General features: G+C 40.8%; 11 protein-coding genes and 2 long non-coding RNA genes across 21 annotated transcripts; 4 read left to right on the top strand and 9 right to left on the bottom strand.

Annotated features, from left to right (window-relative positions):
* Positions 1 to 14,060: 14,060 nt before the first annotated feature.
* On the bottom strand, positions 14,061 to 16,741 carry LOC117816431. Its single transcript, XR_004631951.1, has 3 exons — positions 16,524 to 16,741; positions 16,367 to 16,426; positions 14,061 to 14,383 (listed from the first exon to the last, which is right to left on the bottom strand). It is a non-coding gene; the product is annotated as an uncharacterized LOC117816431 (long non-coding RNA).
* Positions 16,742 to 31,724: 14,983 nt separating this feature from the next.
* Positions 31,725 to 57,389, top strand: zgc:92360 (uncharacterized protein LOC436988 homolog). 2 transcript variants are annotated; one of them, XM_034688853.1, is made up of 12 exons: positions 31,725 to 31,847; positions 31,943 to 32,254; positions 37,966 to 38,093; positions 38,486 to 38,577; positions 43,004 to 43,086; positions 43,196 to 43,308; positions 45,559 to 45,705; positions 47,593 to 47,676; positions 47,775 to 47,837; positions 52,239 to 52,310; positions 54,444 to 54,675; positions 56,538 to 57,389. In XM_034688853.1, the coding sequence occupies exons 2-12, from the start codon at positions 32,167 to 32,169 to the stop codon at positions 56,564 to 56,566; spliced, it is 1,131 nt and encodes a 376-aa protein (XP_034544744.1). In that variant the 5' UTR covers positions 31,725 to 31,847; positions 31,943 to 32,166; the 3' UTR covers positions 56,567 to 57,389. The 2 variants fall into 2 exon arrangements, with proteins under 2 accessions (XP_034544744.1, XP_034544742.1); XM_034688851.1 differs by having other exon boundaries at positions 31,736 to 32,254.
* Positions 57,390 to 60,501: 3,112 nt separating this feature from the next.
* LOC117816466 (urotensin-2 receptor) lies at positions 60,502 to 61,584 on the top strand. Its single transcript, XM_034688754.1, has one exon. It carries the CDS (start codon positions 60,502 to 60,504, stop codon positions 61,582 to 61,584), a length of 1,083 nt encoding a protein of 360 aa, XP_034544645.1.
* A 3,756-nt stretch (positions 61,585 to 65,340) lies between these two features.
* On the bottom strand, positions 65,341 to 73,009 carry lgals2b (lectin, galactoside-binding, soluble, 2b). Of its 2 annotated transcripts, none has more exons than XM_034688243.1 (4): positions 72,895 to 73,009; positions 68,396 to 68,469; positions 68,088 to 68,259; positions 65,341 to 65,715 (listed from the first exon to the last, which is right to left on the bottom strand). In XM_034688243.1, exons 1-4 carry the CDS (start codon positions 72,895 to 72,897, stop codon positions 65,569 to 65,571), a joined length of 396 nt encoding a protein of 131 aa, XP_034544134.1. In that variant the 5' UTR covers positions 72,898 to 73,009; the 3' UTR covers positions 65,341 to 65,568. The 2 variants fall into 2 exon arrangements, with proteins under 2 accessions (XP_034544134.1, XP_034544133.1); XM_034688242.1 differs by lacking the exon at positions 72,895 to 73,009 and adding an exon at positions 69,091 to 69,132.
* A 6,788-nt stretch (positions 73,010 to 79,797) lies between these two features.
* Positions 79,798 to 81,966, top strand: LOC117815588. The gene is made up of 3 exons (XM_034687392.1): positions 79,798 to 80,516; positions 80,614 to 80,692; positions 81,031 to 81,966. Exons 1-3 carry the CDS (start codon positions 79,798 to 79,800, stop codon positions 81,964 to 81,966), a joined length of 1,734 nt encoding a protein of 577 aa, XP_034543283.1.
* A 3,229-nt stretch (positions 81,967 to 85,195) lies between these two features.
* Positions 85,196 to 87,543, bottom strand: LOC117816609 (golgin subfamily A member 6-like protein 22). 2 transcript variants are annotated; one of them, XM_034688957.1, is made up of 2 exons: positions 85,824 to 87,543; positions 85,196 to 85,484 (listed from the first exon to the last, which is right to left on the bottom strand). In XM_034688957.1, the coding sequence occupies exons 1-2, from the start codon at positions 87,343 to 87,345 to the stop codon at positions 85,345 to 85,347; spliced, it is 1,662 nt and encodes a 553-aa protein (XP_034544848.1). In that variant the 5' UTR covers positions 87,346 to 87,543; the 3' UTR covers positions 85,196 to 85,344. The 2 variants fall into 2 exon arrangements, with proteins under 2 accessions (XP_034544848.1, XP_034544847.1); XM_034688956.1 differs by having other exon boundaries at positions 85,196 to 86,397; positions 86,437 to 87,540.
* A 2,697-nt stretch (positions 87,544 to 90,240) lies between these two features.
* Positions 90,241 to 92,590, bottom strand: LOC117815269 (golgin subfamily A member 6-like protein 22). 2 transcript variants are annotated; one of them, XM_034686888.1, is made up of 2 exons: positions 90,798 to 92,590; positions 90,241 to 90,755 (listed from the first exon to the last, which is right to left on the bottom strand). In XM_034686888.1, the coding sequence occupies exons 1-2, from the start codon at positions 92,388 to 92,390 to the stop codon at positions 90,390 to 90,392; spliced, it is 1,959 nt and encodes a 652-aa protein (XP_034542779.1). In that variant the 5' UTR covers positions 92,391 to 92,590; the 3' UTR covers positions 90,241 to 90,389. The 2 variants fall into 2 exon arrangements, with proteins under 2 accessions (XP_034542779.1, XP_034542778.1); XM_034686887.1 differs by having other exon boundaries at positions 90,241 to 91,442; positions 91,482 to 92,589.
* A 2,474-nt stretch (positions 92,591 to 95,064) lies between these two features.
* Positions 95,065 to 97,410, bottom strand: LOC117815739 (golgin subfamily A member 6-like protein 22). 2 transcript variants are annotated; one of them, XM_034687630.1, is made up of 3 exons: positions 96,306 to 97,409; positions 95,693 to 96,266; positions 95,065 to 95,352 (listed from the first exon to the last, which is right to left on the bottom strand). In XM_034687630.1, exons 1-3 carry the CDS (start codon positions 97,212 to 97,214, stop codon positions 95,213 to 95,215), a joined length of 1,623 nt encoding a protein of 540 aa, XP_034543521.1. In that variant the 5' UTR covers positions 97,215 to 97,409; the 3' UTR covers positions 95,065 to 95,212. The 2 variants fall into 2 exon arrangements, with proteins under 2 accessions (XP_034543521.1, XP_034543520.1); XM_034687629.1 differs by having other exon boundaries at positions 95,693 to 97,410.
* Positions 97,411 to 99,886: 2,476 nt separating this feature from the next.
* On the bottom strand, positions 99,887 to 102,149 carry LOC117815731 (golgin subfamily A member 6-like protein 22). Of its 2 annotated transcripts, none has more exons than XM_034687619.1 (2): positions 100,515 to 102,149; positions 99,887 to 100,175 (listed from the first exon to the last, which is right to left on the bottom strand). In XM_034687619.1, the coding sequence occupies exons 1-2, from the start codon at positions 102,034 to 102,036 to the stop codon at positions 100,036 to 100,038; spliced, it is 1,662 nt and encodes a 553-aa protein (XP_034543510.1). In that variant the 5' UTR covers positions 102,037 to 102,149; the 3' UTR covers positions 99,887 to 100,035. The 2 variants fall into 2 exon arrangements, with proteins under 2 accessions (XP_034543510.1, XP_034543509.1); XM_034687618.1 differs by having other exon boundaries at positions 99,887 to 101,088; positions 101,128 to 102,149.
* Positions 102,150 to 104,735: 2,586 nt separating this feature from the next.
* On the bottom strand, positions 104,736 to 108,835 carry LOC117815755 (voltage-dependent T-type calcium channel subunit alpha-1H-like). Its single transcript, XM_034687659.1, has 10 exons — positions 108,642 to 108,835; positions 108,388 to 108,505; positions 107,734 to 107,955; positions 107,568 to 107,657; positions 107,281 to 107,366; positions 106,403 to 106,591; positions 106,149 to 106,266; positions 105,507 to 105,728; positions 105,341 to 105,430; positions 104,736 to 105,139 (listed from the first exon to the last, which is right to left on the bottom strand). The coding sequence occupies exons 2-6, from the start codon at positions 108,493 to 108,495 to the stop codon at positions 106,435 to 106,437; spliced, it is 663 nt and encodes a 220-aa protein (XP_034543550.1). The 5' UTR covers positions 108,496 to 108,505; positions 108,642 to 108,835; the 3' UTR covers positions 104,736 to 105,139; positions 105,341 to 105,430; positions 105,507 to 105,728; positions 106,149 to 106,266; positions 106,403 to 106,434.
* A 5,125-nt stretch (positions 108,836 to 113,960) lies between these two features.
* On the bottom strand, positions 113,961 to 122,967 carry LOC117815744 (voltage-dependent T-type calcium channel subunit alpha-1H-like). 2 transcript variants are annotated; one of them, XM_034687637.1, is made up of 12 exons: positions 122,771 to 122,967; positions 122,305 to 122,399; positions 119,071 to 119,265; positions 118,663 to 118,756; positions 118,333 to 118,457; positions 117,870 to 117,958; positions 117,572 to 117,731; positions 117,088 to 117,388; positions 114,836 to 114,928; positions 114,404 to 114,570; positions 114,169 to 114,204; positions 113,961 to 114,079 (listed from the first exon to the last, which is right to left on the bottom strand). In XM_034687637.1, exons 3-12 carry the CDS (start codon positions 119,256 to 119,258, stop codon positions 114,067 to 114,069), a joined length of 1,266 nt encoding a protein of 421 aa, XP_034543528.1. In that variant the 5' UTR covers positions 119,259 to 119,265; positions 122,305 to 122,399; positions 122,771 to 122,967; the 3' UTR covers positions 113,961 to 114,066. The 2 variants fall into 2 exon arrangements, with proteins under 2 accessions (XP_034543528.1, XP_034543529.1); XM_034687638.1 differs by lacking the exon at positions 122,771 to 122,967 and having other exon boundaries at positions 122,305 to 122,511.
* Positions 122,968 to 124,649: 1,682 nt separating this feature from the next.
* Positions 124,650 to 126,821, bottom strand: LOC117815762. Of its 2 annotated transcripts, XR_004631846.1 has the most exons (5): positions 126,535 to 126,821; positions 125,642 to 125,756; positions 125,455 to 125,536; positions 124,931 to 125,064; positions 124,650 to 124,720 (listed from the first exon to the last, which is right to left on the bottom strand). It is a non-coding gene; the product is annotated as an uncharacterized LOC117815762 (long non-coding RNA). The 2 variants fall into 2 exon arrangements; XR_004631845.1 differs by lacking the exons at positions 124,650 to 124,720; positions 124,931 to 125,064 and adding an exon at positions 125,310 to 125,359.
* Positions 126,822 to 127,823: 1,002 nt separating this feature from the next.
* Positions 127,824 to 128,699, top strand: LOC117815761 (voltage-dependent T-type calcium channel subunit alpha-1I-like). Its single transcript, XM_034687664.1, has 3 exons — positions 127,824 to 128,112; positions 128,272 to 128,430; positions 128,591 to 128,699. Exons 1-3 carry the CDS (start codon positions 128,110 to 128,112, stop codon positions 128,663 to 128,665), a joined length of 237 nt encoding a protein of 78 aa, XP_034543555.1. The 5' UTR covers positions 127,824 to 128,109; the 3' UTR covers positions 128,666 to 128,699.
* Positions 128,700 to 133,069: the final 4,370 nt, after the last annotated feature.

Below are 133,069 nucleotides of genomic sequence, written 5' to 3'. Positions count from 1 at the left end.
GCTCATAAAATACTGGCATTTGACGAAGTTCAAAGTAACTTGAGCTAGTAAAGATTTATTTGTATTTATTTATTTATCTTTGCAATAAAACTTCAAGCAACTTGGAACCATCACTCACTGGATCCTTTTGTTTGACCCAAAGCCTGCAGTGTGATGTAGATGCCCCATACTCCCCGTGGTTAAGACAGGACAGGACCAGGAAAAGGTTACAGGACAAACCAGATTTTTAAGGTTTTTGTCACTTCCATCACGTACACGTGGGTATATAATTACCCCCAAAAAGTGAGGCTAATCTAGGTAGTTCTAACTTGCTCGTTCAACCGTATTAGAATCAAGTGACAGATGATGGTTTTCATAACTTAGCAGATTTTTCCTCCAAGTGAGCTCCTTTTTATTCCTGTTCCCACAACAAGACCAGTGATGTCAAAGGTTCAGGGTGGCATCAATTTTCCTTTGTTTCTGTGATAAATTAACCTCAGTCAGTCTGTTCTTGACGTTATATTTCACCGAAGGATCTTCATGTTGAAAAAGGACGTGGTACTCAAAAAACCCACCATGCAGTGGTGTTTCAATGTAAATGTTAATTAAAGCTTTCTACAGTACACACCGTGGGCTCATCTGCTTTCTTCTGGAACTGGACAAGGTGAGAGATGCATGTTGAACACATCAAGAATTTGCCTCTAACTTGCTCTATTCACCCAATTTGGGTCACCCAACAAGAACTTGAATAAAATTGTGTCCTTACATTGACTTTACATGTAATTCACTTGAGCGAATAATTTCATTTGCGTATGGTGTGAACACATTAGCTTTCATGCGTCCATGTGTCTACTTGTCTGTTGTTGTTTTGTCTGTTTCAGTTTTGTATCATGTTCCTCATTTCCCAAAAGCATAACCAGGAACAAGGATTCACCGTCACACATTAACCCTTTAATTTTTCATAAATAATATAACTTTAAAGAAATAAATGAATATTTATTAAGTGATCAGCGGAGGGGTCGTTGCGCTGGAATCCTTGTCCATTAAAGCCTCCACATGTGAAGGTGGCGAGCTGTCCTCCCTTCACAGGATTTGCTTCCTCCTTGCATCCGTACGATAAGACACCCGCTCGTAAATATTGAGATGGAAGCCACACAAACACACCCACACTTACAGTGTGACACACACACACACACACACACACACACCTACAGCACATCACACTTAAACACAAATCTTCCTCCTCCCCTTTTTGCCGTATGCAATTTCCAACATGTGCAGAGTTTAAGCCTGATCCCACACTTCACATTCTGCTCTGCTCTTCATTTCAAACTCATAGATTCCCTCAGACTAAAGCCCCCCGAGAGCAAATACACACAGAAGGCTCTCACTATCTCCCCCTGTCATGATGATGGGCAATAATTTTCCCTCCACATTACATAACTCAGATAAACCTCTTAAAAAATGCTATGCCTCTCAGTGTGGAAATTGCTAATCCCCTGTGGATGCCTCAGCGGCAGGCCTTAGCCAGTTTTAATTTTCAATAACGGTTAACACTTTAACGTTTCACCAATAATGGTTCAGTTGAGACTTTTATCCAGAGCGTCTGAGAGTGCTGCGTTTGAGGAGATCATCGGACCTTTGCTTTAACAGCTGAGACTAACACCGTGGTAGCCGCCATCGTTACAAACTTCAAGAGGAGTTGAGATATTATTCCACATGCGTTGGTGACATTTTATGTAGACAATGAGAAAAGACGGCTTTGTTCTTCTGCAAGAAAAACAAACCCTATCATGATCTTTTGTTTCCTTTCCTCCCTCTCACGTTCCCTCTCCCTCCTCCTCTCCTCTTACTGTAACACACTCCAGACACTCAGCTTTCACCTAATTGTTTTATGCCTTATTGCTCTCTTCATTTATTCAGATTTGATGACATTTTCTTCTCGCCATTAAAATCACATTAAAGCAATAATGCAGGAGTGGAACTGCACACATGCATGTGCAAAACTGCAGCCCGGTGCTCACATCTACTTTACATCTGCAGAGCTGTGTCAGCTTGTTCTCACTCTTTAAGTAAAAGAAGCTTTAAAAAGGTGGCTGGAGGCATTGAGATATGATGCTTTAGGTCCCCCCATAATGTCTGGGCGCTTTTCACAGAGTGTGTTTAGGTTGGTGGTCAGGATTATGCAGCCATCTGACAATAGAAAAGCCTCTGGCAGTGACAGTCGTGCATCGTCTTTGTTTGCGGTTGGACTGCCAGTTTAAGAAGATAGCTGGAGTTGGAGACACGTCCAATTTCAGTGTCCACCCTAAAGCCGAAGCGTGGACTTCAATGATATTGGCGTGGGTGTGTGTAAGTCTGTGAGCCTGTGAGAGCTGGAGATGGTATGTAAATGAGGAAAGGGAAACACTTTCATGACATCACACGTTGCCTGGGAACAAGACAGGCCATTAAATAATGACCAAAGTGTGTTGATCTCTAGTATGAATTTGTGTCTGACGGATCAGTATGAATATATTTAATCAAACAGACATTAAGGACACTGGGAAACAAAGACTCAACAAAAACATGGAATGAATAACAAAGTTGATAGAAGTACAGGGTTATTTTCTGGGGGGCTGAGGTGGACAATCACATCCTTCATGGCCCCAAGTTAGTAATGAACTCTGGGTAAGTCCTGCTGTATAATCTGCAGAAATGCCGACTTGAGGAAAGTGGAGAACTTTGTGTTGTAAAGTCTGTATCTGAGTTCTCCAGCACTTGATGATAAGACAGTGCTGAGGAGCTCAAAACACTCGCAGTTGAGCTTGGTGGATGCCAATCAAGCGGCAACCTCTGGTCCAATGTGGAAGTGCTAAAAACTGCAGTTCATCGAGGATCTGCTTGAGGCTGGCTTCATAAATACGGGAAACCACATACACACCAATTCAAAAAAGCCGATCTTTACAGCAGAAATAAACATGTTTACAGGCTGGTACTAAAGACAAGTGTAGTCTGGATAGCTCATGTCTCGATCGGCACACACTGTACGGGGGGTAAATTTTTTTCTAATGCGGCAATTTCGTAGATATTGAGATTACGAGTCTTCCAATGAGAGGCACAGCTGACTTGATTGACAGGCGGTAACACTGTAGCTGTTGGCTAGGAGGCTCAAAGCCCGCCTCTTTACTTCACAATTACTCAACAACAGCAATATGGCTTCCGCCGACGATTCGCCTCAAAACAGCGCTTCAGAAACAGATGGATGACATCACGGATACTACGTCCATTATTCATACAGTCTATGATGCTAATCAACTCCGTAGCTCTGCGTAGCCCTTTTCAGACACAGAAGGGTACGTACGTAGCCTGGCGTTCACCTCCTCCAAAATGTGACTACACGTCGAAATGACGTTGATTTAGAGCAAAGAATCGCGGCATATAGGCCCGTCATTTAATGTCTTCCGATGTCTCCGCTCTATTCTTTTATTTAATCATTACTGTATGATAATCAGCAACATGTATCAGCTCTAAATTAACATAATACGCTCTTTATCGCTGTAAAAAAGCAAGCAGAAAATAACGTACTGAGGCCAACCTCCAGTCTGAAATTTGAAGCCCATGTGGAAGTGTTATAAACTGCAGTTCCTCGAGTGTCCACTTGAGGCTGGCTGCAGAAACACCAGAAACCACATACACACCAATTCATCAAAGGCAATCTTTACAGCATTAATAAACATGTTTACAGCCTGGTACAAAAATCGGCTTTGGTCTACGTAGGGTGAATTTTTTCTAAGGCGGCGGTTCAGAAGATATTACGATTACAGGTTTTTGCCCAAATAAGGACATGACTGACCTGATTGACAGGAGGGAACACATAGCTGTTGGCTAGGAGGCTCAAACCCTGCCTCTTTACCTCACACTTTTTTGGATGAGTTCCGCATTTCCAATATGGCTCCCGCTGAAGATTGGCTTTAAACAGCGCTCAGGAACACATGGGTGACGTCACAGTTATTACGATACAATCTATGAGTGATACCCAAAAAACAGGCGACCTGACTATCATAGAGACCTTACTGCCCTATAGCGTTTGGGCGGAGTACTGCAGAGCTACTCGCACACATCCACGCAGAAGTCTGTAGTGCTCACCCCCTTGTCGGCCACTTCTTCGTTGGGTCAACGCAGAAGTATAAACCAGGCTGTAGCTGGAACACCCTTCAAAGTTGGGCACCAAATTCCTCCTCAAGTTTCCAAGTTATTGGTCCAACTTGAGAAGGCGTTCACGTGCATTTTCAACTCATTGGAAGCAAATTTTTATGATTTATCTGACACCTCATGAATGCAGAGTGAGGACCTGTTGGACATGCACACAAAAGAGAAAACAAACTCTTTCACTGGAGAAGGTTTTGTAAATATTTTGGTCTAAAAGTAGAAGTATTATATGCTGCCTCTCTTCTCACATTCTGACACACACCACACACACCCACACACACACACATAGATCCCTCTATAGTAAAGAGCCTAATCAATTCAGCTCTCTAAAAAGAGGCACTATAACATATGTTGCCTGCCTCTCCCTCTGTCACTCACACATGCCTGCCTCAGTAAAAATAGACTGCAGCTTGATGAATGTGCTTGCTGTAGTATTGAATCCTAGCTTTCAATAGTGAGAGCTATTGTTACCTCCATAAAAGCCCTGACTGTCACTGGAAGGAGGAGGGGTCCTGAGGACAGTAAATGGCAGGGCGAAGTTATTATTGAGCCGATGTAAAGTGATGTTCGAGGCGCCTCCCACTGTGTCATTTTAATCTTATCTGCATAATAAAGACAATCTAACGAAGGAGCACTCATCTTTGTTCTTCCTTTATCAGACTGATTAGAGACATCTCAATTAAAGACATGCAACACAGCGAAAGTGAACCAAAACCTGAAAGAGAGAGATAATGAATGTTGGTGGAGAGGTGTGAAGTGCAGCAGATCTTCACTGTTATTTATTGCTGTTTGCAGAAAAGCATGGCTGGTCTCTAATACCACGGTGCTGCAATTTGAGGGCCAATAGAGGAGATCAATAAAGACCCTGTCCCCAAACTCAATCAATCCACTGTTTCAGTATCTGACTGACTGACGCCACTCTAAACATGTTACAAATGCCATTTTAAAACCATTTAAAATATATGTGGTTCAGGGGCGCTGGTGGCCTAGCGGTCTAAACGCCCCACGTATAGAGGCTATAGTCCTCTTCGTGACCAATTAACATGGTGAGCATGTTTTTGGACTGTGGGAGGAAGCTGGAGTACCCAGAGAGAACCCACGCATGCATGGGGAGAACATGCAAACTCCACACAGAAAGGCACCTGCTGACCAGGGATTCGAACCAGGAACCTTCTTGCTGTGTGGCAACAATCAATTAACCTTGTAAGCATGTTTTTGGACTGTGGGTAGTGATGTGTCCTCCCGTGTCGAGGCTTCGAAGCGTGTGCCGAGTAATCCAGGAAGATTTCTGTGAAGCACGTGGTGACGTTCGAAGCCTCGCCTGTACCACGTGACTGATTCAGGAACCGGTTCACGGGTTTAGTGCGCGATTCGAAATATAACGGGCAGCACACAGTCACAACCTTCTCCCCAATTGGTTTCCACTTTCCCTTTTGACACAGCCATTGTATCATAAAGACAGACACCATATTTAGAAGTTCATTATTTATGTATTGGCATCACAAACATCATTCATTTATTAAATTCAAAGCTTCACACACCAAAGGGATGGTGTCATTATAATCACTGCACTTATTTTACATTTATTGTCCACTTGATGGCGCAGTAGAGCAAATGGAGCACCATGAAGCTTCGGCACGAGTGAACCAATTGGATGGAAAGCCTCAATGCTTCAAGAAGCTTCATCTCGCCATCACTTACTGTGGGAGTACCCGGAAAGAACCCACACATGCACAGGGAGAACATGCAAACTCCACAAAGCACACAGAAAGGCACCTGCCCAACCAGGAACCTTCTCACTGTCAGGCAACAGCGCTACCCACCGCACCACCGTGCAGTCCTTAATTCATGATCTTGTGGTTCAACTGTGTTTCATACAGTATGTACTGCCCTCTATGGGCATTGTGTAGAAATGTGGCTGTGTCTTTAAATTAGAGTTGATCCTTTCTGGCAGCCATCTTAATCAGTCATCAGTTAGCAGAAGCAGTGACAGAAGCATAGTTTGTTCAAAGTTGCAGTTACAGTTCAATTCACTCCTAAGAGCATGGAAACATATGCCTGTAAGTATTGTAGTGTGTTGTTTGTAATATGTCACTTATAAAGTTGTTTAACTGGTTCAATTTAGATCGTAACGGCGATGCTAACTTCGTTAGCCTGTAGATGGGATTTCCCATTATACGTTAGCATTAAGGTAGCGGACTTTTTTCTGACTTTTTCTGACTGTGTGTGTGTGTTACATGTGCTATGTTAGCTGTTGTAAAATTGTAACAAATTCTGTTTTCTTTGTATTGCAGTTTTACAGTGCCTTTGTGTGTGAGATCTCAATAAACGGCCAAATCTTCAAACGGTCTCTCATTTCGCAAAGAACTGTTTAGCCTATCTGCCAAACTAAATCGCACATTCAGGGAGGGCAGAATACAGTATGTCTAATTCAGTGATTTTCAACCACTGTGCCGAGGCACACTAGTGTGCCGTGACAGATCGTCAGGTGTGCCGTGGGACTTTATCAAATTTCACTTAATTAGTACAAATAATATTATTCAAATACTGCAAATAATTTGCCATGTAGTGTGTCTGTGCCTGCAGTGTAGTGACTGGCGGAGTAATTAAATACTCGTCATACTGACCTGTGCTAAGCCACCCACTGGGTGGCAATAAAGCACACATATGACCTTGTTAACTTAAGACAATAGAATTAATGATGCGTGCAAGAAATGTATGTGACAAGACGTAAGTGTACAACAGTGATGGATAAATATTCAAAAAGGAAAAATGAAAACTCCAAACAGGGCCCTGGACAAAATTCTAACCTGGATGAAGAGCGTAATATGGGCGGTGGAAAAGGCAACTTTTATGATAAAAACTACAGCTGTGTCTGTGAGAGCTCTCAAAGCTAGCTACTTAGTAGCTGAACTTGTAGCCAAATCCTAAAAGCCACACACTGTGGCAGAGACATTAATACTACCTGCAAAAGCTATTGTAAAGTAGATGCTTTGCCCTGACGCAGTTAAAGAAGTAGCCAAAGTCCCTTTCTCAGATAAATAGATTCATGAATTGAGAGAATAAATGTGTCGTTTTGGAACACTTTTGGTTGGTGGTGTGACTCTGGATTTTTTTAATGTATGAAGTGTCCCTTGGCTCAAAAAAGGTTGAAAAACACTGGTCTAATTGACTGTGATGGCTGGAGCCACACAGTGAGTTACCTGGCTGTGGGAGCATGGCACTTCCTGGAATGAACAAAAGGCGTGGCCAAGGGTGAAAGGGACTTTTATGCTGAAGCCAGCTGAGTGGAGCAAACCATCGGTTCTGATGTCACGGGGAGGGGGGGGGTTGGGCTTAGTTAGTATTACTTTGAATTCAGTTTGATTAAGCGTCCATTTGGTTTACCCTTTGAGTTAAACTTGGTTTGGCTCAACCACTATATTAGTTCCTTGATGTCTCATTGTGTCAGGTCTGTTTGTTTAGCTCACACTTCACCTTTTGTTGTGTTAAATTGAGTAATGTTAAGTTGACCTCTTTTATAGGCCTAGTTCTTATAATATGGGTTTGTGAATTTGGTTTCTTTAAAACTTACACCTGTGTCTTGTGCTTTACTGCTTGGTCCCTAACATTGACCAATTCCACATTCCTCAAACATCAGAGCAAATTCTCAAATTTCTGCAAAATCATTTGAGGTAAAATTATAGTACAGATAAATCTACAGTAAGCACAAGACTGTAGGAAGAACAGGGATTGCAGGAGGCTGAGCTGTATTTGCATGATGCTACCGCGATACCATGAAACTGTGATGTTTCCACCGTCATCGTGTCACACTGACCCATGCCTCCTCCTCCTCATATCACCACCTCTCCTGCATCTTCTTAACATATTATCTAATTGAGCCTCTTGTGAGTCACCCGGCTTTATCAGCTAATGAATAATGAACTTTATGAATTGTGTTTCACCTTCACACTCGCGGCTCTTTAGCTGGTGCCTCACCTCTGACGAACCCGTGACTCAGAAGCTTAAGGTCACCGTGATTGTTTCTGCTACCACCATTGAAACCGTGCAATGAAAGGTGTCTTAAATATAGAGTAGGGTGTGGGTTTGTATATATAATAGATAGTGCGGTGTGAATAAAAGTGTTGCTGAGGAAATGTCAGGTGAAATTGGTGTGAAAGGGCATGCCTGTTGCAGAGACAATAAACAAGTATCACACATGCACTTAGGAACCTTTCTGTGTTTGTTTGTTTGTAAACTGGTGTTACTTCAGGTCACTTTTAGGGGCATTAAATAGATGCACACTCATTCCCTGAAGACCAAGCCACCCAAAAACCACTGACCCACAATCTGCCTTTAACCATTTGGGGGACGCAGCTTTTGCCCCCTGCTGGACAAGCCGTCTCCAATTAACTGGTGTTTAGTGAGACAGTGTGCTGCATCCCCCTCACACTCAGGCTCCCCTCCTGACCCTGTGGCCCTGTGGCTGCCTGCTGAAAGTGGCTACACATCTAATAGCCGGAAAAACACACTGAAGAGCGAGCACAGCGGATTCAATAATTGCTACTTCTCAGCTTATTTTTCTGACTGAAGCGTCGGCTGAAAAAGTTTCAAAAATCATTAAAAACTCTGGGTGTCTCACAATACGTGAACCTGCAGTTATTAGTGCATCATTTATCTCTGCGTTTGTTAAACAGCTCATCTGAAACAGTGACAATGAGGTTCCAAAAAGGCTCCCAAAGCTTGAATACAAGATTTCTCAATTAAATGTAAGATGATCAGAAGTTTTGAAACATGTTTGGTTCCTTTTTTTTTGCAACAACTTGCACAAAGTAATGACTTTCCTACTGATGAATCAGACAAATAACAGGAAGTAAACTAGCCACCATTACTGCAGGGTCATCTCCCCAAAGCATTTTAATGCAAACTGTTGTAGAAAATGTTTATTTCTACTTTTACAATGCTTTCTGTAAAACTGTGCCTCTGACAATAGTTTAAAGGATATCAGGAAGTACCAAAGGAGATTTTAGTTGTTTGACTATTTTATAATGCAACCATAGAGATGACATTAAAGCAGACAGGAGGATTTCTTTTTTTTATTTATTTCTTTTTTAGACTTGGCCAAGAACACAAAACAACAATGCAGCCATAAGACTCAAAAGCAGATTTAATGCAGAAATATTTTTATGTAAATAGAAAAGTCCATGGTTCAGAAAAAAAAGTGATACAAAAATGAAAATGAATAAATAAAAAGATTCTAAATATATAAATAAAGTTAAGTTAATTAACAAAAATGATTAAAAAAATTATAATTTGAATAAAAGAAAAGTTACAGAAATGCATACAATAGACATGAGGAGTTATTTATTTAAAAAATGCTATTAGACTCAGCCAAAACAAAATATAACAACAATGCAGCCATCAGACTCAGAGGCAGATCTCATACACAAATATTTAATCCATTTAATCAAATTATGAAATTAAATAAAATGATAAAGGCCATGTTTTTAAAGAGAAATATAAAATTAGATTTAAAAAATGAAAATGAATTAATCAATCAATATAAACCAATAAATAAAAGATAATTAATATACACTAGAAATAAATTGTTTTAACTTATTTATTAGACTCAGCCAACAGAAGAAAAACAATGCAGCTCTTAGAATCAGAGGCAGATGTCATGCATGCACAAATATTTTATTTAAAAAGTTAAATGAATTAACATTTAAAAAGTCCAAAAGTTCTCTTTGAAAGAGAAGAGTAAAAAAGAAAACATTGAAAATAAATAAATACAAAAAAATAAATAGATAAAACAAAAATAAATAAGAACCAAAACTAATAAATACAAATATTTTTTTAAAGGATAATAACTGCAATTATATCAAAGTAATATAAATAGGTAAGATATACAAGAGGATTTCCATGTGTTGAACATGTAAGCTGATGGAACATTTGCTGACCCCAGGTTTCTTGGAACTGTGACATTAAATCAGATTTCCTGCAGTCAGCAGTAACCCATGGTCTTGTGAACAAGAATGAATCTAAATCTTAAAGCTATGAGGAGTTTTTACCTGATTAAACTGAAAATTGATGCACGTGTATGACCTACAAAAGAGAACAAGAGCATCAGCAACAGAAGGAGTTTTACATTTTTAATGGTTGCAGCCACCAGGTGTCAGATGAACTCACAGTTCGCTGCCAAAACTGCCTTTTTTGCCTTTTTCTGCAGCAATGATTGACAGTGGGTGACAGGTTCTAATGGTAAAAGAAAGCAGGGTGAGATTTTGTTCATCATAAAGCACTTCTCACACATACCCAGAATAAAATCAGCAAAGAGACAAGAGGTAACTTGTCCACAACGTGCTTTGTAAGACACATTTAATTCATGTTACAAAGTCTCAGGCTTATGTTGGATCTCCTTCAAGTCATTGATGAATCAGATAACATTTGAAAAGATCGCTCTCATTTTCTCTTACCTCATCTCCCTGAGCAGATTTGTTAACACCGTGATATAATTACACAGCTCATAACCTCATGCCTGTCTCTGCCGTCCTACCTGACACGTCTACCTCCCAGGTGCTGACACAGAGCAGAGCCCTCACCCTGCGTGGTGCTGACACCGACATATGGTGTCCTGTGAAGAAGATTCCTCCACCGTCTCTGCTGCAGGTGGATCAGACGTCAGTGCTTTTCTAATCTAACTTAATCTAACCGCCTCTCAGCAGCTTGACCTTGACTTTCACATGCACCGCAGGCGCTTGTAGCATGCAGCAGGCATCACAGATTTGTCATTTATTTGCTCATTAATCTTTCCCACACACTAACGCAATCAGGATATCGCTGAGAAGCTCGTGTGGCCTACATACTCACACAAACAGGCCCCGGATAAACAGTCCCCTGTGATCTATCTCCACCATCACCATGAAGGTACACAACCACCAGCATGTTTACCGACGCCTCCGTAAACAGAGGCCCTCCATAAATAGGCCATGCGTTATTTCAACCAGGAACATGGCTTACACGTGTAATCCGAGCGTCAGGCTCTCATGCACGCACTCCATCAACTTAAATGATAAATAGGAGACGCTGTTTGTGAGGGGGCGAGTGTGTAAACAAAACGAGGGGATGCATATAAAGAGAGAGCTGCAGTAAGGGTATGATGTGAGGGGTCAAGAGGATGGCTTTGAGCTGGAAGAGGAGATGTGAGGGTGTAAATAATTCCCTGGTGTTCCAGTAGGATGCTCTAACAGATTTGCATGTGGATTGTGCATTCCACTTCTGTTTACTTCTGGAACATCTGGAGGGTTGGTGCAGGGAGAACAACCTCTGCATCAAGGAGATGATCGTGGACTTCAGGAAGGGCAGACACCAACCCCCTCCCCTGCACATCGGAGGAGCAGCTGTGGAAGTGGTCCCCAGCTTCTGGTACCTGGGAATACATCTTTCTGAGGACCTCACCTGGAGAATGAACACTTCCTGTCTGGTAAAGAAGGCCCACCAGCGCCTCTACTTTCTTAGGAAGCTGAGGCGCGCAGGACTTGGGAGCTCAGCTCTGAACTCCTTCTACAGATGTGTGGTGGAGAGCATCCTGTGCTCCTGCATCACTGTGTGGCATGGCAGCTGCTCTGCTGCAGAGAAGAAGACTCTGCATAGGGTGGTGAAGGCCGCACAGAGGATTGTAGGGAACAGCTTACCACCAACCACTGACATTTACACCAGCAGATGCAGAAATAGGGCCTCTGGCATCATGAAGGACACCTCCCACCCTGCACGCAAACTGTTTGCTCCTCTCCCCTCAGGCAGGAGGCTGCGGAGCATCAAGAACAGAACCACCAGAATGAGGAACAGCTTCTATACATATAAAGGTCTTTAGTTCTTTCTTGAAGGGCTCTGTGGTTTGGGGTGGGCATTCAACAGTCACAGGGCAGCAGAGGAAAAGGCCCGGTCTCCCATAGTGTGGAGCCTGATTCGAGGGCAGTGGTGGTGGTTGGTGTTGGTGGAGCGGAGGGTTCTTGTGGTGGTCTGTGGTTGTAATAGTTCTTTCAGGTAGGTGGGGGCGTGTCCATGGATGCACTGATGTGTCAGCAGAGAGATTTTGAATTTGATCTTGTGTGAAACCGGGAGCCAGTGAAGTGATTGCAGGATGGGTGTGATGTGTTCATGTTTGCACACTCTCAATGGTGGGTAAAAAATTAGTTGTAAAACAAAAACACACACCCGCCAGTGTCCGATTGAAAATGTTTGTACTGCATGTGAGATTTTGTTTTCATCCTTTTGCCCATTTCTGCCGACTGTCAGGCTATTTTGACCCTTGCGGCGTGCTGTACTTGTGTTGTGATTTGGTACGTCTGGAACGGAGTGACGTCAGCTACTGGAGTTTTAGTCATTCCCTTTGCTTGAAGAAACACGGCGGGAAGAGCGTTTCAAAGCAACCACAAACAAAAAGGATAAACAATGAGGCCGGAGACGATCAAGAAGAGGAACAGGCTGCTAAAGCCAAGGCATGATTTTTTTATTTGGCCGGTGAAAAATGTTTTTGGCAGGTACATTTTTAGAGGTCACTAGCTAATGGTTGGTGTTAATTTTATGCCCTGTCTGTGGGTGTAATAGTTCCTTCAGGTAGGTGGGGGCGTTTCCATGTGTCAACAGAGAGATTTTGAAGTCGATCCTGTGTGAAACCAGGAGCCAGTGAAGTGATTGCAGGATGGGTGTGATGTGTTCATGTTTGCGCACTCTCATTAGGATCCTGGCTGCACAGTTCTGTGTGTACTGCAGCCTTTGAAGGCTTTTCCTGATTGGTAGTGGGTTACAGTAATCTAGCCTGGAGGAGAAAGGGGCATGGACCAGTTTTTCTGCATTGGGGAGAGAGAGTGAGGGGCGGAGTTTGGAGATGTTTCTGAGGTGGTAGAAGGAGGTTTTACAAATATTTTGGATGTGGCCCTAAAAGGTGAGGTAAGGGTCAAAGTCTTACAAACATTCAAATCAAGCCAAGTCTAGCTTTATTTATAAAGCACATATAAAAACAACCTCAGTTGACCAAAGTGCTGTACAGTTATTAAAATACAATATAATCATACACAAATATAATAATAAATAAAAGCAATAAAAGAATAGTAAGAGCTCAATTTAGGAAATAAAAAGAGTAAAGAAGTTAAAAGCCAAAGATTCTTGTTTAGCTGGGACTGAACGCCAAGGAGAAAAGATGGGTTTTCAGCAGTGTTTTAAAGTGATCCACAGACTGTGCAGCTCTAACCTGGAAAGGTAGGCTGTTCCACAGCTTTGGGGCCGCCACTGAGAAGGCTCTGTCCCCACGAGTAGAGAGTCTGGACCGAGGTATTACTCTGGAAGTAATGTGAGGCTGTACAAGGTCTGATAAATAAGACGGTGCCAGACCATTTAAACACTTAAAAACAATTCATAAGACCTTGAACTGGATCCTAAAGTTAACAGGCAACCAGTGCAAAGATGCAAGGACAGGACTGATGTGATGCCACCGTTTTTTTCCAGTCAGCAGCCGGGCGGTTGCATTTTGGACCACCTGTAGACGGTGCAATGCTGACTGGTCAAGACCAACAAACAAAGAGTTACAATAGTCTAAGCATGAAGTAACAAAGATCAGTAACATTCAAGTTTATCACCTGTTACATTTAACACCTACCACTGTTTGAAAACCGTGAGTTATGCATTCTGACCATCACCTTCTTGGGTTCTTGGAGTCAAAAAATGATCACATTTGGATCATTAGCATACAAGGAGATGCTAGCTTGGTTAGCAACAATTTGATCATGAAATATGTGCATGCTTTGAAAAGAAAAAAAAAACAAAAACTGCAATAAAAGGTTGGGTTTTTGCAGATAATGCACCAATTAGCACATTTAGAGAGTGAGTATTAGTCAATCAATCAGTCACACTTAGTTTGTAAAGCACTTTATGTACAGCAAAATGTAGCACAAAGAGCTTTGCATAAATAGAAAATCAATAAAACAGCAAAACCCTAATTAAGGCACAACATAGCAAACCAAACAAACATCATACTGAACAACAAACAAAGGATAAACATAGGACTCAGACGAGCAGGAACTGAGGAGCTGAGGAAATGCTTTCAGGAGTGTGTTTTGAGAAAACATTGGAGGTAAGATGTTAAAAATCAAGACAGTTGTTTGGCCGGAGTCTGGTGATGTGTTTTGTTGTTTCTTTGTATCGTGTTTCACTTTCAGCTGAGCGATGACATCCACTGTAGAGAGAGAAGCTAATTAGTGCAGCTGTTAAAGGACTCAGTAAGACGTGTGTGTTTTGTTTCTTGGGTGACTCTGCCTACAAAAGGAATGCATTGTCTTGTAAAAACTTGCAGAATGTGTAAGTTTGTCTGAATCGAGAGAATATCTGAAGTTTCACCCCCCCAAAAAAAAGATGAACAACAAAGCGAGGCAGCACCAACAGGACTTCCTGTCTCGCCTGTTTGTCGTGTCTAATTCTCCTCCTGTGTAACTCCAGGCGAGGTGTTTAATTGTGTACGCACGAAAATCTCTCTTGAATCAATGTCAAGCTCAGATAAGAGGTCAGGACGAGTTGTTTTGTGTCTTATCTTCCTCCAAACTTTGAAGTATCAGATCGGATTTACACGGGTCTTTGTGAATGTTTTCAGGCTCAGTGGTCTGCAGGATGAAGTGGATCTGCAGGTGGAGAGGAAGGGGACATGTGGCAGTGACCTCCCTCTGGCTCTGGTCCTCCTTTTTTCGCCTCATTCATCTCTCCACGGCCCGACTGTGGATTCATCCACCTGATTACCCAGCAGGTATCCCACCCATCTATCCCATCCTCTCTCTGTGACGCTAAGCGGGAACAGCTTGAGGTTTCACTCTGTGACCCAGAGCTTGGCTGCTTCTGATATCAGGAATTCAGGAGTTTAAAACTGGTCAAGACTTTACTTTTTCCCAGGAGAGGTGTGTGTTCACCACCGAGCATATGGAGGAAGATAATCAGAATGGTATCATTATTGATTAAAGACGGTATCTGTAGTATCAGTTTAACAAATGTATTTAACATCCGTCCATGGTGATGGGTTACACCTTGTACAGGCCTGCGGTCTACCGCAGGGCTGACACTCACAAACTCACACCTACAGATAATTTAGAGGGACCTGTAACGAAGAGGCTTTTGTTACTCCTGACGGACGGCAGTTGTGGTGTAAATATTGCACAAGGGTTTGGGCTCATTGCACTTTAATGTAGTGATGGGAATTCCAGCTCTTTTTAGAGAGTCGGTTCTTTTGGCTCGGCTCACTACAAAGAACCGACTCTTTCGGCTCCCAAGCGGCTCCTCAGATTTTTTCTTGTTTGAATGACTGTATTACCTAAAATAATGTTAAATTATATGTCAAATTAATTACTAATGTAAAAAACATACATTATAATGTATGTTTTTCATTTAAAGGCTTTATTTATATACTCAACATGGAGCAGAGTTCTACAGAAATTAAATTATAAAGTACAAAAAACAAGACTCATCTCAGTTAGACAAAAAGGTCCAATCTCTAATTGCATGTATATTATTTATAAACTTTTAAACACCTTCATTAACAGCAGGTTCCCTTCACTGTCTTTATTATTCACTTCTTGCACTGATGGATAAACAGCTCTAATGTCCATGACCTGGATGACAGAGATCCTTCACAGACAGATCTAATGTGCCTTTGCAGGTTTTTTGTGGACCCTGATTGATGACATTTTCACCTTGCAGTCTACACTCTGCCTTTAAACAGTCTATGCCGTTGAACTGTGTCTAAATTTTGTTTCCTACAGTCACTCGTTTTCTCACCTTTCCAGTGCGTTCTCTCTGTCGCGCACGTTCTCCCTTTCGACTCCCTCCTGTTAGTGTGCTCACTGTGCTGTGTGTGTCTGTAACCCCTCCCCTCCCAGTTCTGCTCAATGTAGACACGTGATTGGTCAAGACGCCACCATGTCTTGACCAATCACGTGAGGCTTTAACAGAAAAATACGAGAGAAAAAAAAGCCGGCTCCCGTCGTTCACTTCAAAGAGCAGGCTCTTAGAGCCGGATCGTTCGCGACCGACACATCACTACTTTAATGAACAACACACAGTATTGATGGCACTTGATTAGCGATCTTTGCACAGTACATTTGCACATTGCGTATTTGCACATTTGTTGTTATTATTGTTATTTATTGATTAAGGAATGAACCGGAGTTAAGCAAACCATAGTGCGTGGTTGAGGTGTGGTTGTCCGGGGGTTGCCGGCGTGAGGGCGCTGCTCCACCTGGAGAAGAGAGGAGAGTTAGAAGGCTCCGCGATATTAAAGTTAAAGTGTGCCAGGGCAGTAGTGCAAATATGTCAAAGTTGTTTGTTTGACTTACCTGTGGTTGCTGTTCTGTGTCCGCTCCAGGGTGTTCCAGTTAAAAGATTCCCCGAGGAACGGACACCCAGATAAAGGTTCCGGGGTGGGACCAGAGCACAAATTGGTCAGGGGGGAGTCCGAATTTAGTGGTGCAGGGGAATCAATTAAATAGCATGTTTTAGATGTATTTTAGGAAATGTGGGAATTATGAAATGTTTTTAATATTGGTGACATAAAGTCAGGAACAGGGTAAGGTGTCTAAGCTAATTGGAGAGCAGAATAAATTAAAAAAAATTAAAAAAACATTTGTGAACATCTCCAGATGGTATGGTCCAGGAGGCCAATTAGTGCCACAGTATAAAAGGTGCCAGTTACAATCTGTCTGTGTTCGTTGTTTGTTGGTGTCTGATGTTGCTGTTTGTTTAATAAACCAATTTGTGGTACACCTGAACCACCGCCTGCGATTTTGTTCATCATGCCTGCTGTATCATCCAGCCGCTAAAAGGTCAATTCTAACAGGACCAATTAACCTAACAGGTATGTCTTTGGACTGTGGGAGAGAACCCTTGCATGCACAGGGAGAACATGCTTCACACAGGTATGCCCCAGAAAAGATCTGAACCAGCTGAGACAGTCTGTGCTGTCTGAAATGAATACGTAAGCACCATAAACTTCCCATTACAGAACAGTTTGTAAGATGTCTTCAGATAAATGATGCAAGAAACACATGACAGCATTTAACATCTCATACAGATGCACAGGAAAACCCTCTACCTGTTTCAAGGTACCTTTCAGCATCATCTTTATGATGTATTTGCTTCAAGGTAATACTTAGTGTACATTCTATGATACTCTGTAGCAGCTGTTTGGAGGGACCCTTTAAAAATATTGTTTTATAGGTATCATTACAGCCTGCTTCATGGTACCAATTCAGTTTCAGATGCCTGGTGCCCTTAGGTGATAGTTTCAAGCTGCCCCATTGCTGTTAGTCAAAGGTACGCTTATCCTTAAATACCAAGGTCCACTGATGGTTTTTGATTACTTTTCAACAGCTTCTTTTGAGTATCCAATATCAGTCAATTTCAAGGTTTAGTGAAAGTTGCATGGTACACTTTAACAATGGATTTAGGTACCTTAAAAAGGCATATACTGAACAGTATCCTGGAGTAACAGTTTCAAGGTACCCCCCATCTGCTTTAAAGTATCTTTTCAGCATAAATTCCAGGGTTCCCCCTTAGTTTTAAGTCACTCTTTTGCTGTTTTATGCTCCCAAAGCATAAATAACATGGTTTCCTTTAGTGACAAACTAAAGTAACCATTTAGCAGTTGTTTCAAGGTACCCTATAGCAATTCAATGCCAATTTTTAATGGCAGTTTTAAGGTTTGCATTTAGCAGCTGGAATCAGGTCACTGGTCGAGGGTACCCTTTCTCAATGGTTAAGTTACTCTAAAACAGCTGACTTAAGGTTAACCTATAAGCATCTGTTTCAAGGTAATGTCTGTTTCTCAAAATCCTACTTTATGACTGTTATGGACAGATCTGTTAAATTAAACAAAAGTGTTTGATTGGAAAGAGATAGCTGATTGCCGTCAGCTGAGGGAGGTTATATAAGGAGGAAGAGGTCTCCTGGTTCAGATGGGGTTCTGCTCGTCAGAAGGTCAACACCATCAGTTGGCTTTCTTTCTTCTTAGTTGTATGAAAGTTGCTTGGGTTCTGTGACTCAAATTCCTCTTTTGTTTTTGGTCCACTTCTTTGTTTGATTGAATTAGTGTGTGGAGTGTCAAACCTCCTTTCAGACACCTTTCAGAAAACACAAGGGCCCATATTTCTTTAACTATTTATTTCAGAGCAGTGATTGTGTTTGATTCCAAAACAGTGACCCCTGACCTTTAGGTTCTCATTTAGGGGAAACGTAACAGTGACTTTAAAGCAGCAATAGTATTAGCAGAAAATGGGAACAGCATTAAGCCTGGTATAACCATATTTTGGCCAAAAAGGGAAACACTGAACACAATGATACTTTTGAAGTGCATCTGTCCTACCAAGATGAAGGGCAGCAACAGTTGTGTCGATGTGCACAAAATAAGACATGCTTGGGTTTCCCATGCCACTGTCTTCAGAATCAGAATCAGAAATGCTTTATTTATCCAAGGGAGGGGGGGGGATTTAGTCATTACAGTTGCTCTATACACAATAAGTTATACAAATACAATAATAAGCTCTGTAGAAAATAAAGACATGGTTGAAGTCCCCGGAGATCATGAAGAGGGCACTCTGGTGGTCTGTCTGGAGTCTGGCTATGGCAGCGTTGAGAATGTTGGACGCCGTAGTCGGGTTGGCAGAGGGGGGATGTTAACAGCTACCAGTATGACATGTGAGGTCTGCCTGTGCAGATAATATCGTCGGAGGCCCACAGTGCTCTCGCTGCTATCCCGGTCCATCGGACAGTCAGGAAGCCGTCAATGGAGACGTTGTGGTCGGGAATTTCCAGATGCAGCCACGTTTCCATGAAGCACACCATGCTACATTCCTGAAACTCCGTCTGACTCCTGGCTAGTCCTGTTAGCCCGTCCATCTTATAAGTCAGAGATCTCACGTTGCCAATGATGAGAGAGGAGAGAAACTTTCTACTTCTTTTAAGATTACATAAAAAGAATGATGTTGATGGAAGAAAAAAAGAGTGGGGATTCTTGTTTGTGTGACATTTTCAAACATGAATTGATTTGATATAATCCCACAACAAACCATCTTAAGACTCACAATCTTAGACAGAAAGAAAGAAGGTAAGCAGGCACACTTACTCAAAGCCACAGTTTATTTAAACTCTCAAGGTTTTGGGTCGCATGTTTTTTGGTAGTAGTTTTAAGGCAGAGATTAATGACATGATTTGGCTGTAAACACATTCATAAAGCGTCACCTTACGCTCAATACTGTGAATTTATTCACTTTGCTGTTTACACATCCAGCAGCAAAGTAGAGACACCTGTATTGATTTGGAGTCTTATTTCGTCTCCACCTGATAAATGCAACTCCAATCTTCAGTCTGCTTTAAGCTTTGTTCTGGTCTCTATCTGCTGCTGGGAGAAATAGCTACTCTTCTTAAGCTGGTATCTGCACCTGCAGACCTGCAAATAATCTCAACAAAATCCTGCAAATCTGAAAGGATCCAGTCTGTGCAGGGAAACCAGACAGTGAATCAGTCCTCATAGTTTTTTTTCTCACCCATCCCCTAAACTACTGGACCAAACAAAACCATATCTGGAAAAAAAAAAGTGAAAAGAAGTCACTTAGATTCTTCTAAAAACACCTAAAGTAACAAAAGTAATCCATGTGTTGTGAAACGAGAATATTCAAAGGGCATGTTGACAACATTATCTGCATATTTTCCTCTCTTTCTAACACTGCTCTGGCCAATGCACACCCTTAATTAGTAAGCAAAGTCTGCAAAGCAATACGCCTGCCAGATGCTTGTCACTGAGGCAAAATAAAGCTAGTAATTAGGTAAATATTTGACTTTGAGGTCAAACATCAAGTCAACTAAGGTCAAAATGCAATGAAGATGCAATCTGTGAGAGAAAATCTGTTTTTAATGCTTATTAATTGCATTTAGAGATAGTTTTGGTGTTAATATATCCCACCAGTGTGAATTTCCAACTGTGAAATTTGAATGAAGCCAGTTCACAGTGCTCTATTCTGTAACAGCCCCAATTTGGGATTTGGGCAGCTAATACAAGTTTATTGTTACATGAAATAAGTAATTCAGATGTAAATGGAAGCAGGGAGGCAGGCAGCAGCCTCATGCTGACATGTCGTCCTGCAGACGCAGAGAGGACGAGGCCCCTGGAGGAGGCAGAGCTGAGAGTTAATGATCTTTCTGTATGCAAAGGCCACGGTTCAAAAGGCACCGGGGTGATAGGAAGTGGCAAAACCCCATTAACTCCATGACAGAGTCTGCTACCAGTAACACGCTCTCTTCCCCTTTCTTTCTCTCCTTCCTTTTTACTCCTTTCTGTTTCTGTCCTTCACACAGGATTCTCTCACAACCTCTCTTTCATGTTTTTTTCCCAGTCCTTTCCTTTTTGTATATCTGTGATTTTCTTATGTCTTCACTTTCTCCTCTGAGACTGTCATTTCATGCACAATGAACCTGATGACTAGATAACCATATCAAGGTTATAGTTAATGCATTTACATGGTTCACTGTAATCTGATTTCCTCTTTCGCAAAATCATGTACATTTGCTTTCCAACTGACCCTCCTCTAAGAGTTAGAAAAGACGTTTGGTTACAGTTGTAACCTTGGCTCTGAGTGAAGACACTATCTCTACCCTTGAAACCAGTGAGTCCATGCACATATTGGCCTTAAATACCCCCCAATAGGCCACATGGTGTGTCATAGAGAAATAACAGGTTGGGGTCAGTAACTTTACATCTGGAATGACTGAATATTTCACGATGTGTGGATGTCAGAAGTAAACAAAACCCATCTCTTTCTGTCATTAATATCATAAAAATGAACATACCAAATATCCCTGCTACGTGTCTGCAAGCCGCATGACATGAAGGTCAGAGGTCATGGACAGGGACACTAATAAAGAAACTTAAAACCCTCAAATACAAACAAATGTAAGGCCTTTGGTGTCTAAATGGTGGAGTTGGCGGTGTAAAGCTCCACAGCCACCCACTAATTCTACTACAAAGAGTAGACAAACTAAGGAACAGGCCTAAACCAACTGCAATCTGGAAAAAAATCTCCTGAGAGATCAATCCTCTTTTTAATTATCATGTTGCCACCCTCCTTCCCTTCACAATACATCCACAAGCATACACACTGTCTCACAACACACTCTTCAAACAAAACCCAGAGAAACCACTGAAGGTGTTGTCTTCTCTGTTGCACACACCTAACTGAGGGAAAGGAGCTCCTTTTATTGAGCAGCCAGGCTGATGAGCTCAAGCTGGGTGCAATGAGGGCAGGTGCTCTCAATGATGGGCTCGTCAGGAGCCCTGGAGGTCCAAGACTACCTCCATCTGTAACAATCCCACTACAGTGAATTCCTCCAATTCAAGTTATTTTAAATAAGACTGAAAAATCCAAAAACTAAATTAAAGCAACAAGAAGGCCGTAACACGTTTGTGCACAATGAGCATGTTGCAACCTCAAGGTGTGGAGAAGACCTTGAATCCACAATGTTTATGTAGATCTATTCAGACTGACAGTACACAAGCAGTTTTAAGCAGAGTGAACATTGTAGTACTTCCTTTAACCACTAGGAGTGTTCATTACAGCTTATTCAAAAGATGTGTATGGAAGTAATACTACTTGATTCCAATAGGTGTCTTTATTACTATAACCAAAATGTCTACGTAGAAACATTCAGGCTGGGGCTGATATCAAACCTGTGAAATTTGCAGCAGATCAGACATTGTATCTAAAAGTTACTACCTTGTATTTCCACAGGGTGGCGCTCTGACTACAGCTTGAGAAATAAGCATATAGATGTGTTCTGGGGTAAGTCTTGATCATGTACATAAAATTATGAGAAGACTGAAGGTTGTATGAAGGAGTTAAACTGACTTCCTGTTTCATGGTGAGATGTCAAAGTTTGACTGCCCTTCAGTGACAAACCCTTCAACGAGAACTTCAGTCTGAACAAGGGGGCTTCATGAGGGTGTGACAGCCTTGCTGACCACATATGAAGTGAAAATGCTGACCATGTTCATCCTGGGACTGCTATCATATATGTGGATTTTGGACATGATTGAAAAATGTCCAAGTCTCATAGGGATTTCTAGTTTTTGGCGAATTGACAAAAAACACACCTCCAACTTTGACCCCTTGTCAACAGTGGTGGAGCCACACAGTTTTGACTTGGGTGGCCAAACTGGGGCACTGACTGTTGAAGGGGTGGCCAGGCGTGGAAAACATTAGGGGCTTACCCCAAACCTAGGAGGGTTACTTCCATTAATCACATCTACTTTAACTTCTTTTTATAAAATAATTTAACAAATGTTACATTTTTGCAGATTTCTAACATTAACAATAAAAATGTAACTCAACAACAGTATAGAAGCTTAGTCCTGTACTAAAGCTGCCGGTGTGTTTTGATATCTCCCGGGAATGACTTGGCTGACGCGTTGTACTGTCATATGTTTGTCCATACAATGCCGTTTACTGTAGTTGTTGAAATAACAGGTCTTAGGCGTAACTTTGGTTTGCAGCACCATACAATCCATTTATTGCATCACCGTACGAACAGTTAGACAGCGTCCACAAGTTTCTCCTTCATTGCACGAACAAACATTTTAGACGCGGTTCTCCATGCCGCCTGCCGACGCAGCGTCACAGCATCCAACGTAACAGCGTGACAAGGCAACAGCGTGACAAGGCAAAAATGTGACAAGGCAACAACGTAACAACGTAACAACGTAACAACGGTCAAAAACCAACTGCCCTTCCGGGTCAAGACAAACATCTGATACCCAGGCGGTGACATACTTTTATACCTGTGCCCTTAATGAGCAAAACGATGACACCTTATGGCACAATAAACAATGTGTTTCAAAGCTTGACCCAAAACATGAATCTGGCTCTTACAAACAGTGTCAACATTTAAATCTGCTGAACTGAACTCTTTAAGGACTCAAAATGAAGATGATTGTCCAAAGTCAAAGCATCAACAAAAATAATATTCAAATCCAACTACTGTCTCTGCAGCTTGCTAAAACGCAATAGCTGATTTGAACATAAGTAATGCCTCTGACATGGTAAATGGCCAATCATGTTTAAGAATGTCAGGGTCACCCCCTTGAACCGCCACTGCCTGTCAAGGCCAAACTCTTTGATGTACACAAAATCCTTTGATAACTTTAAATTTTCAAAGTGTGTACAATACACTGATCTTTTTTGGAGTTGAGGACAAGTAACACCTAAGACATGTTCATTCAAATATACACCCTGTAAACCGTCCAAAACATGGCAAAACCAGACATTAAAGTGAAATCTGTGGACTTCACCATGATGATAAGAGACTTTTTTTGTAAGTCGTGTAATGTGACTTTTGCCTAGCAATTTTTATTTATTATTATTTATTATTTTTATTTCATTGTTAGAGCTGGATCAGGCTTGGACCAGCTTTTGTTATGCTGCTATAGGCCTAGACTGCCGGGGGAACTGGCGCACTGACCCCCCCCCCCCCCCCCCCCCCCCATCACTTACTTTAACTCTGCCTGTCCCATTGAAAGTTGCTAACCATAGACCTTTCTGGAGTCCCTGAGCTCCCTTGTCTCGTAGGTCCCTCTGAGCTGCCGTAGACGTCCTCCTGCTGTGGATGATCTGGACTCCAGCTGATACAGACGTGCTGGACTCCAGCAGCAACAGCTTCTACTACTCGTCTCATCACTATCACCTCTCTCTCTTACTCCCCTGTATCTGTCTTTCAAGACCCAACTCAGTCTCAGCAGATGGCTGTCTAACATGAGTCTGGTTCTGCTCGAGGTTTCTGCCTGTTAAAAGGAAGTTTTTCCTCGCCACTGTAACTAGCTAAAAACTGCGATTTGCAATGCTCATGATGGATTAAGGTGGGCTCAGACTGAGTCTTACCCTGCCTTGGTGTTGGGTCTCTGTTCATAATTTGACATAGTGTGGTCTAGACCTCCTATGTTTGTAAAAGCGTCTTGAGATAACGTTTGTTGTGATTTGGCGCTATACAAATAAAGATTGATTGATTGTTTTTTATATATTTTTCTTAGTGTTTTATGTGCTTTCAAACATTTTTAAAGTGTCTTATTTGTTTTATTATTATTATATATTTATTGTATTTCATTTAGATTCTTACATTAGTGTATGTTCTGTGTGTGTTCACTTATTTTACCTCACTGTGCAGCTCTTTGGTTAACTTTGTTTTTTTTAATTTGCTATATAAATAAAGTGGATTTGATTGGAAACCAAGTCAAAGGGCTGAATTTTGACTACTTGTTGGGGGTACAATTACACTATTTTTACGGTCTTTCCCAAGATCAATAAATGTTTTGCCAGGCCTGATGTGTGCTGCATGTTTAGGCCATTAAATATGTGTTTTATCTGTATTTGAAGAACAATCAAACAAACAAACACACACAAATTCCCTGGTTTCCAGTAGAGTCCTCGCACTAAGTTTGGTGTTCAGACCCTAATAATGCCAAGACATGCTAGACTACAGTCTTCCTGGTTTGTGATCATAAATGTAAAAGGTTGTAAGCAATTTGTCGTAATGTTGAATTTCCCCACATTATGAGGTGTTCTGCTTGCATATGTGGGCAGTGGACAAAATGGGCATGTGTTTTTAATGAAGTCCAGGTCAGAGGAATCGCAGGTTTTCAAAGCCTGTTTGATGTGCTTCTGTCGCTGCTCTTGATGTCTATTTATTCAGATTCTGCCCTTTTACTCCCAGTTTGCTTTCCAGTCATTTGTATCTTCTGATTACTGTCAACTTCTTACTCCTCTTTAGAGAATTAACGACAAACCTTGAGAGTTCATTTAAAGTCTGCCACCATTCGTCCAGTTCAGACGATTGACTGAAATTTTGTCAGACATGTCCTGTAGACTAATTTATGGCCATATATCTCAGAATAGACTCAGAGTCCAGACTCAAAGGCAGGGCTGCAGACAGGGCATGATATGTCAGAAGCACCCAGCAAGACACATACTAATGACCCGGACTTGCTGCCATTTAGTTCCTGTCATAGCCAGCCAGCTTCAAAATGCCACCAACTGCGTGCATATAAATCACCATACAGAGAGAGAGGCAGAGTGGAGATACAGTGTGCATGTTTGGCCACAAATTGCTGTTATAAATAAAGGTAAATAAACAAGCAAACATTGCTTGACACGGGGAAGACTTAGTTTAGTGGGATTTGATTTTAATGTGCTATAAACAGCATCATTTTTGCATATTTGGCCTCAGGCGTTAGCAGCAGCTACTCAGTGTGGAACTCATCTGACTCAGTGTAACGACAAGGAAAAGGTAAATAAGAAGGATAAAGACACTGGATCAATAAATCAATACGGAACTGTCGTCCAGAGAGGATCCTCTGGGGGAAATCCTTTGTCCTTTTTTTTCCTTTAATATTTAGACTGAGTTTAACCTTTGGGCTGCGGGGGCTCGGAGGTAAATCTGGTCATCTTTCATCAGCAGATTATCAATTCAACCCCCTGGCTTATGCTCTATATGTTGAAGCATCTTTGGACAAGATACTGAACCCTGGTTTGCACCTGAGGCATGATAATGGGAATATGAAGGTGTGTGAATGGGATCAGATAAGTCCTGATGGGCAGCTTGTGATGTGAGAGTGCTCAGAGCATAAACCTAAAAAAATGGACGATGCCACAGCTATTCCAAGTGAAGCCATAACTTCTAGAGCTCCCCCTGGTGGCTGAATGCAGTACAGGTCTTGTTAGCCTTTGTAGGTCATATATAGGAATCAATATTTATGTTTCCTAACTTGCTGAAGACTCATCACAGGAGCTTTAATCATTACAAGGGAATAAGTTGTTCTGCTATGTGCTTACTTGACATGTATCATCTTTGAAATCTCTTCTGAAATCACACTTTTATAAACAAGCTTTTATAAAAATCATCTTTTAGTGTTTTTTATTCTTTTATCTTAATCTTAGCAAATGTCTGTTCTTATATCTGACTGTTTATGTTTTCATTATTTGCCTTCATTGTTGTGGATTTGTTGCTTATGTACAGCCCTTTGTAAACTTTGTTTTAAAAATGTTTTATACAAATAAAGTTATTATTATTATTGTTATTATTACAATACGATATATGACATTTCTTGAGTTCCTTGTATCCCGTGTATGCATGTTGATGGGTTTTTTTGGGGGGGGGGTAAATTTACACTGGTTCATGATTGGTTGATACATGTCATTCAAAATCTGTCTGTGAAGGGGCGCTGGTGTCCTAGTGGTCTAAGCGCCCTATGTACAGGCTATAGTCCTCGACTCCATTTGCTGCATGTCTTCCCCAGCGCTCTACTCCCCACATTTCCTGTCTCTCCTCAGCTGTCCTATCAATAAAGGCAAAAAAGGCCAAAAATATAACTTCACAAAAAAAATTGTCTGTGAAAACAATTTTTAATAGATCCAATTCTTACAATGCAAGGAAAATACCCTTAATGTTTAACAATTATGAGGAGCTTTATATGCCTAAATTCTGCACAAATGTGATAATCAGGGGACATAACTACATTTGTATTGACCTAGATTTATTTGAAATGGTTCATACTTTGAAATCAATACTTAATATGTTTCTTAAAGTTGTGTTTTTAAGGATTTTATTCATTTTTATTTAGAGAGGACAGGACAGTGGATACAGTAGGAAACTGGGCTGCCTGTTTGTGATCTAGCCTCTGTGCATGGGGTGCATGATGTAACCAGAGCCGTGGGAAGTGGCTTTAAGTTGGGGGTGCTGTAGTAAGTGGTGCAATATAACGTATGCAACTGATAGGCTAGAGCGCACATACATTTTATTTTTATTTATCTGGTTTGAATACAAGCTTTTAAGATAACTTTTCATCATGAATTCACATCAGTAACGAATATAATATAGGCTACTTTAATAGGTGTCAAATGCCCGACTTGCAACTTCCATACCCTGTTGTACAGCAAAGAGCATACAAGCCAAACCTGGTAAAATAGACCCATAAGGCAGTAAAGCGCATTGAACAGAACTTATCCAAATATGTTCAGTTTTTAAGCAGGCACACACACACAGGGCCCATGCATCGGGTTATTTTGAAATAAACAATTTTTTTAAATTGCTATAATTATATCTCAAATCTTCCTCAGGCATTACATTTTCAGAAAATAATACAATGAAAATGATGATTTATTGTGTTAATTAATGTATTTTGTTTCAACTTATTTATGCATTCAGAAAAAAATTATGTGATGCTGTTTCCAACAGGGGGTGCTGCAGCACCCTCTGCACCCCTACTTCCCACGGACATGGATGTAACCCGCCTGAACCAGAGCCCCATGTTATATTATTTTAAAGACCGTGTGGTTTCATACCTAGTGCTCAAAAAACAAAGAAGCACAGATATTTGATCAGAGTGTGAGCTTACTTGTTTTTGCCCTATCTTTGTTATTTTAAAGGAGTGTGTAAAGTGTTCTTTTCTTTCATTCTTCTTCTCTTCTTCCCTACTTTCTTGTATATCTGTTGTTAATCAATACATCTAAAATACTGAGTACAGTTTACTTGTGTCAGTCCTTTTTTTTTGCTAAAAGAAAATCACAGAAGAACTAAAGCCAGTAAAAACCCATCCGTCTGATGTGATTTTGCGACACATCCAAAGTGAGTAAAAGGGATGAGTTTCTCTTCCATCCTTTAACCTCAATCAATGAGGTGTCACCGGCACACGGATAGAAAATCGTAACCTATTCAGCAGGAAATATGGAAGAGAGAAAGGAGAGAGATTCAGGGGCAGAGAGCAAGAGAGAGAACAGACAAGCTACTATCTGCTTCGGAGCGGTGTTGACAAACGAGCTGGGTGACAGAGCATTGGCTTTTTTGCCGTCACAGGGGAAATCCAGTTCTGCAAAATGTTGCTCACTGACTGTCAAATCAGCCTCACAGTGCGATCTGTCTCACTTAGGCAACTAAATTAGGGTAGTGCATCTGCAGGCCGAGGGGACTGTACTCCAAAGACGGAGTGCTTTTATTACACTTCAACAAAATATCATTTTTTATGTAATGAGACTGTTAAGCTGCTGATTACGACGAGTAGTACATCAGGCTATCCGGTGTGTCTCCTGCTCTCTGTGGAGCTGAAGAAAGAGAGGCAACATGTGCTTTAAAGACGAGATATATTCAGGCTACAGAGACAGAAGTGGCAGCCTCACCTGCACAACACAGACCTACACTCAGTACAGAAGTTTAGGATTGTTTAAGAGGCAGAAAGGTGGTGAAGTGGTGCCACCTGCTGACCAAACATGGAGCTACAACAGCAAGGGACTCAGACTTAAATGCCCAAACACAGATTACCACCTCATCTCTACTTGTTCTTCTATTTGACCTGATTCCAGGGAGAAGTGCTGACTCTTTTGATTAAAAGAAAACAAACATAGACGTAGAAGTAGGAGGAAATCCACTCCAAGCATGAAAAAAATGAATATGCTTACATGCTGGGATCGTGCAGGAACCAGCACACCACCAAGTAGTCCATCCCCTTCATTAGAGCTGGGGAGAAAACACAACTCCAGCCTAGCTCCAACAGAGGACTTCTCAACACCACACGGGACTGGCAGCTCCAGGTCAACCTAGCAAGACAGCTCAAGTTCCCAACCTCAGCTTCACCCACATATGGTAGGGAGTGGTCTTGTTGTAACTCACCATCCCCTTAGAAGACCAGATCCAGGGAGCTAATGGATAGAAAAAAGCAAAACACTCTGAGCTGGTTGTGGAGTGTAAGGCCTAGTGCCACCAAGTTAAGGCCTCCTGGTTGCCGCTGGAGGGGGATCTTTGGAGGATGGAGCAACTTGGACAGAAGTCTGGGGCTGATTTCCTCCTGCTGGGTCATCCAGATGTGTGACTATTTAATATCCAAACATCTTACAACCCCTTGTTAAGCACTGATAACATTTCCACAGTGCGTATATATGAGATTGTTTAACATCTCAATCTGGATCCATGTGCTGATACAAGAGCCTGAACTCTTCTGGAACAAGATTTTAAGTTGTTGGAGCAGGGATCATTCCTGCTCAGTCACAAGAACATCAGTGCAAATTGTTCAAACCTGGTTCAAAGACTGTATTTAGGTTCATCTTTACTTTTCTGGATCAAGAGTTGGGCTAAAGTTAATGATGTCCCTGTTTGCTTCGTCCACCGTGTGTGCTCGGGCCTGAACTGATTTTATGCTCGAAGACTCCTGATCTGTCATTTTCTTTTTGGATCCAGAGGTGCTTTAAGGCGCGATACACTCCGTGCCATTGAATGTATGTGGACTAATGTCGTGTTTGGGGACTATTGTGTTGTTTGTTGTCTCATTTGTTGTATTTTGTGGGTTGTGTTTCACTTTTGGAAGATCTGGGACTTGACTTTTTTGGATTGGTTTGTGTTTCTTGACGTATAAAAAAATAAATCAAATCAATCAATTTCAACAAAGGCCTTAATAAGATTCTCTTAATCAGGACTCAAGGACCAAAACCAAGGGGTCTACCTATATTTGGCTGTACGACTTATTACAACAAATATACACAATTTATTTTAACCAGTGGTATAATGTACTTCCCTTAAAGCTAGGGCTGGTAGTCACGGAAAACTAGCATGAATTTGAATGTAGCATTTCCTCAGGAATCCGTCTAAAATTTAACTGAGTTGCTTTATAAATAAAATGTGCTTTTTGGTGCATTAAGAGGTATTTTAGTCATTTGGGAACTTTTTAACAAACTTCTGCTTTTGCACTTCTGCAAAGAAGATAGTGAACTTTCACTTTTAGACTTTTGCATCACTCAGATTTTCATTACATGATTTTTTAAAATGATCTTTCAGGTTGTTATATTTCTCCTTAGGTAAAGATCCTATTTCGATCTTCCACTTATTATTGTAGATACATTGACATCTCATAATCAAAGAGGCGTGTGATATTAACATCTGTCTGTATGGTTTGGTTCTATCCTTGGATTTTAAAAGGTCTGTAAATGAGCAAAACAGCAAACGTTCTGTATCAAATTATCAATCAATCAATCAATCAGACTTTATTTATAAAGCGCTTTTCATACAATGACATTGTAACACAAAGTGCTGTACATAAAAACAACTTAGAATAGAATAAATTAAGAAAAAGATCCCATCCCCAAACTCACCCCACAATCCTAAGGTTAAGAACACAATATATGCAACAATAATAATAATAACAATGAAATAAAATAAAAAAGAAGTCGCTGAACGAACTGATGAAACGCTCTCATGATATCTTAATGAAGAAACACTGGAGGTAAAATAAGATGTTAAAACTCAACACAGGATATTAGAATCACCGAAATAAAATAAATTTCTAAGATAATGAAACACCAAAATATTAAACCATTAAAACAAAATAAGATGCTATACTTAAAATAAAAAAGTAGCCTACATACATAAATAAAATAGAATAAAAGTGACTTAAATTTGAACAAGAAAATAAATAAATACATAAATAAATACATAAATAAATAAAACTGTTATAAGAATGAAACCCACTAAAAAGGTAGGTCTTGAGTTTGCTTTTAAACCATGTTTTTATTAAGATTTTCAGAAAGTTTTACAGAGCGTAAAGAATAAAGTCAGACAGAAAAACAAACAAAACAGGGCTTACATTATGCTACATGGCATCACTAGCACAATATTTCTTAAGACAAATCTTTAAAGAGAGGTAAGCGTTGAGCAGTGAAATCAGACACTGTCAGGGTACTCTGTCCAATTGGGCAAGATAATCAGAAAAAGGCTGCCAGTTGTTGAAAAATTTGGTAAGATTGCCCATCATGCCACACCGGCTTTCCTCCATGTGCAGTACACAGGTGAGGTCAGACAGCCAGGTCTTGAACTGGGGAACAGTGTCAGACTTCCAGATATTTAATATCACTCTCTTAGCAATTACCATACCATACATGATAGTGCTCTGCACAGAGAGACTTTGCTTATATAAAGATGGAGAATACCCAAATAATGCTATCTCAGGGTTCGGTTTGAACACACAGCCATACATTCCAGAAAACCAGTTGAATATCTCACACCAAAAGGTATACAGCCTTGGACATGTCCAAAAAAAGGTAGGTCTTGAGTTTGCTTTAAAAAATGTTTATGCTCTGTGCAAATTATAAACTATTAATCTGGAAATTTAAAAAAAAGTAATATACAAAATAAATAAATAATATAATAATAATATAAATTATCATTGTTATTATTTTTTTAATAATATACAAATAATAATAGGAAAAAAAATGACTGAAGTCACTCTTAAAGTGATCATTAATCTGCCAGAGTCTGCTCCTTATCAAAGGTCACTTCAGTCTGCTGCAGACCTGCCCCCCTTACTGAACTCTTCAGACTCCTCCTGGCAGGTGAGGAACTTCTCTAAAGTGAGCAGCATTGACCAACGCGGAAAAGCAAGTTTGGACAACCTCTGCATTTCACTTCCTTGTGTGGGGCTGCATGCTCTCTCTCTCTCTCTCTCTCTCTCCCTCTCTCCCTCTCCCTCTCCCTCTCTTTCTATCTCACGCCCTCCACTCCACACAGGCAGACAGGTCGAGTCTGGACTGAGAGAGTGATCCGGCTCCAAACCTCTGCAGGACATCTCCACCTGACTGGGGCTCAAGGTTTTCTGTGCTGCAGCAACAACACATGAAGATGTGTTGACATTTTTGTGACAGCTTTATAAAGATCTCTTCTTCTTCTTCTTCTTCTCCTTCAGTCAGTCAGAGCAGAGGGAGGCACACCTCTCCTCCTGAGCTGAGGGCGCAGACCTGTGCGGACTTGCCTGCAGCCCGTTAGGTGGGACTTCAGCAGGGAAGAAGAGACACACCTTACTTACCTTCTGTGGCTTCACGGCGCCCCCTACCCCTCCCTTCCTTCCTTTGCTTCTCTCTCTCTCTCTCCCTCTCTGAAAGTGGAGGAATAAACGATCTGAACTCTGAAATGTCGACAAATGAGAGAGCCACGCGCGCGCTCAGGGAGATCCTACAAAACCCTGGAAATGACATCTGTGCAGACTGCGGCGCGCCAGGTGAGTTAGAATAAAGATCAATCTGCTATGTAGCTTTGAAATGCTATATTTAAAGTCTGTGCTAGTACAGGAAGTCCAGAGTGTTTACCTGAGCAACACAGTTCAGGTAATCCAGGCACAGGTAATCACAGCTGTAGCCTTTATTCTCAGAGTTATGTAGTATTTAAGATATAAATAGCCTAAATATGACAGAGACACTTTGATTCATTACGTAAGTTCAGTTTAGAGTCCTGGCAAGGTGAGTTGGGGATTTAAAGGTAGTTTTTTTGGAGCACTTGAACGCACCATCACAGGTAGAGCTTTGGTATCCAGAGTTGGAAGTTGCAGGAGACAAACTTTGGGAGTTCAACAAGTCCTGACATGCAGAGAGGAGGGCTTGAACACACACTGCGAGTGTTAACCCATCTGTGGAGGTTTCTTCTGGAGGCCTTTTCATGCACTCTCTCAGAAATGATAGAACCATAACTCTGGTAACAGCCTATATGTTTGGGTCTTTATGAGTCAATACTAATCTGTAATTCTCCTGTCATCAATATTAAAGGACTGCAGGAATCAAAGACAGTGCCTTCAGGCTTAAGACTTAAGTCATAGTCAGTTTAAGTGACTATCATTTCCCATTGGCCTGATACTGGATTCAATGTGAGAAAATACTCTACATAATGATATAAGAACTAATAATACTAATTGTATGTTTTATTTATAACGCACTTTTCATATTAGGAAATCTCAAAGTGCTACAGGCAGACAGTAAAAAGGAAGAAAACAAACTTGAATTTCTTTTTTTAAAAGGGTACTTAAAATCCCTTCCTATTTAAAGAGGCTTTTAACTTACTTTAAGTGTTTAAAAAGAACATTTTTCACTTCCATACAATTAATTTTTAATCCATGATTAATGAGGTAATTGTCCATAATTGATTAAGGATTGATTTCAAAGTAATCCTACATTTTTTAAATCTCTTTAATATACCTCAAAGGGATACTTTTAAAGATTTTAATGCTCTTATCTACATGAGATTGGACAAATAGCTTGATTAATGCAAATGTATGCCTATGATTAATCAAAAAAATCTAAAACAATGACAAACACTGTGCAGGAAGTTCTCCAGAACCATCTCAAAGGTACTGCATGATCAAAAAATATATGCTGAAAGGATAATATGGCAAAGTAAAGCCGAACAAGCAACAGCAGATGGGCAAATAGACCTGAATGTGACATTACTAAGTAACACTAACACAATGTTATGTCCAATTTTAGGCCCCAAGGGTTAACTTGTCATCCCCTGTTTTATTAAGCAGTTCAACCTTCTCATTCAATGGTTTTTATTTATTTTGATTATTTCCAACATTGTAGATTAATACTGAAGACATCAAAACTATGAAATAATCTGGTTTTGCCATAATCTGGATTACAACAGTAGTCAAATAGAGCTATCCATTGTGTACTAACCCTACCTCTGAACAACACAACTGATGGTCTCAAACACATTAAGAAGGCAAGTCATTCTACAAATGAACTCTTGACAAGGCTCATGTTAATTAAAAACCATTCCAGGAGACCACTTCATGAAGCAGACTGAGAGAATACCAAGAGTGTGCAAAGCTGTCATGAAGGGAAAAAGGGGGCTACTTTACAGAATCTAAAATATAAAACATATTCTGCTTTGTTTAACACTTTTTTGTTCATCAAATAATTCCATATGTGTTCTTTCATAGTTTTAAACATGTCTTTAGTATTAATCTACAGTGTTTCAAATAATTAAAATAAATACAAACCCTTGAATGAGAAGGTGTTTCCAAACTTTTGACTGGTAGTGTATATGTAACACTGTGTTAGTCTAACCTTACATTGGGGAAATTAAGCCCTCACTGGATAGTTTGCAAAACATGCCTGAACAACTTTGGGAAAGAGGATGATGCTCTCAGCATGATGTGCGCTTGGCTTCAAGTTGTACTTGAGACTCAACGTACTCTGGTGGTAACTCACATGGACAGGAAATGCAAATAACATTGGTCCTGTTGACCACATGTGACAGTGCTTTAAAGCTAAACTTATCATTCAAAAGACCTGTTTCTGCTAGCCCTCCGCAACGTTACTGCTGCAGCACTTCCTGATTTTTCATTTGAAAGGTCAGGGGTCAAAATCACTGAACATCATTAAAATGAATTTGCATTAAAATGACAGTGGTAACTAATATGTTTTTGTTTTGCAATATTTGCTAAACCGCACTAAATATTCAGAGTTTCAGCATAGCCATATTCTGCCTGCATGCTAGTAACCATAATTTAGCATTAGCATTCTAAATGCTATATAACTTGAATTAGCTGCTGCCTGATTCAGCCATGTCATGAAAAGAGAACATGAAGAAAGGATGATGAGTTTATTAAATATGCCATTTCTCAAGAGGACCTAATGACTACCTTGATTTACCTCTTAGCTACTGCTAACCACTCTGCATGAGCTGGTTTTTACTGGATGTGTCATAAAGCTGTGATGTTGCGTGTCCTTTCTCTTGCATGCAATTACCCCATTTAATTGTTTTATTACTCTCTATCAGTATCAGATTGTAGTAACATGAAAACAGCCTTTAAAAGATATAATTTCTGCTGTTTTATCTGGTTTTGGCTCTGTTTTTGTTAGCATACAACAAATGTAGCATGCTGTTTTGGAGGATTAATGATGACACATTTCTGTGGCAGATAAAACACACACCAAATGGTTAGTTTGTTTTAGTTTTATCTCTAGTTTAACCAAATTCTTCACAATCAAATGAGGAAATCTCAGAATGCAGGCCCTGAGGCAACATGTGTATGAAGCTGAGCAGTGCAGCGAAGATAATAGCACAACTCGGCCTTATCTTTTCATCTGCTTGATCCTTTATTTATCCAAGGAAGGTTGACTGACTGCACAGTCCACATACTTTATAGTAGTTAGATATGTCTTTTTAAAAAAGCTGCACTGGATCTGTTGTGGTGAGTGTCTCACTTCAAGACAGCTGTCTGCCAAGTTCTCCAGGTTCAGCCCCATCGATCACATTCAGACACAAAAGAAAGTGACTCTCTACCTGTGTACGCTGGTTAATTTTTACCCAGAAGTCACCTGGTGTTGTGAAATAAAGGCAGAGGAAAATATCAGATAGAAGAATGAACTAACAAAGATCAAATGTAACGTGTGTGTTTGTGAAATTAAAGAATACCCTGTTCTCTCTGCTCGCACATCTGTGATCTGCAGTGATAAGAACATAGTCTCTCTCTCTTTGTCTCTCTCTCTGTCTCTGTCTCTGTCTGTCTTACAAACACACTAAAGCTGTGGCAGTTGCAGAGTGTGAGTCAGGGAGATAAGACAGGTGTGGTCAGAGCAGCGAGCAGGTCGTGTGCGTTCAAGCTCAAATTAGAAAAAAGAGCGACAGACTCACCCTGAAGATTTTTGACTACAAATACAATCTTTGGCCTGTTTCTCTCTCTTCACGTAGTTTCCTTTAAAGCAGCTTTGAGGGGCTTGAAGAACTTGTTGATTTTGGAGGTCCGTGCTCATGAGATCTTGATGTTGGTGGTGGTGAAAGAAAGAAGCACGTTTTTAAAAACCTTTCATATTTTTGTACACAGCATTTTGGAGGATGCTTCGTCATATGGTATTATATCTGTTTAGATAGATGTACTTTAAAATCTGTAGCACTGCTCATACCCTCAGTTTGTCTAGTAGAAAACAAACTTAGATGAGAAAACTTAAGCTATCAACAATCCCTGTAGTGTAACGTCTCAATTTCAAATAAACCATCAGCAGGATTTAACTCAATAAAAAGACTGATATTACAGCAGCTAAAGACATAATGTTCTCCTGGTTTCGCCGATGTTCTCAACTCTGTGAGTTCTTAACCTCGTAGAGATGATAGAGTCCCTTAATGCAAATTTAAACTCCTATATGCCCCCCTCAGTCAAAATGGTATGTGTTTCTGGAGACTGTTGGGCTTGTGCCATAGCATCAGATTGTTCCTATCTTTTTCTCTTATTTATGTTGTGCATTATGGGTAATGTGCACTTTCTGTTGTTTGTGGTTTCCATTGGTCTGTTTCTCTGCTAACATATGTATAGTAATTTTCTTTTTCTGTTATTGTTGATGATGAGCACTAACATTTGAGGGCAGTTGAGCATGTGCAAGACAAATTTCCCTAAAGGGATGATAGAGTGCATCTTGTCCAAGCGGCAACCTCCGGTCTAAAAATATGAGTCAATGCAGAAGAGTTAAAAGCTGCAGTTCATCGAGGATCCGCTTGAGGCTGGCTCCGGAAGTACCGGAAGTCACATACACATGAATGGGGAAAAGACGATCTTTGCAGCAGAAATAAACATGTTTACAGCCTGGTACAAAAGATGAGTGTAGTCTGAATAGCTAATTTCTCGATGTCCTCTCACTGTGAGGGGGGTGAATTTTTTTCTAATTCGGCAATTTCGAAGATATTGAGATTACTAGTCTTCCAATGAGAGGCACAGCTGCCTGCAGGAACACTGCAGCTGTTGGCTAGGAGGCTCAAAGCCCGCCTCTTTACGTCACACTGGCTCGACAGAAGCAATATGGCTGCCGCAGCCGATTGGTCTCAAAACAGCTCTTCAGAAACAGATGGGTGACGTCACGGATACTACGTCCATATTTTTTACAGTCTATGATCTTGTCGCTATCGTATTGTATCATATAGTATCATGTGGTGGTTAGATAACAGCCAACAGCTGCACCAGATACCAAATATAACATATATATACACACACATTTTTAAGATAAGATAATAGTCTCAAGAAATATTCAAATTTCTATAAACTCATGATTGTTTGAATATTAGAAATCATGACCTAAGTTTTGGGCTGTTGGTTTGACCAAAGTGTGAAACTGAATTTTATTCAGCAGAGTTTAGAAAAAGAAAAAGCTTATATTTTGTCAGGGAGATATTTTTTTTTACCCTTTCCCCGAAGCTTAAGAAATATGATTTCACATATTAGCCATGCAAAAAATGTTACCTCACTGGATCTAATGCCTTGTGGATTTATAATCTAAACAATGACACCTCAAACATTTTGAACATCTATCTCTCCTCGTGTGTCTCTGTACTTCATTTCTGCCCCACCATCCATCTTCATCTGTTGTTTTTATCTTCATGTTACATCCTCCCTATCACAACCAGAACAAAGGAAAGAGGAATGCCACACAAGGTTTAATGATTCAATCTTTGAGCTTCATTTAAAGAAATGAAAACCCCAAAATGTTTAAAAGTAAGAAACAGAACAAGACGACCAAAAGTGACAGGAGACCAACTAGAACAGAAGATGGGAAGGTGTTAGACCAGCCGTAAACGGACTCTAGCTCCAGCATCTCCTGAACAAATAACTAAAAACTAATTCAAGGAAATAAAAGACATTTAACTAGATTCAGCCAAAACTATAACAACAGATTACAAAAACACAATAATCTAAAACATGCTGGGAAAGAACCTGGGAGTGAAAAGGAAAGGTTAGGAGGAACCAAACTAAATGCTCCTCACCACATGCTCTGCCTCTGCACTCACTGCAAATCTGAATATAATAATATGAAACCCCTCCTCATCATCCTCCTCCTTTAGCGCTACTAGCACTCAGGTGTGCATCAGACAACAGGTTGAGGGAGAGACCTGATCCTCACGTAACACTTCATACTCTATTTGTTCTCTCCATCGTCCTCTCTGCAGATACCACATGGGGCTCTTCCCTGGGAGTGTTCATCTGTCTGGACTGCTCCGGGATCCACCGCAACCTCCCCGACGTCTGCAAGGTCAAGTCTCTGAGCCTGTCCCACTGGGAGGACCACGAGGTTCAGGTGAGACCACAGAGCTGGTTTCTGTTAAGTATTTAACTACACCCTGGATTAGACAAGTTCACTGCTGGCTTTGAATCTTTGAAATAAGAAGCACTTTATTCACTGAGAAGCCTTTATGGGAAATAAATCAAGCTCCCATTGATTATTGGAGCTGTTAGGACGTCACATTCTTCATTGGTACATTTATCTGAACTGTGCAGGGGAGTCACAGTAACCACATGATGGATGAAGTTGGAGCTGTGCACAGCTTTATCTCCAAATATTCCTCACCCCTCTGATTCATTTGAAATGTTTATAACACAAAGATTGTATCCCTGTTGAGTCAGAGAATGAAAATAAGTAGCAGTAAAACTGTTTCATGATGAGTGATCTTTATATCGATGTGTTTGTAGTTCATGGCTGAGAACGGTAACGACCTGATGAAGAGTAAATACGAGGCTGCTGTTCCAGTGTACTACTACAAACCAACACACAAAGACTGCCAGTAAGTAAACATGAAAACACAACACAGATACACTTAAAGAAAGACTTGTGTATATAATCAAATCCACTTTATTAATATAGAACATAAAAGACAGAGACAGAGACAGAGGCCTCATAACTCTCATGTTGGGTTAACCCTCAAAGACCAAGACAGCCGGCGGCGGCTAACAGTAGCTCTTGTTCTGAAGTGTTTGATAACTTTTGAACCTCTAATCCTATCAACAAGCTTTAAAAACTCAGTTACAGCAGACATTCTCAGCTTTCCATTGATACCACATTCATTTCATGTGCATATTCAGCAGGTGAATTTTTTCCACTAAAAAACGCCTAATAAAATACTATAAGAAATGGCTGTAACTTGCTTAGTAAAGGTTTGATAGTGACAAAAATTCATTTGGAGGTCTAAAACAGTGATTTTCAACTACCGTGCCGTGGAACACTAGTGTGCTGTGACAGATCGTCTGGTGTGCCGTGGGACATTTTCCAATTTCACTTAATTAGTCAAAAATATATATATTATTATACTGCAAATAATTTGCAATGTAGTGCGTCTGTATCTGTAGTGTAGTGACTGGCAGAGTAATTCAACACTAGTCCATGTCCGGCCCTGTGCTACCCACCCACTGGGTGGCAATAAAGCACACTAATGACCTTGTTAATTTAAGACAATAGAATTAATGATGCACACGAGATGTGTGTGTGACAAGACGTAGGCGTACAACAGCGATGGATAAATATTCAAAAAGGAAAAATGAAAACTCCAAACAGAGCCCTGGATAAATTCTAACCTGGAAGAAGAGCGTAATATGGGAGGTTGAAAAGGCACCTTTTATGAGAAAAACTACAACGGTGTCTATGAGAGCTCTCAAAGCTAGCTACTTAGTAGCTGAACTCGTAGCCAAATCAAAAAGCCACACACTGTGGCAGAGACATTAATACTACCTGCAAAAGCCATTGTAAATGAGATGCTTCGCCCTGACACAGTTAAAGAAGTAAGGGAAGTCCCTCTCTCAGATAAATAGATTCATAAATTTAGACTAAATGTGTCATTTTAGAACACTTTTGGTTGGTGTGACTCCGGATTTTTGTAATGTAAGAAATGTGCCTTGGCTCAAAAAAGGTTGAAAAACACTGGTCTAAAACACCTAAATACAACTTTCTAACAAAACAAAATCAAACTTCCTGATGTTTTGTCTGAGTTCACTATAAGAAAAAAAAAGACAGCTTTTTTTTTAGAAAAATCTAGTATTTTCATCCATTATCAGACCAAACAAATGTAAAACTGGTACTTTAAATGCAGCAAAGTGAAAGTTAAGGTTCTCCTGAATCAAATGATTTATGACAGAGTGCTTCATTAGGTTAGAAAAACAAAATAAATACAGGAGAGTCTGGCATCCCCAACAATGGTCTAAGTCTTTAAGGGTTAAAAAGCCAAGGAGTGAAGATATGTTTTAAGACAGGATTTAAAAGCTGGTAATGTTGGGGACAATCTAACATGGAGGGGGGTAGTTCGTTCCACAGTTTGGGGGCCACTGCCGAGAAGACACGGCCACCCCTGGTTTTCAGCCTGGACCACAAGAAGTTGTTGACCAGTAGACCTCAAAGACCTTGCAGGAGTGTAGCTTTGCAGGAGGTCGTAAATATACTGTGGAGTTACTCCATTTAAAGATTTAAAAACAAACGATCAAATCTTAAATCCTAAAATGAACATGGAGCCAGGAGAGAGACAAGGATGGGGGTAATGTGCTCTCGCTTACAGGTGCCAGTTAGAAGACAGGCAGCAGCATTTTGGACTAACTGTAGCCGTGACAGGGAGGCCTGGTGAACGCCTACATGAAGTGCGTTACAGTCATCCAGTGGAAATAAAAGCATGTATAACTTTTCTCCAAATCAATAATCTTAGATTGTATATAATGCATTCTAATGTACAGTGCACATATTTTCTGTTTGAAATATTGTGTTTTTGCACTCTTATATTTAAGTGTGTCAATGCCTGGTCGTGTTGCGCCATGCAATTCGTGTTTTGTCACGTGCATGATCAGATTTGCTTGCAGAAGTCCATCCTTTTAATATTGTAATATTACTTAGTAGTGTCTGAGTCCTTGGTGCCAGCATTCCGGTTTTGTATTTGTGAGTAATCTCAGAGTCAGAATTTGCAACTTGTGAGGGCATGTTTACGTTTTTGTGTGCCACACCATCACGAATGACTACTATTAGAGTAGCCCAAAAATCATCCAGTTACAATAGATGAGTTAATAAACATGATTTATCACATACAGGTATTGAATTTGAGTCCCTTAAATTCCTCAGGATACATTTATTTTCATCTGTTAGTTTAAAATCTGTCTGCATTTGGAAAACTTCATTTGACCACGAGTAAGTCAAAGTCAACTAAGGCAATAGTTAAAACTATTTCTGAAGGACTTTTAAAGGTTTTCTGTCTTTTGTTAGTTTACCTGTCTGACAAACCACATCTGTGTGTGTGTGTGTGTGTGTGTGTGTCTCTCTGTGTGTCTCTGTGTGTGTCTGACTCCGGCTGCACCAGGCAGCTCCCAGACAGGAATGTGTGGAATTGTATGAATGTGAAGCAGAGTGCTTTATGTGGGTGCAAAAACTTCTCATGTGGCATAAAATGATATCTGCCACAGTCGCTCTGCTTTGCCGTGTCTTTGCCTGACTGAAAAATGAAGCGTATGCATGTTAAAAAGAAGAAGAAGAAGAAGAAGAAGAAGAGGCGCACCACTGCCTCTGAAAAATTCCCCTGAGGACAGCTCAAACCTCCACACCCTTATCTATTTCTCACACATTCACATATTATCTGCACAAACATTTTTACACACGTGTAGACTGTCTTTGATCGTCAGTGATAAAAGATGGTGCAGAGGAACATTGGGAAGAGAGAGAAGAATACAAGTCTGGTCTCTCACTCCTCCTTCCTTCTGAGAGTCAAATAAGGAACGAATTAATGAGAGCTGTAAAAGGAAACATCATTAACTAGAACAATGTTTGGATTGCGGTTTAATGTTGGTTCAGACAAAGAGACAAAGAGCTGTTGTGCTCAACTCCAAGAGTTCAAAATCATACTAAGCATGAAAGTAAAAAACGGCGATGAAAGCCAAGGGCTGAAACTATAAAGCTCCAGTGAGGAACTTTCCATCTATGTCGATTTGGCACCCCTTGTGGACAAAGTGATACCTCTTATATCTTTACTTATTTTGTCTCGTACACATGCAACTCATACTTTCTGTCAAAAAAAAGGCCTTCCTACATTTTTTATTTTGAACGTCCAATTGTTGTGAGTACTTAAAGCTGGGGTTGGTAGTCAGATTTAGATACACTTTTTGTTATACTGGTTAAATGATCTTTATGTCCTGATGGTAATCAATACATAATGTGTTCTTAAAAAAGAGTGAAAAAAGCTGCTATCTACAGCCGGAGTAAACCTGGGAAAACACTAACCAATTTTAAACCAATCAAATCCCGTCCTGCCTTTCTGCCCGCCTCCTTCGCGTACATTTCCCTGGCGTTCACTCCCAGTCCCCTGCCCCTCTCGCTCGACCTCAGGCCTGTCCCCTCTGACCCGATGAGGTACTTTGCTCAGAACTGTAGTCCAGATCAGAGTCTAAAAAGCTCTCACCACGGGGGCTCTGACAAGCAGAAGAATGAATGACATTCAGTAAGTCCTACAGAAAATGTATCTGTATTGTAGCGTCCGTCCAGACGCTGTAGGGACGATGAGCCAATTCGTGAACACGTTGATCTTTACTAACGGTCACTGTCGGCCGTGATCACGCCAACCAGCAAAGCAACAATCAATGTTTGAATGAATGAAGAACTTCTCCTCTTCTCCTCTCCTCTCTCCCGCTCACACACTCTACACCTCTCCTGATGCCTTCACTGACTGTCAACACTGTAGGAATTAAGAACATCTACACTGAACATGTTTAACAAATAGTAGAGCTGTTACAGTATTATATATGTGTTATAACTTTTCTCCTGATTTCGTGTCACCAGTACAACTGGATAATGCTAGAATGACAGTTGTGAGTACTAACAGCAGCCATGTTTGTTTGTGTTTTTAACTGTGACTATAATAATGTTTTGGTGAGCACCAGTTTTGAATCAGTCATGATCATATGGTCCCAAATCAGTGGCGCTCATGCATGTGAGCGGGGGCGTCGTTTTGGAGGAGCTCTGAGGGGAGGAGGGAAGGGGTTAGACGGAGTCCTGAGGAAATGCTACATTCAAATTCATGCTAGTTTTCAGAGACTACCAACCCTAGCTTTAAACTTGCTTATAGCAAAATAGTCTATGCTCTTTCTCCTCCTGCTTACTATTTTAAAGTTTCAGTCTTTGCACCGTGCATGCAGAGCAGCTCAAAGCCAGTCTGCCTTCACTGCATACTTTCTCTGTTTGTGCGTGTGCAGGGTGCTGAGGGAGCAGTGGATCAGAGCAAAGTATGAGAGGAAAGAGTTCACTGAGCCTGGGAAGACTTTTACTTATGAGGAAGGTGAGTCTGAATGCACACACACACACACACACACACACACACACACATGATGCATGCACAAAAACACACTCATGCTAATGCATGTTTTTTTCTGCTGGTTTTCCTGCAGGGGCCAGGGATGGCTTGCTGATGAAGAGGGGGCGGGACAACGGACAGTTCCTCAGCAGGCGATTCGTCCTCTCTGAGAGGGAGGGGACTCTAAAGTACTTCACCAAATACGACGTAAGAGACGCTCATGCAGCTTAAACGCACGTATGCAAACTCACTGTATGCAGGCGACACTCAACTTTGTGTGAAGGCGGTAATTTACTCCAAGCACATGAGGAACATCCACACACACTCAACAACCACAGCTAAATTAGGGGGTACTGTGAACATATAGAATATGTCAGAGACAGCACCCTCACATTATGTCCTGCAGTCACACACAAACAGTTATCTGCTGTACGAATGTGCACCGTCCTCCTCGGCTGAGTCTGAGCGTGCTCAGACAAGCTTAGCCAGCAGTCTGTCCTCTCTGTCAGTGTGGCTGATGCTCTAAGCTGTACACCACCCAAACCAATTAGAGCTGGGAGCAATGGGAGCCCTTTGTTTGTCACAGTAAACCAGCTCAGGGCAACTGGGAATAATACATTTAAAAAAGACTCCGGCTGTTTTTGTCTGTTTGAGCACGTGTTGGCATGCAAATGTGGTTTTTATATTGTGAATGTTTTGTCCTCCAGGAATCCTTTTTTACCATGACATATTTTACTCATATTCTCCCGGTGTCTCTGCTGTGCAACAAAAACATCCTGGTGGAGTCACAGTGGTGATAAAAGTGTTGCTGTAGCTCAGGTGCTTTTTGAAGCCAGTGAGCTGGATGGCTTTCACAGGAGCCCTGAGATGTGTGAAATATAACAGTCTGACTTTAGAGTAAGCCACTGCTTTAGGCTAAATCGTCTCCTCCTCTTTTTTTTTTGCTGGGATGTCAATACCTAGAAAAGTGTGGAATCAAATCTACTGGTACAGGAAGAGGCTTGGGTGTGGTAAGGAGAAGAAGAGGAGGCATGATGACACAGATCCTGTTCGTATAGACCCGTATGGATCCACTTAAGGTGCATTTCGACCAAGAGTTCCTGGTTCTTTTAGCCCCCAGAACTACTTTCCCCTGAACTAAAAGGTTCATGTGCCCCCTTTGTGGTCTGCATTTCGACTGCAGGCTGAAGTCCCGGGTAGATTGTTCACTACACCACCAGACCAGTAGAGGGCAGTAAAACTAAGAGGAATGCCATTCATCACAGATGACACCATAGAAGCAGACAGACAGGCAGGTATCATTATGAGCAACACAACAGTTAGCCTGTTAGCATGAAGAGACTCAGCTGGCGCTGTTTTAGATAGTGCCATATTTCATCACAGATGGATTCACTGAATCAACATGTGAGAGGAGATAAGCGCGAGTAGCAAAGACGTTTCAACACGGCTTTAAAATCCTTTTGAACTCAAAAAGCCGTGGCAGAGATCGGCCGGTGTTTTGGTTTAAATCGCGACCCTGTTAACTGGAGACTCTCAGCCGGATGCATCCCTCATAAACGTCTTTAGATGATCATTACATATCTGATGAGGATATCTTGAAATCTTAATAAAAACTAAACTAGTTTGCATTCCCAGGAACTCCCTCTGTGTTTCAACAGCTGTGTAAACTCCACAAACACTGACACATTCAGCTGAAGGTCTCCAGTTTACAGGGTCACTTTTAAAACCGTAACACCGGGAGAGATGCATTCACAGTGGGCTGAGAGAAGACTACTGTTACAAGCTGCTAAATCAAGAGAATCACAGCTTCTTCTTTTGAAAAGTACACACACATACAAAAAAGATAGAACAAATAAAAACTAATGAAAGAAAGAGAAATCAAGTGAATCACAGATGTGTGTGATGTTATGTGGAACGGCGGGCGGAATACAAACACTGCAGTTAATCTACCAATCAGACACGTTCAGCATTGCAGGCCCCGCCCCCTGAAAGTCCTGGGACCTTTGAAAAGTACTACCCCCCTAGCAGTGTCTTTTTAGGGGGGAGATTATCTACCCCTAAACTAAATTTAGACCCTGGGTCCACCGGTCAAAAAACAGGTTTAACAGGTTTACTGGGATTAGTGTCAGATTTAGAAATGATGGTTATCAGAGATGCTGGACTGATGTGCAGATAAAAGTTCTAGATGATATTTTCAGTGTTGTGAAGCACAATGTAGACCTCAAGCCATAAATCATCCTCTAAGTATACAGACAGTCGCAGCAAAAGAACATTTCTTCCATGACTAGTCAAACCAGTGAGTCAGAGGAAGGTTAATGGACTCCTTCTGGTACATTTAATTAGTAATTCAGCATTTTCAAAAAGTGGGCCTTACACTGAACCGAGTGAACAGAGTGCTGCTGCAAAGCTTTCAGTTCACCAGCTGCCCTCCTCTCCTCTGATCCCTCCCTCCTGCAGGCTAAGGAGCCCAAAGCTGTCATCAAAGTGGACTCCATCAACGCGACCTTCCAGCCCGAGAAGATCGGAAACCCCAACGGCCTGCAGATCACCTACCTCAAAGACTACAGCACCCGCAACATCTTCGTCTACCATGACAACGGAAAGGTGTGTGCGCTATAATCTGTATAGAAAACGTCCTTTCTACCAACTTGAATCGCAGCACATGTTGACTGGTGTTGATCTGTTTGTGTTGTTGTGGCTGAGACTCCAAGCCTTCTTAAATCATCCATATCAGTTTTCTTCCCTGATGGATCAAACAAGTGATGACATTTAAGCTCCACATCAATCACTTTGAGTTATTTACAAGATACATATTGAGACAAATGGAACACTGGAATAGTTGGACTCAAATACACACACGACAACACTACAAACATCTGAGTCTGCTGCAAAATGCATCAAAATCAATTACATTTCTAAATGTATTTTTTGCACAGTCTGACCCCAGACACATCAAAGTATGTGACTCTACAGGATAAACAAAACTGGACCATGTTTCAGTAGAATGCTCTTAAAGGTGAACTCACAAAGCCGAGGGATTTTGGATTTTGAACTGAAAGTTGTTAAAGGGATTTTTCAGGTTTTTTGAAGTGGGGTTGTATGAGTTACAGTACAGTACACTATTGCTCCTGCTAGCCACAGCTGATCGGCGTGTATCCATGCTCGTGCAGCGGGAGAACACCGGTCTGCGAGGTGCGTCTGAAAATCGTGCCAAAACAAAGGGGGTTTCTGACGGCAAACTGGAGAGCTCCAATTTTTTCTGCTGGTGCATGCATTTGCACCGTGATGAGTGCCTGGACCATATTTTCTTAACTTTGGCCGAAATTAAGTGAAATAGGCGGCCCCTTCCGCAGAGAATTGTAGCCTAGCCAGCCGGCCGGTCCTCTGGGAATTTTCTCATTAAAGGGGAAGAGCTCACCGGCAATAGTGTACTGTAACTCATACGACCCCACTTAAAAAAAAACTGAAATATCCCTTTAAGCTGCTGTTTGAACCTAAGAATCAGACAGATATGTTACAACTAGGGCTGTCAAAAGATTATCTTATTTGCTATGTATCGCTAAATTTCAATAGCTAATTGTAGTTAATAACTTTTTAAATCACATTTTTAAAAGTCCATTATTTTCCATTTAAAAAACAGTTTTAAGTACATCTTAACAAAGTAAAGCAGCCCTTACCAGTTTGTTGATTTTTTGAATTAAATGAATGGGATTAAATGTATTTTATGATTTTGACTTTTACATTTGTTATTCAAGTAGATGCTGCATTGCAAGTTTTATTTATAAAGCACCATTCATACAAAGAGCAATTTAAAGTGCTTTACAGAGTTAAAAAACAAAAACAAGAACAGTAACAATCAACAAAAACACACAGCAAACACTTCAAACATTTACATTTTACATGCGGCCAGTTATGTTTGATCTACTCTCTCTCTCTCTCTCTCTCTCTCTCTCTCTCTCTCTCTCTGTACTTATGTAACTTAACGTACATAGTAAATAGTGTTGCCACATCGTTATGCTCTGAAACTAGTAATTAGCACTAGGAGACAGCTTCGAAGTGTTTATTCTGAAATATAGAGTTTATTTTAAGGGTAACACTGTTACACTTTAAGACACCAAAGCTTCAACTTCCCTTAAAATATTTAATTGCTCTGACACTTTGCAGAAGTGCTGTTCACATTTCTGCATAGTGTCGTTCTTCTGTATGTGGAACCATTAAAGCAAAAGAATGCAATGTCCAGCCAGTGTCAATATGGTGTGCAGTAGGGATGGACATTTCAAGCCAAAATACTATTTGATCATCATTGGCATCTATTCAATGATTATTCAAATAGCCCCCTTACTCAACCTTCTTGTTTTGTGCAAGACTTTCAAGGTTTGGCTTTGCCAGAGCAACCTTGACAGACCTTTCTTAGTGATAAAGGAGACAAAAAATAGCATTAAAACTAAATCTCTCTATCTCTCTCTCTCTCTCTCTCTCTCGGTCCATTAGGAGATCGTAGATTGGCTGAATTCAATCCGTGCGGTTCAGCTTCACTATCTCAAGGTGGCCTTTCCTGGAGCGACAGATGCTGAGGTGAGCAAAATAATTTGTCCACTTAAGTTGATTTGCTATGACTGTCTTTATCCTCATAGTGTTTTTTTCTTCACCTTTCCATTCCTTTCTTTTTTCAGCTGATACCCAAACTTACCCGAAACTTTCTGAAGGAAGGATTCATGGAAAAGACCGGACCCAGGGCGAGTAACACTCCCAGATACAAACGCACACAAACCTTTATTTGAATATACAAACACTGATCTTCTCCCTTCTTGCTGTGTTTCTTCTCTTCTTATTTCCATGCCAGTTCAGTTTCACTATCCAGGAAATGTAGATCTGTGTGTATTAAAATCACCCGCAGGAACTCAATCTACATAAATCTAAATACACAGCTGGTTCTCAGTCAGCCAGACGTTGTTAATAAGTGTTATATGAATTTAAAAACTGGATCGAATGCCCGGGGTTCAGAGGTTTTCATTACCATTTACCAGACCTCCCTTGAAAGTGCTGAACTGATTTCAGCATACTTGTCGATTATGCCGATACCTGAGGGTGCTCTATGACTGTTAGCAATTACAGAGATAAGCAGTAATTATATGAGGAATGTCCACTTGTTAAGACCATTTTAATATCTGAAATAACCAACTTTATTTAGTTAAAGACATCATTTTACTCCTGTGCTAACTTAAATTATAATCAAGCTGAAAATGTGAAATCTTTTCAGCTTTCATCATGTCAGTCTGATACCTGTAGAGTAGCTTTGCATGATTTGTCGCTCAAAAAACTCTTGATTTTTCTCAAACTGGCATCCATGAGAACATTAATTTCAGCAGTTTCCAGCCTCTCTACCTGGAACACTTTGTTTTGTCTACTTTCCCAGAGATATAAAGTCAGAGTTAGCTCTGCAGTCATGAAACGACTCGAAAGTTAAGCCTTTGCAGAAAATGTCTGGAGCTAGCCGTAAGCGCCCATGCTAGCTCCCCATCATACATTAGCTGCACACTGCCGGTGGTTCAGATCCTACATGGACAGTCTTTCTTGATCAACAGTCCCTGGTTTCAGTAACAGTTGAGACACAAGTCTAGCTTGTACTAGCCTTTCACTAGCAAGGACCATGCCACACAAGGATATAAGTTTGAACATTTGATGAGTTATTTGTACGTTGTGTGGCCCAGCAGGAGGAGACTTAGGATCGGGGTTCTGTCTCAGCGTTATCCTGCCGAGCTGATCTTGACCCGGGTTGTACCTTGTACAAGGGCGTAGAAGAAGCGAGCAGAAGTTAAGTAGCAGGGGATAAGGAAAAAGGTTAAGTGGAGTAGAGAAAGGTGAGGGAGGGCGGGTTGAAGAAACACATACAAACGGTTGGAGTAGGCTGGCTACGTTTGAGTGGGCTTGTTAGGTAATTGAGGGTTTTATTTTTTAGTTAAGTTAACACCTTAACTTCATTTGTTGATGAAGGAGTCATCAGTGAAGTGGCGAGCACAAACAGCTATGTTGATGTCTTAAAAAAATCTAATCTTGCCACTATCTTCTGGTGCTTTCATCTTTGGGTGTAAGTGTTAAGCTTTTGTCTTTTTTTTATAGGTTTTTATGCAAATGAAGTTCTAACTTCAAGGTGTAATGGCTTTTTTTACTGTATGCATCTTAGCGTTGCAAATGAGCTGCAAATGACACGCTCCTTTTGTCTTTTGATAAGCCTACAAACTTACGTTTTAATCACACACAAACTTCTTTATTGTCTAACCGTTCATCAAAGGAAAACAAGTATTGCAACTATCATACACTCTTAACTGGTTCAGAGACGACTGAGATGTATTCTAACAAAAAGGATCAACCCTTGGTGTGATTCTGAATTTATTTATGGACTAAAATTGAATTGAACTCATCTGGCTCAGTTCCCTCCTCCTGTAATCCCAGCTCATTTTCTCTCTGCTTTAATAGAATGAGATCTGGGCTGAGAGGTTAACTAGCCCAGCTGTCAGTGTGGCTGCTTTCCAGCGCCTCCCGACAGGCTGACTGACAGCGGAGAGGCCGAACCTGCCTGCTCACCTGTCTGTCAGTCCGTCTGTGAGGGAATAAAAGGCTTCCAGTTGAGGATCTGCGTAATCCTTTTGGTGTCGAAAACCTCAGAATACACACAGAAACACAGACATGTGTTAAGCTGACACACATGTCCCTGTTTCTGTGTCGTACCTGTGTTGGATTAGCATACATACAGGTGAATATACGCAGGTGCTTTCATGCTTAGGACTCACACTGCGGCAACCTGATACTCAGCGACAGAACTGGTTCTGTATTCAGACTCAGTTTAATGTGAGTCTGTCAGGCTGAGGGATGAAAGGACTCACTAACTCTGTTCATTGGATTGATTTACTAAACAGACTTCATACCTCATTCCCCTAAAACACTCATTTGAGACATATTTGTCAAAGAAGTCACCAGAAAATTCTAATTCTAGCCGTCTATTATTCAGGCCTCTGTCAGGCCACAATGAGAACATCAAACATTTTTATGAGGACATTTGGCAACAGTCAGGGAACTCATTGTTTGAAATTTGGCCTCTTGTAAAAAAAGAGGGCTGATTGTGCTCTACAGTAAACTCTCAGAAGGTGTTTTATTTACCTCTTTAGGGACCTTCCTAATCTACTAATTTTCAAGTGATTTAAACAGACTCGTCTAAAAGTGAGATAACTCTCAAAATCAGGAAATGGTAGCAGTGGGGTCTCTGCGCAAGGAACTGGTGTGGGTAGGGCATCCAAGCAAGGACATGGAACTGGTGCCTGCTGGACCTCTGATTGACAAAAGAACTGGTGTCAGCAGGGCATCCAAGGGAGGAACTAGAACTTGTGTGGGGAGGGCATCCAAGGCAGGAAATAGAACTGGTGTCAGTAGGGCGTACAAGTGAGGACCTGGAACTTAGGTGGGCAGGGCATCCAAGTAAAGAACTAGAAATGGTGTTGACAGGGCCTCCAAGCAAGGAAATGTTAGCAGTGGGGTCTCTGAGTGACAAGCTGGAACCGGTGTCAGCAGGGCATCCGAGGGAGGAACTAGAACTTGTGTGGGGAGGGCATCCAAGGCAGGAAATAGAACTGGTGTCAGTAGGGCCTACAAGTGAGGACCTGGAACTTAGGTGGGCAGGGCATCCAAGCAAGGAACTAGAAATGGTGTTGACAGGGCCTCCAAGCAAGGAAATGGTAGCAGTGGGGTCTCTGAGTGACAAGCTTGAACCGGTGTCAGCAGGGCATCCGAGGGAGGAACTAGAACTTGTGTGGGGAGGGCATCCAAGCCAGGAAATGGAGCTGGTTTCAGTAGGGCCTCCGACGATATGTTGCGTCTAAGCTGTAGTGCAGCCACTTGCCACTAGCTGGGGCTGTAGCTCCGCTTAATGGCTACTTCCATAATGCTATAATAATGCTCTCATAATAAGAATAGATGGCTGATGGCATCTTGGAGCATGTCATGGTTTGACAATATTTTGATCTAGAAAATGGAGATAAAGTTGTATGTTAGCTTTTACTGGTTAAACTTATGGAAGAGGATTAGGTCACTGATAAAAACAGACATATATGGAGGCCAGGCAAACACTTTTTCCTTCTGAGATCTGATTTTTTTTCACAGACTTCTCAATATAATCTCAGAATGCCCACTTTATATAATTTCAATTGATTTAAGTTAGATTTCTGAGAATTATAATAATAAAGGCTGAGTTCAAAATGACTGGCCCCGCCTCCAAACGTTTTTCTTTTCAGGGGCTCTAATCCTCTTCAGTATAAACTGGCATGTAACCACTTGACTGGAGCAATGCATAACCAGCACAGGCATGTAGATGGTAACCTGTGAGAGTCGCCGAAGGCTGGTGGTGCTAGCTCAATAAACCAATTTGACATGGTTTACCCAAAGACTCTGCAATCCTGTGTTTAGCTGTGTTAAATGAATTGTGCTTAACTTTGACTGTTTCCTGAGTGTTTTCTTACCTGTACATTAGGAGGTTGGACAGAATTAAAATTTCTGTTTGAACCACTTGACAATAAGTCACCTTGAAACAACCCTAGTGCCCACCCTCTGATCCAAACATGACAACTTCAGGTCCTAAATAAGCAGCTGATGGTAACATCCAAGATGCAAAACTTGAGGCTCTAGACTTCATACCAACGGGTGCCGTCACAGTTAGTCTGTCCACTTGGTATTTGAAGTTCTTTAAAGGAAGAATGCTGCCATCATACTTGCTGGATTCAGCTCCTGAAATCTATAAATGTGATGCCTTAGTAAGATTAACGTTAAAGGCTATTAAACTGAAAGAGCAGATAACTTGTACTGCAAGATTTCCTCAAGTATTTATAGACTGAAGAATGAATTTCAGAAATACTCAGTGATTATCAGCTGCAGCCTCGGGCACTTCAATGACTCACAGACTTCGACAAAGTATGAGGAATCTCTAATGTATAAATTCTTCACAGGAGAGAGTCAGTTTAAGAGTGGAGCATGAATCATCTTTAAATTAAAAACCAGACAAACAGCCGCTTTGTTACAAACACAGATCTGCTTTGTGTCTCCTTCCCCTCCTGTCTGACTGTCTCTGTCCGTCTGTTTGTCTCCTGCAGCAAACAGAAGGCTTCAAGAAACGCTGGTTCACTCTGGACAAAAGACGGCTGATGTACTTCAAAGATCCGCTGGTATGTTGTCTTTACACACACCTACGCACTGCACAACAAGTTCAGTGTATCCCATCAGTGTATGTGATGCATTTAGACGACATCTGATCCACTATGGCTCAGTTTTTCGGTGAGAATCTGCTGACAGCAAAGCTTTGATGGTGTTTTTGTACTCAGATAGTTATAATTGAGCACATCAGGGAGTTGGAGACGGAGGAGGTTTTTTCCATTAGGCAAACAAGAGGAAGTAGATGGTGTAAGAGTATCTCCCCATGACTCACTGGGGAGAGGATGATATAAACTGCTATTATTCATACTCATCTGTTGGTTTTTTACTGTGGCTTTACATTATGTATCTCCTAAAAGTACAATGAAATGCTAACCTGCTAAGCAGCTCCATCCTCTAAGGTAGATCAGGCACCCCGTCAAAACCTCTCACCCCCGATCAGATCTGACATCCCAGCTTTACGACTGTGAAACTGTCAAAGTTCGATTCTGAGTCATGGAGCGGCGTGAGTGGAATTTTTATGGAGTACCTTTCACAGAGACTCGCTTTTGAGAAGAGGGGATCCTGATTTCCCAAGACTTGGCTAAAGACACATCAGATAGCCGAGCCGGTGGAGCTTATCTTTGTAGCTGATGTAACAGTTCAATGAAAGGGTGCAATAATTAAAGGTGCTAAGTGACTAAGATGTCCGTTTTACTCCTTAGACTAGATGAAAAGGAAGAGGAAGTGGAGTGTGGACTGGGAGTATGTGGAGGAAGCTCAAAGAGAATGTCGTTTTTATCGCTCTGATGGTGAAGAAATGGTGCATGTTAGAGGTTGATCTAAGTGCAGGTTTTAACACTGGGCTCAGAAACAGAGTGAGATGTATCTTCATGATAAAGTAGCATCAGCTGTTAGAGCAGAACAAAGACAACAACGCCATTGTGAGTTTTTAAAATCTCACCGTTATGGTCTCTAGAGCCTATGAAGATCAATCAATCAATCAATCAATCTTTATTTGTATAGCGCCAAATCACAACAAACGTTATTTCAAGACTCTTTTACAAACATAGCAGGTCTAGACCACTCTATGTCAAATTATAAACAGAGACCCAACTTCAAGACAGGATAGGACTCAGTCTGACCCCACCTTAATCCATAATGAGCATTGCACCTCGCAGTATTTAGCTAGTTGCAGCAGCAAAGAATAACTTCCTTTAACAGGCAGAAACCTTGAGCAGAACCAGACTCATGTTAGCCATCTGCTGAGACAGAGTTGGGTCTGGAAAGAGGGATAGAGGAGAATAAGGGAGAGAGGGAGCGGTGATAGTGATGAGACGAGTAGTAGTAGCTGTTGCCGCTGGGTGCCACTTGTTAGCAGCTAAAAAATTAAGCTGAAAGAGTTTAACTTAGCTTATCCTCACTGCATAAAGTTGTTTTTTCTTCCTTTTAGTATAATTTATATATATATATATATTTTTTTTAAATCTTTTTGTAACATTCATATATTTGCATAAAACAGAAAATAGTGTATCTGCTTCAAAAAACAAAAAGATAAGAAAGAAAAATGTTTTTTAATTATTTAATTAAAGGAAAATAAAGGAGTCAAATGAAAACATAGCCTAGTCACTTATCGATTGCAAAAAAATGTATTGCAAAAAAAATCATCTCAGAGCAGAGTCAGGTGTGTGTGGCTGATTGGTCCTGATTGAGACCAGGTGTGAGTAGTTTACATATACCTGTGAGTATCAGTGCTCTGTGCTGACTCATTGTCTCACCTTCAAATATAGTGAGAGGTTCCCTCTGTGTGTTTGAACTGCAGAAGATATTTTTCTGCAGGTTTGAAAGCAGTTTCTAGTTTCTATAGCCCAGTATTTGTTTTTGGTGGGCCTATTTTTCACCCAAGCATTTTCTGCTCACCCCTTAAAGCCTCTTAGGCTGTCTTTGGGTTTCCTAAAGGAGTCCCCATTCTGCAATTGTGTCCCACTCCCCTGCATCCTGACAGCTGAGGCTATGACCATTTTCATCAAGTCTTTCTGGACATAATATTAAACCATTTTGGTGCCAATAAATGCAAGAAATAAAAAAGTATATTTGCTTATTGAAAAAATGTTTCCTGTCCTGAAAAACACATTTAAGGCTATGTTGACCCCTCTTTGTATTTTTAGGACGCCTTCGCCAAAGGTGAGGTGTTTTTGGGAAACAAGGACCACGGTTACAGCGTCTCCGCCGGCCTACCTGCTGGCACCCACTGCAACGGTGCCTGGCAACATGGCATCACCATAGAAACACCTGACCGCTCCTTCCTGTTTACTTGTGAGTCAGAGAGCGACCAGCAGGATTGGATGAAGCACTTCGCTGATGTCATGAGTGCTCAGATGTCGCCCCAGGAGTTCACAAGTAAGAGAGACCACAACTTGACAATGTCACAAAGAGATGAGAGTTTCTGTACAAATCAGACGTCTATCAGTGTGTCCCCTGTGAAACCAAACACCACATTGGTGTCTTATTACAGACCAAAAATGATCTTTCCAAAACCAACCATGCATTTCTGATGCCGTAACTTTACCAAACTAAATTGGTGGCTGGTCGTTTTGGTCTTTGGTATCAAAACTATTTGCTTATGCTAGTAGAAAAACATGGTTTAGGTTAAAATAGCACCATAAATTCAGTTGTGTGAGACGCAGGTTTAATACCTATTTTGTAATCTAAAAAGTGAGCTGCATCCTGTTCACTGGTGCAACAAATATACCAGTATAAAATGCAGAGAATAATATTCTATTGTAGCAAACAACTGCTTCAATGTGCAAAGCAGACCAGGTTAGCAGCGCCATTTTTTAATGCTCTTATTAGGTCATAACCATGCATCTAAAGAGAACAATGGTGTCCTATTACGTAAATAAACCTTTTGGACCTTGCTGGCTTCATTGATACGACTCTTTAATTTAAGACACCTGTGGAGAGTGGGTGACATGAGTCTTGGGGAACTAGTCATGAGCAGCGAGTTCATCCATACCACAAAACTATCAACAATACTGTACATGTAGCTAGCAGGGTGGCGATAACAGATGGTTCTAAAAAGAGCTACACATCTGCATAGAAACTCCACATTGCTCAACGTGATTGAACTCTTCATGCAGGAACACAGTTTTAACCGTTTTCCCTCCTTCTTTGGGAAGCCCCCCCACAAAAACTGCATCTTATTAAACAGTTCAACTTACACTACCAGTCAAAAGTTTGGACACACCTTCTCATTCAAGGGTTTGTATTTATTTTAATTATTTGAAACACTGTAGATTAATAGCAAAGACATCAAAACTATGAAAGAACATATATGGAATTATTTAATTTAAAAAAAAGTGTTAAACAAACCAGAATATGTTTTATATTTTAGATTCTGTAAAGTAGCCCCCTTTTTCCTTCATGACAGCTTTGCACACTCTTGGTATTCTCTCAGTCTGCTTCATGAAGTGGTCTCCTGGAATGGTTTCTAATTAACATGAGCCTTGTCAAGAGTTCATTTGTAGAATGACTCGCCTTCTTAATGTGTTTGAGACCATCAGTTGTGTTGTTCAGAGGTAGGGTTAGTACACATGGGATAGCCCTATTTGACTACTGTTGTAATCCAGATTATGGCGAAACCAGATCATTGCATAGTTTTGATGTCTTCAGTATTAAACTACAATGTTGGAAATAATTAAGATAAATAAAAAACATTGAATGAGAAGGTGTGTCCAAACTTTTGACTGGTAGTGTGTATTCTAGATTCTACAGTAGACCTACATGATATCAGAATATAGAGCCCCTACTCCCAGTTTTGGGGAGTTCATAGTGCAGTCATGAAGTGGGTTACTTGAAGCGGTTTATGGTAACTCTTTTCCTGTTCTGTATGTTGGATAACTACCAAAATTAAAGTGGCACAGTGTGAAGGAAACATGGAAAGTCTGACAAAATACATGTCAGTATATTCAAAGATAATTCATTTTGGAGTGAGGTGATGATAAACAACCCAAAACACATTTCACTGCCCTAATACTGTTTCACTATGAAGCCTGAACCCTGAAGTTCTTACAATAAATTCTCAAAATGCAACATTTTCTTGATTTTTGTATCATAGAGCAGCACAAACATATTTTGTTGAACTATGTCAACAAATGAACTTTTAACAAACACTTGGGATTTGCTGCACTTGTCAGTCAAACTATGTCAGCATCAATAAAAGAGCCATTTTTACTGACTTTGGACTTTGATTTGTTTTCTAGTGGAGGCCCTGTTCAAGCACAGGCATTGATGGAGCAGAGGCCTGTGGGACCGTCTCCTCTCCTCTGATCTGACACAAATCCACATCAGTTCACAGCACAACACACTCCCTCAGTGATACCCGAGGTCTACTCAGACAGTCCCCTCTGACCAGGTGGTTAAGAATGCAAACCAGAGAGGAGCAGACAGCATTCACTGCAGAATTACTAAAAGGATCTAGCTTAAAGAAATGTTATTATTTAATGCACAGTGGTAATAAATAGGATTTTGTGTTTTGGTGTTGTGGCGTGAGAGATCGGCTGTCAATCAAACAGTCTGATGGGAAAATATCACAATCAATTTTAGATTTTTCAAGCACACATGCAAACTAACTATATGAATATGAAAACGTAATTTTATGATAAAATAACATGAACAGAATTTGATAATGTACAATATTTCTTGCAAATTTTCAGAAAAATGCATTTTTAAGGTGGGACCAGTTTCAGTCTTACAGTTTAAGGTGTTTTCTGTCCATGTGTGAGTGAATATACTGAGTCATTGTTGTGTTTGTGGATCAGGAGCCTTTTTAAAACATGTTTTAATACAAATAATCTTCTTCATGGATCTGATATAAACTTTGTAACCCATCATGACTTGGGTTAATAATCCTGAGCATCTTCATTCTCATTGTGCTGTTTTAGTTATCTTCTAAGCAAAATCTCAAGACACACTACCTGTACAGTTTATATCATGAAATGATTTTATATTTTTGTATTATCTTTTACGCTTTGGCAAATGTTGATATCATCAGCAGATTAACAGAGATGAGTATTTCTATTAAAGCCAATAAAGCAGATTTACAATGAATTGGATTAGAGAACCTGGAAACACTGAGCTTCTGCACGGTCTAACACTGCCTCCATGTGGCAAACACACTACACACACACACAAGGCTTTGCTGGTAAATTAACATTATTTCAAATGAGAAGGTATCATAAACATCACATTCATAAATGATAGAGGAATTTTGTTCATATTTTTCTGACTTTTTCAGATTTTGTTTCAGAGATAATCACACTAAGTATTGTTTCATTGTCATCATTTTTGTTCATTTTTAATTTTTCTTTTCTTTTTTACATTAAACATTGCTGTCTAAAAATATGACATTTTGATGATTACAAATAAAAACATTTCTAATGAAAGTTGTCTAGAAATTTTTTTTTTTACAGATGTTTAATTGCTCAAAAACCAGACAAATACAGAGATATTGTATTTAATTTTTGTAAAAATTGGGATCAAATCAGAACATATCACTGTCAGGCAGAAATCTTGCATCTCCATATTTAATCATTTACATGTTTGTTCCATCAATCAATTCTATTGAACTTCCTTTATGTCTGCAGGAGGGTTTCTAAAAATTATAACAGATGAAATGTAAAAAAAAAAGCTTGTGGTTGAATCAATATGCAGTGTTAAAATAAGTTAATTTTGACTTCCTGGAAAGTAGTGATTTTGGAGATACAAGGTTTTTGCACAACAGTGACGATTTATGGAATTTTACTGATGTGCTTTATATCAAGACAAATACTGAGCAGAATTTCCCTAGTATAATATAGCAGGTCCAGATGTATCAAATGTTACACGCACACATTAATTAAAATATGCCCCATTTTATATCTTATAATAATAATAATAATAATCAACATTATTCATATAGCATTTTTCAAAACAGGGATACAAAGTGAGAAAGTTTATATATAATAAAAACAAATATAGTTTATTAAAAGATAAAAGGCTTAAACAATCAAAGGATCATGGAAATTAAAGAGAAAATGTTGGCTATGATACTCTCTAAAAATTGAATTAAAATAAGAGTCTGGAGGATTACAACATTCCTGCTGTAAAAGCACATCGATAAAAATGTATATTTAATGTACTTTTTGTGTTTAAAAACATATAATACATGGGCTCAATATTTGGCTGAAGCCTTACCACATCTGTGGGTCATCATCACTTATGAATACAGAAGAATAAAAAACAACTGAGCTAAAATCAGCAATGCAATGTGTGTGGAATTCAAAATATGGTATCAATCATATCAGAAAAATACCTAAACTCCATTTTCTGATAGCATCAAAGTGGTCCCATTCTAGCGATCAGATATGTCCCAGATTTTATGATAGTATTGATTTCATCATATGTTGGTCATTCTTTAGAGCATTCAGGCAAGGTATTTTGTGCAGTGTGCAAGCTCAATTATTGTAAGGGCCATTTCAAGATGTTTGTGTGTGTGTAGGACATTAAGTTGTCCGCTAGGGGTCTCCCCTGTTCAGTACACATGCATACTTAGGTAGGAACCTTTCTTCAGATATCAGGTGTTGCTAGACGCTGAGCACAAAAAGTTTTTGACCGCAAATGTGCCGCAACGCCGGGACGCTGGCAAGGTGAAATGTGGAATAATTGCGTTTTATGGTTTTTGATGGACACTATGTTGGATTCTTGCAGGTTGACACGAGTGGAGAAAAGACGGCGAACAATAAAACATCCGTAATTGCAACCAAAAGACGTCAGGAACTTATTTTCACAAGACACACGGGCAAGAGCGCGTCAATTATGTTTAAGCCCGTCTAGGCAGCCCCTCAGTGGCTTTAAGTTTTACGCTTAGCCGCTATATTCAAGTCAAAAACTTTGTTTCAAGGACGCTGGAGGAGCTTCATCACAGGATCATTCATGGCGCCCAGCGCTATAATTATATTAAACCATTTAAAACAGTAATTTCCTAAAGTTTCTTTTCAGTGAGATATTTTAGTTTTAATTCTAAAAGGAAACCTGACTCTGTAAAATCTTGTGATGTCATTAAATATATAAGATTCACCAAATTCAGACATAGCTAATCAACAACCTCGAATTTATGCACAGGTAGCAAATATATGAAAATGTTAAAACTAAGAGAAATATTTATAATGTGAACAGTAAAATTTGGCCAGGCTATGTTTAAACTCTACTAACTCTACTAATCACAATGCACAGAAATAGTTTCTTTCAATGAAATTTGCTGGTTTTATTGTATGCATCCTTTCGTATATTGCATATTTTGTGTGTTAGTCATCAATTATGAATAAGTCAGTGTGGTTTTGGACCGATGACCCAGTTAATGATTTCTGTATTTCTGAAACTCACTTTTAAGCACTGAAGCAGCAGCGTGAGGCCCAACAGGAGTCCCTCACAATGTATAGGCACTTGCTAGTTTTTCACCTCAGTGTGAAAGAGGGAGGACAGAGGGGAGAGGAGAGGAGGTGGGGAGTGACCAGGAGAAGTTTCAGGGAGAACGAAGCTAACAGTTCTTTCTTCAGCAGCGGAGGAGCCAAATGAGGGCTGAAGATCTGAAGAAGAGCCTCAAATCATTAATGGAGGAACTGATGAGCGAGAGAAAGATGGAACTGGGTTAAAGAAAGGAGCCATACTAGTAGAAACCTAGAAGACAGATGCTTTATCTGGAGCTGTGGATTCAACCATCACTACTACATTTGGAACGAAAGAACAAGGGGGGATTATCTCTTTCATATACTGAAACGATGGGATTTGGTGCCCACCAAAAGAATCAACCTGGAAGTATGACTGAACTTGGAGCCCTGTGACACTCTGTTGCTGCCACTGACCCTCATCTGATCTACTTCGACCCCTGAAGCCTCACAGAGGAATCTAAGCTCTGTGTAACTGAGACTATCTCTCATGTCTGAGACCTCTGGGTGGCTTAAATCTTTGCTTTGGGCTTTCACTTTTAGTTGATTTTGGAGAAATATGGGACTGCGGCTGTGTGGAGGACTATTTTTTGGGAGAAGAGATACAAACACAAGTCAGCTGTGGAGTCCTTGAAAGTTTGAGCTATGTCAGTACCCTGCATAGATCTTCTCCTCTCTATTGGATCTGTGACACCTGGCTCTTAAATATTAGAGCCTGACATCTGACCTTTGTGACCCTGCGATGAACTGCACTCCCAATGCCAGCGTCGTTCCACAGCTGGGACTTGAAGAGGATGCCAGGTCCCAGGAGAGTGGCGGCGGCGGCGGTGGTGGTGGTGGTGGTAGTGGTGGAGGCAGTGGGGGCTTTTGGGTGACCTCCGTGCTTGGTGCCACCCTCATGATCATGTGCGCCATGGGTTTAGCAGGCAACATTTACACCCTCATCATCACTCGCTCAGCTGCTCTGCGTCGGACCGGTTCCATGTACGTCTACATCATCAACCTAGCTCTGGCCGACCTGCTCTACCTCTCCACCATCCCCTTTGTGGTCTGCACCTACTTCGCCCACGACTGGCTGTTCGGCGAGGCCGGCTGCCGCATCCTGCTGAGTCTGGACCTCCTCACCATGCACGCCAGCGTCTTCATTCTGGTCGCCATGAGCCTGGAGCGCTACCGTGCTGTGGCTAAGCCCTTCAGCGCGCACAGGTCCTCGTCTCGCAATCGAAAGCTAGTCGCAGGGGTTATCTGGGGGTTAGCTTTCGTGCTAACGCTTCCAATGATGGTTATGATACGTCTCAGGGAAGGCAAGCCGAATGCGTCAGGTTTGGTGAAGAGGATCTGCTTCCCTACCTGGACTCCTGAACCCTTCAAGGCGTATATCACCGTCCTGTTCCTGACCAGTGTTTTAGTCCCTGGATTGGTGATCGTTGGGCTGTATGTGGGGCTAGCTAGGCGCTACTGGACCGCGCAAGCTAGCTTAGGAGGCAGCAGCCGCTGTGCTCGGAGGAGAGGACTCAAACAAAGAGTGGTGTCGATGATCTTTAGCATCGTCGTTGCTTACTGGGCTTGTTTCTTACCTTTCTGGGGATGGCAACTCGCCAAACTGTTCTCTCCAGAGTCCCTTAGGTCGCTGTCTCAAGCAGCTCATAATTACGTCAATTTCTTCGTCACATGTCTGACCTATGGGAACAGCTGTATCAATCCGTTTCTTTACACCCTACTTACCAGGAACTACAAAGATTACTTGGCCCAGAAAGGTCAGTCTGTGGCTTCAAGCAGGGCTGACCCTGGGTCAGCTGTGACTACACCACTGCACGACCTTTAGTGGATGATAAGGGATTACTGAGAATAGACAAACAAGGGAGAGAATGTTGGAGCATGAACATATTTGCCTCTGTCATTTTGTAAAGACTGGATATCAATTGACTTTTTAATGTAGTAGCAACCTCACCTAACTTTGTAAATGCTGCACACATGTGACACTACCAAGTGGTAACTAACCTCAGAGAAATGAAGCCAAAGTGGAAGTGTTAAAAACTATAAGTTCACAAAGTGTCCACTTGAGGCTGGATCCGGGAGTACCAGAAACCACACAAACACAAATTCAAAAAAGTTGATCTTTACAGCAGAAATAAACATGTTTACAGCCTGGTACAAAAAAACAAGTATAGTCTGGATAGCTCATTTCTCGATCGGCACCATAGACTGTATAAATAATGGATGTAGTATCCGTGACGTCACCCATCTGTTCTTGAGCGCTGTTTTGAAGCAAATCGGCGGCCATATTGGAAATGCTGAACTCATCCAAAAGAGTGTGACGTGAAGAGGCGGGGTTTGAGCCTCCTAGCCAACAGCTATGTGTTCCCGCCTGTTAGTCAAGTCAGTCATGTCCTTATTTGGGCAAAAACTCGTAATCTTAATATCTTCTGAACCGTTGTGTTAGAAAAAAATTCACCCCCGTACAGTGTGTGTCGATTGAGAAATTAGTGACATAGACTGAAGCCGTTTTTTGAACCAGGCTGTAAACATGTTTATTTCTGCTGCAAAGATCGTCTTTTCTGAATGGGTGTGTATGTGGTTTCCTGTGTTTCTGCAGCTAGCCTCAAGCGGATTCTCAATGAATTGCAGTTTATAACACTTCTGCATGGGCTACATATTTTGAGACCGAAGGTTGCCGATTGATGACTCCATTATGAGAGGCACAGCTGACTTGATTGACAGGCGGGAACACTGTAGCTGTTGGCTAGGAGGCTCAAAGCCCACCTCTTTACGTCACACTCGCTGGACAGCAGTTAGGTTGAGTTCAACATTTCCAATATGGCTGCCGCCGACGATTGGCTTCAAAAACAGCGCTTCAGAAACACATGGGTGACGTCAAGGATACTTTGTCCATTATTTATACAGTCTATGCTAAGATGACACAGCGGGTGAATGTTTCCCTCCAATCACAAGACTTGTAGTCCGATTTTCCTGTTAGCAAACAGCACATATGACACATTGTCCTTGTTTTAATACATGTGCTTGTAACACAATAGAGGCATGCAATCTGCCCATTTAACAACCTGCAAGAGGATGATGTCATTCTGAACATTGCTCATTTGACTGGATCTTTTAGCTGCTGGAGTTTGGTGTTATTTTCCACGTTTATAAAGATTTATGTGTATGTTTTTGTTTTTTTAAAGACTTAAAATGTTCAGCTTTTGATAGTTCTAAGAATCTATCAGCACATTATGATTACTTTTTGATTGCTGTAGCAACACCTCTCTTGGTTGAACATGTTCAGTTCGTCCTCTTACACTCTCATTGCCATCCACCGTCGACACACGTACAGATTCCCTCTGGGGAATGTGTTTGCATCGTGTCACATTCCTCACCCTCCGGACACCGATTCTTTGAGCCTTCCTGCAAATTGTCTCTCTGTAGAATGTGCTTCATCTCACCTCTGTTGTATATGGCACCTCATTTTACATGATCTTGTTTTATTATCTGCTCGGTCTTTACAGTTCAGTCGATATCGTGACCACATTTACAACGTGAGCCTTGATGATACTTCCTGTTCTCACCTCTTCCTTGTTTTTGGTCACATCACAAATTGGCGTCGGGACTGGTTGTGTCTTTGTTGCTTTAAAAAATTCTGATTCATGCAGCACAATGATGGTTTTAGGAGTGTTAATGTCCTTAAATATAAGTGGATGCCTCCTTTTAAGATTCCTCTGAACATGCACTGGTTCATGCTTTGCTTGCTTGCACTGAAGCAAATACAACCCTCTCCCTCTCTTTGCCCTTCCACTGACCCTTTTTTTGGGAGCATTTTCAGATGCAGATTCCAAATGGATAGAGGACAATCCTCCAGATGCATTGCATATTGAGGCAGTGTATCATGAAGCATGGCAACTGGTGCAGAGAGAGGCTCATATCTTCGCAGTTAATCATGAGAAATTTTAAAATCTGCCGGGTTGAATCCACATTAATATAAATTTACTGAATTAGACTTACATGGCGTCTACTTTAAACTCGATTTCAATTGCAGAGAAACATTTCAACTGGATCATCATCATGACACTTGCTGTCACAGATTGTGATTGAACTTTGCATGAAAATTCCTCCCTTTGTTGCTCTGAAGGGATAATCACTCATGTGCACACGATAACAAGAGTTCAAGTCAAGAGTGGGGATTTGGATCAGGCCCAAACTGAACATCTCCTCTAAATATGTCCTTCAGTCTTTGTCAAGCACCGGCACAAAACTCTGTTAAAGTCTCCATAAATCTTAATTATTGTCTGCTGAGTTTGAGGTCAGTTGGACATCCAACTGGGTTCAGATGAAGGTTTGCTTGTAAAGGAAAACATCCAAGACACAACTCTTCAAATGATTGTTTTATACCACATTTTTCATTTTGCTTTACTTTAATAGTGTATATACACTACTAGTCAAAAGTTTGGACACACCTTCTCATTCAATGGTTTTTATTTATTTTAATTATTTTAGACATTTTAGATTAATACTGAAGACATCAACACTATGAAATAACATGGTTTTGCCAAAGCTATCCATTGTGTGCTAACCCTACCTCTGAACAACACAACTGATGGTCTCAAACACATTAAGAAGGCAAGTAACTCTACAAATCAACTCTTGACAAGGCTCATGTTAATTAGAAACCATTCCAGGAGACCACTTCATGAAGCAGAGAATACCAAGAGTGTGCAAAGCTGTCATGAAGGAAAAAGGGGGCTACTTTACAGAATCTAAAATATAAAACATATTCTGGTTTGTTTAACACTTTTTTGTTAACCCTCCTGTTATGTTCGTTTCTCTGGAACAGCAATAATGTTCCTGGGTCAATTTGACCCGGGGCATATTTAATTATCCAAAAGTGTCAGAACCCCAAAAAATCCTGACACACATTTTTTTTTTTAATCTAATTTTTAACTCCATTACTAACCATTTAAATCAAGATTGGGTCCATTGGTGCTCTTTAATTCTCACAGATCATGGTTCTAAGAAGATAACTCACTTGTTTTTCATTAAAATTAATGTTAATTTCTTTAATGCACATTGGAAAGCTCTAAATATAAATACATTAGTTTTACATTACAAGTTTTGTTTATTTTATTTTACATTTGAATTATATATATTTTTTGAAGTGATGTTGGTAAATTAACACGACTCCTCTTCTGTCACATGCTGCCCAGATTTGTATGCTGCAATTAGCTGGTTTGGAAGGCATTTATTGCCTAAAATAGACTTTTAAAAGGGTCATTTTGACCTGCAACATAACAGGAGGGTTAATTTAATAATTCCATATATGTTCTTTCATAGTTTTGATGCCTTCAGTATTAATCTACAGTGTTTCAAAGACTTAAAATAAACACAAACCCTTGCATGAGAAGGTGTTTCCAAACTTTTGACTGGTAGTGTAGATAGTGCCTTTGTTTTAGATTGTATTTAAACATGTCTGTATTTCATTAATGTTTCATCTGGAGTCAGGTTGATTAAAGCTGTCCTGGGACATAATCTCTGTATCTGTTGTATTTGTGTCAGACTGAGTAAAAGGTCAAAAGAGGGAAGTAGAAAAAGCTCTTCTTTCACAGTATTTATTAACAAACCCAAGGCCCAATGAGAGACACAGCAGAAACACTGAGGTAAGATGTGCTTTGGCTCCATCTTTAGGCCATCTGCTAGCATTACAACATGACACTCCATGGTAGTGTGAGTTTCTGCAGTCTTCTTCAAATCTGGGCTTGGTATTGTAAAACAGACTACATCAGCAACAAACATTGAGGTGGACAGGTGAAGAGTTCATCCTCTACTTGATCTTGATGCCGACGATCCTGGCGTCACCGCCGATGCTGAAGTACTTGTACTTGATGTCACCAAGGCGGTTGGGGAAGTCGACCATGGTGCCATCAGGGAGCTTGATGTAAAAGCTCTCCATGCTGAGGTTGAGATAAAACTGTGGGGGAAGGAGGAACAAGATAAACACACAAGTTATCTTTCAATGTTATTGTCTTACAATGAAAAGAGAATAAGTTAATATAGTTGTTGAGGTATACTTGGTCAGGCTGTCTCTCTCTTGCAAAGGCTGTTAAGTTTTATGAGCCTCTAAAGCCCCTTCCTGGCATCTATTGACCTTAGTGTTGCACAGCAAAGATAGCAAACTCACTAATAACCTCTTTATGGTGAAAGCCATTATGAAACTTCAGCCACATGACTACAACATAGAGTGGGTGTATTTTTACCACTGCTCTGCAAAAAATGTTCTTTGAAATACAGTAGCTCTGTTATCTGAAAGCAGCTTTGAGCTTTTGTTGCCCAAACAATAAAATCTTAAGAAGGCAAGTTCATTCTTTAAAGGTTTTGACAACATTGCCTCAGGAATGAGATTTTTAACATTACATAACACTGAAGGAATGTTTAAAAGACTCTCTTTGGAACACAATTTCTAGCAGTAAGTCCTTTGTTGTCTTTATTATCTTCTCTTTATGTGACATTTATAAAAACACACACAAAAAAAAGGTGAATTTCATTATTTTTTTGGACCTGGTCACGAGAGTAAAAGTTTAATTCCCTTTTTATCATTTTCAGAAATAGAACAAAGATTTTTCAAATCTGAAGCTGTGTTTTTAAAAAGTCTGTAGACCCCATTGGAAAATCTAGTCCACATCTGACGAGAGTTGGCACAGTGGATCTGGATTGGGACTCAGTTTTCCTTAACCCTTTTCTTAACAGCCAAAAGTGAAGCTGCGAGTCAGATGCTTACTTCAGAATCATCCAAATCTCTCCAACAACTCAAAGCTTGATCTGTAAGGCAACTGGACTGGTAGAAATTCTTGAAGACGTTTCACCTCTCCTCTGAAAGGCTTCTTCAGTTCTGACCAGACTGGGGAAGAGCTAGAAAATATAAGCCTCTAACATTGGTGGGTGTGTCCAGGTAGTCACTGGAGGATTTTTTTGACCGGTGGACCCAGGGTCTAAATTTAGTTCAGGGGTAGATAATCTCCCCCCTAAAAAGCCCCTGCTAGGGGGTAGTACTTTTCAAAGGTCCTGGGGCTTTCAGGGGGCAGGGCCTGCAATGCTGAACGTGTCTGATTGGTAGATTAACCACAGTGTTTTTATTCCTCCTGCAGTCCACAATAACATCACACACATCTGTGATTCACTTGATTTCTCTTTCTTTCATTAGTTTCTATTTGTTCTATCTTTTTTGTATGTGTGTGTACTTTTCAAAAGAAGAAGCTGTGATTCTCTTGATTTAGCAGCTTGTAACATTAGTCTTCTCTCAGCCCACCGTGAATGCGTCTCTCCTGGTGTTATGGTTTTAAAAGTGACCCTGTAAACTGGAGACCTTCAGCTAAATGCAACAGTGTTTTAAGATTCAATATCCTCATCAGATATTCAATGATCGCCTAAAGACGTTTATGAGGGATGCATCCGGCTGAGAGTCTCCAGTTAACAGGGTCACTGTTTAAACCAAAACACCGGTTGATCTCTGCCACGGCTTTTTGAGTTCAAAAGGATTTTAAAGCCGCGTTGAAACGTCTTTGCTACTCGCGCTTATCTCCTCTCACGTGTTGATTCAGTGAATCCATCTGTGATGAAATATAGCACCATCTAAAACAGCGCCAGCTGAGTCTCTTCATGCTAACAGGCTAACTGTTGTGTTGCTCATAATGATACCTGCCTGTCCGTCTGCTTCTATGGTGTCATCTGTGATGAATGGCATTCGTCTTTGACTTACTGCCCTCTACTGGTCTGGTGGTGTACTGCCTTTACTTTTTATTTCCTCCATACATCACTGGCCTGATTTGCACAATCTACCCAGGGCTTCAGCCCCGCGGTCGAAACGCAGACAACAATGGGGGCACAGAACCTTTTAGTTCAGGGTAAAGTAGTTCTGAAAGACCCCGGAACTCTTGGTCCAAATGCACCTTAAAGGTCCTAAGTAGGGTCGTTAGCCTAGTTCCTGGAAAAGGAACCAGGAACTAGACTAGCCTTTCGAAGGAGAGGTGAAACGTCTTCAAGAATTTCTACCAGTCCAGTTGCCTTACAGACCAAGCTTTGAATTACCATGACCTGGATGACTGAGAACCTTCATTGAATCTCCAACAACATAGAATTATGTTTACCTGCACATGCACACACTCCTCCTGTGAAGACATTACACCATGATGTATGTATGTGATGTGGATATCTTAAAGTTCTAATTACTCTTTCCTACATTTTCCAAGCTTAATCCAGTGTGGACATGAATGTTTGAGACTTGGTGGTTCTACTATTCGGTATAAGACTGAGCTGAAGTTTGAGAGAGCACAGAAAGCCTGACACCTTGCACTCCTCCCCGCGCACGAAGGGGAAGTGGTCGTCTCGTTGCTCGTCACCCCAGCTTCCCCCGGACTTGGAGTTGAAGACGATGACGCTGGAGTCGCCGCCTGAATCGAAACGAGGGTTGAAGTGCATGGCGATGTTGTCAGCATCGTGACCGACGTTGATGGAAAAGCTGCAATGGAGGCGGGGGACACACAGGAGGAAAGAGTGCAATGAAAAAGAGAGAGACTTCAACTTCCTCTAAATGTAAGTGAATGAAAATTAAACTGCATGTCTTTTTTAAAGCTACATATCTGAGGGGAACGTACGTGCTGCAGTCTTCTGAGGGCTTGACTCGGATCTTGAACTCCTGGCCCTCCTTGAACGTCATGTCTGTGACTATCTGCAAAGGGAAAGAACAGAGGTGAGCACTAAAGACATGGATCAATGAATGCTTGAGAACTATCCTCCCATTTTAAAACTCGTTTGTCTCGTTTCACTACACAGTTTGTCAGTTTCAACCTGTAGAAATGCCCTTGTAGTCTTCTTATCCTAATGTTTTGAGAACATTTCAGCTTACATGCCTATGATTTGAAAGTCAAATCAGATTGATCGGTGTTACAGGGTATCCTGGTGAGAAAATCGATGATCCCAGGTGTTCTTATCTGAGCTGTTGATGATCAACTAGGGTGGAACTGTGGCCCTCTCGAAACAGGAAGGCGCTATATTTGTTGATGCATGTGATTGTTATATAGAGACAATAAAAACATAAAAACAAGGACACTATCTGCAGACACTAAACAGATCCTCATGACACACCTCACTTAAATGTGTGGGAGTTTTCTTATATGACAGTTAAGGGGAAGATAAGTTAACACAATATAAATCTAATGTACGCTGCAAAGTAACACGACATACCGTGGTTTCTTTTGTAGTTCATCTAATCAATAATGCCATAAAGTCTATTCACATTTGACACCACATGACGCTACACATTAACTTCAACATCCTGAACCCGATGTACCTTTACCACACCTACAGATATTTCCATCCAGAGCTGTCACAATGTGGTCTTTGAAGTCAGCCCCTATCTCACCGCAGCTCTGGTTTATAATTGGCTGCACAGGTAAAGTGCTGGAGAATAATTAAGTGAAGTTATACTGTATTAATCCCTTTGAGGAACTACTGTATTTATTAGAAGTGTGCGTCATCCAAGCAGGCCCTTGGAGATCTTTATACTTGCAATACTCTTTGTCTTGGAGCAGTCCAAGAAGCTCCTGACTTTTTATTCCTTGATTCTGAAGGATGTTATGTAGCTTTGGTTTTGAGCAATACATTTTTATTATAACACTATTAAAAGAAACATAAATGTGTCTAGGTAGAAACTACAATATGATGTCATTCCTCCCCTCTCTGTGGACTAAAAATCAGCTGTTGACACTGTTTCAAAATGTAGTGAATGAGTGTTAATGTCTGCAAATAATGTTAATCAAACCTCATTTATAATGTACACTACCAGTCATAAGTTTGGACACACCTTCTCGGTCAATGGTTTTTATTTATTTTAATTATTTTCAACATTGTAGATTAATACTGAAGACATCAAAACTATGAAATGATATGTTTTTGCCATAATATGGATTACAACAGTCGTCAAATAGGGCTATCCATTGTGTACTAACCCTACCTCTGAACTAGTGATGTGTCATGAGCACAACCCTAACCCTAACCCCAAGCATAACCCTAACCCTAACACTAATCATAACCCTAAACCTAACACTAATCACAATGCTAACCCTAATCTGAACCCTAACCCCAAGCATAACCCTAACACTAACACTAATCACAATGTGAACCCTAACCCTAATCATAACCCTAAGAGCCGGCTTGCATCGAGAGAGAGCCGGCTCCCAGTTTTTTCCTTTCACTGAGGACATTAATAATGTTTGCTCCAGTTTGGTTCTGGTTCTGGTTCTGTTTGCTTGAGTTTGGTTCTGGTTCTGTTTGCTTGAGTTGGTTCTGGTTGTGTTTGCTTGAGTTTGGTTCTGGTTGTGTTTGCTTGAGTTTGGTTCTGGTTCTGGTTCTGTTTGCTTGAGTTTGGTTCTGGTTCTGGTTCTGTTTGCTTGAGTTTGGTTCTGGTTCTGTTCTGTGGATATGTTTGCAGTTTTTTGTTAATTTGTACAATAAAAAAGTTTGATTAAAGTACTAAACAAAAGTAAGAATGGTTTTGTAACAGAATAAATGCACAAAATTGGGAAATTATAAGGCTTCTCATAAAAACACTGTACGTAAAAGGGTTTTCAACACAAACCATTATTTTTTGCAAAACTTATGGTAAAATATACGGCTACAAAAGATCCTAAATTAAGAGTTGTTCGGGAGTCGAAAGAGCCGGCTCTTCTTTGGGACTGGTATTGTATCTTGTGATAGAGTGCATACAAGTTTTTATTTTGTTTATGTGCCATAAATACATTTAAATGCCAACCCTGCATGGGTTTACATTACACCATGATTTAAACAGTTAAAGGTGACATATCACGCTTTTTTCATCAATATATATTGGTCTAAGAGGTCCCCAAAACATGTCTTTAAAGTTTATGCTCAAAAAAACACTTTGAAATCAGATTTTGGTCTGCCTGAAAAACCCTCTTCTTCAGTCCTCCTCAGAACACTCTGTTTTCTCTCTGACCACGCCCCCTCAGGAAGTGGATTTGTCCTCGGCTCTCCAGCACGTTGATCTAATGTTTACATGTTGGCCGAGTATACACGGCTGAATCTGATCCTGACGGAGAGGCGCCTGTAGCAGGACCTTCCTGAAGGATTGGTCACAGATTTAGTGTTTCTTGTTGTTTTATTTATCAGTATGTAGACGTGTGTCTTGGTACACAGCTACGAACATGTAGCTATGTGGCTATGCTAACTAGCGCTAGCACTTATCCATGATAAATAAAAATCATCCACTAGATCTTCAAATCTGCAGGCCTGGGGAGTAAAACCGAACTCTACCAGAAAGGCAGCAGGACCTTTCTGAAGGATTGGTCACAGATTTAGTGTTTCTTGTTGTTTTATTTGTCAGTATGTCGACGTGTGTCTTGGTACACAGCTACAGCTCCAGCTACTGCTATGAACATGTAGCTATGTGGCTATGCTAATTAGCGCTAGCACTTATCCATGATAAATAAAAATCATCCACTAGATCTTCAAATCTGCAGACGTGGGGAGTAAAACCGACCTCTGCCAGAAAGGCAGCGGGACCTTTTCTGAAGGATTGGTCACAGATTCTGTGTTTCTTGTTGTTTTATTTGTCAGTATGTAGACGTGTGTCTTGGTACACAGCTACAGCTACGACATGTAGCTATGTAGCTATGCTAACTAGCGCTAGCACTTATCAATGATAAATAAAAATCATCCACTAGATCTTCAAATCTGCAGACGTGGGGAGTAAAACCGACATTTGTGTTTATTAAGACAGCCTACAACAGCATGCCTCCCTCCTAAGCTCCTTGTTAGCACACATTTGTGCAGGTAATGAAAAACGGAGGGGGGATTCAGTATTATTTTATACAGTCTATAGGCTGAACAAGCTCCGAGCTCTGACTCCGTGACAGACCGGATATTGTTGTTACGTAACAAAAACACGGAAGTCTGAAACGGCTCGTTTCACACACATTTACTGAAAGGTGGAGAAATCTAAACAGGGGCAGAATGGATTTTTTTCATTCTCGGAGGGTTTGTAGACATGCCAGGGACACATATTTCAGGTAGAGATCCATTAAAAAGTCGATTTTGCATGATATGTCACCTTTAAGGATCAGAGTGCATATCTAGTTTATTCATGGTCATGGAGCAGGAGAAGAGAGTTAAAATATAATAAACATTAATCAAACAAGCTATCTTGTCTTTTTCTCCAGCCTCAAACAGCCACTCCAGTTTTTGTTCATCTGACCACCACAACCTTTTCAGGCTTTGGTTAGTGATTTCATTAAACAGTAACTCTCTGTCAGGGTCAGTTCTTGTAGTGCAGAGGAAAATGGGACTCAGTTTCCTCTTTATCCAAATAACACAGCTCACAAATTTTCTTTCCTTCAGGAGTTTATTTCAATCGACCAACCTCAACAGCCAGAGAAATAATATCTGATCTTAACTCTTACTCCAAGGATCTTTGGCTTCTTGATAACAGGGATTTCACATATAATCCAGGGTTGAAGTTCGGTTTCAATCCGCACATATGTCCTCAGTTTTGGTTTGGACAGAGCGTCTTCAAATTTCAGCACAAGGTTATCTTTCATGGAGTTAACATTACAATGCAAATTTACAGATTTGCCGCACCCCTCCTCAAAAACTGAAAAAAGCTCTTGGAGATTTATGTACTTTGCTCCACATACAAAACTTCTTATTCTGTCCTCCGCCATTGTGATAAGTGGATTGCACAACTGGATCATGTTTTAATATTTTAAACACATTTAGAAAGCATACTCTTTGACAGAAAGATAGGAAGTGAGCATTTAGGAATTTAATGTCACCTGTAAATGATTAAGTTTGGTCATAGAATGTGACAGTTAAAGTTGGAGGAAAGAAGTGTTCTTGTGTTGAGTTTGGTTTATGAGATATTGAATAACAAGAAAATAAAAGCAGATATAGTTAGTCCATGAGTAGAGTTAAATCCACTGTAGTTAAAAAGTAGAACATCTTCAGGACTATGCTGACTAAGCTCTTTTTCACAATTAATTCTTTCAAACAAATAAGAAACCTTTCAACCCTGACAGCCTTTGTTACAGCTATTAGAGTGCACAACTATTGTATGAATGAAGCTTTTTTCACCACTTACCATCTTGGCTGTCTTCAGTGGGGGAGATCCTCGAGCGACAGAGCTCTGCAGTCTCGTGAATGATTTATATAACCCTGCTGACGCTTGGAGCAGGAAGCGACCAACGGGTTGTAAAAAACACTAATCACACATGGCAATATTTGCTCCACAATGACGACTCATAGTCACAGTTCTGCTTCATGTTAGAGGATGTTACAGGAGATACATTACTGCAACAACCAGAAGAATGAAACAGAGGTATTTACAAAGTGCTTAATCTTGTGTGCATAACAACACATTTCCACACGGCCTACATGGACAAATATTTGCTGCTTCTTCAGAAGGAAAGTGTACTCATTTCAATGCCTGTTTACCTGAGATGTATTTTTTTAGGTGACTCTCCTCTCCTTATTTATGTACATGAATAATCCCATTACATACTGTTGACAACTGGTTTTAAATAGAGGCTGTAATTTATTAGTAAGCTTCAGTTTGCCTTGTTAACTATTGTTACATAATAACATTGAGTTAATGTAATGCCTATTTGTAAATTGCATGACTCCAGGAGCAAATACACTTAAAGCTAACAGCTCATCAGAGGAAATTTTAATAGACAAATACACATATATAATTTAAAATACAGATAGATAGATAGATAGATAGATAGATAGATAGATAGATAGATAGATAGATAGATAGATAGATAGATAGATAGATAGATAGATAGATAGATAGATAGATAGATAGATAGATAGACTTTATTGATCCCCCATTGGAGGAAATTTGTTCGTTCCTGCAGCTTACAACATGGAATCTGAGAATAAAACAATTGCTTACATAGTTAAAAATTGAATTAAATTAAAATAAAATAAAGTAATAATAATAGTAATAATGATATGGTGGATATAAATTAAAATAAAATAAGATTATAATAATAATAATAATAATAATAATAATAGTAATAATGATATGGTGGATATAAAATAAAATAAAATAACAAAAATATTAATAATGATATGGTGGATATAAAATAAAATAAAATAACAAAAATATTAATAATGATATGGTGGATATGAAATAAAATAAAATAACAAAAATATTAATAATGATATGGTGGATATGAAATAAAATAAATAACAAAAATATTAATAATGATATGGTGGATATGAAATAAAATAAAATAACAAAAATATTAATAATGATATGGTGGATATGAAATAAAATAAAATAACAAAAATATTAATAATGATATGGTGGATATGAAATAAAATAAAATAACAAAAATATTAATAATGATATGGTGGATATGAAATAAAATAAAATAACAAAAATATTAATAATGATATGGTGGATATAAAATAAAATAAAATACGATCATAATAATAATAGTAATAATGATATGGTGAATATGAAATAAAATACAATAAAATAACAAAAATATTAATAATGATATGGTGGATATGAAATTAAACAAAATATAGTAAATATGAAAAATATATACACTATGTACTCTTCTACACTAAACCAAGAGCCAAATAATAATTATTATTATATACGTATTTACGTATATACTCTGTCTGATTTTGGTGTTACAGTCTTTTCATGTTCAAACTTTCATGGTCAAACTTTTATGGTCAAACTTTTTTGGACTCATTGTGATTTCAGGTTTGTTGGTTGCCTGATCTATCTGTTATTTGAACCTGTGAGTTTCTCCGCTCACATTTTTCACTACCTCTCTCTATCTCAGGTTTTTTGGTTGCCTGATCTATCTGTTATTTGGACCTGTGAATTTCTTTCTCTGCTATCTCTCCCCATAAGTTATAATCTTGTCATTTGGCAATAAGCTCATTGTTCAAAGTGTTAAGAAACTTCAGAACAGTTGAGCATTTTTACATATATAGATATATATATAAATATACACAATATATATTAACATACATTATCTATTTATATTTGTATATATATATATATATATATATATATATATATATATATATATATATATATATTTAACTTATATTCATTCATTATTGTTATTGGCTAATTTTAAAATACAATTACAATAAACCAACATTTTACAAAGTTGTATAAACTTGAGATTCCTAAGTTAATTTAATTGATTGCAAACACATAGACAGTAGTATATCATTTAAGATTAATCAATATTTCTATTAATATTTATTTGAAACAACTGGAGTTAATGTCCAGATCTATTTAAGAAAAGAACAGTAGGTGTTCCTGAACTTTGTGCTGCGGAGCCCTGTGAAAGGTTTGGTTTGATCACACATTGATCCACACAAGTAACTTTTCAGGTTACTGTAAGTGTAAAGGTAAAACCATCTCAAACTTCACATTTGTTATTTAATCCATTTGTAAACACATTTTTCAATAAATTGAGTGAAAGTGTTTCGTTGTTAAGCTTGTTGACATAAAATAAAAGATATCTTTCAGGAGAATTTCTTTGGAGTGTCTCTTCTCTGCAGACCCGGAGTTCCAGTGCCAACTGAAGCTTTCACTCGTCATTGGTCAACCAAAGCCACTGTGTCAGTCAGTGTCTATAAGTATTTTGTTATTATTACATTTGATAATTCAGTCAGTGTCTAAGTATTTTGTTTGACCTGACGATTTTTAAACGGAACTAGACATCTGTTAAGAGAAACCAGTTCACTGTCTGCAGACCCAGAAGTCCACCAGAAGAGTTAATCTGTCATCAGAGCACCACAACAACTGTGTGTATTAGCTGTTGGTAAGTACAAACAGTTGAGGATCAGTACAGCCCATAGACTTTTACAGTAAGAATATCATATTTGGTAAAGCAGTAAAGCTACAATGCCAAGAAAGAGTAAGAGAGCTCAGGCCCAGAGTCTGCGTAGGTCAGAGATAAACTGTGCAGCAAATGAACAAACAGATGGTGTTCCTTCAGTGCCTGATGCTGATGGTGTGAAACAGGGAGGTCAAAGATCACCATGTGTACCACAGGTATCTAATGCAGATGTGGTTAAGAGGAGTAATCCACCTGTTGCAGGCCCGTCTGATTCTGAGCAGGTAAACCGCAGAGTTCAGAGTGATGATCCAGGAGTACAGCAGGTATGCAGACATGACAAAGAGGAGATGTTCCAGTGAGCCAAGTATTGCAGACTCCTCCAACTCAAAGCAGGTAAACCACAGAGGTCAAGGTGATGAGCCACGTGCAGCCCAGCCTTCATATGCAGACATGGTGCAGAGGAGACGTGTCAGTAATGATTAGTGTGTAGCAGGCCCACCTCAGGCAGATGTGGTAAACACTAGAGATCAGCTCTATGAATTAAACCTCAGTGCATCTCGCAGCCAGGCTTCTCTGAAATACGGCCAGTCCAGAAACAAGCAGTGCACCTGTAACTCCCTCATATTCCTTGCATTCCTGTGTGAGAATGAAAACATGACCAGAGCAGACCTGGACAGTGTTTTGGACAAAGGTAATGTGATGTACGGAATGGTGAGAGAAAGGGTTCCTAACCACATTCATCTCACTACTGATGAGCTCCCTGATTTAGTTCCTGCTCGCAGATTCACACACATCGTGGACATGTCACAGCTCTCTAGATATGGCACATTTGGAGACCCTTCACCTGAGGCTGTAGATTACTTTCTGGACCTTGAGTCAGGACTGAGCTGCCTGTTATCAGATGTGCAGTACGCACTGCTGCTGATGAGTTCACTATGCATTGCAGTCTTCAGAACTAGATCAGGCAGATATGGCTTCTTTGATCCACATGCTAGGACAGTCAAAGGTTTGCCTCTGCTTCAGCTTACACCCACCCCTGGTACCGCTGTCATGGTGATGTTCACACGTCTCAGTGATATGATCGACAGGCTCACCAAGTATCACAAGATGTTGGGCACAGCAGCGTCCTGTACCTATGAGTTAAAGCCAGTCCAGTTTCCTGATGTGAACTACCTGAGTGATGTCACCCCAGCCACAGAGAGTCAGCCACCAACTCGCACTGTACCAACCACTGTGTTTGATGAAACCCATCCAGATGAGCCAATCACAAGTGATCCACAGATGAACACTGAAATCACTGTGTTAGCAGACATGGAGACTGACCCTGAACCACTCAGCTCTGTTTCAGAGACACTGAATGATGACATGGAAACTGATGTCTCTGACCACACGTCACAGAGAACCTGCCCTAACATCACTTCTTCATCTACTGTGAATCAACCAGAGGTACATGAAGTGTTTCCTAACACACAAGCTGAACCAGAACCAGCACATGGACTCAGCTTAAACTCTGACGAATCACAAGACTGTCCCCCAAGTGAGTTACTCTTAACTGATCCATTGATAAATACTGGTACCAGTGCTCATGACATCTCGCATGACGTCTCCAGTAAACTGTCAAAACTGGGAAAAGAGCAAAGGAAAAAATTTCAGAGGAGACTTCTGCATTCTGAAAACTTGTCACAAAGTAAGGAGAGTCAAAAGAGGAAAGACAGAGTAAAGTATGCCTTGGATGAAAAGTATAAAGCAAAGAAAAAATCTTACTCAAGACAGAGATCTTCCAAGGAGGAGTTAAGAAAAGCAAAACAAAAATATGATACCAACCCATTTCAGAAACAACCCTGAAATACAGAAAAAGAAAAGGAATCATATAACAACTAGATACAGCGAAAGCACAGATTTTAGACTGAAGCAAAAAGCTTAAATCACAAGAAAATACCGCGAAAGTGTGGAATTTAAGGACAGACACAAAGCCTATATTACCAGAAAATACCGTGACAGTGTTGAATTTAAGGACAGACGAAAAACATATTTCACAAGGAGATACGCAGAGGACATTGATTTCAGGCAGAGAAAACGATCTTATATCACTCAGAGATATGCTCGTGATGAAGTGTTCCGTGTTCGACACAGACAGCTGATGAGACAAATAATGCGAGACAGGTATAAGAACAGTCTTCATAAGATGAGATGTGCATTAAAAATATCAAGGAAATACAGACAGATAAGTAGACACACATGTGAGCCTGACAGAGAGATTGAAAACCCTTTGATCAGAGAGGCCATCGCTGCTTTCAGATCACACATAAAGGACGGTCCCACCTACGTTTGCACTGTGTGTCACAAAGCCTCATTTCCAAACCAGGTGAAACCCTGCAAGAGGTCCAGCTATGTGAAACATCCCCAAGTGGTTGCAGCTTGTCTAACAGGCCAGTATGTTCATGCTTGTGATGATGACTGCAGTGCACTGTCCCTGATGAGAGAAAGAGAGAGTGGATCTGTCACACCTGTCACGACCATCTGAAAAATGGAGCCATGCCTAAACTTGCTGTAGCAAACAACCTGGTTCTAGCTGATATTCCACCTGAGCTGTGTGACCTCAACATACTGGAGAGACATCTGATAGCAAAGTGCATTACGTTTGCAAAGATCATTCCTCTTCCTAAAGGCAGACAGAGAGCTATCCATGGTAACGTGGTGTGTGTTCCCTCTGAAGTCCAGGAGACCATCGATGCTCTTCCCAGATTGAGAAGTGAGTCTCAGGTGCTGAGAGTGAAACTGAAGAGACGGTTGACTTACAGAGGTCATCATCTGTTTCAGACTGTAACCTGGTCTAAACTCATACAGGCTCCGCATAAACTCAAAGAGATCCACCCACAGTATGAGGACATCACTATTAGAGATGAGGAGGACTTGTGTGATCCCACAGTACCTGATGATGAGGATGATGATGGTGTTACAATGGCTGAGGAAGACTATGATGAGGATGATTTGATGGAAATCGACAGGTTTGAGACTGATGCTATGTGTGAGGCAGAAATTGACAACGAAAACACTGAGCTGTGTGATGAAGGTCAGACCCAGGAGAAAGATGATGGTGGTGAGCCACAGCAGGAAGGAGACATGCCTCATGGTGGTGTTGTTCTTGAATCATGCCTTCAGCCGCGTGATGTTTCAGAGGAGATATTGTGTTTCAGTGACTCTACCTACTCAGTAGCTCCTGCAGAGGGAAACAGTCCAGTCAGTTTTTTTAAGACACCCAAACTTGAAGCCATGGCTTTCCCCGTTCAGTTTCCCACTGGTGAAAACAGACCAATGAAATGAACACCCGGTACTTATTTCAAAGCAAGGCTCTTTGGTGTTGACGATCGCTTTGCCAGAGATACCAACTAACTGTTCTTTGCACAGTTTGTGGCAGAAATACATGTAGCTACATCCAGCATGACCATACAGCTACGTAAAGGAAAACCTTTCACCAGAGATGGACGTAAAATAACATCCAGAATGTTGAGAGACAAGCATGAGGTGGAGAGACTGGTGAGAAACAGAGATGCTATCAGATTCATGCAGCCACTCAGAGGAACACCAGCCTATTGGGACAAAACTACTAAAGACCTGTTTGCCATGATCAGACAGCTGGGCAGTCCCACCTTCTTTGTCACATTTTCTGCAGCAGAGATGCGTTGGCCAGAGGTGATTATTGCCATAAAAGCACAGCAGGGTGAGGAGGTGAACTTTGATGAGCTGGACTGGTCCACAAAGTGTGACATTCTGAGATCCAACCCCATAACTGTGATGAGAGTTTTTGATAAAAGAGTTGAAGCACTGTACAGAGACCTGATCTTGTCTCCTGCACAACCCCTGGGCAAAGTGTACGACTTCTTTGGCGTCTTGAGTTTCAGCACAGAGGAAGTCCTCACAAACATGGTCTTCTGTGGGTTGATGGTGCACCTGTGATTGTGAAAGACAGTGATAAGACTGTGTGTGACTTTGTGTCCAAATACATCTCAGCTCGGCTCCCCGATCCAGATAAACAGCCTGACCTGTTTAAAAAAGTCACAGAGGTGCAGATACACAGCAAAAACCTCTCAAAGACATGTTTTAAGAGTGCTAGTTCAGGATGCAGATTTGGATTCCCCAAACCTCCCTCCAGAAGGACAATGATAACCAGACCTGTGGATGATGTGGACTCAGAGAGACTTAAAGCAGCCAAAGAGAAACTAGCCCCACTGAATCAGTTGCTGAATAAACCTGAGACCGTCTCCCTGAGTTTTGAACAGCTCCTGTCTCGATGTGACCTGACCCCCAGTGAATTTGAGCAACACCTGCACCTGATGAGCCAGTCCTGCAGTATCATACTGAAGCGTGACCCAAAAGACTGCTGGGTAAACCCTTACAACCCTCATCTGCTTGAAGCCTGGGACGCAAACATTGATGTGCAGTTTGTTCTGAGCTACCACAGTCTGATCCGTTACATCTGTACATACATGTGCAAAAGTGAGAACTCTGTGAGTCAGTATCTGCAAACGCTCAATCAGAACTCAGACAGAGACTGTGTCAATGAACGGGATGAAATGAAGGCAATCATGCAGGCATATTCCAAAAAGAGAGAGATATCAGCACAAGAGGCTGTGGCCCGAGTGACTTCACTGAACATGAAAAAGAGTTCACGCGCCGTGGTTTTCATTTCAACTGACGACAACCCGGTCAAAATGAGTCTGCCTGTCTCCAGCCTCGGCAACACAACACCAGACTGTGTCAATGTGTGGATGACGTCTTTTCTAGATGAATCTTGGATTATCTCCACCACTGTCACATGTGCGGTAGTGCTGGCTCTGATCATGGCAGTCATAACTTTGAAGCGTAACAAAACCATCTGGTGAGCATTCTTTTGTGTCACGTGAAATATCAGATTGATGACTGAATATCTTCATTTTGTCAGCTTTACTTAAACCTTCTGTCATTTCATCTTTTAGGATTTTCCTGATAACGAAAATCAAAGGTCAACCCATACCAAACCCGGCAAAGTCCTTCCTGAAGGATGTTAATTTCCAAGTGAGTTCATCTTTCTCTTTCTCTCTGCTCAAAATGAGTTTCATAACAAGGTCTAACCTGGTTTACAGTTAAATTTAATGATTGTAACTTTTGCAGTATGTGCTGTATTTGATGCCTGTTGCAAACCAAATTGCCCCTTGGCGACAAAGATTATCCAAATCCAAGCAAATGAGTGATGTCATTGAGACGAGGCTGATAAACAGTCTATGCTTTTTCAGACCGTACGTTTCATAGCTTAATAACCTTGAGGGAACTACTGATTCATTTTCTTCTTATTTCTAACCTGTTAATCTTTCAAACTCCTCTTCTCATTCGCCTGTCATTGTTTTTTTCATCAGAGTTATCTGAGCTCTAGGCTCACAAACCTCTTCACACCACTGGAAATCACCTCCATAGAGATTGTCTCCCCTGTGAAGCTTGTCCCTTTCAAGCCGGAGGCAGAACTGCTAGAGAAGATGAAGAGCAAAAGCAGTTACGATTCCTCCAATTCCGGCTTCTCCAACCCCAGCTATGCCCATCTCGGTTCTGCTCCACCTGTTTCTGTCTCTTTGCTCACTGCAGGAAATCTGGATCCCTGTGCAGCTGATACACCTTACGGACCTGTTTGTAGTCAAAGTGAGGATAAAGATGCAGGACAGGAGAGGGAGGAAGTTAGAGAAAAAGACGTGAAGATCCTGAAACTGCTCTCCAACGGCTGCAACAAAGGCAATCCTCCACTGGTCATTTCTGACTATGAGAAGGTGGAGAAGGTCCAGCTGGAGCGCTCCAGGCTTCAGAGTCTAGATTCAGGTGTGTGTAACGGTGAGGAGCCCAGTCAGGAGAGCCTGGAGGCAGACAGCATCAATGTGACTGAGAGCCACGATGAAATAAATGAGGAGAGAGAGGCCGGGAAAGAAACAGAAGGAGTTTTTCAGAAGCTGTTTGGAGGGAATGTTGATATTTCCGGAAAAGGCTCCATCCAGGTTTGTTACGATTATGAGCGAGTCCAAAAGCTGCAGCCTGACAGCCCTGAGCTCCAGAGCCTGGACGTTAACAATGAGATCGAGGAGCATTTTGGTCACCAGGAGAGCCTGGAGGACACTGACAAGTCCTCTGAATCAACAAACCTCCTTCCTCCTCCATGCTCCTTTTCATCAGTCACAGCCATGTCTTCAAATCTCAACGGACCAGCTTTTAGACCAGCACCACATTGTAACATACTTGCTCTAATGACTACAAGGTGGTCTTTGGAGGCTTCGGGTGACGGATACATGCCAAAACAGGTAGAGAGCTAATAAATGTTTGCCCGTGAGGCACCGCGGGTGAAGAAGTCTGTCACTGAACGAGCTACTTAGTGTTGTTATGGTCTCCCGGAGGTGGTGTGACGTGTTGTCCATCAGAGAAGATAGCTTTGCTATCATCCTCCTGTCAGCCACCACCTCCACAGGGTCCAGCAGACAGCCCAGTACAGAGCTGGCCCTCTTCACCAGTCTGTTCAGCTTCTTCCTGTCAGCAGCAGAGATACTGCTTCCCCAGCAGACCACTCCAAAGAAGATGGCTGATGCCACCACAGAGTCAAAGAAGGACTTCAGAAGAGCCCCCTCCACACCAAAAGACCTGAGTCTCCTGAGCAGAAAGAGTCTGCTTTGTCCCTTCTTGTAGAGTGTAGTGTGTCTGTAACCTCTCCCCTCCCCTTTCTGCTCAGTCTGGACACGTGATTGGTCAAGACGCCACCACATGTCTCGACCATAGACTTTATATTTAATGGAGAGCGTCGCTCCGCCTTTTCCTATTGTATGGTTTTGAAGCCAAAGTATCCCGTTCCAGAAAGCTGATATCTTGCAAATTTTCTGCAGCCAGAGTCTGCGCAGTAAAGAATTTCTGTGTTTCCATGGTAATAAGCTCCACCCTACAGCGTAGCGTCCCGAGGTCCTACGGAGTTTACCTGTACAGCAGCTGTCAATCAAAGCAAACCCGGATGTAAAACCCCATTTTTTTAACCTCTGATAACTAACGAAAAAGAAACTTTTCAGAAAGAGGAAAAGATCCTGTCGTTCACTTCAAAGAGCTGGCTCTTAAAGCAGGATCGTTCGTGACCGACACATCACTACCCTTTTGACCATTGAAGGTACTTTCTTTAATCATTGTCTTTTGACAGCGTGTTTACATTTTAAGTTAGTTGTTTTTGTAATGTTGTTTTATTGCAGGGTTTGGTATTGCAGTGTTGCCAGAGTAATATATTTAGATTTGAATAATCTCAGTACAAACATTCAGGGTTCATATGTTACATGTTTATCCAAATGTGTAACTTTTTGTGGATGTCTTTTGGTTTGATCATATGCAGAATCAAGATTATCTGATGAGGAAACCTGTGTATCTCTAGTGAGATCTTTCACAGATATCAGTGTTAAACTAGGGTTGCCAACTTTCTCACTACTAAATAAGGGACAGGTGCACGGTGCCATGGTGGTGTGAGCATGAAGTGTGAATTCAGCGTATATTCATACTCTGATTCAACTGGAAATGCAGAAAGTGTGTATACTCCCTTTAATCCTTACTGTATCATTATGTAACCTCATATGAATAAACCTCAAAGAAAACACAATTTGGCTCTTTACATCAAAAAACAGGCAAAAGAAAAATGTAATGCAATATACAGGACTATTGAGGTCCCGTATGAAACAAACCAGTTTAGCCCAATATATGGGATGAAAAATGACCCAATACCAGATTCATAGAATTCCACCCCATTCATTTGACTGTTAATTCTGTTCATACACATCTTCAATCTGAGCCTGTGACCCACAGATTACTGTACTAGGCATTCTGCAAATACAGAGAATATTTTGTGCTCCAAAAGCAAAACATGCCATCTCCTTAAACTTTATATTAAATTATTTTTGTGCTAATAAGGGACAGTTGGAAGCCCAAGTGTAAACACACATGGATTGTGCTTCATTGTTTTATTTTGTAATCTCCCAGCATGTATGAGCCCTGAAGGGCTAACAAACATAATGAATCCACTTCCTACCTCATAAAATTCAGAAAGAAGAAAAGAAATCTCATTTAAACTTTCTTGGCATTATCAAAATCTTGCCTCCTTGGCAGCTGATATGCAAGGCAGCTAAACGACACGCTTCAGACTGTTAGCATGTCACATGTATCATGTAAAGTGTAAGATGACTGAATGGACAAACAAGTCAAAAGTGCACCAATATTAAACCAATCACCATGGCTGTTCACATGAACTTCCAGGCAGATAATCCATGAGTCGGGGGGAGGAGCTAAGAGAAAATGTATTATGAGTGTAGGAGACAGGGTTTTTTTTTTTTTTTTTAGATTTCTATCTTCAGGAAGGTGACATGCTTAAAGGCAGCTCTGGATTCAGCATTTCAAAAAATGTGGTGCAACAAAACCAGCATCAGATGGAATACAAACACTCGGCACCCCAGAAAACGTCACATCTGGTTCTTGCTGAAGGGGAAAACAAATGACTAGCCAAGGGCCAGAGATCTGCCCAACAAACGCTTCAAACATTTAAGTCTGTAGTCAGCACTTCAGTAACTTTAATGTTACATTCCCCTTATCCAAAGGTGTCAGACTGTTTCAAGAGTACCAAAAATGCAGGTTAACTGTCAGGTGCTACTTTTGATTGCTTGTGTGATGTTTTATAGATGTAGATTCCTGTTTTATTTTGTAGTTCATGATCCCTGTGTGTCTGGTGTTGTTATACTTCCTGCCCTTGTGTGTTTCCCTCCACTTAGATTGCCCTCATTAGATTCACCTGTGTCCGGTGCTCACACCTGTTGCTCGTTACCTTGTGTGTATGTAGTCTCCCAGTGATTTCTTGTGTTCTCTGTGTTTTTTCTTTTAGACATTTTGGATTAAGTTGTTGGGCTAAGTGAGTTTTGTTTGTACCCTTTGCATTTTGTTCTTTAATCCTTACATTTCTCACTATTATACACATGGGTCCTCCTCCTCATTTTTCCCAATATGTCATTACCAACATACCACATCTTTTGAGGCTGCTCTGTCTGTGAATCCCAGCCTGATAAAGCACATTACCAATAATGATTATAATAATCAGGTGCTAGTTTAATTCATCATATCTATACTAGGTGTTATATTGCATCATGTAGAGTGATTCGGTAGCAAAGTTAGCAAAAGTAATCTGAGAATGAGTTCATGGACAAGAATCTGATCATGTTCTGTTCGCATGATTGCAGGCTGGAAGAGTAATAATGATAATTGTATTTGTGGAGCACTTTTCAAAAACCGGGTTACAAAGTGCTTTACATGGGCAGCAAAATAAAACAAGCAGGTCATAAAATCACAAAAGGTAAAATAAATAAATAAAATGCATTTTTGTATATGTTTTTTTTTTTTTTTTTAACTGTTAGTAATAGATTTTTTTAATTTTATTTATTTTTACTTGAAGATAAATTATAGAAAAGTAACTATAAAAACTATAAATTGAGTAACTATAAATTATATTGTTATATACATACAGACGTAAATATAAACTTTTTTTTTTTCCAATCATTTTATTTTTTTCAATCGGTAAAGATACAAAAAAAAATCAAACTTTTACTGTGTGGGCTAACCGGAGTACCCGGGGAAAACCCAGACGTGTCAACAAGTGAAGTCCTGGCAGTCAGAAACTACAAGATTCTTCACATGGAAACACTGGCCTCTTCCTTCTCTTTCTTCATGCGTTTGGACTTAAATAAACGTTTGTGTTTTGGAGTGAGAAATTTTTTGAACCTCCTCCAGAGAGAGATATTCTCCTCGTGTTCCTCCTTGTCCACTGGATGTTCTTCTTGGATCGTCTCAGGGTCTTCTTCAACCATCTCATGTCTTGGTTTGACTGTCTCTGTAGTGGGACTGATTGGTTCCCTCGTTTGAAGCTGTTCTCTGAGCTCCTTCACCTCCTTCTGCAGCGCCTGAGTAATGTCCTCCAGAGCTCTAAGTGTGGAGGCACTTTCCTCCAACTGAGCCTCTAATGTCTTCAACTTATGCTCATGTTGTTCTTCATGGACCATCTGAGGTTCCTCCTGGACAGTCTGTTGTTCTTCCTGGACCATCTGAGGTTCCTCCTGGACAGTCTGTTGTTCTTCCTGGACTGTCTGTTTTTCCTCCTTGTCCACTGGATGTTCTTCTTGGATCGTCTCAGGGTCTTCTTCAACCATCTCATGTCTTGGTTTGACTGTCTCTGTAGTGGGACTGATTGGTTCCCTCCTTCGAAGCTGTTCTCTGAGGTCCTCCACCTCCTTCTGCAGCGCCTGACTAATGTCCTCCTGAGCTCTAAGTTTGGAGGCACTTTCCTCCAACTGAGCCTCTAATGTCTTCCACTTCTGCTCATGTTGGACTTTGATGGTGTCCACGAGATTCAAGGATCTGGAGCAATGAACCAGGTGCAGGTACATTCCATCATACATCTTCTTCTTTAGATTTTTAATCTTTAAGCCACGTCCTTTTGTATCTCTAGCCGAAACTATCAGGATCCTATTCAGTACATCGAGTTCAGCATCATATCTCCTGATGTATTCTTCAGTCTGTTTTCGCCATTTCTGCTCCCAGGGTTGGCTCTCCCTTCTATTAGTCTTAACCTTGCGCAGCTTCTTCACCTTGCGCTGCTTCTTCACCTTGCGCTGTTTATGGTATTCATCCTCTTCCATCATAACTCGGGCAGATGGGAGGAGGTTTCCCTCAGTTGCAGTCACGTACTGGAGCTGATCTGAGCCCCCAGCTTCTGGTACGGACTCCTCCTCCTTACTAGTAAAGGAACATACACTGACCACAGAATTAAATTGCCCTCCGTTCTTTAGGATTTCCCCAGAATCTTTCAATGGGTGCTTTACATAGCTCTTGAGCTTTGTCTGTTTTTCCTCCTTGTCCACTGGATGTTCTTCTTGGATCGTCTCAGGGTCTTCCTCAACTATCTCATGTCTTGGTTTGACTGTCTCTGTAGTGGGACTGATTGGTTCCCTCCTTTGAAGCTGTTCTCTGAGGTCCTCCACCTCCTTCTGCAGCGCCTGACTATTGTCCTCCTGAGCTCTAAGTTTGGAGGCACTTTCCTCCAACTGAGCCTCTAATGTCTTCAACTCATCCTCATCTTCCAACAAGGTGTCCACAAGGTCCAGGGATATGGAGGCATGACGCAGGTGGTGGTTACCTGCTTCATTCAGCTTGTTCTTTAGATCTTGAATTATTATGTCACTTTCTTTTAAATGTCTCAATGAAAGTGGAACTGAATGTATCGGGGTGTTATTCAGTTCTTCGAGCTCTGCCTCAGATATCCTAATGTAATCTTTAGTCTGTTTTCTCCATCTCTGCTCCCAGAGCGGCCTCTTCCTTCTATTAGTCTCAACAGGCTGCTTCTTCACCTTGCGCTGTTTATCATATTCCTCCTCTTCCATCATAACTCGGGCAGATGGGAGGAGGTTTCGCTCAGTTGTAGTCAGGTACTGGAGCTGATTAGAGCCCCCAACTTCTGGTACGGACTCCTTCTCCTTTCTAGTAAAGTAACATATTTCGACCATCGAATTAAATTTCACTTTCTTCTTTGGGATTCCCTCAGAATCTTTCCATGGGCTCTTTAAACAGCTCTTGAGCTTTGGTGCTGTTAGTTTAGTCCACATTTTTGAAAAAGTCGTTGCTAATGCTGATGACATTGTTAGGTTTAAAAGAATTAAAAGCGATTCGCAAAGTCTTTTTCCACACGGTTGTGTCTCAGGTCTGGATCTGTGAGCTGCTTGTTGGCTTTTGTGGTTTACAGCCTACCCTGACTCAACACTCTAAACTACTTTGTGATGTCATAGTCAAAAAGAAAAATTGCCAGTGATCTTTCATCACATTCAGTTTCTGTGTTGCCATGGTAACCATGGTAGTTTTTTCTACTGATCAGCATGGTAGCCATTTTGAACACATTTCCAGGGGATCACGCAATCCAGTTCCATCCTGCTTTGTTTAACACCTTGGGAATTGCCAGTAAGAAATATTGTCCACGGGGTGATACTTCTTCCTCTGATCTTCTTCCTGCTTACCAGACGTAGTCCCATGACTATGATCAAGGGCATCAGTCCTGCCTTACTGACAGCACTCCTCACTTCATCCAGCTCTGCCACACTGCCCCACACTTTCAAGTGCTGCGAGGAGCGGCTCGGGATAGACAAAAGAATCACTCGCCTGATGCTGCCCACTGGGATATTTTACAACTCATTTAGCCGATTACCGATACTGTTTTTTTCCGCACACTTAATTGCAGTGATCATCAATTATCTTCCGTATTGGAATTAGCGGACAGTATTATGGTCACATTTGTTATTCAATATTCATTTCTTGCGCAAAATAAGAAACATACTTAATACATAAAACTGCATATTTATTTATGTCAATTGCTTTCATACAAAAAGATACATCCTACTTATAACTTTGATGATGCTCTCCCTGAGACAATCATAACAAAACCCACAACCAGGGCAAATTTGGCCAATTTCACATTTGACATAGTGAGTAAACCTAACCTCTGTTCACAGGGAACATGTGAACTGTGCACTGTACAGCAATTAAACCCAAATTAAATAAAATGGTTTACTCTTTGATGGTAAATGTGCCTAAATCAGTCAGCTACATGTACCTTACAGACTGCTGCTTAAATTCAAATTTAACTTAAACCATGAGCCCAACATGTGTGCAGCAGACCATTATTTATTGGTTAATTATATCAGTGGATATCGGCGTGTTGGCCGATGTCAGATTTTTGATAAAGCTTATAGTTAGAGCTGGATCAGGCTTGGACCAGGTCTTAGTTATGCTGCTATAGGCCTAGACTGCCGAGGGAACTGGCACACTGACACACTGGGATCCTAGTTCACCCCCTTTCCCCCATAACTTACTTTAACTCTGTCTGTCCCATTAAAGTTACTAACCATAGACCTTTCTGGAGTCCCTGAGCTCCATTGTCTCGTAGATTCCTCTGAGCTGCCGTAGACGTCCTCCTGCTGCGGATGATCTGGACTCCAGCTGATACGGACGTTCTGGACTCAAGCGGCAACAGCTTCTACTACTCATCTCATCACTATCACCTCTCTCTCTTACTCCCCTCTATCTGTCTTTCCAGACCCAAATCAGTCGAGGCAGATGTCTGTCTAACATGAGTCTGGTTCTGCCCAAGGTTTCTGCCTGTTAAAAGGAAGTTTTTCCTCGCCAAGCTAAATACTGCGATGTGCAATGCTCATGGTGGATTAAGGTGGGGTAAGACTGAGTCTTACCCACTGGCTTTTCACATGAACTTCCAGGCAGATAATCCATGAGTCGGGGGGGAGGAGCTAAGAGAAAATGTATTATGAGTGTAGGAGACAGGGTTTTTTTTTTTTTTTTAGATTTCTATCTGCAGGAAGGTGACATGCTTAAAGGCAGCTCTGGATTCAGCATTTCAAAAAATGTGGGGCAACAAAACCAGCATCAGATGGAATACAAACACTCGGCACCCCAGAAAACGTCACATCTGGTTCTTGCTGAAGGGGAAAACAAATGACTAGCCAAGGGCCAGAGATCTGCCCAACAAACGCTTCAAACATTTAAGTCTGTAGTCAGCACTTCAGTAACTTTAATGTTACATTCCCCTTATCCAAAGGTGGTAGACTGTTTCAAGAGTACCAAAAATGCAGGTTAACTGTCAGGTGCTACTTTTGATTGCTTGTGTGATGTTTTATAGATGTAGTTTCCTGTTTTATTTTGTAGTTCATGATCCCTGTGTGTCTGGTGTTGTTATACTTCCTGCCCTTGTGTGTTTCTCTCAACTTAGATTGCCCTCATTAGATTCACCTGTGTCCAGTGCTCACACCTGTTGCTCGTTACCTTGTGTGTATGTAGTCTCCCAGTGATTTCTTGTGTTCTCTGTGTTTTTTCTTTTAGACATTTTGGATTAAGTTGTTGGGCTAAGTGAGTTTTGTTTGTACCCTTTGCCTTTTGTTCTTTAATCCTTACATTTCTCACTATTATACACATGGGTCCTCCTCCTCATTTTTCCCAATATGTCATTACCAACATACCACATCTTTTGAGGCTGCTCTGTCTGTGAATCCCAGCCTGATAAAGCACATTACCAATAATGATTATAATAATCAGGTGCTAGTTTAATTCATCATATCTATACTAGGTGTTATATTGCATCATGTAGAGTGATTCGGTAGCAAAGTTAGCAAAAGTAATCTGAGAATGAGTTCATGGACAAGAATCTGATCATGTTCTGTTTGCATGATTGCAGGCTGGAAGAGTAATAATGATAATTGTATTTGTGGAGCACTTTTCAAAAACCGGGTTACAAAGTGCTTTACATGGGCAGCAAAATAAAACAAGCAGGTCATAAAATCACAAAAGGTAAAATAAATAAATAAAATGCATTTTTGTATATGTTTTTTTTTTTTTTTTTAACTGTTAGTAATAGATTTTTTTAATTTTATTTATTTTTACTTGAAGATAAATTATAGAAAAGTAACTATAAAAACTATAAATTGAGTAACTATAAATTATATTGTTATATACATACAGACGTAAATATAAACTTTTTTTTTTTCCAATCATTTTATTTTTTTCAATCGGTAAAGATACAAAAAAAAATCAAACTTTTACTGTGTGGGCTAACCGGAGTACCCGGGGAAAACCCAGACGTGTCAACAAGTGAAGTCCTGGCAGTCAGAAACTACAAGATTCTTCACATGGAAACACTGGCCTCTTCCTTCTCTTTCTTCATGCGTTTGGACTTAAATAAACGTTTGTGTTTTGGAGTGAGAAATTTTTTGAACCTCCTCCAGAGAGAGATATTCTCCTCGTGTTCCTCCTTGTCCACTGGATGTTCTTCTTGGATCGTCTCAGGGTCTTCTTCAACCATCTCATGTCTTGGTTTGACTGTCTCTGTAGTGGGACTGATTGGTTCCCTCCTTTGAAGCTGTTCTCTGAGCTCCTTCACCTCCTTCTGCAGCGCCTGAGTAATGTCCTCCAGAGCTCTAAGTGTGGAGGCACTTTCCTCCAACTGAGCCTCTAATGTCTTCAACTTATGCTCATGTTGTTCTTCCTGGACCATCTGAGGTTCCTCCTGGACAGTCTGTTGTTTTTCCTGGACCATCTGAGGTTCCTCCTGGACAGTCTGTTGTTCTTCCTGGACTGTCTGTTTTTCCTCCTTGTCCACTGGATGTTCTTCTTGGATCGTCTCAGGGTCTTCTTCAACCATCTCATGTCTTGGTTTGACTGTCTCTGTAGTGGGAGTGATTGGTTCCCTCCTTCGAAGCTGTTCTCTGAGGTCCTCCACCTCCTTCTGCAGCGCCTGACTAATGTCCTCCTGAGCTCTAAGTTTGAAGGCACTTTCCTCCAACTGAGCCTCTAATGTCTTCCACTTCTGCTCATGTTGGACTTTGATGGTGTCCACGAGATTCAAGGATCTGGAGCAATGAACCAGGTGCAGGTACATTCCATCATACATCTTCTTCTTTAGATTTTTAATCTTTAAGCCACGTCCTTTTGTATCTCTAGCCGAAACTATCAGGATCCTATTCAGTACATCGAGTTCAGCATCATATCTCCTGATGTATTCTTCAGTCTGTTTTCGCCATTTCTGCTCCCAGGGTTGGCTCTCCCTTCTATTAGTCTTAACCTTGCGCAGCTTCTTCACCTTGCGCTGCTTCTTCACCTTGCGCTGTTTAAGGTATTCATCCTCTTCCATCATAACTCGGGCAGATGGGAGGAGGTTTCCCTCAGTTGCAGTCACGTACTGGAGCTGATCTGAGCCCCCAGCTTCTGGTACGGACTCCTCCTCCTTACTAGTAAAGGAACATACACTGACCACAGAATTAAATTGCCCTCCGTTCTTTAGGATTTCCCCAGAATCTTTCAATGGGTGCTTTACATAGCTCTTGAGCTTTGTCTGTTTTTCCTCCTTGTCCACTGGATGTTCTTCTTGGATCGTCTCAGGGTCTTCCTCAACTATCTCATGTCTTGGTTTGACTGTCTCTGTAGTGGGACTGATTGGTTCCCTCCTTTGAAGCTGTTCTCTGAGGTCCTCCACCTCCTTCTGCAGCGCCTGACTATTGTCCTCCTGAGCTCTAAGTTTGGAGGCACTTTCCTCCAACTGAGCCTCTAATGTCTTCAACTCATCCTCATCTTCCAACAAGGTGTCCACAAGGTCCAGGGATATGGAGGCATGACGCAGGTGGTGGTTACCTGCTTCATTCAGCTTGTTCTTTAGATCTTGAATTATTATGTCACTTTCTTTTAAATGTCTCAATGAAAGTGGAACTGAATGTATCGGGGTGTTATTCAGTTCTTCGAGCTCTGCCTCAGATATCCTAATGTAATCTTTAGTCTGTTTTCTCCATCTCTGCTCCCAGAGCGGCCTCTTCCTTCTATTAGTCTCAACAGGCTGCTTCTTCACCTTGCGCTGTTTATCATATTCCTCCTCTTCCATCATAACTCGGGCAGATGGGAGGAGGTTTCGCTCAGTTGTAGTCGGGTACTGGAGCTGATTAGAGCCCCCAACTTCTGGTACGGACTCCTTCTCCTTTCTAGTAAAGTAACATATTTCGACCATCGAATTAAATTTCACTTTCTTCTTTGGGATTCCCTCAGAATCTTTCCATGGGCTCTTTAAACAGCTCTTGAGCTTTGGTGCTGTTAGTTTAGTCCACATTTTTGAAAAAGTCGTTGCTAATGCTGATGACATTGTTAGGTTTAAAAGAATTAAAAGCGATTCGCAAAGTCTTTTTCCACACGGTTGTGTCTCAGGTCTGGATCTGTGAGCTGCTTGTTGGCTTTTGTGGTTTACAGCCTACCCTGACTCAACACTCTAAACTACTTTGTGATGTCATAGTCAAAAAGAAAAATTGCCAGTGATCTTTCATCACATTCAGTTTCTGTGTTGCCATGGTAACCATGGTAGTTTTTTCTACTGATCAGCATGGTAGCCATTTTGAACACATTTCCAGGGGATCACGCAATCCAGTTCCATCCTGCTTTGTTTAACACCTTGGGAATTGCCAGTAAGAAATATTGTCGATTACCGATACTGTTTTTTTCCGCACACTTAATTGCAGTGATCATCAATTATCTTCCGTATTGGAATTAGCGGACAGTATTATGGTCACATTTGTTATTCAATATTCATTTCTTGCGCAAAATAAGAAACATACTTAATACATAAAACTGCATATTTATTTATGTCAATTGCTTTCATACAAAAAGATACATCCTACTTATAACTTTGATGATGCTCTCCCTGAGACAATCATAACAAAACCCACAACCAGGGCAAATTTGGCCAATTTCACATTTGACATAGTGAGTAAACCTAACCTCTGTTCACAGGGAACATGTGAACTGTGCACTCTACAGCAATTAAACCCAAATGAAATAAAATGGTTTACTCTTTGATGGTAAATGTGCCTAAATCAGTCAGCTACATGTACCTTACAGACTGCTGCTTAAATTCAAATTTAACTTAAACCATGAGCCCAACATGTGTGCAGCAGACCATTATTTATTGGTTAATTATATCAGTGGATATCGGCGTGTTGGCCGATGTCAGATTTTTGATAAAGCTTATAGTTAGAGCTGGATCAGGCTTGGACCAGGTCTAAGTTATGCTGCTATAGGCCTAGACTGCCGAGGGAACTGGCACACTGACACACTGGGATCCTAGTTCACCCCCTTTCCCCCATAACTTACTTTAACTCTGTCTGTCCCATTAAAGTTACTAACCATAGACCTTTCTGGAGTCCCTGAGCTCCATTGTCTCGTAGATTCCTCTGAGCTGCCGTAGACGTCCTCCTACTGCGGATGATCTGGACTCCAGCTGATACGGACGTTCTGGACTCAAGCGGCAACAGCTTCTACTACTCATCTCATCACTATCACCTCTCTCTCTTACTCCCCTCTATCTGTCTTTCCAGACCCAAATCAGTCGAGGCAGATGTCTGTCTAACATGAGTCTGGTTCTGCCCAAGGTTTCTGCCTGTTAAAAGGAAGTTTTTCCTCGCCAAGCTTAATACTGCGATGTGCAATGCTCATGGTGGATTAAGGTGGGGTAAGACTGAGTCTTACCCACTGGCTGTTCACATGAACTTCCAGGCAGATAATCCATGAGTCGGGGGGGAGGAGCTAAGAGAAAATGTATTATGAGTGTAGGAGACAGGGTTTTTTTTTTTTTTTTTAGATTTCTATCTGCAGGAAGGTGACATGCTTAAAGGCAGCTCTGGATTCAGCATTTCAAAAAATGTGGGGCAACAAAACCAGCATCAGATGGAATACAAACACTCGGCACCCCAGAAAACGTCACATCTGGTTCTTGCTGAAGGGGAAAACAAATGACTAGCCAAGGGCCAGAGATCTGCCCAACAAACGCTTCAAACATTTAAGTCTGTAGTCAGCACTTCAGTAACTTTAATGTTACATTCCCCTTATCCAAAGGTGTTAGACTGTTTCAAGAGTACCAAAAATGCAGGTTAACTGTCAGGTGCTACTTTTGATTGCTTGTGTGATGTTTTATAGATGTAGTTTCCTGTTTTATTTTGTAGTTCATGATCCCTGTGTGTCTGGTGTTGTTATACTTCCTGCCCTTGTGTGTTTCCCTCCACTTAGATTGCCCTCATTAGATTCACCTGTGTCCAGTGCTCACACCTGTTGCTCGTTACCTTGTGTGTATGTAGTCTCCCAGTGATTTCTTGTGTTCTCTGTGTTTTTTCTTTTAGACATTTTGGATTAAGTTGTTGGGCTAAGTGAGTTTTGTTTGTACCCTTTGCATTTTGTTCTTTAATCCTTACATTTCTCACTATTATACACATGGGTCCTCCTCCTCATTTTTCCCAATATGTCATTACCAACATACCACATCTTTTGAGGCTGCTCTGTCTGTGAATCCCAGCCTGATAAAGCACATTACCAATAATGATTATAATAATCAGGTGCTAGTTTAATTCATCATATCTATACTAGGTGTTATATTGCATCATGTAGAGTGATTCGGTAGCAAAGTTAGCAAAAGTAATCTGAGAATGAGTTCATGGACAAGAATCTGATCATGTTCTGTTCGCATGATTGCAGGCTGGAAGAGTAATAATGATAATTGTATTTGTGGAGCACTTTTCAAAAACCGGGTTACAAAGTGCTTTACATGGGCAGCAAAATAAAACAAGCAGGTCATAAAATCACAAAAGGTAAAATAAATAAATAAAATGCATTTTTGTATATGTTTTTTTTCTTTTTTTTTAACTGTTAGTAATAGATTTTTTTAATTTTATTTATTTTTACTTGAAGATAAATTATAGAAAAGTAACTATAAAAACTATAAATTGAGTAACTATAAATTATATTGTTATATACATACAGACGTAAATATAAACTTTTTTTTTTCCAATCATTTTATTTTTTTCAATCGGTAAAGATACAAAAAAAAATCAAACTTTTACTGTGTGGGCTAACCGGAGTACCCGGGGAAAACCCAGACGTGTCAACAAGTGAAGTCCTGGCAGTCAGAAACTACAAGATTCTTCACATGGAAACACTGGCCTCTTCCTTCTCTTTCTTCATGCGTTTGGACTTAAATAAACGTTTGTGTTTTGGAGTGAGAAATTTTTTGAACCTCCTCCAGAGAGAGATATTCTCCTCGTGTTCCTCCTTGTCCACTGGATGTTCTTCTTGGATCGTCTCAGGGTCTTCTTCAACCATCTCATGTCTTGGTTTGACTGTCTCTGTAGTGGGACTGATTGGTTCCCTCCTTTGAAGCTGTTCTCTGAGCTCCTTCACCTCCTTCTGCAGCGCCTGAGTAATGTCCTCCAGAGCTCTAAGTGTGGAGGCACTTTCCTCCAACTGAGCCTCTAATGTCTTCAACTTATGCTCATGTTGTTCTTCCTGGACCATCTGAGGTTCCTCCTGGACAGTCTGTTGTTCTTCCTGGACCATCTGAGGTTCCTCCTGGACAGTCCTGTTGTTCTTCCTGGACTGTCTGTTTTTCCTCCTTGTCCACTGGATGTTCTTCTTGGATCGTCTCAGGGTCTTCTTCAACCATCTCATGTCTTGGTTTGACTGTCTCTGTAGTGGGACTGATTGGTTCCCTCCTTCGAAGCTGTTCTCTGAGGTCCTCCACCTCCTTCTGCAGCGCCTGACTAATGTCCTCCTGAGCTCTAAGTTTGGAGGCACTTTCCTCCAACTGAGCCTCTAATGTCTTCCACTTCTGCTCATGTTGGACTTTGATGGTGTCCACGAGATTCAAGGATCTGGAGCAATGAACCAGGTGCAGGTACATTCCATCATACATCTTCTTCTTTAGATTTTTAATCTTTAAGCCACGTCCTTTTGTATCTCTAGCCGAAACTATCAGGATCCTATTCAGTACATCGAGTTCAGCATCATATCTCCTGATGTATTCTTCAGTCTGTTTTCGCCATTTCTGCTCCCAGGGTTGGCTCTCCCTTCTATTAGTCTTAACCTTGCGCAGCTTCTTCACCTTGCGCTGCTTCTTCACCTTGCGCTGTTTATGGTATTCATCCTCTTCCATCATAACTCGGGCAGATGGGAGGAGGTTTCCCTCAGTTGCAGTCACGTACTGGAGCTGATCTGAGCCCCCAGCTTCTGGTACGGACTCCTCCTCCTTACTAGTAAAGGAACATACACTGACCACAGAATTAAATTGCCCTCCGTTCTTTAGGATTTCCCCAGAATCTTTCAATGGGTGCTTTACATAGCTCTTGAGCTTTGTCTGTTTTTCCTCCTTGTCCACTGGATGTTCTTCTTGGATCGTCTCAGGGTCTTCCTCAACTATCTCATGTCTTGGTTTGACTGTCTCTGTAGTGGGACTGATTGGTTCCCTCCTTTGAAGCTGTTCTCTGAGGTCCTCCACCTCCTTCTGCAGCGCCTGACTATTGTCCTCCTGAGCTCTAAGTTTGGAGGCACTTTCCTCCAACTGAGCCTCTAATGTCTTCAACTCATCCTCATCTTCCAACAAGGTGTCCACAAGGTCCAGGGATATGGAGGCATGACGCAGGTGGTGGTTACCTGCTTCATTCAGCTTGTTCTTTAGATCTTGAATTATTATGTCACTTTCTTTTAAATGTCTCAATGAAAGTGGAACTGAATGTATCGGGGTGTTATTCAGTTCTTCGAGCTCTGCCTCAGATATCCTGATGTAATCTTTAGTCTGTTTTCTCCATCTCTGCTCCCAGAGCGGCCTCTTCCTTCTATTAGTCTCAACAGGCTGCTTCTTCACCTTGCGCTGTTTATCATATTCCTCCTCTTCCATCATAACTCGGGCAGATGGGAGGAGGTTTCGCTCAGTTGTAGTCGGGTACTGGAGCTGATTAGAGCCCCCAACTTCTGGTACGGACTCCTTCTCCTTTCTAGTAAAGTAACATATTTCGACCATCGAATTAAATTTCACTTTCTTCTTTGGGATTCCCTCAGAATCTTTCCATGGGCTCTTTAAACAGCTCTTGAGCTTTGGTGCTGTTAGTTTAGTCCACATTTTTGAAAAAGTCGTTGCTAATGCTGATGACATTGTTAGGTTTAAAAGAATTAAAAGCGATTCGCAAAGTCTTTTTCCACACGGTTGTGTCTCAGGTCTGGATCTGTGAGCTGCTTGTTGGCTTTTGTGGTTTACAGCCTACCCTGACTCAACACTCTAAACTACTTTGTGATGTCATAGTCAAAAAGAAAAATTGCCAGTGATCTTTCATCACATTCAGTTTCTGTGTTGCCATGGTAACCATGGTAGTTTTTTCTACTGATCAGCATGGTAGCCATTTTGAACACATTTCCAGGGGATCACGCAATCCAGTTCCATCCTGCTTTGTTTAACACCTTGGGAATTGCCAGTAAGAAATATTGTCGATTACCGATACTGTTTTTTTCCGCACACTTAATTGCAGTGATCATCAATTATCTTCCGTATTGGAATTAGCGGACAGTATTATGGTCACATTTGTTATTCAATATTCATTTCTTGCGCAAAATAAGAAACATACTTAATACATAAAACTGCATATTTATTTATGTCAATTGCTTTCATACAAAAAGATACATCCTACTTATAACTTTGATGATGCTCTCCCTGAGACAATCATAACAAAACCCACAACCAGGGCAAATTTGGCCAATTTCACATTTGACATAGTGAGTAAACCTAACCTCTGTTCACAGGGAACATGTGAACTGTGCACTCTACAGCAATTAAACCCAAATGAAATAAAATGGTTTACTCTTTGATGGTAAATGTGCCTAAATCAGTCAGCTACATGTACCTTACAGACTGCTGCTTAAATTCAAATTTAACTTAAACCATGAGCCCAACATGTGTGCAGCAGACCATTATTTATTGGTTAATTATATCAGTGGATATCGGCGTGTTGGCCGATGTCAGATTTTTGATAAAGCTTATAGTTAGAGCTGGATCAGGCTTGGACCAGGTCTAAGTTATGCTGCTATAGGCCTAGACTGCCGAGGGAACTGGCACACTGACACACTGGGATCCTAGTTCACCCCCTTTCCCCCATAACTTACTTTAACTCTGTCTGTCCCATTAAAGTTACTAACCATAGACCTTTCTGGAGTCCCTGAGCTCCATTGTCTCGTAGATTCCTCTGAGCTGCCGTAGACGTCCTCCTGCTGCGGATGATCTGGACTCCAGCTGATACGGACGTTCTGGACTCAAGCGGCAACAGCTTCTACTACTCATCTCATCACTATCACCTCTCTCTCTTACTCCCCTCTATCTGTCTTTCCAGACCCAAATCAGTCGAGGCAGATGTCTGTCTAACATGAGTCTGGTTCTGCCCAAGGTTTCTGCCTGTTAAAAGGAAGTTTTTCCTCGCCAAGCTAAATACTGCGATGTGCAATGCTCATGGTGGATTAAGGTGGGGTAAGACTGAGTCTTACCCACTGGCTGTTCACATGAACTTCCAGGCAGATAATCCATGAGTCGGGGGGAGGAGCTAAGAGAAAATGTATTATGAGTGTAGGAGACAGGGTTTTTTTTTTTTTTTTTTAGATTTCTATCTGCAGGAAGGTGACATGCTTAAAGGCAGCTCTGGATTCAGCATTTCAAAAAATGTGGGGCAACAAAACCAGCATCAGATGGAATACAAACACTCGGCACCCCAGAAAACGTCACATCTGGTTCTTGCTGAAGGGGAAAACAAATGACTAGCCAAGGGCCAGAGATCTGCCCAACAAACGCTTCAAACATTTAAGTCTGTAGTCAGCACTTCAGTAACTTTAATGTTACATTCCCCTTATCCAAAGGTGTTAGACTGTTTCAAGAGTACCAAAAATGCAGGTTAACTGTCAGGTGCTACTTTTGATTGCTTGTGTGATGTTTTATAGATGTAGTTTCCTGTTTTATTTTGTAGTTCATGATCCCTGTGTGTCTGGTGTTGTTATACTTCCTGCCCTTGTGTGTTTCCCTCCACTTAGATTGCCCTCATTAGATTCACCTGTGTCCAGTGCTCACACCTGTTGCTCGTTACCTTGTGTGTATGTAGTCTCCCAGTGATTTCTTGTGTTCTCTGTGTTTTTTCTTTTAGACATTTTGGATTAAGTTGTTGGGCTAAGTGAGTTTTGTTTGTACCCTTTGCCTTTTGTTCTTTAATCCTTACATTTCTCACTATTATACACATGGGTCCTCCTCCTCATTTTTCCCAATATGTCATTACCAACATACCACATCTTTTGAGGCTGCTCTGTCTGTGAATCCCAGCCTGATAAAGCACATTACCAATAATGATTATAATAATCAGGTGCTAGTTTAATTCATCATATCTATACTAGGTGTTATATTGCATCATGTAGAGTGATTCGGTAGCAAAGTTAGCAAAAGTAATCTGAGAATGAGTTCATGGACAAGAATCTGATCATGTTCTGTTCGCATGATTGCAGGCTGGAAGAGTAATAATGATAATTTTATTTGTGGAGCACTTTTCAAAAACCGGGTTACAAAGTGCTTTACATGGGCAGCAAAATAAAACAAGCAGGTCATAAAATCACAAAAGGTAAAATAAATAAATAAAATGCATTTTTGTATATGTTTTTTTTTTTTTTTTAACTGTTAGTAATAGATTTTTTTAATTTTATTTATTTTTACTTGAAGATAAATTATAGAAAAGTAACTATAAAAACTATAAATTGAGTAACTATAAATTATATTGTTATATACATACAGACGTAAATATAAACTTTTTTTTTTTCCAATCATTTTATTTTTTTCAATCGGTAAAGATACAAAAAAAAATCAAACTTTTACTGTGTGGGCTAACCGGAGTACCCGGGGAAAACCCAGACGTGTCAACAAGTGAAGTCCTGGCAGTCAGAAACTACAAGATTCTTCACATGGAAACACTGGCCTCTTCCTTCTCTTTCTTCATGCGTTTGGACTTAAATAAACGTTTGTGTTTTGGAGTGAGAAATTTTTTGAACCTCCTCCAGAGAGAGATATTCTCCTCGTGTTCCTCCTTGTCCACTGGATGTTCTTCTTGGATCGTCTCAGGGTCTTCTTCAACCATCTCATGTCTTGGTTTGACTGTCTCTGTAGTGGGACTGATTGGTTCCCTCCTTTGAAGCTGTTCTCTGAGCTCCTTCACCTCCTTCTGCAGCGCCTGAGTAATGTCCTCCAGAGCTCTAAGTGTGGAGGCACTTTCCTCCAACTGAGCCTCTAATGTCTTCAACTTATGCTCATGTTGTTCTTCCTGGACCATCTGAGGTTCCTCCTGGACAGTCTGTTGTTCTTCCTGGACCATCTGAGGTTCCTCCTGGACAGTCTGTTGTTCTTCCTGGACTGTCTGTTTTTCCTCCTTGTCCACTGGATGTTCTTCTTGGATCGTCTCAGGGTCTTCTTCAACCATCTCATGTCTTGGTTTGACTGTCTCTGTAGTGGGACTGATTGGTTCCCTCCTTCGAAGCTGTTCTCTGAGGTCCTCCACCTCCTTCTGCAGCGCCTGACTAATGTCCTCCTGAGCTCTTAGTTTGGAGGCACTTTCCTCCAACTGAGCCTCTAATGTCTTCCACTTCTGCTCATGTTGGACTTTGATGGTGTCCACGAGATTCAAGGATCTGGAGCAATGAACCAGGTGCAGGTACATTCCATCATACATCTTCTTCTTTAGATTTTTAATCTTTAAGCCACGTCCTTTTGTATCTCTAGCCGAAACTATCAGGATCCTATTCAGTACATCGAGTTCAGCATCATATCTCCTGATGTATTCTTCAGTCTGTTTTCGCCATTTCTGCTCCCAGGGTTGGCTCTCCCTTCTATTAGTCTTAACCTTGCGCAGCTTCTTCACCTTGCGCTGCTTCTTCACCTTGCGCTGTTTATGGTATTCATCCTCTTCCATCATAACTCGGGCAGATGGGAGGAGGTTTCCCTCAGTTGCAGTCACGTACTGGAGCTGATCTGAGCCCCCAGCTTCTGGTACGGACTCCTCCTCCTTACTAGTAAAGGAACATACACTGACCACAGAATTAAATTGCCCTCCGTTCTTTAGGATTTCCCCAGAATCTTTCAATGGGTGCTTTACATAGCTCTTGAGCTTTGTCTGTTTTTCCTCCTTGTCCACTGGATGTTGTTCTTGGATCGTCTCAGGGTCTTCCTCAACTATCTCATGTCTTGGTTTGACTGTCTCTGTAGTGGGACTGATTGGTTCCCTCCTTTGAAGCTGTTCTCTGAGGTCCTCCACCTCCTTCTGCAGCGCCTGACTATTGTCCTCCTGAGCTCTAAGTTTGGAGGCACTTTCCTCCAACTGAGCCTCTAATGTCTTCAACTCATCCTTATCTTCCAACAAGGTGTCCACAAGGTCCAGGGATATGGAGGCATGACGCAGGTGGTGGTTACCTGCTTCATTCAGCTTGTTCTTTAGATCTTGAATTATTATGTCACTTTCTTTTAAATGTCTCAATGAAAGTGGAACTGAATGTATCGGGGTGTTATTCAGTTCTTCGAGCTCTGCCTCAGATATCCTGATGTAATCTTTAGTCTGTTTTCTCCATCTCTGCTCCCAGAGCGGCCTCTTCCTTCTATTAGTCTCAACAGGCTGCTTCTTCACCTTGCGCTGTTTATCATATTCCTCCTCTTCCATCATAACTCGGGCAGATGGGAGGAGGTTTCGCTCAGTTGTAGTCGGGTACTGGAGCTGATTAGAGCCCCCAACTTCTGGTACGGACTCCTTCTCCTTTCTAGTAAAGTAACATATTTCGACCATCGAATTAAATTTCACTTTCTTCTTTGGGATTCCCTCAGAATCTTTCCATGGGCTCTTTAAACAGCTCTTGAGCTTTGGTGCTGTTAGTTTAGTCCACATTTTTGAAAAAGTCGTTGCTAATGCTGATGACATTGTTAGGTTTAAAAGAATTAAAAGCGATTCGCAAAGTCTTTTTCCACACGGTTGTGTCTCAGGTCTGGATCTGTGAGCTGCTTGTTGGCTTTTGTGGTTTACAGCCTACCCTGACTCAACACTCTAAACTACTTTGTGATGTCATAGTCAAAAAGAAAAATTGCCAGTGATCTTTCATCACATTCAGTTTCTGTGTTGCCATGGTAATTTCATCAAAGAGAACAGTGGTCAGTGGTGTTGTCTGTTGTTGGAGAGCTACATGTGTCTGCTTTGCAATCCAGCTGTTCAGCTTTAACATGGCCGTTACCGAGGAGCAGGAGGAGAACACAGTTGCTGTGTTATGTAACATAAAAACGTTTTTGTTCTCAATGCTTTTATTTTGAAACACAGGCTTTTATTTTGAAACACAGGCTTTTATTTTGGTGAGTCCAGTTTGAGTTTTTTCTACTGATCAGCATGGTAGCCATTTTGAACACATTTCCAGGGGATCACGCAATCCAGTTCCATCCTGCTTTGTTTAACACCTTGGGAATTGCCAGTAAGAAATATTGTCCACGGGGTGATACTTCTTCCTCTGATCTTCTTCCTGCTTACCAGACGTAGTCCCATGACTATGATCAAGGGCATCAGTCCTGCCTTACTGACAGCACTCCTCACTTCATCCAGCTCTGCCACACTGCCCCACACTTTCAAGTGCTGCGAGGAGCGGCTCGGGATAGACAAAAGAATCACTCGCCTGATGCTGCCCATTGGGATATTTTACAACTCATTTAGCCGATTACCGATACTGTTTTTTTCCGCACACTTAATTGCAGTGATCATCAATTATCTTCCGTATTGGAATTAGCGGACAGTATTATGGTCACATTTGTTATTCAATATTCATTTCTTGCGCAAAATAAGAAACATACTTAATACATAAAACTGCATATTTATTTATGTCAATTGCTTTCATACAAAAAGATACATCCTACTTATAACTTTTGACATGGTTATGTCTGTTATTAACTTCATCAGATCAACATCCAGTCTTCAACACAGACTTCTTTCTCAGATGCTGGATGATGGATTTGTGGCAAACATGTGCTTTTTGAGCGATGTCTTTCATCATTTGAATGCACTTAATCTGGGACTTCAAGGTAAAGATAAAACTGTGGTTGATCTTGTTGAAAAACTAACTGCGTTTCAAAAGAAACTAGATCTTTTCTCGTCCGACCTCACAGACAGGATGCTCCATTTTCCCACACTCCGTGACTTTATTAAGTTGTCAACACAGACTACAGTAACTCAAGCAATGTCCGATTTTTTTAAAGAAGTTGAGAGACAACTTTGCATCCAGATTCAATGACTTTGACATGCCCAAAGAGTTGCTGCATTTCGTAAGGGACCCATTTGCCAACGCAGATATTTCCACTAAAGTGCGTGAATTTCTAACGACACTTGATGTTGATGAAGGTGCCCTGCAACTAGAGATCATTGATATGCAGGCATCATCTGATCTGAAGCATGCACATGAGAGAGAGGGCTTTACAAAGTTTTGGACTGTGTTTACTGATGTGGAAATATACCCAAACGCGAAGAAACTGGCCATCTATGTGTTAACGATGTTTGGATCTACATACACCTGCGAATCCAGCTTCTCTCACATGAACGTCATAAAAACAAACGCACGCTCCTCTTTGACAAACGAGAGATTGCATCACTGTTTGCGCATAGCCCTGACTTCATATGAACCGTCCTTCTCTGCCATTGTCCATTCAAAAAAGTGCAATCTCTCTCATTAGTAGCTTGTAAGTGTGTAGGAAAGCCAGTGTTTGTTTCTATTTTATGGATCATCCATGCAGACTTTAATTACAGTTTCTTTGTTGACTTCTAGGTGGACAAAAGCAAGTAATCAAAGTTTGTTCTTTTTATAAATCTCTTCATTTGTTTAATTGGCATTAAACAAAAAGTTCTTGTACTGTAAGAGTCTGTTTGAGAGAAAAATAAATCTGCATTGAAAAAACGTTCCAAAAGTTCAGCTACTGTAACTAATTGAGTGGCATGAAATCCACTGGCAAGCTCTTTAAATTTAAGTTTACTTTAAATTTTGACCATCTGCTGTTACTGTGGTTTGTTTAAAAGGAAATGCTGCACTATAATTTGAGATGTCAGAATTGACCAAATTATATTGAAAGACAGGCATAATCTTTCAAATGTTTTAAATAAGTGTTTGTTTTTTCTGGGGCTGTTCAGCCTTTGCTGCAAAGAAAATTGATGTTTTCAGTCAGCAATCTGTACTATTTTTCCATGTAGCACAATAAAAGTTTTATAAATGTTGTTACGTAACAAAAACACGAAAGTCTGAAACGGCTCGTTTCACACACATTTACAGAAAGGTGGAGAAATCAGAACAGGGGCAGAATGGATTCTTTTCATTCTCGGGGGGTTTGTAGACAGGGACACATATTTCAGGTAGAGAACCATTAAAAAGTCAATTTTGCATGATATGTCACCTTTAACATAAAACATCAGGAAAAATAAATAAAAAAAGGATAATACAAATAATTATAATAATGATAAAAGTGTAATCAAATATTGATAATAAAATCTCTACACATGAGTGTATGTAACTAACACCATGAGTTAAATTAAAGAAAACTTTTACAAATAAATCAATAAAGAGCCCATGCTCTGACACTGAACATTTAAACCATAAATTCACTTGATGCATGTTTAATAATCAGAGTTGCCAAAAAATAATTAAAATGATTGTAACTTGCAGATCACAGTTCCGAATTTCAACTCATTTCTCTACACTGCACCAACCATTTATAAAGTGTCAGTCCTTCACTACATCTCTGTAACTATGAGCTACTTTTACTCTACAGATTTCATTATTCATGATCCATTCTCAAAATATGAGACATGTCTACATTTGTTAAGCATTGCATGATATGCAGTTTAGCAGTGTCCAATCATAAAACTTATTTCATTAACCATTAGAAAGGCAGAAGACACCAGATGTTAAGAGTTACCTGTTTTGTGGAGAAAACACGTAGAAAAAACAATCTTCATGCTTTTTGCACCAGCTGACAATCCTCTGAATCAAGCTCAGAGATTCCTGCAGGGATTAGAAGTTACACATTAGTCACCTGTGTTAATCCAAGAGATTGACTTCATACTTAAAGGACAGTAACACTGAGATGTGTAGTGAAGCAGAAAAACATTATTGGGTGTTCAACTTTGCAAAATCTGCATCAAGGATTAACTTTCATTTAAGCATAAAATCAGACTTTTAAAGCCATCACTTCTGGGATCTTACATTGTCCTCAGTGATGTCTGGCAGTGCAGGGGCGGGGTCGGTCACAAAGGATCTGCTGGGCTCAGAGCCAGAACCAGTGCTGGGGTGGCCCTGGAACAACAGGAAATATGGTTAAGTGTAGGAAAGCAGGTGTGGTTGTACAAAAACAACACCTTAAGACACTTACATTGTCTCTGTTGTTGTGGTCAATGTGTGTTGGGTCACTCTCAGGGGAACCGTCGTTTGGATTGGAAATGTTCTGAAAGGTCAGAATCACTATGCCCACAAGAACATTGAGAAGAACAAGGTTCCCCAGCACGATGAGCACAGCAAAGTAAAGCATGGCCCATGAGGATGTTGCAGCAATGGCGTGGTAAAGCACCAGATTCCAGCCGTCCCCGGTGAAAACCTGAATTTGAGAGAGACAGAGACAGAGAGAGAGAGAGAGAGAGAGAGAGAGAGAGAGAGAGAGATATTAAATTAGACACATCACTAATGGTATATTGGTATTGAAACCATGCCTCCATGCTCCTCCCATTGTGAGACATGGAGCCAAAACCCAGCCTTAATTGGCGCTGACATATTTAGAGAGTTTAATGACTTTAATGTAACTGTTTGTTCAGTTGCCATTCATCCATTCACGTGTACTGTATTTTATTGTTTGACCTATGTTCCATCTGTTAACATCAAGGAGGAGGGGTTTATGAACTATACTGCAGCCAATCAGTTGGGGGAACTCCAAATATTTAGGCTGTGGCATCCACTTTATTATACAGTCTACGGACGTTGGCACACATTCACGATCATGTAAGAAAGAAAAAAATCTAACCTCAAACACAGTAACCATGGACCAGCGGAGGCTGTCAAAGTTTTTTCGGGCATTGCGCATGTCTCCATGTTTCGTCTCGAACTGAAATTTATCACCAAACAGGACCATACCGAGTATACTGCAGAGAGACAAGAACAAACAATCAGACTTATTGAAACATAGGCACCTTGTGACAGAAGCGTTTGGTGTTTAACTGTCTTCAAACAAACAAACATGGATGTAGTGATGTGGGTTTTCTTTTGATGTGTACATGCCTAAAGATTACGGTGAACGACAGCAGAAAAATTCAGAGCCCAGCTGCCTCCTCAAGCCTCTTCTTGAGCACCAGCAGCTGTCTCTTCAGGTGAGGCAGGAAGTCAAGAAGCTTCACAAACCGCAGCAGACGCATTGACTGCAGAACCAATGATAGTTTGCCTTCAGCTTCGCCAATAACCTCCAACAAACTTAAAAAAAAAAAAACAAAGAAACAAAGAAGCAAATAAAACAAACTGACAAACAGTTGTTATGTGCCATGGATGACAACAAAGAGAGAGACACAGACGTAACACTTCTATCCCTCCACCAACTAGCTAAGATGCAGTGTACATATAATGATGTCTTTCTTTTGGTGTAGTTTGCATTAGGGGTCGACAGATTATCAACCTGGTCTGTTATCGGGAGCTGATATCCAGTATTTGGCTGATTATCTGTATCTGTGTTTTATTTTACTGACTGCTGATCAAATGAATAAATTAAAAGTGTGCTACTTTGCCTCCGCTGCAGGTGCATCTTTCCATCTAGGTGTGTTTCCCCTCACCACTACTGCTACTTCTACTTCAGTGAGAAATCTGAGCACTTGTACTGCTGGTGGATACATACAGTCATAGGCGTTTGTAGCCCATTTTTGGGGGTGCTGAAGCACCTCTAAATTGAATCCCAGCACCCCTAAAATTTGAGATTTTTTTTTTTTTTTTTTTTTACTGTATGTCATTTTTAAGCTAGAAACGTTTCAAAAGCATACAGTACTTGGCTGAAACTTAATATTTGAACAACAAATATGCAATGGCATGATATGCAGTTTAGCAGTGTCCAATCATAAAACTTATTTCATTAACCATTAGAAAGGCAGAAGACACCAGATGTTAAGAGTTACCTGTTTTGTGGAGAAAACACGTAGAAAGAACAATCTTCATGCTTTTTGCACCAGCTGACAATCCTCTGAATCAAGCTCAGAGATTCCTGCAGGGATTAGAAGTTACACATTAGTCACCTGTGTTAATCCAAGAGATTGACTTCATACTTAAAGGACAGTAACACTGAGATGTGTAGTGAAGCAGAAAAACATTATTGGGTGTTCAACTTTGCAAAATCTGCATCAAGGATTAACTTTCATTTAAGCATAAAATCAGACTTTTAAAGCCATCACTTCTGGGATCTTACATTGTCCTCAGTGATGTCTGGCAGTGCAGGGGCGGGGTCGGTCACAAAGGATCTGCTGGGCTCAGAGCCAGAACCAGTGCTGGGGTGGCCCTGGAACAACAGGAAATATGGTGAAGTGTAGGAAAGCAGGTGTGGTTGTACAAAAACAACACCTTAAGACACTTACATTGTCTCTGTTGTTGTGGTCAATGTGTGTTGGGTCACTCTCAGGGGAACCGTCGTTTGGATTGGAAATGTTCTGAAAGGTCAGAATCACAATGCCCACAAGAACATTGAGAAGAACAAGGTTCCCCAGCACGATGAGCACAGCAAAGTAAAGCATGGCCCATGAGGATGTTGCAGCAATGGCGTGGTAAAGCACCAGATTCCAGCCGTCCCCGGTGAAAACCTGAATTTGAGAGAGACAGAGAGAGAGAGAGAGAGAGAGAGAGAGAGAGAGAGAGAGAGAGAGAGAGAGAGAGAGATATTAAATTAGACACATCACTTATGGTATATTGGTATTGAAACCATGCCTCCATGCTCCTCCCATTGTGAGACATGGAGCCAAAACCCAGCCTTAATTGGCGCTGACATATTTAGAGAGTTTAATGACTTTAATGTAACTGTTTGTTCAGTTGCCATTCATCCATTCACGTGTACTGTATTTTATTGTTTGACCTATGTTCCATCTGTTAACATCAAGGAGGAGGGGTTTATGAACTATACTGCAGCCAATCAGTTGGGGGAACTCCAAATATTTAGGCTGTGGCATCCACTTTATTATACAGTCTACGGACGTTGGCACACATTCACGATCATGTAAGAAAGAAAAAAATCTAACCTCAAACACAGTAACCATGGACCAGCGGAGGCTGTCAAAGTTTTTTCGGGCATTGCGCATGTCTCCATGTTTCGTCTCGAACTGAAATTTATCACCAAACAGGACCATACCGAGTATACTGCAGAGAGACAAGAACAAACAATCAGACTTATTGAAACATAGGCACCTTGTGACAGAAGCGTTTGGTGTTTAACTGTCTTCAAACAAACAAACATGGATGTAGTGATGTGGGTTTTCTTTTGATGTGTACATGCCTAAAGATTACGGTGAACGACAGCAGAAAAATTCAGAGCCCAGCTGCCTCCTCAAGCCTCTTCTTGAGCACCAGCAGCTGTCTCTTCAGGTGAGGCAGGAAGTCAAGAAGCTTCACAAACCGCAGCAGACGCATTGACTGCAGAACCAATGATAGTTTGCCTTCAGCTTCGCCAATAACCTCCAACAAACTTAAAAAAAAAAAAAACAAAGAAACAAAGAAGCAAATAAAACAAACTGACAAACAGTTGTTATGTGCCATGGATGACAACAAAGAGAGAGACACAGACGTAACACTTCTATCCCTCCACCAACTAGCTAAGATGCAGTGTACATATAATGATGTCTTTCTTTTGGTGTAGTTTGCATTAGGGGTCGACAGATTATCAACCTGGTCTGTTATCGGGAGCTGATATCCAGTATTTGGCTGATTATCTGTATCTGTGTTTTATTTTACTGACTGCTGATCAAATGAATAAATTAAAAGTGTGCTACTTTGCCTCCGCTGCAGGTGCATCTTTCCATCTAGGTGTGTTTCCCCTCACCACTACTGCTACTTCTACTTCAGTGAGAAATCTGAGCACTTGTACTGCTGGTGGATACATACAGTCATAGGCGTTTGTAGCCCATTTTTGGGGGTGCTGAAGCACCTCTAAATTGAATCCCAGCACCCCTAAAATTTGAGATTTTTTTTTAAATTTTTTTTTTTACTGTATGTCATTTTTAAGCTAGAAACGTTTAAAAAGCATACAGTACTTGGCTGAAACTTAATATTTGAACAACAAATATGCAATGGCATGATATGCAGTTTAGCAGTGTCCAATCATAAAACTTATTTCATTAACCATTAGAAAGGCAGAAGACACCAGATGTTAAGAGTTACCTGTTTTGTGGAGAAAACACGTAGAAAAAACAATCTTCATGCTTTTTGCACCAGCTGACAATCCTCTGAATCAAGCTCAGAGATTCCTGCAGGGATTAGAAGTTACACATTAGTCACCTGTGTTAATCCAAGAGATTGACTTCATACTTAAAGGACAGTAACACTGAGATGTGTAGTGAAGCAGAAAAACATTATTGGGTGTTCAACTTTGCAAAATCTGCATCAAGGATTAACTTTCATTTAAGCATAAAATCAGACTTTTAAAGCCATCACTTCTGGGATCTTACATTGTCCTCAGTGATGTCTGGCAGTGCAGGGGCGGGGTCGGTCACAAAGGATCTGCTGGGCTTAGAGCCAGAACCAGTGCTGGGGTGGCCCTGGAACAACAGGAAATATGGTGAAGTGTAGGAAAGCAGGTGTGGTTGTACAAAAACAACACCTTAAGACACTTACATTGTCTCTGTTGTTGTGGTCAATGTGTGTTGGGTCACTCTCAGGGGAACCGTCGTTTGGATTGGAAATGTTCTGAAAGGTCAGAATCACAATGCCCACAAGAACATTGAGAAGAACAAGGTTCCCCAGCACGATGAGCACAGCAAAGTAAAGCATGGCCCATGAGGATGTTGCAGCAATGGCGTGGTAAAGCACCAGATTCCAGCCGTCCCCGGTGAAAACCTGAATTTGAGAGAGACAGAGAGAGAGAGAGAGAGAGAGAGAGAGAGAGAGAGAGAGAGAGAGAGAGAGATATTAAATTAGACACATCACTTATGGTATATTGGTATTGAAACCATGCCTCCATGCTCCTCCCATTGTGAGACATGGAGCCAAAACCCAGCCTTAATTGGCGCTGACATATTTAGAGAGTTTAATGACTTTAATGTAACTGTTTGTTCAGTTGCCATTCATCCATTCACGTGTACTGTATTTTATTGTTTGACCTATGTTCCATCTGTTAACATCAAGGAGGAGGGGTTTATGAACTATACTGCAGCCAATCAGTTGGGGGAACTCCAAATATTTAGGCTGTGGCATCCACTTTATTATACAGTCTACGGACGTTGGCACACATTCACGATCATGTAAGAAAGAAAAAAATCTAACCTCAAACACAGTAACCATGGACCAGCGGAGGCTGGTTTTTTCGGGCATTGCGCATGTCTCCATGTTTCGTCTCGAACTGAAATTTATCACCAAACAGGACCATACCAAGTATACTGCAGAGAGACAAGAACAAACAATCAGACTTATTGAAACATAGGCACCTTGTGACAGAAGCGTTTGGTGTTTAACTGTCTTCAAACAAACAAACATGGATGTAGTGATGTGGGTTTTCTTTTGATGTGTACATGCCTAAAGATTACGGTGAACGACAGCAGAAAAATTCAGAGCCCAGCTGCCTCCTCAAGTGTCTTCTTGAGCACCAGCAGCTGTCTCTTCAGGTGAGGCAGGAAGTCAAGAAGCTTCACAAACCGCAGCAGACGCATTGACTGCAGAACCAATGATAGTTTGCCTTCAGCTTCGCCAATAACCTCCAACAAACTTAAAAAAAACAAAACAAAGAAACAAAGAAGCAAATAAAACAAACTGACAAACAGTTGTTATGTGCCATGGATGACAACAAAGAGAGAGACACAGACGTAACACTTCTATCCCTCCACCAACTAGCTAAGATGCAGTGTACATATAATGATGTCTTTCTTTTGGTGTAGTTTGCATTAGGGGTCGACAGATTATCAACCTGGTCTGTTATCGGGAGCTGATATCCAGTATTTGGCTGATTATCTGTATCTGTGTTTTATTTTACTGACTGCTGATCAAATGAATAAATTAAAAGTGTGCTACTTTGCCTCCGCTGCAGGTGCATCTTTCCATCTAGGTGTGTTTCCCCTCACCACTACTGCTACTTCTACTTCAGTGAGAAATCTGAGCACTTGTACTGCTGGTGGATACATACAGTCATAGGCGTTTGTAGCCCATTTTTGGGGGTGCTGAAGCACCTCTAAATTGAATCCCAGCACCCCTAAAATTTGAGATTTTTTTTTTAATTTTTTTTTTACTGTATGTCATTTTTAAGCTAGAAACGTTTAAAAAGCATACAGTACTTGGCTGAAACTTAATATTTGAACAACAAAAATACAGCAGCTCCATGTTTTACATGTTGTGCATTGCATTTCAAATGAAAGTCCAAAAAATAACTCCAATGTCATTTTTTGGTATTTTTGGTACTCACTATAGGGGGCTGGTTTACTCCAGAAACATACATACTGTTTATGTATATGTTGAGGAGCTGCTGTTTCAAAATGAGTTGTCTTTCCTCAGAAATTAGGGTTACCTTATGTTTCTTTTATTATTCCAATCCATTTCTCTTTTGCTGTGGCTCAGCATTTAAATAACCTTCATCAGATTTGATGGTTTAGTCACAGACTTTCCCAAAAAGTGTTGTACTTTTCTTTCACAAATGTGGGAATGAAATTACATTAAAATGTACAAAACATCCGATCCTAGAATCGCCCCTGCATACAGTTATCTGAGACAAAAATCTCTAGCAAACCCTATAATACTAGAGAACTCTGTCTTGTTTTTACAATAATAATAATAATAATTTCATTTGTAGAGCACCTTTCAAAACCAGGTTACAAAGTGCTTTACATGGGCAGCAAAATAAAACAGGCAGATCATAAAAACACACAAGTCAAGACAAAGAAATAAAACATATTTTAAAAGACGTAAAATTCCCCTAAAATAACTCTAAAGGAATACAATTCTTTTAAAAGATATTTCTTAAGATGGTTAAAATAAAATAAAGTCAGGCTCTGTGATAAAAGTATGTTTTAAGAAGGGATTTAAAGCTGGGGTTGGCAGTCTCGGAAAACCAGTATGAATTTGAATGTAGCTTTTCCTCATGACTCCGTCTAACCCCTCCCCTCCTCCCTCGGAGCTCCTCCAAAACGACGCCCCCCCCGCTCACATGCACGAGCGCCTGATTCAAAACCGGTCCTCACAATAACATTATCATAGTGAAAGTTAAAAACACAAACAAACATGGCTGCTGTTAGCACTCACAACTGTCATGCTAGCATTATCCAGTTGTACTGGTGACACGATATCAGGAGAAAAGCTCTACTGTTTGTTAAACGTGTTCAGTGTAGATGCTCTTAATTCCTACAGTGTTGACGGTCAGTGAAGGCATCAGGAGAGGTGTAGAGTGTGTGAGCAGGAGAGAGGAGAGACAAGAGGAGAAGTTCTTCATTCATTCAAACATTGATTGTTGTTTTGTTGGTTGGCGTGATCACGGCCGACAGTGACCGGTTATTAAAGATCAGCGTGTTCACGTATCGGCTCGTCATCCCTACAGCGTCCGGACGGACGCTACGATAAATATATATTTTCTGTAGGACTTACTGAACGTCATTAATTATTCTGCTTGTTTGTGAGAGCTTTTTAGACTCTGATCCGGACTACAGTCCTGAGCAAAGCACCTCATCAGGTCAGAGGGGACAGGCCCGAGGACGAGCGAGAGGGGCAGTAAATAGAGTCAGGGGAAGTAGAGGCAGGAGACGGGGACTCGGAGGAGTGCACGCCGGGGAAATGTACGAGCAGGAGGAGGGCAGAACGGCAGGACGGGATTTGATTGGTTTAAAATTTGGGGAGCCAAAACACGGTGATTGGTTGGTGTTTTCCCAGGTTTACTCCGGCTGTAGATAGCTGATTTTTTTTCACTCTTTTTTAGGAACACATTATGTATTGATTGCCATCAGGACATAAAGATCATTTTAACCAGTATGACAAAAAGTGTATCTAAATCTGATTACCAACCCCAGCTTTAAAAGAGCTCACTCACTCAGCAGACTTGATCTCCTGGGGCAGATGGTTCCAGAGCGTCGGACCCCTCTGTCCCCTTTTGTTTTCATTTTAGTATTTGGAATGGACAGTAAACCTCTGCCAATATTCATGAATATACATGAATGTATTCAATCATGTTAGCAGGCCAGAAGAATGATTCAGTATATCACCTGACGGTAACGATGAAAAAGTCGAAGACGTTCTTTTGGTCCTTGAAGTACTCCCACTTGAGAGCCAGCAACTTTAGGATCATCTCCACGAGGAATATGATGGTGCAGACGGTGTTACTGATCTTTAATACACGTGTCAACATCTTGGGCTGTTGACAGACAAAGATGACATGGTATTTATGATGAAGGAGGACAGATTTTGAAAGGTCTCTCTCCCTACTGAACACCTCAGAGTCCAAATTCCTCAGAAAAAAAATCGGAAAAGTTTCCTGAATTCTCAAGACAAAGACGGAGGCAGCTCTGAACAGTCAGTCAGAACCATTTTAGCTTTACTCTCATCACTCACCCTACCCCTCTGACTTCTATAGAATCCCAGAACGGACGATGAGTAAGCAGACTACAACACTTTGCTCCTCACCTGCTCGTGGTGCTCTATGACCAAGGAAACAGTACTGAGGACCACAGCAAGCATGATGAGGCCTTGAAACGGAGTACTCTCGACAGTCCTTTTCAGGATTCTCTTGCAGGGTGTCAAAACCTGACCCTGTAAGAAAGGGGAGTCAGTGATGTGACCCCTTGTTAGTGAGGCAACAATGCTGTTTACAGTAACAGAATGTTTTACAATAGTCTCACCAAGGCATTACTCCTGCCATTACCCTGCTGGTATTTCTGTGAGTTAAAAAAGAAAACATGAATGAATAACTGGAGGTAGATTGAGACAGAGTCCTTTCACTCTGTTTTCTGTTGTGTTTAGAACTATGTTCTGACAGAGAATTCTTGGATGATATTTTCAAAGCCTTACTCGAACATTAACACAGGCAAATGTTTACGGTGTTGCTTTAAGAACTGATCATATACAGTCACTGACCTGTTGTCTCCACAGAAGATCCTCCGCATGTGACCCATGAGCTTGTGAAACAGTGCTGCTGTGCTAACAGCGCCAACCTGTGGCTCCTCTGTCTTTCTCTCCATGCCCTCAGAGAACTTGGTGGCGATGACGACTGCGCACATGTTCATCATGATGAGAGCGCCAATCTGGTCAGAGAGTGAAGTGTTGCTATTTAGAGCAAATCCTCAGAAAACTTGGGAAACTCAACACGGGAGACAAATTCAACACATTCACTTCAATTTCACTTAAACCTGGAACCCAGTTTAGAAGCAGCTCTCAGGACTATTAGGTCAGACACAACCACGATCTGTTCATACTGAAGATCATTGTTTTGAGACTGTACTCAGGCTCAGGGGCACATGAAGGCAGACATTATTAATTAAACAGAAACTACAACAAGTGACCACTTACAATGGTGGCAACGATGAAGATGGGAAGACTCCAGATGGAATGGGCATCCGCCACATAGAACATGATCTCTGTCCAACCTTCCAGTGTGAACAACTGGGGACAGAGAGAGAGAGAGAGAGAGAGAGAGAGAGAGAGAGAGAGAGAGAGAGAGAGAGAGAGAGAGAGAGAGAGAGAAAGAAAGAGAGACAAGAGATATATGAAATGATAGTATATTCAATTTATTATTATTATTATTCGTTTTAAGTTCAAGGGAACGTGGGGGGGTAGAGAGTGTGGGAAGACATGCAGGAAATGGTCGTGGCCGGGAGTCGAACCGGCGACCTTTGCGACAAGGACTATGGCCTCTGTACTAGGGTCACTTAGACCGCTCAGCCACCAGCACCCCAAAACTAATTAATTTAATAAAATGATAAAAGCTCTCGGTTCAAATCCTCATCAAATAATCTATGGCTAGTAGAAAGCTTGACACCTATTACTCTCTGATGATATTTCAAACATAGACAGGATGATCACCAGATCACCAGCAACAAAACCTCTCCAGAAACCCACTAAGAACCAGACAGTAGATCTCTGACACATGCATGCTTTTAATGTCATGGCACACACAGTGTCCGGGTAGTTGAGTTCTCAAAACGTTGTCATACCATAATAATAATAATAATTAATAAGTGATAGGACTTATATAGTGCTTTTTAAAGATAAATAAAATACAAAAAACCGTCCTAGAAGCAAACAATCTCCTGGGACATTTAGCCACATGTTCTGGTCATGCCACACATTGAGCAACTTTTGGACCTCTAGATTTAAAGTATATTGATATATCTTTTGAGAGAACAATATACCCTGAACTTTTTATAGTATTGTTTGGTGTTCCAGCAAACAGGCAGGGTATAACTACAAAAACTTTCTCCTCACCTATAAAGCTCTCCAAAACCTGGCCCCCACTTATCTCCACGACCTCCTTCATGAACACACTCCCTCCCTCTCCCTCCGCTCAACCTCTGCTGGACTACTAACCATTCCACCGTCACGCCTCAGTACCATGGGTGCCCGAGCCTTCAGCTGCTCAGCACCCAGACTCTGGAACTCCCTCCCCCCACACATAAGACAGTCAGACTCCATCACATCATTCAAATCCCAGGTCAAAACCCACCTTTTCAAATGAGCTTATTATCTTATCTAACTGGACTCTCTGCACTTCACTCGTTTTTATTTGATGTTATTATTTAGTCTGTTTGTTTTAATGATGTTTTAATGATGAATGTTTTCTATTTTTATTCCCTGTAAGGTGACCTTGGGTGACTTGAAAGGCGCCTCCAAATAAAATTTATTATTATTATTATTATTATTATTATTATTATTATTATTATAACTTCCTACCATTCTAATGTAATTGCTTTTACATCACTGATAGCATGGAGGTTAATCCTTGTTAGATAGAAAGCTTCTGGTCCTTCCTCCTTCATACAGTGGATTAAAGAAGTCATGATGTGCCTTCAAATAGAAAAGTAAAGATTTATGTTCACTTAGAAGATGTAACCGGACGTGGATGCCATTTATTGAATGTGTTGAGAAACTGTCATTCCCAGCAACTTAAAGCCACATATGTCTGTGAGGTGGTATTTAGACCTGATCATGTGGGGAAATGTACATTTCCCTGTTTCCCAACTGACCTGTGTTTTCTTGATCTCCTTTAAATCTAATGCAAGTCATTTATGTACCCTGTTGTACCTTACAGCTGAAGTGTGTTTGTTTTTTAAGATTGTTTTATTTTTTTGTTTCTGTATGTATACATATATATATATATATATATATATACACAGTATATATTTGTGCACAATAACTTGATATATCCTATATATTTTTGCTTTTTTTTGTCTTGTGTAATTTGTTTAAAGTCGTGACCACTTGTTTAATGCCAGTTGTTGGCAATACTACTGTTTTTGTTAAAAAATAAAATGTGAAAATGTAAAAATAAAGTCAGCAAAGGCTCTGTCCCCCAAGGTGCGGTGCTCGGTCTTGATGATGGGGGGGTAGGGGATTAGGATCTGAGGATCTGAGGCGGCGAGATGGGGAGTGGCGTTTGAAGAGGTTGTCAGGTATTAAGGGGCTTTGTAAAAAAACAGACTGTGCAAGGACACATCCACTGCAAAAATGGAGCCTCTCCTTCATATTTTTTTAGCTCCTTGCCACCCATCTGCTTTCCTCCATGTCCACTTTAATATTTGATAAACATAAAAAGCCATTCTCACCTGGGCTGTGGTTATCAAAGCACAGCCAATGTTGTCAAAACAGATGACTCCCTTGCGAGGGTTGTTGCCCTCTGCCCGACAGACATTGTAGTACTGGTTCCAGTTGATACAGCCACTGGAGTCATTTGCAGTGGAAGTGTGGTGGTGACGGGGAGCATCCAATGTGCAGATTTGTCCGTCCACACTGTAAGGTGGGACATGACTGCAGCGCTGCATCCCATCCTCGTTGTCAGGCGAACAGATGAAGGAGTACTCTGACCAACTTGAAATATAGTATGGTCTCAGGGAAACGTTGTACGTTCTATAAAAATATTAAAAAGTTGAAGGACAGTTTAAGAGATATGCTATAGACATCATGAATTAGCTTTAAGATAACATTACAATGTGAGTATATTCTGTGTTTCTGTTTCTGGAGGCCATTTTTAACTAATTCTTACTCAGGGAGAACTGATAAAATGTAAACCTGATCAAGATTTTTCCTTACGTAGGAATGTCTTCTCCCAGAAAGCAGCGGTTGTGTAGATGACCCGCCCACATCTGTATTCCCACAACGGAGAAGATGAAAATGACCAGGATTTTGATGAGGAGAACATGACCAAGCATAGGCAGGGTGTCTATGAGCACTATTACCAGGACTCGCAGAACTGCAGAAAACAAACAAAAGATGTGATTCAAAATTGATTGGAGAAAAAAAAACATGACTGGGTGTCCAGAATGAAAACCATCAGAGTTCGGAGACCCCCAAGGGTGCTTGTCTTTCAAATAATCAGATATTGACTTACTTTGTATTCTGTCAAACATTCGCATCGGCCGGAAAGCTTGGAAAACTTTCCAGCGGAGGCTGAAGCGTGCCAGGATGAAGTCCAACACTCTGAAGGAAGAGCATGAGGTAAGGGAAAAGATCTTCATTTTCATCATGGACTAAATTAAAATTGTAAAATGTTGTAAGACTAAATACAAAGACATTAGAGACTGATGGTGAAAAAGTCTTACTGTGAAACGCCTTTTTTAAAATATTGTCAAAAAGTCAGACAAAAGTTGTCTTCATGTTTTTTCTTATCAAGTTTAAAACAAAGAGCCCAGCTGTGTTTGTTCTTAAATGACTGTATAAGTTGTTTTTAACTCTGGAGCGTCTGAGAAGCTTAATATGATTTCTATTGCAAATTGTTGTCTCGTCTACCTGCAGATGAAAGACTAAATAGAGCCATCTATAAGAACAAGAGAGAGGCGCTGTGAGATACTCACTCTCCAAAGTTGATGAGGAAATCCAACGTGTTCCAGTTGTTGCCAAAATAGCCAACAACCCCCAGGGCCAGCATCTTGATGACCATTTCCACGATGAAGAATGCAAAGACAACAGAATCCAAAATCTGAGCGTACATATTAGGGAGAAAGAGTTCAAAGTTTAAAATGCAGTAAAAAAAAAAGAAGCTTTTGCAGACATTAGTAATTAATGTACAGTTATTTGGCTTCACTGTAACTTCAGTGACTAACCAACTTTTCCAAATGACTTCCTTAGAAATTGTTCATGTTATTGCTGCATTGCACTGATGACAGGGTAGAGGTAACACTAACCTTCAGGTAGGTGCGTTGCTCTTCATAGGGTTTGTTCATGCACAGAATCACACAGCTAAACAGGACCATCAGTATGGACAAGTACTCCAACCAAGTGGAGGAATATGTTAAGTTCAATTCAGACAGAGACTGAATAAAATCCTTCTTATAACTCTTAGACAACAGAAGATGAAATGTTTCATGCAAGAGGCACCTCATGGGACTTCAAATAGCTGAAGTGCTACATTTTTTCTTTGGGGAAAGTCTACAGGCTTCTTATTTTCCTTAGGACTGTCATATGAACACAGATGAATACACATTGTTTGATATAAAGTGAAGCTTTCAAGCTGCCTATACTGTTGTTGTTCCTCATGCTTGGTGTCACCACATGTTGGACACAGATAGACTCCCGGTAGAAAGAAAGGATATGTGCTATGGGCCATTTGGAGACACCACCTTCGAAGTTTTGAGGTCTGTTCAAGGCAGCGAAAAACGACAGGAGCCAGGGCTGGGTAGGGCTGCTGCTGCTGCTGCTCATCAGTGGAAGCTTCTTGTTCTTGTATATTGAGGACCACCTCCGGGGGCCTCCCCTCTTCTCTTGCCTCAGATTTCTTCATTCTTTAACTTTAAAAGGAGGAGTTAAGAAAGTTCAGAAGCAGATAAAGAGGGTGTTGACAGGTGCTACAAACACTTGAGCTTGCTATACTTTCATGTTAGTCACTGTTTAACATGAGCTGTGTTCTGGCTGATGAGAAAAAGTAACAGTGAAGAGAAAGAGGTGCGTTAGCTCACGGTTAATGAAGACGTTCCAAATGTAAATCATAACTGGACTACACCGCTTTGAATAACATGAGTAAAACATGTTGGATTAATTAGGATTTTCACTGTTCAACTCTTAAACTATTCAGCTCCTTCACATCATTCAGGCTTCGACTTTTCACATCTCTACGCCCTATCATTGCTTTAAATATTCAACTTTACAAATGGCCGGAATCTTCAAATCCACTTAAACTTCTTCATCTTCAGCAGTTTAGAGCATAATATCCACAAATTTCACTTCACATACTCAAATAAGGCATCCTAACACTCCCTGTCTTCTTCTGCTTCTGTCAAAGGGCTATCTAAGCGAAAGATTGTTCCCTTTGTAGACACTATATGGCCAAATGTTGGACCAAATCGATCTTTGGCCTGATTCACTTCAATGTTATCCTTTGCTGAGTACCATTTGCAACCCCTTCTTTAACCCGCTGCCCTGGTCACATTTTTGCCACTACACATATGAAACTCACATTGACAGATCTACAATGTCTTGGGATGCTCACAGTGTGTTCACTTTTCTAATAGCTTTTATGGTTTTGACAGTTCTGCAGTTTGAGACAGTTTTTCCCCTGAAATCCAATGGAAATCAACTGTGTGAAAGCCAGGATTCTAACAGCAGTTACTGTGTTATGCTATGAGTTCTGATCACTGTGGCTGCTGCTGCTTTCAGTGGTTTGTAAACATAAATAAGACTTTCAACTTTGAACTTTGAAAGATATGTTCACGCTATTTCAGCATTTTCAACCACATCTTTTTGAGCTTTTATTTCATTCACAAATCTGCAAATCCACACAAACTCATTCAACTTCAACAGCTTAAAGCTTCATACTTTCACGTCTAGACTCCATTCACATTTTAAACTGTTCACTATTTACCCATGATTCACTTTTTGTTGTTATCATTCAGTTCTTCACATTTCACAGGTACAAATGTCTGTCTGTTGTTCTATTTCACAGCTTTTTTTGGGCTCTGATTTTCAGCTTTCCCTTCACATTTCCACATGTTCTGCAGTGTTTCACAGCTCTCAAGCCCAAGATCCACAGGATGCGTCGCGTTACGTTACGGCTGCGCCGCGCACGTCGCAGCAAATAGGTTCCCATTCAAGTCAATGCTCTAGAGTCCACAGGGCGCGCTGCGGCGCGTCTAAGCTCCGTCTCTGGAGCGCTCCGCCGCGCCGCTCTGCCAGAGATACGCGGGGAGTCTATTTTCGCCGCTCCCCGCGCCCAGCACGCGTCAATCGACACAGAAATGATCGAACTATCCCGGAAGTCAGGCACGAGGATCGTATGCAACATCCGCTCACTTTCAAAATAAACACCATGTGCAAACACAAGATCGTAAATTTCACCACTTCTTCAACATTACGTCATAACCTGTGGCATCGGGCCAGACGTCAGTCTCAAAAGATATCCGAAACCATGGACGAGGAAAAGTTTATACTGTGTTGTTCTCGCGCGTTTTGGAGTTCTTGAGGGATCTTGAGTTTCCTGCTCCGGAGTGCGCGCCGCTCCAAACACGCATCCTATGGACCAGGGCGAAAGCCCCGGGACGGAGCAGAGCCGTGTCGCAGCCGTAACGCGGCGCACACGCATCCTGTGGACTCCCCGAGTAAAGCCCAAGATCCACAGGATGCGTCGCGTTACGTTACGGCTGCGCCGCGCACGTCGCAGGAAATAGGTTCCCATTCAAGTCAATGCTCTAGAGTCCACAGGGCGTGCTGCGGCGCGTCTCAGCTCCGTCTCTGGAGCGTTCCGCCGCGCCGCTCTGCCAGAGATACGCGGGGAGTCTGTTTTCGCCGCTCCCCGCGCCCAGCACGCGTCAATCGACACAGAAATGATCGAACTATCCCGGAAGTCAGGCACGAGGATCGTATGCAACATCCGCTCACTTTCAAAATAAACACCATGTGCAAACACAAGATCGTAAATTTCACCACTTCTTCAGCATTACGTCATAACCTGTGGCATCGGGCCAGACGTCAGTCTCAAAAGATATCCGACACCATGGACGAGGAAAAGTTTATACTGTGTTGTTCTCGCGCGTTTTGGAGTTCTCGAGGGATCTTGAGTTTCCTGCTCCGGAGTGCGCGCCGCTCCAAACACGCATCCTATGGACCAGGGCGAAAGCCCCGGGACGGAGCAGAGCCGTGTCGCAGCCGTAACGCGGCGCACACGCATCCTGTGGACTCCCCGAGTCAGCCTTCAGCTTCAGCATTTCAACACATTTGCTGCAAGGAAATTCAACATTTCTAGTTTCCCAAATTCAAATGTGCTTTATCGACATGGCTTTTAATAACATTGCTAAGGCATCGAGAATCAATCCAACCCAGAAATGTATGGATTTTTAAAAATGGATTGAATAGGGGGATCATTTCAAACATGTAGTTTGGTATTTTAAAAATAGGTGAACCACTCAAAGACTCAATGTTGAAGAGTTAAACGTTGTCTCCTGTCACGTGTAGAATAAGCTAACCAAACCAGAAACTAACAACTGATATTTCCACTGTTTAACTTGGGCTGCTTTCTTTGGACAATTTGTTAACGTGTTGTCCTCATAAACCATGATGCTCCTCATTGATACAATACAATGCATGCAATACAATACATTACCACTCCAACAACCTTTGATGATATTTTTAGATTCATTAACGTTCGATAGCTAGCTAACTTCACCCCCAAAATAACAGCAGAATGTCCATGTGGCTAGGCATCCAAAGAGTCACTCGAGTTAGCCAGACAGTCTTTGCTAATAAAAACGACTTTTCAAACATCAAATAAATACGAACCTACACAGTGTTAAGCAAGATTCATGAAAAAAGGCATAATAAGCATAATAAGTACTCACCGGTATAAAAACTCAATCCTGCGTTACTTCTTAGTTTGCCGGTAAGCCGCTCTTAAGGGGACGTGTCAGGTCCTCAAGGACTGGCAAGGCGCAAACTGTTGTTTGAAAGCATGTCTGTTTATGTGTGCGCATTTGAAATGCGAGGCCCTGCTCTTTGACATGGATGCGCACGCATGAATAATAGTCACACAGCTTCTAGTTGTACTGCACGCATTATCCCTCTGCATGAGGTTTTTATCAAGTAGAATCATACAGCATTATCATACGCATATATATATCAGACAGATATTACTGTTTGATATTTATTTCAAAGGGGAAAACATCAACTGTGCAAAGAGTCAGCTCAGTCACTTTATTTTCGGCATCTTGACATTTTAAACAAGTATAATATACGTTCATCTTCATTACAACTATACACAACTCAATGTTTTCTGCACTGTAACTCTAACAAATGAGATGGACTCACCATGCGTAAATTGCGCAGACACTGATCATGTTAGAGTCACTTTCCTTGCCTTCTTGGCCGCAAACTCAGCAAGAAGATCTCCATAATCCAATTTGGATACAATGACCTTTTCAACTGATAGCAGGGCAAGCCCACACAGTCTTTCCTGTGACTTGGAGGTGCCCAAATAGTTTTTGATTAGTTCCAACTTTGAAAAGCTTTGCTCGCCCGATGCCACCGTTACTGGAAAAGTCAATGGGTCTGGACTACATTCATTTTCTTTTTCATCACGTTTGCTTTTGTTTCAGGTTCAGTGTCCATATCAGAAGCAACCTCTGTTGTAGTAGCTTTTGCAGTCACAAATGCAGTGTCTCTGACAGACAGACAGACAGACAGACAGACAGAATCATATAAAACTATCAAAACATTTTTGTTAGATAATTAAAATAAATAAATAAATAAATAAATAATATTAATACAAATAAAAATAAAAGCCAGATTGCAGGTGTAGCGGACTCAAGATAGTTGCTTGTCAGCAGGAAGGAAGTCACTCAGAAGTCTTGATCTTTGCTTTTATTCTCATGACAGGAGCTATAGAGAGGGGCACAGGGCAAAGTGTCACACACACACACACACACACACACACACACACACACACAGAGGCAGTGGCACGGTCTCTCTCTCTCCATGACAGGAGCTGCACCACATTTTTTTTACAGGTATTAAAATAAATCAGTATAACAAATGAACAATATAAAATACATACTTCTTTATTCAGGTTTATCTCAAATACCTCTGCAGTCCTTTCATAATATATACAACACCAAAATAACTGCTTAAACATCTAAACATACCTATAGAGAGGGGCACAGGGCAAAGTCACACTCACACACACACACACACACACACACACACACACAGGCAGTGGCACGGTCTCTCTCTCCTGCAGAGAGTCACAGAATATGCACATTAGGGAAATCTCCAACGTATTTAACACTGATGGTTTAGCTGCTGTCTGTAACGATGCTTGACAGAAGACGCTTTAGCTCATAGCTCATAGCATATCATTGTTAGACCTTAGTCGTATGTATATGTTATTATCTATGTCGGCACCTTATCATCACAGGCCAAAGTAAATAACTACTAAAGTAAGTTTGAAATAATAATCATTGTTTCTTTGAGAGTATCTTCATACACCTCCTCTGGACAGATCAATTTGTATTATATGCAGATGTTCAATTTTACAGCCATTAGCATTATTTTTTAATAACATTTACTTTCATTTCAAAAACTGAATTAGCTAACATGTATCTGCATTTATTTCACACACCATCTCAAAGCAGGACCTCAGCACTGAAACAGAGGGGACAACACACTCCTCCTCCAGCTGGACTGAACCTGAGCTTTCAGCAGTGGACAGAGGAAGGGGAGAGCTTCTGCATCAGGCCTGTGCTGCATGGAACGACAGCTTTGCTGCTGATGAAGACCTGGAGCCAGGCGTGGAACAAAGACAATACAGATAAACAGCATACAGACAGCATGTGTTGTGGCAGCATGGATTTTAGGTGAGGGCAACAGAGTGGGGATCCATAGAAGCACTGTGTGAAGAATTAGAGACAAATATCCAGACACTCAGGGCCACTGCACTGGGTTTATACTCTGCAGACTAATATCAATTGTATAAAAGCAAGAAAGGTTAAACAAGCAGGTCATATCTACTTCTTACACCTCAATAAAACACACTGACTTGCTTCTATAATACCAAGTAATTTATAGTTATATTGACAATGCAAATTGCTATCTAAATCTAATATTTTACTTTGAGCCAAGTGAATGCAAATACAGTTCGTTTTCTTTAAACAGTCTTGTGTTTTATTTTCAATATACAATATTTAGAGTTCTTCACATTATTCACATATCTGTTACACGGTGTATGATGATACAACTTAACACTTTTCATACAGGCAGGTTCTGTAAGAGTGAAAGAGAAGATATAGTGATGGTTAGAAGAGGAACAAAGGGAAGCTTAGAGTGACTACATGTGTCACATTTTACTCTAAAAGTTAAATCTTTTATGATCAGCCATGCTGCTTTATCAATATTCAGACTATGCTGCAGATATGAGATATATAATATTTATTCTTGTTTGTCATGTAAGTGATGCAAGAAAAATATGCTTACATGTGTACACATTTATCTGCATTGGATGCGGTCTTGTGCTAGTTCTGTCCAAGTCCCCTTTGGTCATCAGGTCTTAGTGTTCTTGTTTTGGGAAGTCTCTTCCCAGATTTCAACCATCTTCCAAGGATTTCTCTCTGAAAATGAGGGATGTAAAGTTACATGGGAGACTACAGCTCTGCAGTCTTATGGCTTCTTCACTGTAGATGCTCCATGTTTTGGTCGTCTTATTGTAGTAGCTTTTGTTCCCGTCACAATACAGAATTTATAATTCAACGTCAGTGAATGATTTTTTCCTCCCATGTTTTTAAAATTCCACTCAGGTAAATAGCAAATATTTGAGTAATGTTGTGTGTTTATGAATGAAAAGCATTTTGCAGCATACAAGAGGATGTGGTTCTGAAAGGATTTCAGGTCAGGTGTTGTGCTGTGCTGTATAGGGACAGACAGTTCATCAGTCATTGCCCTCATCTATTTTAGTAAGATTCATCAATTCATAATTTTGTCTTGAAATGCGTTTGTCTTACTGAAAGTTGGTAAACTTCTCCACATCCTTCAGTCAGCGTTTATCAGGGATGATGGATGCACAAGCCTGATGTGATGGAGAGCCTGTGTAAAACATAATGAAGAACATTGTAGGATTAACTCATCAGCTCAGTATTAGAGACTTCAGTGTAGAGATCTAAAACATGATCATATAGTCTGACAACTCACCTCACACCATCCATGGCTTATCTCTGCTGCTCTCATCAAGTGGCCCGTGGTCACAGCTTCCAAAAGAGCAGCGGTGCTGGTCTCTGACATGGAGGAGGACACGATGCCACATTATCTGAGGAGACATCACAGTGAAACACATAATGTATTGTTCAATAAAATCCTGGGAGAATACTGAATAATACTTACTGACATCTAAGTGATAATGTTTAGTTAGCCTGTGGTTATGTATAATAGCATTTCAGGGTCTTGTTCACACTGAGGCAGAGTAATGAGTGAAGATAACTAGCAGACAAAAAGCTGGAGGGTGGTCAACATGACTTCTACCCCTCTGACTTTCAGAGCTAACATTAGGGGATCCTTGTGTTTTATCACTGTGTAACTACATGCAACTTTGAGAACACAGTATGCAATAACTCAACCCTCACCACGCAGAGCACACAGACTACTGTGTTATACCTGCAGCATGTGGGCTTTAATGCACTTTATCACAGACTACTGTGTTATACCTGCAGCATGTGGGCTTTAATGCACTTTATCACAGACTACTGTGTTATACCTGCAGCATGTGAGCTTTAATGCACATTATCACAGACTACTGTGTTATACCTGCAGCATGTGGGGTTTAATGCACATTATCACAGACTACTGTGTTATACCTGCAGCATGTGGGCTGTAATCATAGACTGTATGGCTATAGTTCACATTATCACAGATTACTGTGTTATATCTGCATCACAGACAGCTTATAGGTGCTAGCTTTGCTCAATACATGCAGCTAATGCTAACGAGCTAGCCGTGTGGCTAACGCGATTTGACCTACATACAGACGATTATTATAGTGCAATAAAATATTACATTGTGATTAACAACAGAAATGAAGCATTACATACCCGTTTCAAGGAAGAGGATCCACCCAGCATCTGTTTTCAGTCATTTTAACTCCTTTAGTTCTCTCCATCTCTGAGAAGCTATCCTGAAGTGCTTCAGACTGGGCTCTGTCACTCTCCTGTTTGCTTTCTTTTGCTCTTCTGTCCTTTCTCTGTTTACCAGTCCAGCTCCAGTTTCCACCATAACTTCAAAATAATTCAAATAAATTGATTTCTTCAAGGAAAAGACCAGCGGTCACTTGTTGCTTCTCTCTCACTCTGCTCACGTCTCTCTGCTTCTCTCTGCTAAACTCAGCGGTCGGCGTAGTGTAAACAAGGGGACACGCGGGTACTGCCGTATATCGTTCCATTGTTTTGCGCGGGAAATGGTCGGGTCGGACAGGGATTTTTGAAATAGCATTTAGAAATGACCTTTTTTAGAGCTGATAATCTCATTTTATAACGTGGATTAAGAGCAGGAACATATATAAAGGTGAGACTATTGCAAGATCACTTAAAAAGTCATCATAGCCCCTTTAAAGACATGTTTTGGGGACCTCTTAGACCAATATATATTGATGAAAAAAGCGTGATATGTCACCTTTAACTGTTTAAAATGTCTGGTTTGTCAGTATAGATACTCCACAGTAAACTCAAGTTCCACAGAATTCTGTCCACTGTCTAATGTCTCCTGTCCACTCACTGATTTCACACGGAGCTGGAAGTCATTTACCGCTAGTTTAAAGCTGCTGTTGGTAGTTGTGATATAAACATCAGCTTGGAGAGAGATTTCGAATGTCAACACTACCCCACCCCACCAGATTTCCCCCACTTCTCATGCTTGTTGGATGCTTGCTATGAGGAAGTAGTGCCGGCTTCCCAGCCAATCAGGACAACCTAGTAGGGGCCGCCACTCGACCAATCAGGACAGAGGGTCGAAGAGTAGCTCTGATTGGTTGGTGATAACGGGAACAAAGGGGAATAATAACATTGCTTGATACAAAGGCATTGAAAAACACAGAGATTTGGCCATAATCTGAAATGACTTCACTAACTGATGAGTATCGATGGGTGTTATGACTTTTTTCCAAACCCAGCAGAAAAAAAAAAACCTTTTTTACCCCATTCCTACCAACTGCACCTTTAAGTGAGTTTGTTAAGGTCAAAAATGAAACTTTTGGAGGTAGCTCTACAAACCATTGTACCCTGAAGTACTTCCGGTGCCTAAATGCACACGCTCCCCTAACTGTTTACCTACAGTAAAGAGGTCTTTAACAAAACGGGCCTAAAGTTTACATGAGTCATTTCAGCTTAGCCTTTTAATTTAGAAAAATATCATGGACTTCAACTGGGAGAAATACTGCACCAGCACAGCAGTGCTGAACTTAATATGTGGTTCACACATTTCAGCATGGGGATGAACTATCTTGTAACTCAGAACATCTCAAAGACTTTCTTTGTTTCCTTCTGTGTTAATCAGAGTGCACAGAGGACTTTCGGTGCCTGGGTTTAAATCAGTATACCAACTTCAGGAACTTTGGGGCGGCCCTGCTCACGCTCTACAGAGTGTGCACTGCAGACAACTGGAGTCTTATTCTGATGGTATGAAGTCACACATGCATACACAAATGGTATTCCAAAACCAAACATGTAGACTTCCAGTGTACAGGAATGTAACAAGAGGAAACATTGTCTGCTTTCTGTGTGCTAATGTAACCTACAGCATAGGCGTACCTGTGTACTTGCTCTTTGTCTTTTAAGGACACATTGAGGGAGTGTCCTCCGGGTAGACATGGCTGCCCCAGCTACCTGCACTGGGTCGCTCCTATCTACTTCTCCAGCTTCGTGGTTATGGCCCAGTTTGTGCTGATAAACTTGGTGGTGGCAGCCATCACGCAGGCTCTGGAGGACAGCAAGCAGGTAGCAGCTGTAAAAAACAAACAAACTCAGACATCCAGACATCCAGTAGAGCCAGTGTTCTTTCGCCCCCGTTGATGTTGCGAGTCAGGAATGGCATAGAAATGTAGCAATGATATTTTGGCATTTCAGAGAAATTCTACCAACTTGTATTTTCCCCCAGGAGGAGGAAAACGCCCGCGACTTGGTTTTGGCAGAAGAGAATGTCGGACCAGACCAGTCACAGCCAGACAGATGAGTCTGACTGGAGAGGAAGCGTTCTACAGAGGAGTACACTCAAAGAAAATGCTTTCATTTAACCAGAGACCGTTTTGTTGAAACAACTAATTGTAAATATGTTGAGTGAACATTAAGTATTGACATTACCATTACTTCTTTGCAATGTTTGGGTCCAACTGCATTTTGAATGGTACAATAACACTAATTAATCATGCTGACTGAACAAAACTAAAGGAAGTTCAATCCATCCATTATCTTGACCACTTATCCTGTTCGGGGTCACAGGGAGCTGACTTCGGGCAGAAGTCAGACAACTATTCACGCATCACACACACATTATTGAGGAAATAATACTTTTTTGACATATCAAGAATGTTTACATTTAGCAGTTTAAACTTAGTTTACCCCTAGTTGGTGTCAAGTTTAGAGAAAGACCACAAAACAGACTGGGTTTGTTGGAATAGAGCTCTATTTCCCAGAGACAAACGATGACTAACAGAAAATATGGATCTTGACTTGGTAGCATTTAAAATACGTGCTTACTGATGAAGACATTTCTCAACAATAGATGTTGCACGTTACTGCCGCCTTCTGCTCTGGAGAGGTATTGCAGATGGGATTCCTACCTAAACCCTTTAGGTCAGGGATGTCAAACTCAGTTCAGGGGCCACATACAGCCCAAGTTTATCTGAAGTGGGCCGAACCAGCAAAATCATAACATGATAACCTATAAATAACGACAATTCTACATTTTTCCCTTTGTTTTAGTGCAAAAAAAGTACAAGTACATTCTGAAAATATTCACATTTAATGAACTATCTTTCTATAAAAACAGCTGTTGTGTGTTTTGCCATGATGCGTCTCATAGTGGGCTGAATATTTTACTCTTTAGGCCCTGAAACCTGCTGCGAACACACCAAACACATGTTTCCCATTCATCTGACACCCAGTGTAATGTTTACAGCAAAAGAACAGAGATTATAATAATGAAGAAGGTAAAGTTGACTATTTTGGACCCCTCAGCTCCAGCTTGAACAGTTTGCTTGCTGGACAGTGTTGTATGCAGGGGTGTAGTGCTAGTGTTAGTAGTTAGTGGATCAGCATATAGTGTTCCAAAAGTCTTTATGAATCTCAACCGGATTATGCAAACAGCAAGTAATCTATTTTCTCACATTGATTTGATGCGACCCCCAGAGTACAAATTTGAAATAGTAGTAACTTTTATTGAAATATGGCAGTTAATGTCTTCTCTTTAATTTTTACACTTTGCAAAGTGTCACTTTGCGGGCCGGATTGGAACCTCTGTCGGGCCAGTTTTGGCCCACGGGCCGCATGTTTGACACCCCTGCTTTAGGTTGTGTGGACATAAAACAATCTTGTAGTTTGAAGGATTTTGCATGTTGTGTTAAAACTACATGATTTAACAATGTTTAACCACTAAACATGAATTAATATAATAGAAGCTACATGTTATACTTGTGTTGATAAAACAGACAACCATGTTGCTTTTTTTTGAGTGTATGGGGCAGAATTTAGATTTTTAGAATACACACAACAGGACTTTCAGAGGAATGAGGAATAGTAAGGCCCAACTGAAGAGTGAGTGATGGCTTGTCTGTGTACACGGGGGAGTTGGTAGCAATTCTGCTAGCGATACAATGGATAGAGGAAGTAAGACCACTGAGAGCAGTAATATGTTCTGACTCCAGTTCATCACTGATGAGCATTAAACATAACATCTCAGAAAGTAGACCAGATATTTTAGTAGACATCCAACAATCAATTTACAGAATTCAAATGAAGGGACTGCAGGCAATATTTCTGTGGGCGCCTGTAGCCGAGTAAATATTGTATATTTAAATATTATGTCATTTTATGTATAATGAACATCCTCAAAACCCTAATGTAACATCTCCTGCAATAGATTCAGTGAGACCAAGTGTTTTTGCACATTTTCAGCCCTGTGTTGAATGTAAATATGTTTATTGAGTTCCACTTACCTGTTGTAGTGGGGGTCTATAATTAATGTAACACACACAAACACAGATGTGACGTACACTTGAGGTCAAAATTATTAGCCCCCCAGGAATTCTGGAACATTTTCCTTAAATTCTGCCCAATGTTTGAGTCATTGATAAAACTTGATATAAGCAAACATTCACCAGTGTTCTTTAGTAGCTTTGGTACATTTTGGAATGTAAAATACATTTTTAGGATAACTTTATATCAAACATAGTGAAAAATGGGGTGGTCAAAATTATTAGCCCCCCTGTGAATTTTTACTTTTAAAACATACCTGAGCAGTCAGTTTGTTTCCTAACAACACCTGTAGGTCTGTTGGCTTCCTAACAACACCTGAGCATTCAAACAGCATTGAGATTTACTAAAGGGACTCCAAACAGGGCACTTGAACACGTTATTGAGAAAGACTACTCTTACTAACCATGCCAAAGGTGAAGAAAATCAGTCTTGAGCTCAGAAAGAAGATAATGGAGGCTCATAATAAGGAGGAAAGCTATACTGTCATGTCCAGGCGTTTTACAGTGTCTAGAACAGCTGTATGTTGCATCATTGCAAAGTACAAGGAGACAAACTCTGTTAGAAACAAACCTAGGCGTGGTAGAAAACACAAGATATCAAGAACTTTGGAGAGGAAAGCAGTCGAAGATGTCAACAAGAAGCCCCGGACATCTGCCAAGATGATTGTTGCTGACCTGACCTCCTCTGGAGTTGATGTTTGAAGGAACACAGTTGTGAGGGATCTTCATTGTAGTGGGCTTCAGGACCATCGTCCCAGAAGAACCCCTTTACTCAAAGAGCGGCACATCAGAGCCAGACTGAGGTTTGCCTGTGAACATTTGAAAGGTAAAGATGAGTTTTGGAAGTCCATCCTTTGATCTGATGGAACTTTTTGGGCATATGGATGTTGATTATGTTTGGCCAAGAAAGGGAGAGTCCTTCAACCCTAAGAACACGGTCCTCAGAATTAAACATGGTGGAGGGAGCATCTTACTGTGGGGCTGTTTTGCAGCCTCAGGCACGGGAAAACTTGTTCTGGTGCATGGCATCATGAAAAAAGAAAGTGAATAATGTGAAGAACTCTGCTCTTAGTCTAGGCTTTGGTCGGTGCTGGGTCTTCCAGCAAGACAATGATCCAAAGCTTACATCAAAATTGGAAAAACAGTTATTAAAGGACACCTAAACCAAGGTCCTGGAGTGGCCCGTGCAGAGCCCAGATCTAAATCCTGTGAAGAATCTGTGGTGGGTGCTCAAAGTGAATGTCCATGCTCAGAAACCATGTATTTTGGACCAGCTGGAACAGTTTGCATTGGAAGAATGGGCCAAAATCCCTCCAGAGACATGTTCCAACCTAGTAAAGAACTATCTGAAGAGGTTGTTGTCAGGTGTGGCTCAGAAAGGGTGCACTATTGACTACTTAAGGCCAGGGGGCTAATCATTTTAGACATGCCATTTTTACCTTTTCTTGTTTCAATTCATTGCATCAATAAAATATCCAAGTCAAACATAGTGAACATTTTGAATTTGTTATTTTGGAAACACATAAACTATAAACACTTGTTGTTAATGGTCATTTTCATGGAGAAATCAAGGGTTTTATCTGATTTCACAAGGGGGGCTAATAATTTTGACATCAACTGTAGCTGCACCTGCAGCTCCTGTCATGGTGAGACCATAGTGATGCTCTCTCTCTCCTTTATTTGAAGCTAGCTTGTTTAAAAAGTTATTAAACCTGTTTCAAACTGTGTCAAATGAATATTATAGCTTTTGTTAATATGTTAATGAGTTTTATCGTTGATATTGATCAGTAAAACAGACTCTAAACGGTGTTAAATCAGTGTTAAATACATTTACCCTAATTTGACTATTCTGTGACTCGCTGCAGGAGAGAGAGACCGTGCCACTGCCTGTGTGTGTGTGTGTGTGTGTGTGTGTGTGTGTGTGTGTGTGTGTGTGTGTGTGTGTGTGTGTGTGTGTGTGTGTGTGACTTTGCCCTGTGCCCCTCTCTATAGGTATGTTTAGATGTTTAAGCAGTTATTTTGATGTTGTATATATTATGAAAGGACTGCAGAGGTATTTGAGATAAACCTGAATTTAGAAGTATGTATTTTATATTGTTCATTTGTTATACTAATTTATTTTAATACCTGTAAAAAAATGTGGTGCAGCTCCTGTCATGGAGAGAGAGAGACCGTGCCACTGCCTGTGTGTGTGTGTGTGTGCGTGTGTGTGTGTGTGTGTGTGTGTGTGTAGGCTCAAATCCTAATGACTTTGGTTATCCTCGTATTCCCCAGGCATCACTAAGATGTTCATATTTTCTTGTTTTGCAAAACGCTCCAGAAGCTGCCATGATATGTGTACGACTCTAGTTGGACTGCAGGGGCGTCGCCGGACCCCCTTTACT

This window comes from Notolabrus celidotus, chromosome 7, assembly GCF_009762535.1.
Source record: "Notolabrus celidotus isolate fNotCel1 chromosome 7, fNotCel1.pri, whole genome shotgun sequence".
NCBI lineage: Eukaryota > Metazoa > Chordata > Actinopteri > Labriformes > Labridae > Notolabrus > Notolabrus celidotus.
The sequence above is the reverse complement of the archived record's forward strand: the minus strand, read 5'-3'. Positions and strand labels throughout refer to the sequence as shown.

Bases quoted from the DNA above. Each gene is read 5' to 3' on its own strand.
- zgc:92360 (XM_034688853.1), top strand. From the start codon at position 32,167: ATGTCGACAAATGAGAGAGCCACGCGCGCGCTCAGGGAGATCCTACAA. The intron at 32,255-37,965 runs GTGAGTTAGAAT...TCCTCTCTGCAG, and splicing joins TGCAGACTGCGGCGCGCCAG to ATACCACATGGGGCTCTTCC. The intron at 43,087-43,195 runs GTGAGTCTGAAT...GTTTTCCTGCAG, and splicing joins GACTTTTACTTATGAGGAAG to GGGCCAGGGATGGCTTGCTG.
- LOC117816466 (XM_034688754.1), top strand. From the start codon at position 60,502: ATGAACTGCACTCCCAATGCCAGCGTCGTTCCACAGCTGGGACTTGAA.
- lgals2b (XM_034688242.1), bottom strand. From the start codon at position 69,117: ATGGAAATATCTGTAGGTGTGGTAAAG. The intron at 68,470-69,090 runs GTACATCGGGTT...TTCCCTTTGCAG, and splicing joins TATCTGTAGGTGTGGTAAAG to ATAGTCACAGACATGACGTT. The intron at 65,716-68,087 runs GTGTCAGGCTTT...CTTCCCCCACAG, and splicing joins TGCGCGGGGAGGAGTGCAAG to TTTTATCTCAACCTCAGCAT.
- LOC117815588 (XM_034687392.1), top strand. From the start codon at position 79,798: ATGATAACCAGACCTGTGGATGATGTGGACTCAGAGAGACTTAAAGCA. The intron at 80,517-80,613 runs GTGAGCATTCTT...TTCATCTTTTAG, and splicing joins AAGCGTAACAAAACCATCTG to GATTTTCCTGATAACGAAAA. The intron at 80,693-81,030 runs GTGAGTTCATCT...TTTTTTCATCAG, and splicing joins TGAAGGATGTTAATTTCCAA to AGTTATCTGAGCTCTAGGCT.
- LOC117816609 (XM_034688956.1), bottom strand. From the start codon at position 87,345: ATGTCATCAGCATTAGCAACGACTTTTTCAAAAATGTGGACTAAACTA. The intron at 86,398-86,436 runs GAGTCCGTACCA...GATCAGCTCCAG, and splicing joins CCTTTACTAGTAAGGAGGAG to TACGTGACTGCAACTGAGGG.
- LOC117815269 (XM_034686887.1), bottom strand. From the start codon at position 92,390: ATGTCATCAGCATTAGCAACGACTTTTTCAAAAATGTGGACTAAACTA. The intron at 91,443-91,481 runs GAGTCCGTACCA...GATCAGCTCCAG, and splicing joins CCTTTACTAGTAAGGAGGAG to TACGTGACTGCAACTGAGGG.
- LOC117815739 (XM_034687629.1), bottom strand. From the start codon at position 97,214: ATGTCATCAGCATTAGCAACGACTTTTTCAAAAATGTGGACTAAACTA. The intron at 95,353-95,692 runs ATCCAGTGGACA...TCCAAGAAGAAC, and splicing joins TGAGACGATCCAAGAAGAAC to ATCCAGTGGACAAGGAGGAA.
- LOC117815731 (XM_034687618.1), bottom strand. From the start codon at position 102,036: ATGTCATCAGCATTAGCAACGACTTTTTCAAAAATGTGGACTAAACTA. The intron at 101,089-101,127 runs GAGTCCGTACCA...GATCAGCTCCAG, and splicing joins CCTTTACTAGTAAGGAGGAG to TACGTGACTGCAACTGAGGG.
- LOC117815755 (XM_034687659.1), bottom strand. From the start codon at position 108,495: ATGGTCCTGTTTGGTGATAAATTTCAGTTCGAGACGAAACATGGAGAC. The intron at 107,367-107,567 runs GTAAGATCCCAG...TAATCCCTGCAG, and splicing joins CAGACATCACTGAGGACAAT to GAATCTCTGAGCTTGATTCA. The intron at 106,592-107,280 runs GTAACTCTTAAC...TTTTTTTTTAAG, and splicing joins GTGTTTTCTCCACAAAACAG to TTTGTTGGAGGTTATTGGCG.
- LOC117815744 (XM_034687637.1), bottom strand. From the start codon at position 119,258: ATGAAGAAATCTGAGGCAAGAGAAGAGGGGAGGCCCCCGGAGGTGGTC. The intron at 114,929-117,087 runs GTGAGAATGGCT...CTCTGTCCCCAG, and splicing joins CTTTGATAACCACAGCCCAG to TTGTTCACACTGGAAGGTTG. The intron at 114,205-114,403 runs GTCAGTGACTGT...TTTAACTCACAG, and splicing joins ATCTTCTGTGGAGACAACAG to AAATACCAGCAGGGTAATGG.
- LOC117815761 (XM_034687664.1), top strand. The intron at 128,431-128,590 runs GTAGCAGCTGTA...ATTTTCCCCCAG, and splicing joins CTCTGGAGGACAGCAAGCAG to GAGGAGGAAAACGCCCGCGA.